At 46.9% G+C, this 119,885-nt stretch overlaps 4 protein-coding genes across 7 annotated transcripts; 1 reads left to right on the forward strand and 3 right to left on the reverse strand.

The window, feature by feature from the left end:
• Positions 1-3,706: 3,706 nt before the first annotated feature.
• LOC135903279 (3-beta-hydroxysteroid sulfotransferase-like) lies at positions 3,707-35,841 on the reverse strand. 2 transcript variants are annotated; one of them, XM_065433695.1, is made up of 2 exons: positions 35,684-35,841; positions 3,707-4,815 (listed from the first exon to the last, which is right to left on the reverse strand). In XM_065433695.1, exon 2 carries the CDS (start codon positions 4,801-4,803, stop codon positions 3,841-3,843), a length of 963 nt encoding a protein of 320 aa, XP_065289767.1. In that variant the 5' UTR covers positions 4,804-4,815; positions 35,684-35,841; the 3' UTR covers positions 3,707-3,840. The 2 variants fall into 2 exon arrangements, 1 of the variants encoding a protein (XP_065289767.1); XR_010564777.2 differs by lacking the exon at positions 3,707-4,815 and adding an exon at positions 33,791-34,348.
• LOC135903278 (putative nuclease HARBI1) lies at positions 8,573-10,701 on the forward strand. Its single transcript, XM_065433694.2, has 3 exons — positions 8,573-9,299; positions 9,373-9,514; positions 9,966-10,701. The coding sequence occupies exons 1-3, from the start codon at positions 8,757-8,759 to the stop codon at positions 10,454-10,456; spliced, it is 1,176 nt and encodes a 391-aa protein (XP_065289766.1). The 5' UTR covers positions 8,573-8,756; the 3' UTR covers positions 10,457-10,701.
• On the reverse strand, positions 10,708-15,772 carry LOC135903277 (uncharacterized). Its single transcript, XM_065433692.2, has 6 exons — positions 15,210-15,772; positions 14,435-15,111; positions 14,264-14,372; positions 13,817-13,922; positions 13,270-13,424; positions 10,708-12,804 (listed from the first exon to the last, which is right to left on the reverse strand). Exons 2-6 carry the CDS (start codon positions 14,704-14,706, stop codon positions 12,655-12,657), a joined length of 792 nt encoding a protein of 263 aa, XP_065289764.1. The 5' UTR covers positions 14,707-15,111; positions 15,210-15,772; the 3' UTR covers positions 10,708-12,654.
• A 16,503-nt stretch (positions 35,842-52,344) lies between the features above and the next one.
• LOC135903276 (sulfotransferase 1B1-like) lies at positions 52,345-109,540 on the reverse strand. 3 transcript variants are annotated; one of them, XM_065433690.2, is made up of 2 exons: positions 109,391-109,537; positions 52,345-53,334 (listed from the first exon to the last, which is right to left on the reverse strand). In XM_065433690.2, exons 1-2 carry the CDS (start codon positions 109,466-109,468, stop codon positions 52,360-52,362), a joined length of 1,053 nt encoding a protein of 350 aa, XP_065289762.1. In that variant the 5' UTR covers positions 109,469-109,537; the 3' UTR covers positions 52,345-52,359. The 3 variants fall into 3 exon arrangements, 2 of the variants coding, with proteins under 2 accessions (XP_065289762.1, XP_065289763.1); XM_065433691.1 differs by lacking the exon at positions 109,391-109,537 and adding an exon at positions 65,375-65,592; XR_010564776.1 differs by lacking the exon at positions 52,345-53,334 and adding an exon at positions 100,800-101,862 and having other exon boundaries at positions 109,391-109,540.
• Positions 109,541-119,885: the final 10,345 nt, after the last annotated feature.

A 119,885-nucleotide genomic window follows, 5' to 3' on the forward strand; every position in this document is an offset into this window, starting at 1 on the left:
CAGCATTAATTGTCACAAAATCACAGAGTTTTTTTATTTAGATCTCATCATTAGACAGCTAAAATACATCCAGCAAAACCCTCACCTTAATATTTCAGTACTTTTCGTTCTAACGTACATATCCGTGCTGATCCATATGTTACAAAGTACTGAAAATGTACCCAGGAAGCTGTTTCCTCCAGATGCTGTTTTTATTCCTTATGATGCCAGGAAACCCAGCCTGATGCCACCAACGCTCAGAAACATAATCGGGAGCGCGCACAATGTTCTCGCACACTTTGTGGGATGTACCGTAGCACTGAGGTGCTTCTTGTATAATGTATGAGAATTGGCTGTAAAGACAGACGTGCAAGGTTGGGCCATGTAAGGTTGGGCCATGTGCTTAAGCTCATGAAGTTCATTTGTGCCAAGATAACCTATCCAAGCTTTCACACTTACTTTGTAAGAAGTCTACAGCACCATCAATATGCCGGCTGCTTTTAACTGCACGAAACAAAACTGTGTCAGAGTTGCTAGGAACTGCGGAAGCAACAAGCTCTGACCCGGCGTCCTTCTCAATGCGACGAGCCACTCGCCGTGCTGGCAGTCGTCCCTGACCGCTCGTTCCTCTTCACACAAATGAGCGCGTTCGTACGTGAAGAGGTCACTTTATTACTTTTTTTAAGCAGAACGCTCTTTTATGCATTGAAGCACTAAAGTAACTTCAACACCGATGTATTTCGTTCCACACCGCAGGAATTATTTTCTTAAGACTGGTGTAATCCAGGAGACTTATTTCAAGCGGATTGATCCTACAAACTCACCGGTTACCATATGTAAATTGCAACGTGCACCGCAATGTTGGTAAGTAAGAAGTTAAAAAGTGAATTTTTTTATTTAGTTGAATATGTGTTTCGAGTTCTTGCGCTAATAATGACCCCCCCCCCCCCATCGCATAATCCAGCTCAAGGACAACAATTGTACTATTTGCCACAGGCGAATTTAAAGGATTCCCTTAAACACAAAAAATGATCACCCGTACAGACGCGGTGGTTCGACTCCGACACAGCGATCGGACATACGAGGAAAGTAACATTATCGCACTAGAGGTTGGACGCCAACTGATTGACGAGGATAGAACAATTCGACACAATTAAAAACCTGCTTGTACTTGTGGCACAACAATCACGCGCACATGAAAGACGCACTCAGCGCGGCATCCTAAGGGTAACTGTTATCTAGGATGTTCTCTATGCGCACTCGGTGTGTTAATGCACGCTTTAGGGCTGGTCAGCATCGCAGGCCTATGTTCAGACGCCGGACGACGACGACGACGTTTCTACGCTGTAGCCCATAGGCTTCCACAATGTAATCCATGCAACCCCCGGAGGAGTCGTTGGTAGCCAGCAAACGACGTCGTGCCACCATTCCAGCGTACAGTCAGCAACCCAACCTCCGCATGGCTGCCAGCACAGGCTCGTCAGCACTCCGAGTGATTCGGGTAGCAGAATAACCGGCCGTGTGCAGCGTCATACTTCGTCAACTTCGGTAGCGGTACTGCAAGCTGCGTACATTGGCGCGGCTCAGGAACGCCAATGTCCAGAGCATTTCGGTAGCGCGACAGCAGGCCGAAGTCCTGGCGTGCTGAATTGCAGCGGGGATTGGAACAACCTGTTGATGTCCCAGTATCCGCCTTCACCGAATCCCGCAACAGTTGCAACTAGACGGCAAAATCATGCGCGCTATTCTCGAACCACGCAAGGCACATTCACACCACGTTCAACGGTGTTCAACGTACAACGTTCAACGTACGTACAATTAAAGCGTTCAACCTGCCGGATACGTTGAAAAGTCCATTGAGCCGTGGCGGTCACAGTAAGCCTGCACCGAGGTGAAACAGTTTAAACCAAGCCCGCCGCAAGCGAAAGGTAGAACAGCTGATAGGCGAAAGCCAAAAAGCCCTGTTTTCTCCACTTCCGCACCGAGGAGCAGAAAATTTTGTGAAACAAGCCCGAAGTCGCAGTGGCGAAACTGCAGTGTTGAGTTCCACCCTTAAATCTATACGTGCCTCGATTCGGCCAGGCCAGTTCTCCATTGCGCCACTTTCACAGCGACTTAGAATGAATAGTTCACTACGCACTGGACTATTGTCTTTTCTCTTCACTGAGAAAAAGAACTCCCTGAATTACTGTGAGAGCTCGGTTTATCATTAGACTTTCCAGCTCTGCTGTCTTTCGTGGCTTCGGTACTGGGACACTTGCGCATAGATATGTGCATCGTCATAGTTTGTTCACGAGTCAGACTGATTTCTTTGCTAGTCTTATTCTCCATTTGTTTCGTTGATCGTCCTTGCTTTTCAGAGACGTTTTATTACTGTTGAAAGAAAATGAGATTTATACTCGTTTTTATTTGTTTCTTGTTATCATTAATGCACATATTAAAATAATTGTTTTATTACATTTATGAAGTCTACACAACTGTCGGCTCATCTTCCTGAGGGAGTATGTGCGACAGTTTCAGGGGTTCTCGTTGTCATCAATCATTGGGAAGTGTCACATTCCGAAACCAAGACGACATGGATTCATTCAGGAAATTGTGATTGCTCTCTAGGATTGTCTCCGTCTCTTTCTTCTTTTTTTTCTGACGCACTGGCAAACGGTGTGTTGTTATTTTTTCCAGCCATCCATCTTTCCGCAATTATTCACTCCAATCGATACTGCAAGAAAATGTGCAAGACTTACTGGGCCTAATACCTGTGTCACACGGGCACATTTGGAAGGCCTTCCAGTCAACGGCCTTTGAAACGCCACAACTCTATCGACTCAAAGGGGCTGTCACGCTGCTACACGGCACTTTTGAAAGGCCGTTGAGTAGTTCAGGCGTTTCTCGCACAATTGTGTGGCGCTGCGGATCTTTAGTTTAGTTTTCATTTCACGAAAAGTTAAACAACGTTAAAACCATTTAAAAGCACTGTAATTTCTTTTATATTTGTTTATACACTAAAAAAAATTTGTTTATACATTGCCATACATATATGTTTAGTTTTTAAGTTGTTGAGTAGCGAAACTGCGGCAACGTTTGCACCGCTCGATGCGGCTGCCGTTCTGGTGTGTGTTCGCACATGTCAAGTGGCAAAAGCAGTTTATTGAATAATGAATAACACTCATATATAGTATTTCAAGAGCATTTGGTTTGATTTGTTGTTTCTAACCGTGAGTACGAGCACAATGTGAACGAGAAGGCATGTTCGCGCTGTTTCCGCTTCCGTTGCTCAAAGGCCATCGAGATTTCGATAGAGTTGTAAGGTGCTCCGTTGACTCGATAGACCATTGACTCGGCGGCCTTCGAAACGGCCCGTGTAGCAGCTCGAACTTGACCTTTGATTCAAATGACTATCGGTTGGAAGGCCTTCCAAACGCCCGTGTGACACGGGTATAATACTGCGCTATCTCATCAATGCCCCCCCCCCCCCCCTATTTAGAGGAAAACCATACTTTTTTTCCTTCTACCACATGGCATGGGGGTGCACAAACAACCAGAAGACACCAGAAGTACAGCAACCATCAGAAGGCAAGTTGGAGGGTCTGCTGAGTTGCCAGAACCCTCAGGCAACCCTCAGCCTGGACCTCCCCAGAACCTTCGGCTGCTGGAGAGGGCCAGGCTGTCTGCAGAAGGCCATGATATCCTGGAATAAGGAGGCCTCTCACCTAGGGAAGCACCCAAGCGCGATCGTCCAATATAAAATTTATTAAATCCATAAATTTGAAGAGCTGGTTGCCCCTTTTAGCAAAATAATTCTGCCATGCGAGAGCACTCAAACACAAAACCATGCTCCGCGCGGCAGAATGCGAGTAGAACAATTTATTCGGAATTCTGCATGGTTCTGATCGCTTCAGCTCGAATGTCCTTCCATAGGTCCATGAAGGAGGACTCCTTCTCAGCCTCCAGAATCCGATTCTCCATCATCTGGAGCAGATCGGGTGTGAAGTAATCCTTCCAGCCTCCTACTTTGCCACTCCTCACGAACGAGTACTTGTTCTCGTCTCCTTCATAACCTTCGTTGCAGGTGACTTTCTTCCGCGAGAGCGCCTCTTGCCACTGGGGCATACTTTTACCGCTCAAGTCAAACACCACTGCGCTACGCATAGAATCGGGTTGTGATCTTTCCAGCAATTTTTGGAGCGATGCTTCGTCCTCTTCCAAAGCCAGGCCATACTGCTCTCCCAGGAAATACGCAAGCCTGAGCACGACCTCGCGCGTGTTCTTCTTGAGTTCCTCGTAAGTCGCAAAGAACACGTTCGGCTCTTCCCTAAGAGCATATCCCGCGCCTACGTGTTCGAAGTAGTCGCCGTAGCCAAAGTTGCCACTTACAAAAGTGTCGACTAGGTCTTCAAATGTTCCGTCTTGGAATTCGAAGGAGCTAATGTTGGTCATCATGTTGTAAAAGGAGACGCAGACATCCCATGGATTGCGGGCGAAGTAGACGTACTTGCCTTCTCCGGTCATTGTACGCTTGTCCAACGGCAGGTGTGTAGCGAAGGTTCTCAGCGGTAGAGACGAGGTCCAGTCCTTGATGTCCATGTACTCCAGGAAGCGCCATTCTTTGGAGAACTCCTCGTACGAGGTGATGGGATGTCCCTCCCTGAGTATGAGGTGCGTGATGTACATCAACCAATGGGTTCCACTCTTAGGGAATGTTATTTGCACGACGTCTCGCTTCTGCGCCCTGAACTTGAGATTTTCTCTTAGCGCACGTGGACTGAGGTTAATGCATCTCGGAACTCCGTCGATCATTTGGTGGGCTGGCCTTCGTCGTTGCATCATCACCAGGTGCCTCTGAAAACCGCAGTGGTTCGTTATTAGCGCCTGGTCAATAAGTTTTTCTTTGTTTTACACAGTATCAGTTGTTTAGCGGACACTCAAGAAAAAAACTAAATCTTGATAGACTGATAAGAACTCTTTCAAAGTTCGATTTTCTGCAGTTTCGCGTGAATACGTAAATTAATGGTACCGAGAAAGGAGGGAAAGTTCCCTTGGTCGAATTTCGTGCTGATGCTAGAATGCCGGTACGCCACACAAATTTACAAATTTCAAGGTCTTTGTAATGAAATTAGCATGCTCGGGCTACTTCACGCCGTGTTTGATGCCCCACCACATGCTTATCTACCCGTTTTTCCCGAGATCATCAATGAAGAACGAAGCCTTTAGAATTTCTCCTGTGCTGGCCAGAATTGAACTAGCGTTACAGGGGTGACTGTAAGCAAAGGAAGCCAATGCACTAGCAAGCTGCACCACGAATGCATTATGCCTGTTTCACATGCTGCGACTGGAACGACGAAAATCGGTGCTGTCGCACGCGTCGCAGAGCGATTTTTAGAGGGCCCATTTCACATGATTGCGATTTTAACAATGCGACTGGTGCGATTCCCAGGGTTGCTTACTGCCAGGTTTCATGGCACACGTTGCACAATTATTTTATTGTAATGAATAAAACGTTTAACTTATAATATTGTTGACTTTTCTTTATTAGGAGCAAATAATATGCTTGTTTTGTAATTTAAAAACGTGTTGAAGTTAACATTTGTTTCGGAGTGCGCGACGGCGGTTTCTGTAGTTCAGTGCGACATCGCGCACGTAAACAATGGTAAACAGCTGTTCGCAGGTGGTTCAGCGATTCTTTATTCTATGGTTCAGCGCTGTGTGTTATTTTATCTACCTTCTATGACCGTTTCGTTCTGCCTGCGCTACAACAATATACAAGATGACCTATCGACAAGTTCATATAGCTACCCTCACCGTATATGCAGTATTCGGAATTCGGCTGCCACGAAGTTGTCGTGTCAGCCCAACAAGATCCTCGCGCTACCCGTGCTCGGCGTCAGCTTCTGGAGAAATGATGCGTGCATATTGCCAGTCATTGCGCATATGTGGTGCCTGCTCCTAGCCATATTCTTACGCCAAACGCAACAAGAAGCACCAACCCGAACGCCCGCGTGTGCCCCTGAACGAAGCCTCAAACGATCTGTGTGATTACGACGTGGAATGAAAATTGTGTTGTGAAATTCAACCTTAGCGCTAGCCTGGTTCGTCCATCGCCGCGCTCGCGCTGCGAATGTATATATGGGAGCCCTCTCTAAATATTTCTAGAGGCGCAAAAGCCGACGCATCAAATGTTTCGAGCAGTTACCGTCACTTTTGTAAAAACCTGTACGTTGTAACATAGCATTCTAAAAGACACGCTTCTCGTCCACTTTGTTGTCCCGTGTCTCGCGCTGGTAGTATACTAGGAACTTCTAACAAGAAGACCATATCAATACGCGCTATTCATAACGCAGGATCGTAGGCCCACGGCAGGCGGACTTGCCGTAGAATTTTTCAGCTTTCTGCTCAGCCTCGCACGCCTCTCAAGGTTAGCCTGTTTTGTGGAAATAAATATTATTATTATATTATTAATGTTATTAGATATTATAGCTTCTTCACTGTAATTTATAGGAATCATCCGGATTTCTTAAGCTAGTCATGCATTTAACCTGTATTAGATCAACATTGTTACGACGTGTTTACGGGAGTCATTTAAAACTAGATTGCTCAGCCAGAGAAAGAACAAATGCAAGCCTCAGTGTTTATTCCAATTTGGTATTCCTAAACAGATTGTATTGGCAGAATTTTATGCCTGCTTGCATTTCCTGCAATTCAATGTTCAGAGCTGGAGAAACTTATTCCTTTTCTTGCTGTCGAAAGGCTGCTTCAATGTCGATAGCAAGCTATAATTATTCATTTCGAAAGTGTTAAGCAATGACTATATGTCTAAGCTTATCAATGCATTTTTGTTCTACGAACACAATTAAGTTTTCTCTCTCCCTCTCATTGACAGCCATGGAGTGAAACTGTTCACTTTCATAAGTATCCGGATGCAAACATTCTGGAGTTTGTCCTGAGCATTTATCTGCATCCTATAGTGTGCATGTATGTATCAAGTTTTTGTGTTACAATCGCAGTGATCTACACATATTGTTATATTGCAACAAACAAATTTATTTCACTTTGTTTTCAAATCTACAATGTGGCCATGCAGTAACGACTGCATTAATAAGCAAAGAAGAAAACTGCAGATTCAGTGTACGTGTTGGAATCTATGCGAAGTGAAGTTTTTGTCAAGTGGTCAATTAAATACTGTTAATGTAACTGCGATATATACAATTTGTCTTATTTTCAACAATCCAACATGTCATCTTTTGCAAGGTTTGCTTATGCACCGCATAGGTCACAACCTTAATGTAATGTAATTTTTATGCATTACACTGTTCACAAACCATACCGAAACGCAAATGGCAGTTAATGTAGATGCACGCTGCGAGACATCAATGCAGTGACGTTTGTTGAGCAAGAAATGATGCGAGGTATATGCAGATAAATGAATGACATGTGCTTATATACATATTTATTTATATACCTCGCAGGCTGCAAGGTTGGAGTATTATGCGAGGGGGAATAGAAAAGTAGCTACAGAAGGAAGAAGGGCACAACATAAAAAAAACATCAAAAAAAGCAGTGCCAATACATTGCACCAACTAGTCCGTGTTTTACTGGCACAACATTATACAATACTTAACAAACAATAACAGAAAAAAGTTACTGCCCGTGCACCCTGTACAGACAGTAAACCAGCAAAGCTGAAATGTGCAGCCCCGGTGTTTATCACTGGGTTAATTTCAATGGTTTATTCAAGTCTTTCTATATTATTGGTTATGTCTGTGTTTCTTAATGAGGTTATGCACATGTTTGGCTTGGGTTTATCACATTGTTTATTTGGAATGCCACACATTGCACTTTGCAAGATTACTATCATGGAAAGTGCAATGAGTGGTTCATTGTGGTATTCCAGCGGGTCCATCAAAGTCTTTCTGAATTATGTTACACACTTGTGTTTTTTAATGCATTAATCATAATGTTTATGACTCAGTTATGCACTGCAGTTACGAAGTGACACACCGGGGCTGCACATTTCATTTAATTAAATACAGGGACACATTTTCGAACCTATTGGGAAGTCGGAGAGAGACTGCTGCACGCGTGCTCTGCTGCTAGAGAGAAACGACGTCACTATCGGTCTAGCCAATGGCCCACCACACCTTTGCTGTGAGATAATAATGACATCATGATCTTGTCTTAACCCCGTCCCCCTCTGTGTCCCTTCCCTGCAATAATACGCAGATAAATGTATGTTTGAAATGCATAAGCATTTCTGTCTACCCAAAAAGAAATGTCGCCGTCCATCATGCAAGACGAATGCAATGGCTCACACCCCCTTAAACAATGGCTCATACCCCTACACTAGGGTTTTTGGGATCGGACCATGAGTGTTTCGCCTAGGCATATACAGCTTCACTGTAAAAAGAATGAACACCTTTCTGCTAGAAACCAAGGCAATCATGAGGTGTATTAATATATGAAAGTTTATTGAACATGCCGAGTAAATGCTGTTCGACAAGCAATAAACCGAATTTACACAAAAAGCAGAAGCAAGATCTGGACCGGTATAACGTAAAACTATTCCGTTTTGTTTCTATTCCAACATGGCCGACACCGCTCGGTCATTGGTCGAATTTTTTGAGGCCGCGCCCATTTTTCCTGCCTGTCAAGCGACGTCAGGAATGCACAAAAACTGCCACGTCAAAGTGACGTTTACGCACACATTATGCTAAATTATGCCGAACAAACCCGGCAAATTCGTGGAATAGCCGGTGAGTGCCCCGGTCCGTTTGGAATAGAAAAAAATGGCGGCCTTCGTGGTTTGTTTGGCGGCGGCGGCGGCGGCTCGTCTGTGCGGGCGCGGGAGGAGAGAGCCCGAGGATGCGTTTGACATGCCAGACGATCAGTTTCGGCGGCACTTTCGCCTGAAGAAAGAAACTGTGCGGTGGCTGTGCGACGAAGTGGCGGAGGAACTCGGAGGCGTGAGAACTTCAGCGCTGTCGGTGGAGCGGCAAGTGTTGTGCGCGTTGCGATTCTTCGCAACGGGCAGCTTTCAGGCCTCGGTAGGGAGCGAGGAGACGATCGGCGTGACCCAGCCTGCGGTCAGCAAGTGTGTGCGACGCGTGGCGGAGGCAATCGTCCACGCCGGGGCCCGCAACAAGTGGGTCCATTTCCCGAGGACGTCGGAGGAGAAGGCGGCCGTGAAGGAAGGGTTCCTTCGACGCGGCTCCATTCCCGGCGTCATCGGATGCGTGGACGGCAGCCTGATAGCCATCATCGCACCGAAGGGCGAGCAGAAGGCGGCATTCATGTGCCGCAAAGGGTACTACGCCCTCAACACAATGTTCGTAAGTATCTTAATTTTTGTCTAATTGGCCCGTGATCGCAACGCGTGGCTTATGCTGTGCGCGCTCTCGTCAGATCTGCGACGCAGGCATGCGGATCCTCGCCATCGACCCTCTGCGACCGGGGTCAGACCACGACGCGCACGTCTGGAGAACTACGTGGTTGCGTCGTCGGTTCCTGGAGGGGCATATTGCCAAGGCCGGCGAACACCTCCTCGGTGAGCAGCGGGAAAATTTTGTACAGTTGCAATTCTGGCAGCAAAGCGTGCTCGCGGCGTAAGAGAATATTGAAGCCCGAACCCCTTATGTTACAGTCAGGTTATTAAGTATAGGCGAGATGTAGAAATTTTCCAATGGTATCCGCACGAAATAAAGTGACAAGAAACCTTACTTTAAACTAATTTTTAATGTGAGTGTACAGTGCACACGTTGTCACATTCTTTTTTTACACCGACAGTTATTTGTGAATGAAGACTACACAAAAAGCTGCCTTGCTGCAAATAGGGATGCTGTGTCCCAGCTATTGTTATCTGTGATCACAGCTGGGTCAGGTGCTCAGCCTGTATATTTCTTTATTGCAGCCTTTCTGTAGTAGGTGCATTTTACATGACCCATGCTTCGCCTACTAAACTTTGTGCAGATTTCATACCATTTTTTATGATCCTGCAGGTGACAGCGGCTACCCCCTGGAACCATGGCTCCTGACCCCAGTCACAGGCCACCCTCCCGTACACACTGCAGAAGGCAGGTACAACACTGCACATGCTGCCATGCGGTCCGTAGTGGAGCGGTGCATTGGGCTTTTGAAGAGCCGCTTTCGCTGCCTTCAGCGGTACCGCGCCCTCCACTACCAACCAGAGCGCGCTGCCAACATCGTTGCAGCATGTGCAGTGTTGCACAACTTGTGTCTTGATGAAGGTGACGTGTTGTCGGATGATGTTAGTGATGACAGCAGCAACAGCAGCAGTGACGATGAAAGTGGCAACCCCTCCCCACAGAGAGTTCCCCAAGTGAGGGCAGCACGCATGATGTACATGAGAGGCTGTGCTGCCCGGGATAATGTTATTAGCTCATTTGGCACGACACGGCAGCAGCACCAGCGATACCTGCAAAGGGTGCGAAGGCGGCTGCGACGACAGCAGCACCGACAGCAGCAATAAACATGTGCCTGACACTGCAGGCAGATGTTTATTACCGCTGTCTACACATCTAATAGAGAGCAGGAACCAATGTGAAGAAATATGTGCAATTAGTGGATAGCGTGCTGCTTTTTTTATAGAATGTGCTCAATCATAACCAGCGTTTTCACGTGTCCTCTGCCAGTGAGCTGTCACTACCGGAGATGATTGCATCATTCCACTGTGACACTACATGAGAGCCTTTCATTTAGTAGCTGTGGATAGAACACTTTGTGTTCATCAGCAGAATGTTGTAGCTACTTCTCTGGGCAGCTGGGGTTCGCCAAATGATTTGCTGCTGCTGCTGTTGCTTCTGTCATCACCGACACTGTCACCGCCATCTGCACTGCGCATGGGAGGATGTTGGTCTTCGCCTCCTCGCTTCCTATTTGGGCTGCTGCCAAGCACAACACTTCTCGCTCCACCATGTGTACTGTGCTCACGCACCTTGTAGGCCCTGCGCTGTTTTGCCACACAGCCACCGCACAGTTCCTTGACATAAGGCCAAGTTATGCCGAAAATGATCGCCTGGCATGTCAAGCGCGTTATTCTCCCTTGGGAGAGTGTACATATGTAAATAGTTCTGAAATTGAAGGAACACAAATTGTAAATATTCATTTCAAGTGCAACTTGCATTGTTTAAAATCGTTTATTTATATCTGCATTGTAAATAAAACCATGTGATCGATCTTCAATGCCGTCTTTCATCAAAGCAAATGACAGACAAGTACACAGAGCATGGCTTCATGGCGCCAAAATAGCCGTGTGATGTTCACTACATGGGACCCAGTGCACTACCACTGGGCCGTTGGCAGATGTTAAATCGCATAAATATGACACGAGCATAATGACATTTTTTTGAACTCGCAGACAACCATTTTTCTTCATCCAGCAACTTCACAGCAAGAAAGATCTCTTCTCTATTATGTAGTTGGCATGTTTGCAGCACAAAACAGTTTCTTTTCAATGACTAGTGCCGTAATAAGATCACAATATAAAGCAGCCATGACATGCTTCTAAGGAACGACAAGTGAGAAAATGCTTGGCACTAAAACGGTATTTCATATAACGGCTGCAAGACCAGCCTGGCAGCGAATGTCAAAATAGCGGCCACATCGATGGCTCTGCTACATACGTCACAAACTGTGCTCAACTACAATGGGGACTAGGTTGTATTGCTATCATAGGTAAGGACACCTGAAATATCACAGCGACCACCACAGGTAACAGGTGCTTGGTGTGACCAGTGGCTTCATCATCAAGAATATCTTGATACGCATGTGCAAGCCTGGCCTGCCTGTGTATAAACACACATGCTTCTCGCAATAAAGCGCTCTTTCGTTTCCTGCTGCTCGGGTGTGTACACTTGGTGTTAACAAAAATACCAATTCGGCTACTTTGCGTAGGCACGAATGATTATACATTGCAAACATGACATACATATGGCATGAAAATTGATTTCCAGTTATCACAGTATTGTAGTTATTAAGCGCACCTGTATGTGTGCGAGACAATGTCATAGTTGGCGTAAAAGTGATTGCCCAGTGTATCTTCCGTGGAAGAGCGGCGCACATTGAAACATATCAGTAACAGCAAAACAAAAGTGAAGAACACCTAACGAAAATACGGCAAAAAATGTACATATAAGTTATACCGTCTCACTTGGACAAAGAATAATACACATGAAATGAACTTGGAGAAAAAAATACGGTAAAAAACAGAAACGCAAAAATATGACAGAAATTGTAAATATACCTTATGCCGTCGCACTTGGACATAGATAATTACACAAAATGACTAAATGACACACTAAAAAAAACACGGTAATGAACAGAAATGCGAAACTTGCACTAGATATTAAAATAAACATGACAGATAATTTCACATATATAGATAGATAGAACATAGATAATCAAATAAACATAGATAATTACACAAAATGACTAAACGACACACTAAAAGAACACGGTAATGAACAGTAACGCGAAACTTGCACTAGATATTAAAATAAACATGACAGAAATTACCTTGAAAAAAAAAATTTTGATTAGGGACAGAAATTACGGAAAACAGCCATATCATCCTTTAGTGCTGCATAAAAAAAAAACATGCATAGATTGGTGACACTTGTACCTAACAAAGCACTAAAGGATGATATGGCAAAAAAAAAAAGCTGCCCCTTAATGCTGAGGCGGCGCGCGCAGGTCGGCCAGGGCAGCCAGCAGCTGGCGCAGCGTGGTCGCAATGAGAGTGTTCGCCTCTCGCGAACCACGCATCTCGGCCACCAGCTGCTCGAGGACTTGCCGTGTCGCTCGCTGCTCTTCCACCAGCTGCGAAACAAATTCACTTAGTTAGCTACAGGTTATGCACTGTAAATTCTCGACTTGCACTGTTTGCAAGTCTTGCAGTTTCAGCAAGGTTACTCTTGAGGGCAGCGAGATCATTCACATATGACATGACAAATGGCCGTGCAAACGTACATGGTCTGTTATGTTAAAAACGTGTGAAACGTAACAAATCACACCAAGCTGCCTCTGCCTGTCAGAAGGCAGTATTGGTGACTAGTTGAATTGTTAAAGAAATTATGATCATGCTGTCGCGATACATGCAACCATGGAAATGTTTTGTAAGTTGCTATGTGTTAAAGAACACCTCAAAGCAGATGTATAAACGTGCATGAGCCAATGAGCCAAATGACTACACATGCCTCGCATGTGTAACATGGTTGTAATGTACATTATTACCATGTGCCCTAATCACCTCTTCAACAAATGACCCGGCCAAGTTGTACGCACCTGCCGATGTTGCTGCAGCAACTGCTGGTGGAAGCTTGCGGCCTCCGCGTTTGCCGCCTCAGCTAACCGGCTCTGCCGGGCATAGTCCGCGGCCGTGCTCGATGCGGCGTCCGTGAGGACCTGAAGTCGGGGTGGCCTGCGGGGCTGCTGCCGAGCTGATGGTCCGTAAAAATAAAATCAGTAAACAGTGGTTAAGAAAACTAATTTCGCTCCATCCTGCATAGACATTTTACTGGTTCATTATCATGTGGAAGCCCAGAAAAATAATTCCGGCAACACACCGTTCACAAAATGAACAGTCAATTTGCATAACCAAAAAGGCACTACACCATCATAAAAGACTACACTGATAGTACTTTCAGCTTGTACGCTGCATTACAAATGGTGTTAACAGTCACATTATTGTTCAATTTTGCAGCGACCCTTAGGCAAGCACTTCTTCTTTGCCGTGTAAATAATATAAATACACAATTTCTGTTTCTAAGGTCTTAATAGATAATGCTTGGAGTGATGTGTTCGTATTGCATTAGCTGCTGAAGTGCCTTACGTGCAGTGCCACTGGTCCCCGGCTCCGTGCCCACCGAGACGCGCGCAGCTGCTGGTGGGGCAGGGGGCACTTCAGCGGACTCCTCACTGCTACAGGCTGCGTCCTCCTAGAACAATAAAGTACAGGACATAATGTGATTAACCATCAACTGGTTTGGATGTCTATTTCACTTATCACGCAATTCCTAATCCATCATACGACATACTAGTGCCTTGGAGCTTTGACAACTCGTCGCTAATGCTTTTCGGATTAACGAGTCATGAAATCCACCACAAGGTGTTTCTAACAGCAGTGGGGCAGCATTTCCGTTCTTGCAAAGTACGGATATCATGTGCTGGCATGTGTGTTGAATTGTAAGAATACACACACAAGCACACAAGGGAAAAATATTCACCACGGTGTAACTGCCCGACATCGGTACACATAGCAACGAACATTGCTACTCACCTCAGCATTGCCGTGAAAAAAATCCGCAGGGGCGGAGGCTGGGCCGGTATGGGCGAGCACGGCGATCACTCGACCCTCTAGGCCGCCCAACTTTCCACCTCCCGTCTTCCTGCAAGTGCATGAACACCGTCAGCTTATACGTTCCGAAGACGTTGCTAGTCGCGGGCTCACCTCTTTTCGGCGCCAACCTGCGCCGCGAGTTTCTTACATTCGTACGCCATGCGCGCCCAATACAGGCGCCAGCGCCGGGCTATCTTAACTGCCGGCCCGACGGCGTTCAAGGCAGCGGCAATTTCTGCCCATAGTCCCCTTTTTTGGGCAGCACTCATACTTGGCGAGAGGCTGGTGGAGCCTCTCGCCAAGTACGGATGCTGCTCCATAAACTCCACTAGCATAGCGGCCTGCGCGGCCGAAACGCGCGCGCTGTTGCTGCTCTCCGCCATTTCTTTTTCGCGCTCAATTTTCGCCGGACCGCAGCGAATTAATACCAACAAATCGTGCCGTTTCAGATATCAATTCGTCGTTAAAACATAACGGTTACATTCATTTAATGTGTCGTTATTTTATCACGCCATAAATGCCACGTTCAATTTAACACAAGTGAATAACAACAACAAAAAAACTTTTCTCGTGCGAATATCCAGCAGAAGCATCTGTACCGCCCGCACGGGGGAATGGATCACTGCGCAGCAGTGTGTGGCAAAGAAACAAAAATGAGCCTCTCTTACAGACCACCCTCGATTTAAATCATGACTACATTCGGAGACAGTTGCGATCGTTTATAGAAAACGTTTACTTACCAGCTATCTGTTGAGATGCCTTCCAACCTTCATCGATTCTTCCGTATCCTATGCGAATAAAAGCAAAAGTGAACACCATGCGATCACCCAGCTCAGATGGTACTGCTCAGTCACTAAGCACAAGAAAGAATGATGCGTTTACTCACCGAGCACTACGCTTTCGCAGTCTTCATGATGTTCACAGCTTCCAGAATTCTTCTCGGGCGAAAGTACCACGTACGGCAAGATTTCAACTAATCACGTTACGGACAAATATACACCAAGTGCGGGCCACAGGACCGATCAGCTGTTTTCACGTAGCCGCCATCTTAAGTGTGCGTAGCGAAATGGATTGGATGCGGAATTGGCACGTGTGTGGCTATGACTCAAAAAATTAAAATATTTGTGCTTACTTTCAAGTGCGCTTCAACTTCTCTTGCGTTAAAAGATTACAAAACACTTTTACTCTCAGCGACATACAATTGTTCTTTTATCAGACGTTTATGTCTTTATGTCACTTGCTATACGGTCCCTTTGCAAATAAAAAACAAGCAAAACATACTTCCGGCAACGATGGAGGCTGCTGATTGGACAGATTGAAAAACGTCGCTGGTTCCCGCCCCCATACGCAGAAACTGTCGCGTCATTTTGACGTCCGGATTTTGGAACACTTTTTGTTTGGAATAGAGTTACGTTATCGCGCCCCAGATGTGTGTCCATACAGATTCCAACAGGAAACGCATCCATCTCTGAAAGTGTAACAGTGGCCATGCTGACACAAGATTCTCCCAGTGTGTTTGCATCTACAACATCCATAATTTCTCTAGGCAGCCGATCTCCACAGAATGCTAGCTTCTTCCTCTACAATGCACTCTCCACATCTGAGCGTGCATTGTAGAGGAAGAAGCTAGCATTCTGTGCAGATCAGCTGCCTAGAGAAATTACGCAAGCTGTAGATCTAAAAATGCTGGGTTAATCCTGTCAGCACGGCCTCCGTTAGAAATGGATGCATTTCCTCTCGGGAAACACACATGAATTTTTGATTCTCCTTTTTGTGCATGTTCAGTCTATTGCTTGTCAGCGAGCATTTACTCGGTGTGTACATTAAACTTTTGGTTGTTAGATCATCTCGGTTTTCTTGTTTGTCCTATGTGTTCTCTGGTGCCATCTGCAGCCAGGCTATTCGTTTTTTTTTTAGACTGCAACAAGTCACTTTAATGGCCCTCATGATACCTTATAAAATCTTTTATTTGGCCAATGTAGCAAGAATGTACAGTGTGAAGCAGTAAGAACAGGGTATGCTAACTTCTGATTAAAAGGTTTATTGTGAAAATGCAGTGATCTATAAAGGTTACCACAAAGTAGCACAGCAATAAAACCTGATAAAGACTAGTGCTTGATGAAACCAAACATAAAAGCAGGAAAGGGAGAAAATACATATAGATATACAAGTCCAGGGAAAAAAAACATTGTGATCATCAAGTGTGCATGTGGCTACCTTCCAGGAAACTCATTTTTTTCCCAGTGGCATGGAACTGGAAGTATGTGCTTGCATAAACAAGCTGTCAGTCCGTCTATTGGAATAACAACAAAGTTTCTTGAAAGGTGCTGGCATGCAGGATTGGCAATTGTAATGATTTTTTTTTTCTTGCACTTGGAATTTTTCTATATTTTCTTTCTGTAGCATCTTTATTTATGTTTGCCTGTATCAAGCACCAATTTTTATCTATCCTTCAAAGATGTCTTTCTTTTTCTGGGGAAAACTCGGGGAAGGCAGGAGATGGAAATTCAAGACGATGAGCAACATGAGAACAAGGTGAAAGTAGGAGCCAACGTTTTCACACGTGGACCTTGAAGAAGACAAGTCCACTTGTCGAAACGTTGGCTCCTGCTTTCACCTTGTTCTCGTTTTGCTCATCATCCTTTTTTTTGTGCTAATTTATATAACTCGCCACATTTTTACAAATGAACCTCAGTTGAAAGTTCGTCCTCATCCATATCTAGTGTCATCCTGTTGATACTGCTTCATGCTATCCACTCTTGCAACATTTGTGTGTGTGTGTGCACACGCGTGGATTTGGATGTGAGATCGGGCCCTTGGGCAGAGGTATCATTCTTCTCCTGTGCAGCCTTATGAATTCATTAACTATACTGCAACAGAAATTCGATGGACAGGAACGAAGTGAACACACCGAGTACTTCTTTCTTGTCTGTTGTCTATCTGTAGCACTTTAGTTAATAATGAATATACACAAACTCATCTAGTTCTCAGTTATTATGTCAGGCTTATAAGCCCGCTTGTTTCCTGAAATATCTGCATGGCTATGTATTCTGTAATTTAATTTCTGGCTATGTGCTTGCAAGTCGCGTGTCAATCTCCTGATTTTCCCGACAATCTTGTGTGATGTGCAGGCCCAGACAGTTTCTGGTGAATCCATGCAGGGTGTAATCTGCACTACAAGTGCTGCTTTGATTGCCTTCATTTCAGCTTTTCTAGGTGTAGGATGACCTGGAATGGTACTCACTTATATGGCGTTTAGTTTTATGTAGTGTCATACTACTGTTACACTGGTATTGCCAGATGAGTGTACTATATGTGCCTTATGTTTGCTTGCATTTTCATGATTAGCAACCTCCTCTGTGTGTTTGGCAGTTGCATATAGTCTCCTGCCCTAATTGTTTGCCCCCATATTCCACGGTATGGGCCTGTTGTGTTTCAAGTTCAGGTACTCCCGAGGTTGTGTTTCTGAAGGGAGGGGTAGTCATCTTTGCATCTCGTATGCTAGCTGGCATAGTATCTTGGGACGAGGTTCTGAGCTCTTGAGACAAAGAATTTGTGCTGCAGGCTGCAACTCTACTCCGTCTAGGAGCTTGTTCGTCAGCTCTTTTTCATAGAGGTCATCAAGCATGGTACAGTTGGAAAGACCTGTTATTACTACCCGATGCCTGTATTCGATGAGTTGTCTTTTTTGTGTGCTGCTGGTAATTCATACCGTGCCATACCTTGGACACAAGCACAGCATCTGCGATTTTATATAGTATGCACTAGTCCACCCCCATTATTTCGAGATTATTCTGTTCACCAGGTGTGGAAGTTGCGTCCAGGCATTGCATAATTGTTTCACCCACGTGCTGGCTCTGCCGTCACGGGCTTACACTAGCTGAGGATTTGTGGATGTTGACTTGCGGGCATATTTGTCCAGCTATGTGGATCACAATGTGCAATCTTGGGTAGTTCTTGATTCTAGTCTTTCTTTTTTTTTCCGACGTCCATATGAGCTGACTTATCAGAAAGCGAGAGGCCAGACTGGCCAAGAAAGTCTGCAGTGTTGTCGAGGGCTTGTTGCATCATTCTTGATTTCTGTATAAGATAGCTTTCCCATGGACTGTAATACACCATAGGCTGTAGTGTTTCTTGTAGTATGCCCGTGTTGTTGGTGTGTGTGCGCCAAATGTACCTCCAACTCTCACCTGAAATTTTCTGTCTTTCAGAAAGTTGCTGTTTAAGTGCTCTACCAGAAATGTTTTTGCTTATCGTTCCTCTTATTAGAGCAGCATGAGGTACTGCTGTTAAAAGCCTTTTCACTCTCTTCACTCTTTCATAAGCAGTATTACACAATGTCCTGCAATAAAGTTTCTGCTGCTTATGTCCCACTCATATCTGCCAGAAGGGACAACTCTCGAAAAAGGTTTTCTTTGTGCTATGTGTGCGACGTAGTATGAGCATTCATGCCTTTTATACATCTGTAGAACCAGCTTCCTGACAGAGTACTTGCTACACCTGCTCATGCTTATTTGTGCAGTGCTGTTGAACAATACATATCGATGCAATGAATATTTACACACTCGAATTATCACGAAAGATGGTTGGTTTACAATTCTGCCCTTTGCTTTCTATTGGTGTTAGATTTTGCATAAGCATGCCCCCCTATGCAATAGTATTTTGAAGTGTAAGGGTTCAATAAAAGGTGATGAACTAAATCTAAGTGCAAGAGCTTTTTTCTCACCTACAACTCCCATCGAAATGCGACTTCCATGGCTGGCAAATCAACCCCTCGCCTTGTGTTGGCAGCAGAATGCTATAGCCACAGTGGCAGGTGAACAAATTGAAGAACAATATTTCTGTCTATAATTTTTTTTCTTGCCTGTATGTAAGTAAAGTTTGGAATAAATTTGTCATGGCAAAAAAGCCCAGTTTATGGTCTTTTATTGAATAAGCCACATATTGTGTATAGTTGAAATGCAGAAATTTGTTCTGAAATCCTTGGGTGATATATGTTCTTGCAAGTAGCATGGTATTTCATTACTTATAAAAATAATAATCGCAGCGGATATCGTTATATGGATTTACACACTAATATATGTGATCACAAACTTATTAGAAACTTACTAGAAACATGGAAGGCATGTTTCTGCACACTTGATCCGCTGTGAATGTGCAAGAACTGCTTGTACTGGCTGACTTCACTGCACAGTTTTGATTTACTTTTCTTCAGCGTGTCGTTTTATACTGTTTTATCCCCACAAGAACAGGCCGTTTGCCTGCTTTTCGCATTGTTGCACGAGTTCTACATAATTGTGCTGGAGGGTACGTTGTCACTTTGCCTCTATAGCAAGCAATTTAATTAATCTGCTAGCTGTACAGTTGATTACCTTGCAGAGCAAGTGTTCATACAGATGCAGTAAGGATACAAAGTCCGCAACATAGCCTATGTTTATTGGTTTCTGTGCAAGAAAAAAAAAATCTCCAGAGAAGAGGTGCAACTTAGCGTGCATGTAATATTTTATTCAAGCCACGGATTTAATACTACCGTAGCAAATTCATTACGACAGCCTACACTTTTGCTCTGTCAAATTTAATAAGAGGCAAGATAAGCTTTCAAGATGAATCGGGAAATTCATGCTTGAAAACCGACAAGAAAATGCAACTGAACGGTACCGCGTTCAGCGCAACGTAGAAACTTCGGGTACTTTGCTGTCTTGTCATTTGCCCTTGCCGAGGTTGAAATAATTCAAGCTGCTCCGTAAGCGCGATTTTTGCATGCTACTCAACAAAAGAAAATTGTGACGACCTCGTCGTCTGCTGGGGATCGAACACCTCCTAGGACTGACAACTCGCAAAGGCGCACGAAGCAAAGGTGAAAATGCACTTCATTTGCTGTGTAGCGTGTCAACAAACGCATAGCAATAGGAGAATGCAATCTGTACAAGTTTTTTATTCTCCCTTAATTCGCGCACGTACCTAATTCGACGATCCACGTCTCCGCGATTGCACTGCTCGTGCGAGACGCCATCAAAACAAACCGGCGAAATAGCTCCGTTGACAGCTCTCCGCGCAATTTCGACGGAAAATCGCAGCGATCGGTGCGACGGTGCGACTGTGCGACCAACCGGTTGGTCGCAGCCGAAAATCGGGGGGTCGGCACTGCGACTGCGATTTTCATCGCAAACGACGGAAATCGCACTTCCGGTGCGACGAAAATCGCATCATGTGAAACAGGCTTTAGGTATATGACACTGTTTAAATGACGTCTTTCACTGCAACGCTTTAGGGAGTTGTGCCATGAATGAAGTGGGTATGTGCCATTCTTCGACGAAGCTCTTTCACGCCAAGTCAAGTCGCTGGGTGTGCGGCCAGCGAGGGAAGAGCGACGCATCTCGGAGGCCACGCGCGAACTTTTTGCCAACGCCGCTAGACGGCGCAGTGTGTCCAGAGGGGAGAGCGAGAGAGGAGCCCCGCTGCAGTAGGCGCCTCATGGAAGACGCGTGTTGGGGGCGGTAATACGTTGTATCGCAGCATTGCTTCATTGCTAATCGTTCGTGCACTGTTTCGAACTCACCAAGCATCTTGTGGCGTTAAGAGTAGTTTTTCGCGGTGTTGTAGAAGGGTAATTTACTAATACAGTTGGAATACTTTTTTTTCTCTTGAGGTTCCCTTTAATTGACGACTATTTCCGAATGGTAACTTATAAGAAAATACAACAAGACACAGTGAGCAAGAGTACAACATATAATGAAATACTGAAAATATTTAGCAAGATACACAACTTCGGTACATACTAACAGGGTCATATGAAGTTGCAAGTTTACACGTATCATGTCCAATTTACGCTCAGCATATGATGCGTGATAGGCTGTACACATCCTGGAACGCTAATTTACTATGAAAACACATAAATATCCCTAACGTCGAAAAGAAAACAGCGCATTCAATTGAAATAAAAAAGAAAATCGCAAGAGAGAACAACCCATGGATTCCACATGAATTGAAGATCGCCAAAATTATTCCCTGAATAAAAAGCAAATGGCAGGGTATTTATTTATTTATTTATTTACAAATACTTTTACATGCGATCTCGTACCACATAAGCAATTGCGTTAAGGTCAAATATAGTGACACTTACTTACAGGGTGCTTCATGGGCATATGATAGGGTTTATGAATTAAAACGAGTTGTTGACTCTCCGCCAAATCTTATTTAGATCTGGTCATTAAATACTGCACGCCCATGTAGACCTTGAAGTTCACATTAACATCGCCCGGCATAAATATCTAAAGCCTATGGCAGTATTGAACATGGAACTTTAATAACTCGTTTGCAGAGCCACGCCTTTCCAGGTTATACTCTAGAATGGGCGAACATTTTTTAAAGAGAGATTAATTCTATTGTTTTCCAAGTGGCTTTTCTTCTCGTAAACACAAGCAAAGAAGAGGTGTGCAACGTGGGTCAGTAATTTCACCGATATTCTCTTATATGTTACTGAGCAGAATCCCCGTTTAGCCAGGTGTCAGTACACACGTTTATGCTGACGACGTTGCATTTTTTTTTCTATGGCGAGTGACATTTACTCCCTTCACAAAATTTTGCAGTGGTATGTAAATGAACTGGAAAGCTGGCTGGATAGCTTACGCATAACAGGAAGCTTTAGTTCGGGCCCAACTCCGACGTGGCCTATTCAAATACATGTAAAACGCAAGAACGTTTTTCTGAGATAACCCCTGGAGCGATTTTAATGAAATTTGTTGAATGTCAGAGAGAAAGTTAAACTCTATTGTGAAGAATTTCGATTCAAGGCCTGAATTTTGTTAAAGAGATTGTTTAAAATTCGCAAGTTCGAAAAAAAAATAGAAGCACGAAGTTTACTGATAGCTCTGCATCAAGAACAGATATCGTGGTTCTGTAAATGGAATCCATTAGAACTTGAAAGCGGACAAGTTGAAAATGTCATGTTTATCTTGCATTAATTTGTTACGTTGTACACAAGGGTTCCGCGAAAGCTGTATTTCTATATAACAAAGTTTTTAGATTTATGTGTAACATATAAATTTTGTCCTCCTTAGATGAATGATTAGATGCAATTCATAGAATTGCGATATCATTTTTCATTGCTGAGGGAAAGAGTTGTAAACATCATAGTTATGTTTTCTGAAAATTTTCGATTTTTTCCAATTTTTAATAAAACAAAATAGACGACCTAAATCAAAAGTTCGAAAGCAACATTCACTAGATTTAAAGTTCTTCTTTTAAATGCAACAAACCTCGCCAAATTTGATGCAGTAGTTCCCGAAAAAAATGAATTCTCCTTTTACATGCATTTATATAGGAGCACCCGAGCTTTCCTTCCCGAGCATCCTTCCTCTTAAACATGAATGCTAATAAGGGCGCTATTCTTTTTCTCCGTTTAGGACCTAGTACACAGAACCTTTCACTATAACCTAGAAAATATCCCACAAGCAGAGCCACTGAAGTACCTTGGAGTTATTTATAACGGATCTCTGGAACTGGCAGCCGCATATTGAATATCTTGCGACAAAAGAAGTTTGCGGAATTCACATTTTGGGCAAGCTGAGCAGTAGAAGATCGGTTATGCGGAGAGATAACTACCTTTGATGCTATGTAATGTACGTTCGTCCGATGTTAGAATTTCATTCGTTCAAATAACTTTATTGAGTGCCCTGCGATTTGTTGGGATGGGCCTGGACCCCGCGTAGGTTTGGGCCAAGGGTTGTTGGCGCTTGGAGGCTTCCTCGGCTCGCTGGACGGCCAAGAGTTGGTGCTGCAGGTCCGAGCTGAGCAACGCAGATTCCTAGCGCTCGTGGAGGCTGTCGCTGTTTGAGGCTGCACCACCTTTATCCTGCATTTAATTGCTCATTCCAGCGACTATAGGCGGCGCGACGGTAGATCAGAATGGCTGCCGAGGCGGTGATAAGGTGATCTCGCTAGCGTGTGCATCTAGAGCAGCAACACACGTCAGGACTTATAGTTTCGCTGCAGACCACACTTTCTCTCTCGCTAAAGAGGCGCAAAGGTGTGTAAATGAAGGCGAAGCTACGTTCAGCGCCGTTCACATCATATGCTGCGGCATCAAATCCATTAGAGAGGATTTTTGCAAAGGGGAGCGCATAAGCGTTGCGGAAAAAGGAGACGTGGACAGGAAAGACGCTCAATTGAGACTAAGTATATGTTCAGAGAAAAACCACTGGGACCGTTATTGCACATGTGCTGTCATCGAGAAATGTAAAAAAAAAAATGTTTGCATTTTACATGAATGTATAAAATTCGCCTAACAAGGGGGCATGCATCACTACATCAATAATGACAGCTATAGTGTAGGTGATAACAACAACGGCACGTGCAAGTGGCCTGACAAAAGTCATTCCAAAAAAACATTCCGGGGGGAGAGTGACGGAGGAGGTGGCGTTGAAACTTCAGCCAAGGGCGAGGAAAGTAAATTCCTTATCCATCAGATGCACTGATGGAGCGGAAAAGGAGACGGGGAAAGGGAAGACGCTCACTTGCAGCTAAGTATATATTCAGAGCATGACCGGGGTTGTTGGAGAAGCATGGGAGAGGCCTTTGCCCTGCAGTGGGCGCAACCAGGCTGATGATGATGATATATTCAGAGACAAAATGATTTCACACTTCCTAAAAAGGATTGGGAGGAAACACGGTGTTGACCTCGTCTTCACAGCTCCTCTCAAGCTTTCTCGGTTGTGTGCCTTTGAAAAACGGCCACAACAAGAACAAGGTTAGCACGAGCGTGAATCTGGCCCGCCTCGAGGATTTCCCTTTCGAGTCTGCCTTTGGATCTGCTTTTAATGTCGGTTTTATCGAAAAGGGGCTTACAGCCACAATCCCTGCAGTGCGCAGGAAGGTGCCCGGAGTTGCTCAGGGACTTTAAAATGTTCTCTTAGCCTGTATAATTTAGACAGCGCCCTGTCTGCCCAATGTAATCTATACCACAGTCGACTGGCATCTTATATACGACTTCGGTAGCACAGGAGGCGAGAGGTTTCGTGTGTTTCTTTCCACAGGTCTCGTTCTTGTTGTGGCCGTTTTGCAAAGGCGCGCAACCGAGAAAGCTTGAGAGGAGCTGTCAAGATGAAATGAACGCTATATTTTTTCCCGATCCTTTTTAGGCCGTGTGAAATCGTTTTGTCTCTGAAAATATACTTAGTTGCAAGTGAGCGTCTTTCCTTTCCACGTCTCCTTTTTCCGCAACGCTTCTGCGCTCCCTTTTGAAAAAATCATGTCAAAAACAACTAGCCCGACCGCTTACTATTCCATTAGAGAAACCGAGGTCAGTGTCAAATCGCTCTGCCTGCAGACGAGTGCAAAGGGTCCGCGGTACTGCGTTAACGCCGCAGTACGTGAAAGTACAGGCTCTGTAAAGGTCAGTATGTCGTTACCACCATTGAAAATACTCACGGGCATGAAGCCATATATTTGTGTTTTCGCAAACACTTAGTAAACGCAAGCGCATACCGGCAACAGACGTTAGTTGCTTTTCAAGTGCCCCTGTTTTCAACAAATTAATCCTGTGCAGTAAGAAGCAAACTTTAGTGCATTTCGAAATGTAAACGAAAAAAAAATAAAGACGGCTGCAGAATACAACAATTTACAAAACTCGCAACGTACGGGGTGATCACGCTCGTCGCGAGCTCGAACAGCGTATGGCGGAGCAAAGGAACAGGAGTTTAGCGTAGCTGCTTCACTAAGGACAAAGTACCTGTGCCTGAACGTGTTTCACGTTTTTGCACCCGTGCGTTTCGAGTGGTTTCTTCGTAACTCGGTACCTCCCTTAAAATTTGTTTGTTCCTTGCGCAGAGCTCGGCTCGATCGCTGTAGACAAGTGGAATCCCCTCTGCAGGCGATTCGGTCTCATGAAAATGTAGTACGAGCTTCGTAACTGGCTGCAGTGCGTCAGGTCGTTACGCCTGTATTGAAGTACATCTTAAGGATACCTTAACAGAGAACACTATAGTCGGATACAACTTTAGAAAAAAGGGGAGGCCCCGCCCAGATGACCGAAGCGGCGAAGTCACCGGCCGTCCGGCGCATGACGTCGGTCCAGAGTGCGCGCCCATTGGTGGATGCTCGTGTGCATCCGCCTCGGAGGAGTAAACGCCCCCTTTTTTCTAAAGTTGTATCCGACTATAGCTACGGCACGTTGCATACGTGATAACTATTCACTTTTTTACACATCGGCGTGTCCATGCACACTGCCAGACCCGTTGGCCAGACCGAACCGACGAAGTGCGTCGCAGCTTTCTATCACCGGGTGACTGGTTCGGAGGAGGGCGGCGTGGCGCCGCCTGCGTCACTGGAATGACCGAATTATAGGCGTACATTCCCATAGGATATGATCCATGGTGGCTCTAGAGTCGCAATGTCTGCACTTGCCAGACGTGCGTAAATCTGGCTGTATTAGGAGCAGCACAGCTGGACTCGGATAGGATCTGGTCGGTAACTGCCGCCATTCGACAGATTTTTGATTGATTTTGGGTGCGGCGGCGGGAGTGTGCGCCTCTGCAGTCTATGGTGTTGTGTAATTTCGTGAAATCTGGTCTATCGATCTTCCCACTCCCACTCATCGGTAGTCCGTGAGGCGGGGCTAACCGAGGCCTGGTCCGTAAGCTCCCGAGCCATGCGGTGTGCCACCTCATTGCTACCGTCTGGTAGTGTGTGAGCGGGTGTCCAGATGAGATCGATAGTTTTGTCGCGGTTATTAGCTAATTCTAGGAGTCGTAGTGCCTCTGGGGAGATTCGACCGTTGGCGAAGTTTCGTATGGCCGGCTGAGAATCACTGATGATTATGCCCGCTTGTGTTTGTGCTATGGCTAGCGCGATAGCTATTTCCTCTGTGGTTCCTGCATGTGGCATGTTGACTATAGCGCTCGTCGTGCATTTTCCATCTTAATTTATCACCACTGCTGGGTAGGCGCGTTTCTGTCTGTATCTAGCTGCGTCTACAAACGTGGTGTCCTTGCTGTTACTGAATTTGTTCTGTATATTACGTGCTCTGTTTACACGTCTACCCTGATGGTGGGTAGGATGCATATTCTTAGCTATTGGAGGGATGGTTATCATGTCTCTGATGTGTCTGGGCATATCTACTTTGACGCCATGTTGGGTATGATACTTTACACCTAGGCAATCCAACATTTGCCTACCTGTTTTAGTTTTGGACAGGCGTTCCCTAACTGCAGTAATCTATCGTTGCTGGTGGTGATTGAGAGTCCGATTGCTTGCTTGTAGATTTTTCTGATTAAGCGTTCTAATTTGTATTCTTCTGACGAGTACCATCGTAGGTACGATGCCACGTATACTATTCTGCTTACTACAAAGTATTGGAATAGTCTAAGCAGATTGCCTTCCTTCATTCCACTATGTTTGTTGGCTATTCGATTAGGTAGCCGCATCATTCGATATGTTATATTGTCTAATTTGCGTATGGTCTCTCAATTGTAGCCGTTACTTTCAATGATGAGGCTCAATACTCTGATCATGTCAGCCTTGGGTATGGGCGTGCCATGTGCCGTAGTTAGGTGAATTTGCGGATTGTTTCGTTCCTCATAGTTTCGTGATTTTCGACCACGTCGTGATGGTACATAAATGAGGAGCTCAGATTTCTCTGCTGAGAACGCCAGTCCGGTTCCTGCTAGGTATTGTTCAACTGCTTCTTTTGCACGTTGTAAGGCGTTTTCAACCTGTCCATCGTTGCCATCGCTCACCCAGAGGGTGATATCGTCAGCGTAGATGGTATGATTGAGGCCATCGAATTTCTGTAGGTTTGCTGCTTATCCGATACGAGCAATGTTAAACAGCATCGCTGATAACACTGAACCTTGGGGCATACTTGCGCTTCCGATGCGTAGTTCTTCGGAGTTAAGGTCTCCTATCTTAATGTGTGCCTCTATTTAAGTAAGGTAGTTCATATATAAATGCATACTCGATGGCCTAGCCCTAGCTCATGTATTCTGTTTAGTATTGCTTCGTGGGTAACACAGTCAAAAGCTTTCTGTAGGTCCAATTCTAGGATAGCTTTGGTGTTCCCACTTGTGTTATCTATAATTTGATCCTTAAGTTGGAGCATTGCATTCTGTGTAGACAAACTTCTCCGGAAGCCCAACATTTTATGGGGCAGAACGTCGTTGTCATCGAGATAGTTGGTCGGTCTCCTTAGGACAACGTGCTCCACGAGTTTGCCCACCCAGGACGTGAGTGAATTTGCCTGTGTTTTATTCTCAGGTGTGCCACCATACAAGCATTGGCGACTACTTTTATTGGAACGAGAGGCACTACGTTTGTACTTAGGACTTACAAAATACGTCACAAATGACGTATCATACCGAGAAGCGTGAATCCCCACCAATTTCTTCCCATTTCACCTTCTGACCATCCAGACTTTCTTAATACTATATGAATTACCATCAGGCCGTCCTCAAATAATTTTCATCGATCCAGAATTATTTTGTTCCCGTTCATTCACCCAGGTTTAATATACCACATATTATATTTTCGCAGAAATAACTTGAGCCGCTAGATGTACCAATTGGCGATGTGCTTCGCAGTAATAGGCATTCCAATTCGCCGGAAATCACGTTCAATCGCATAAATGACGTTCGACGATAACGCACTAGTTCCATGCTTTAGGGTCATGTTAACGATCCCCACGTGGTAAAAACTAATCCGGAGTCCTCCACTATGGCGTGCGTCATAATGTGAATTGTGGCTTGGGCACGTAACACCCCAGTATTATAGTTCCTGTTTCTTTCGTTTGGGGCCTCCACTTTGGGCTTCTGCCACAGGGAAGTTTGCTCCGCTGTTCAAATATTTCTTATGGAATGCAACCGAATGCCCTCCGAAATTCTATCTTTTCGTTTTTGTGTACTTTTAATTTATTTATTACTCGTTCAATGTGACTTTACTGATTTCATTTTAAAGGCTAATTTTACGTTCTACAGCGCCAAGGCCATGGATATTCCGGAATTTATTCGCTATACATTTAAATAGTCTATCCATCTCTTGCCTATTCCCCCGTCGAGAGTAGGAGCCACATACATGATAGGAAACAACAACGATATCTCCTGGATACGAGTATTCGCTGTCCCTGAGTAAATAAAAATTTCTCTTAGAAGTTGTTCTAGTTGAGTGCGTTATAGCTTTTTACGTTTCTCTGCAACATGCATGGTGGCTCATTGTGTAATGCTGAAGCACTAAAGTACCACAAGAGTTCGTTTTCGTTTGGCATAGCGAGACACTACTGGACCTTTCTGGCTTCACGGGAACGGGGGCTATTGCGGACACTAAGGACACCACGTATGTCCATGGTACAGAAATATGGATCGCTGTGACTTGTAGTTACGTCTGGAACGCAATGAATATCCATTTTTAGCATATTGCTTGTGCACAAGTTAAGGCAGAACTGTTTCACTGAGCAATGTGAACATCTGATGTTTATGCATTGGCGGTATGTTGGCGTGAGACAACCAACGGAGCACTGGTGTTGGGTGGTGGCTAATTTAGGGCAGGAGCACAATAATGGTGCCTTATTTCTTGCAACTGTTGCACTAAGGTACCGTTAAAAATATGCTAGAATCGTTCAAACCTAATTGTACGGATATCAGTTAAAATTTTTCTACAAGGAAATTCAGGGAAAAAAAAAGAGGAGATCAGGTATATTGAATCAGGCATTGTTTGGTAATCTGCAAGTAATAATTTGCCTTCGAGGCTGTAAAAATAGTAAAGACAAACCGAAGATACTTTTTCTACGTGGACGGGAAGAATTTACCGGCTATTTCTGCCTTACGAAAAATTCCAATATGGGATGTGTTGGGAAAGTTACCAGCTGGGAGAATAATCTCATCAGCGCAACAGACATGCGCGATGAAGAGAATCATTTAGGCATTCCACTATTGCGAACTATGCAATGAAAAAAAAAATTTAAGCCGACCATAGTTTACAAAGTACTCTTAGTATTCCGATAAAAATGCTAGGCGACACTATTCGTTGACTTTATCTCTTAGTGGCACTCGCACTTCGGCGTTGGTGTTCTTTAGGTTAACCGAGCGAACATCTTTCCCCTGGCACGATATGCGTACGAGGGAGGGCGAGGTGCAATCGCAGCGCGCGCAACTTGGCGGGGCGTAGCCCCCTGGCGAGTGGCGCACTAACCTAAAGCCCCTCAATTTTCCAAAAGTAGCGCCATTCTTAGATCTTTCCGCCACCCCGCTCACCCAGGCGCTTCCTCCTCCACTCCTCCTGTCGCCCCAGCCTCCTCCGCTCCCCCATTGGCCAATCTGTGTCACGTGAAAGCGGGCCCCGCGCTTTTGTATATTTTTTTCTTTCTGGCGCAGAGCAGGCGCCGCGCTTTTGTATATCTTTTCTTTCCAGCGCGCTGCGACCCCCAATCTTGGGCCTGCGACCCCCATTCTTGGGCCTGCGCGACGAAGTACGGCAGGCGGTTTGAAGGAGCGCGGTAGTTTTATACAATGTGTTAGGGCCGAGTGCTTAATTGCGATGCCGTGCTGCTGCGCCTACGGTTGCCACAACAGACCCAGTGACGGCAAAAAGCTTTTTGTTTTACCATCCGCCGGGCGCAACGCAAAACGAAGAAAAGTGTGGATTCACAAGATCGGGCGGGCTGACTTCGAGCAAGTGGCAAAGAACGCGCGGCTTTGTGAAGTGACACGGCTCCTCCAACCTCTTCTTTTGACGCCCGTGTCAAAACGGGCCCGTGTCCAGTGCATTGGGGGTGCGTTAAAGAACCCCAGCTGCAAAAAAAAAAATTAATCCAGAGCCCCCATTATGGCGTGCCTTATGAGATCGTGGTGTTGGGATGTATAACCCAAGAATCAACTTTTCTTCTGTCTTGTGTGCCTTGACTGTTCCAGTTAACGCAACACTGCTTCCTTGTGAAAACTTACAACGCAAAAGAATACAGACGCACGTAGTACACAGAGATAAAATTAGCACTTCAACAAAAGTGTTGCTGGTGCCAATGAGGGAGGGGGATAATTATTTTCTGAACCTCTTTCCAGTTGTCCCATCAAGTTCCTTCTTTCTTTTCTATCAAATTCTAACCATTTGCTCTGTAATAAATAAATAACGATTTCATATGCTGGTACGTTGTTAAAATTATCTATACCGGCTATGTGTGAAAACGTTGCTCATGGCCACCACAACCTGTGCATGAGCTACGTACATCTGTAAAAGGCGCGGAACAGAAACGGCCCTGCTGCCAGGCATTGCTGACCGCAGACAGTCGGAATCTCTCACGCGCCGGCCGAACAAAAGCATCCTGCAGGTACGTAAATTAACCTACGAAACCACGTGCACATACTTTCGCGCTGTCAAAACCTGAAACTCTGGTAATTACTCGCGTGTCTGAGCACACCGCGTGCTTGTGTCGTGTTTCAGCAACACGAACTTTCAACGTGCGCGCGCTTTACGCCTTAAATACGCCTTGAATAATTGTGCTTTTCTCTATTTCTTCCGCAAATACGACACGACATTCTTAAGGCCAGTTACCGACTGACAAAGCAAGATCTAGATCGAAAAAACTGCTCCGCAGGACTCGAACGAACTTTTCCGCGGATTTCCTCCCGTAGCGTGTTAGCCGTCGTCTGCTACGGCAGGCCCACCACCGGCGGCGCCACCGTCGAGGCCGCGCCGAGCGGAGGAGGAGGGAAGTGAATGGCGCTACTTTGGGAGATTGAGGGGCTTTACACTAACCGTGCCTAACGCGCCCTATACGGTGCTGACGTCAGAGCACGTAACGAGAGCTCGCGCGCAGCTGTTGCGAGCAAGCGAGCGAATGAGCGAGCAGTTGCCCGCCGGCACAGGGGAAGCGAGAGAGGAGGGAGTGACGTCCCATACGCTCTGCTAGGCAGATGTTCAGTCTATGCCAGGCAACTGTTTTCCATTAATTAGCCGGTTAACCAATATGCCACCTTCTAGTGCATGACTTCAGTAGTGGCGACATTACTTCCGCTTTCGTGCTGACGTCGCGGGTCTCTAAAGTCTACGATACCGTGTTTTGGTGTGCTGGAATAGGTGATTTCTAATTAATTACATATATTCCGGACACTTCAGTAACACAACTTGTAACTAAACTTTGCTCTCATATCACATCTGCAATGAAACCCATGAATTTTGTACTGTACCATTCCTTCATAATCTTTTCTTTTCCTAATTTATTTTGAATTTCATTCCCGGCCGCCTCAGGAGGTGAAACGGAAGTGCTGCGCAAGCAGCAAGAGCGTCACTCGTTACTCGTGGTACTAAAAGGAGATAAGTGAAAAAAAAGAGCGTGATGACTGTACCATGCGTCTTGTTGTCATAAAACGCGCTAAATATCCGCTTGATGAGGCGAAAACTAAGTTGGAGTGGCAACAAGAGAGCTTGCGCTTGTTCGAAATTTCAAACAATGAATGATCGAACTCATAGCCGTGCACATGCAGAGTTATTGGAAAGCATGACATGGAAAGACTTCTCGGCTTACAGAAAACATGCTCCTTCTGAGTGCTAATACGGTAGCATGTAAGTACAGATTACTGGCTCTCCCGTAATTGGGGCTTCAGACCCCCCCCGAAATTTTTTCGCGCTGTCCATGCGCCGCCGGCCAAAACAACCCCCGGTGCCGGAAATCATGCTCGATTTTGTCTAGAATGTCCTTTTCACGTTCGAAAAAACATTTTAGCGCGAACATTGCGAAATCATGCTGGATTTCGCGGCAACGCCCATGCACCGGGAATCACATAAAGCAAGGAGGCCTATCCAAGCACAAAGTTTCAAAGGCGTTTTAATGGCGAGCGGGCTCGTCATGGCATATCGCTGAGGCCGCGGAATCGGGAGCGCTTGGATTTCAATTCTGACACTTTATGGCTATAAAGTTCTAAGAAACTTTTGATGCGAAAGTTGCATTGATATTTCCAAAGATGCTTTAGATTTTCAATTTCGGAACTTTGTGGGCTTAATGTTGTTGTTATAAACATTTGACGCGAAAGGTGCATTGACTTTTCTAAAGTCTTAGATCGGAGCATACAACGAGACAAGCCAAATCAACACACTATCAAACAAGTTGACAAAACACGCAGCGAGATACGATGAGACGAAGCGTTGTGGTGGTTTATTTGTGCTGTCATGTCGCATAAAAAATATCAACATTTCTTTTCACCTACGCTAAAGCATCCATGTCAAGACACTAAAGCCAGCCAGAGTAACTACGTTCTTATTTATTTTTTCTACTTTGGCTTTTATTCGTGAGGACACGTTGAGCCTCTCAATTTTTTTTAAATTCTCGCTACCCTACCCGCGGGCTGCCAGAGCCAGCCAGAGCGCATGCGTCTTTCTTGTGTTGCCCCGAAACCAGCGCGCGGCGTACTTCGGTGCGCGTGTGGATTTCTCTGGCCGAGTGAATCTTCGCCTGGCAGAGTTTTGGACGCCTTCTGGCTAGCAGACGAGAAAAAGTAACAATGGTCGCTCACCGCCATCACTGTGAAGACTTGAGGGATTACACCATGTTCACTTGAGCGCAACCTCTCCGGAAAGTCTTGTCTCGCCGATGTAAAATATCGAGCACTATGCGTATGGTTCTCGGTGGACCAAGCGTCTCACGTTTTCTTCTATGTTCATTCGGTATAGCCACATTAGGTACGCAAAGTAGGCATTCAATTGTGGCCAACTTATTTTCCTTGGGTTTTTTAATTTCGGTGCCCCTACTCCCCCAAAAAAAAAAAAAATCACTGTTGCGGCGCAGCGAGTTGTCGCATGGTGACAGTTTGTTATTTCTTTTGCCGAAAGTAATCGGCCATGGCACGCTTCGGTTGCCTGATGCTGCGATTATATTATTGTGATAACAATTATATGAAGACTCCAGGCCCATTCCTGCTGTCGCCGTCAGCCTCATGTTTGGTATGAAGTCTCAGGGCAATAACGTCGGGACCACGCGCCGCATGCTGTATGTGCGAGTGAAAGAGTAGGGGTGGTGGAATGGGTGAGCCGACGATGGTGGCTCAGTCTTGCGTGCGCAAAGCGCAAAAGCGGGGAGCAAGCGTGCCGCCTTCCATCGCACGCGATACATCGGACGGAGTGGATGGGATGGGGGCGTGATCTATAATTCTGTGAATCTGTGATTGCGCGACACGTTTATTTGCCTTGTTTGAGGCATTATATACAGTGACTTTGTCTTAGATACGTAGATTTATTGGAGACTTATACGTACACTTAAATATCTTGTTGCGAGGTTTTGTGTATACATGCAGGGAATTTCGTTTCCAGTTACACTTCTTTGCCCTTTATCAAACATTTGTATATTCCATTGTATCTTCGCATTTCTAATAAACGAGGGCTAGTTAAAAGAAAGTGAGCCTACCCACCCCGCGCAATAATGGTTCGGTTCATTATCTGCGAGGCATGCGCGTAGCACACAGGCATCTTTCATTTACAAGTGACACGCAGATGTGAGGGTAAATGTTATTTAATGCTCTAATACACTGGATTGAACATGGTTGCGCGACGTAATGGACACTTCAGAACTTGATCAGCGGGAAGCCGTGAGTGTTGTGACAGCTGAAGGTGTTTCCCAAAAGGAAATTATTCGCCGTATGGCTGCCGTGCACGTTGAACATTGCATTTCATTGGCCGCTGTGAAGCATTGGAGCAAATGGTTGAAAAAGGGCGTGAAAGTTGCGAAGACGATCCAAAACCGGGCCAAAGCCATGGTGCAATCATCCCCAACACAAGTGCAAAAGTTGATGAGCTGATGAGACAAGAACGGAGGATAAGCATCAATGAACTAGCAGTGCGTGTGACCATCAGTCGCGCTTCAGTTCACACCATTATTCATGAACATCTTGGTCATCGGCTCTTGTGTGCGCAATGGATGTCCAAGATCTTGAAGCACCGCCAGAAGAAGGTTCTGCGCTGCCTTGACTCATCTGATCCGGTATCACAGTGAGGGTGAGGACTTCTTGTCTGGAATTGTGATCGGAGACGAACCATGGTGCCACTACTACGAGCCTGAAACACGACGGCAAAGCTTACAGTGGAAACATTCGAATTCACCGCCCCCAAAGAAAGCAAAGGCCGTCATTCCCGCCGGAAAGGTGTTGTTTACCATTTTTATTTTTTTTGATCGTCAAGGGCCATTACTGATAGAATTTTTCAAGCCGGAGAGACTATTAATCGTTTCCGATATTGTGAAACACCGGATCGGCTGCGTGTAGCAATCAAGAACAAGCGACGTGGAAAATAGACGAATGGGGTCATCTTGTTCCACGACGTGGCTATGGTGTTGGGCTGTGTAGCACGAAGTCGCGGCATCGAATGCTCGGGCCCTCGGGTGCTCGGGCCCAACTCCGACGCGGTCTATTCAAATAAATGTAAAACGCAGAAACGCTTTTCTGAGATAACCCCTGGATCACTTTTAATGGAATTTATTGAATTTGAGAAAGTCAACTTCTAGTATCTGTTGGAAACGGAAGTTTGATTTAGGGCCTGAATTTTGTTTAAAATATCTTGAAAAATTTGAGTGCGAAAAAAATAGAAGCATGACGTTTACAAACTAAAAGCTCTCCATCAAAAACAGATATCGCGGTTCTTCAAATGGCATCTATTATAAAAGTCAAAGCGATCAAATTCGGTATCTTAATTTGTGTCTTACGTGAATTAGTTACGCGGTGCACAAGGGTTCTGCAAAAGCCGTATTTGGATAATGCTAAATTGTTTGAGATTCATTTGTACCATACCAATTTTGTCTGCTGTAGATGTACTATTACATGCGATTCACAGAATTGTGATATTCCTTTTCATTGTTGAAGTACAGAGTTTTAAACGTGATAGTTTCGTTTTATAAAGATTTGAGATATGTGCCAATTTTTAATAAAACATTTACAACCCAAATGAAAAATTCGAAACCAGAAGACAGTAGAATTTGAGTTTTTCTTTCAAATGCAACGAACCTCATCAAATTTTGTGCAGTGGTTGCCGAGAAAATCTAGTGCACCTTCTACATGCATTTAGGAGCATTGCAGATAAAGCTTCCTCTTAAGGAGGAGGCCTAGCTGCAACGTGAGCACCCCCCCCCCCCCCCCCGAACGAAATTCCTGGCTACGCCACTGCTGAGGACCTACTGCAGCGCGAAGTAGTATTCATTATTGTTAGAAGCATGAGCCACGCAAATCCCAAGGAAGATATTCAGCAAAAATCTGTAGCAATACTTATACATAGAGACAGGGAGAAAAAAATCTTGAGAAAAGAAATGCGCAATTAACTCCACAGAACATGCACTTGTTTCAATAAAAGACCTGTTATCGCCCCTGTAGTTTCAAGGGAAAGCCTGGAACGACTGCTCACCTGTTCTTTGCGAGCGCGGGCTGACTGGAAAAAAGTGTGCTTCGGTCCTCAACTAACTTGCTCTGGAATGGTGGCGTACTGTGACTCTACCTTCACATATCCAATCACTGACGTCATCCGCATGTGGCCAAGCTGGGAACTGGTGGTGTACACACAGGCCTGGGTACTAAGATATTTTTGTTTCGCTGGAATCCTCACAGTGACCGATCGCAACACTTATCGCCAATCAGTCCTTGAGCTATGACCGGTTTTCTCCAAGCATAGAAAGCTAGAATTCCTTATCACTATGGCAGAACAATTAGGACGACCTTTACTTTGTTGTGTAGTTTTGGCACAAGTGTTGTCGTGATAACGCATCAGATAAAGGCACCGTGGTCGCTCAAGTACACAATGCGAAGACGAATTGTATTAGCATCACCCGTTGGCCAGCACGTGAACTCATTTCTTTCATTGCGTGTTTTGGCGCAAATGGAACACGAAGAACGATAGAGTGGAGGAAGACGTGGTGGTAATAATATAAGAGATTCTATACTTCACGTGCTCGATACATATGTACCACTGCACAACATGACGCAAAATGCTACATAACACAGATTACATTCCAGCAAAATGATTTCCCAGACCGTTAAGGTGAAAGGCAGATTATTATTTTTACGAAGAAACAGATGGGCAGCTGGCGCAATTTTCGCTTCTGGTGTTTATCTATAGAATGCCTCTATATGATCTGTGGTATAAAGGTTATGAACAGGGAAAATGTGCCTCAGTAAGGCTGGCCAACATTTAAATAGGAGGACGTATCTTCGTGAAAGGCGGCCGCGTCATCCTCGGTAGACTAGTTTTAACGAGTTAGCACAGTGAAGTCACGTGCGGTCGTTGTCGGTGGCGGCTGGTTGGAAAGGGAGCGGCTAATTTTACAGAAAGTGAGCGCTGTCGTTTCATGTCTCCAGGCGTGCTTTCTAAGACGAGGGGACAAGAGCGGGAGAGGGGGAAGGAGTCAGAAAAACAAATTCGTAGAACGCTTATGCTTCGCCTTTAAGAGTTGAACGAGCATCACTGAAAAATCCCCGACTGGTTCTGACGATTGCCGGAAACTGAAGCTTATGTAACTGTAATGTTTACCGGAAAACATTGGCAGCGAACGCCATGCACGAGTGCGTGCTTTCTGGTAGAAACGCCGCCTCTTGCGTGGGCCGCAGAAGCGCAGAGGCGAGCGCCATCAGGATGGTGCTGCAAGGAACCAGGCACGCCGCTCTATTAATGGTAGAAACGCTGGAAAAGGGCTTTGTGTATGACTTTCCCCGTAACTGAATAATTTTTTTCATATATTCAAATTTCATTCCAACGCTATCGCGTCGTGTTCCAACCTATCGTGTCTTACCTTACGATTTCTCTGACGCATTTTACTTTGAGAAATTCAAACAGTTCAGTAACGTCTCCACGCTACACGGAGGGCCTGCTTGGTTGGGTATGCATGGATCTGAATTATATGTCGGACGGAGCAGTGGTGAAATGTTCACCTGAGAAGACCGAGCTGATCAGAGTCAGGGCTAAATACGCGAGAAAGAACGATATTGTACCAATACCGATACATCTGTGTGGACGTCCCGTCACAGAGGCGAAAACACTGCGCATTTCGGGAATGTGAGTACAGCAGAACGGAGGCACCACACGCACCATCGAAAAGTTGAGAGCAACAACAGGGAAACGTAGTCCGTATGATACGAAGGATAGCTAGCACTGAAGCTAACTGAATTAGAAATGATCAGGCTGGGTCCACGCCTTTATAACTACCATGGTGATGCACGCACTTCCGTACCAAGCACTAACAAACCAGGAGATGAAACAAGCTCACACAATCACAAGAAAAGCCTCCAAGGCAGCGCTCGGCATCCCCGAAAGTGCTTACAACGAAAAAGTTGCGAAACTAAGCATCTACAACACCTTTGAGGAGTACGCAAGCGTGGCCCTCATAGCTCATTTCCAACCAGGGACGTGCATTTTGAGAAAAGCTGGCCTTCACGCCACGACCATTATACTGCGACGAGGATACAGTGTTACTGGACAGGGACACGGAATCTCATATCGAGGTGGCACCGATACCAAAGGAAATACGCCCAAGATAGCATGCCAGTAGAAGACGAGCACGAGTTCTAACCTTGTGGACTCGTTTCGGGAAAAGTTCGGCCGCGTGCTACACGGACGCTAGCAGATCCACTAGAGAGACACATGCTGCCGCTTACCCAAAAACAACGTATAGTAACGGCCACAGTAGTAACTCGGTCCGCGTGTGTGGCCAAAGCGGCCACAATAGCCATGGCGATTGGAGACGCGGAACACAGAAACGAGTCGGCAGTCATACTGTCCAATTCACAGACGGCATGTTGCCTGATTCTCAATGGGACAGTACCCAAAATAGTACGCAGAATTCTAGGACGAATCTTGACAGAACACCACGACATTATTTGGTGTCCGCCTCACGGAGGCTTCAAGGGTAACGTTGCGGCAGACCGCGTAGCCCGAGCATTCAAGAAACCGAGCTGCTGCTGAACCAAGCGCTGAACTTCTTCCAAGCACTCGTGACATTCTCCTACAACAACGGGAGGAGCGCAGAGTCTACGCTCACCAACACAAGGCCCTTAACAGACAGCAGAGTAGGGACTCGTGACCCATTTAAAGAGACAGCTTCCCCAACCTGCATCAACTCAGTAAAATAAAACCAACTAGATTTCTGAACGTCTGTCATTGGTGTTCTAACAAACCCACACTACAACATATCACATGGGAGTGCGTAAAAAGGCTTTCACATATTACTAGCCCGTAGGTACATGCACACCCACTCATTATAAGTAGGGGCAGTAGAGAGCTTGGCTTGAGGACGAGGGAAAGAAGAGCCAATGGCTCTCCTGGAGCAAGGCCTGCGAGCCGTCCGCGCCAGTGGAGTCCTGGACTAAGGGCCCAACCACGCTCGCTTTACTTTATTTTTTGTAAAGTAAGCGTTCTTCCCGTCTTCCTTAACGCTATCGCGATAAAATAAGGACGTAGGAAGGTGTTGGGCGAGCGAGAGGTTAGAGAGCTTACAGAGCTGTTGCAGGCACGTGCGTTTTTGGCTTTAGAAGAGCCGGTGAGTGTGCGAGTAACAAAAGGACATCAGTTGAAAGAATGACTTAAATAGCGTAGCGGCAATGAGTCGGGTACTTTTGATGGTGTTAAGATGGCGACGCGGAGTCTGGGGCGAAGTGATTACAACAAGATATACTGTGTCATGGTATCATTCAGCATTGTGTTTGGCAGCGACATTGGCACTTCGTGTGTCTGCTGATGTGCTTATGTAAATTGCTGTTGTAATTGCTGTTGTTGATGTGGTGATGTAATTTCTGTTTGTAAAATAAAGTTTCTTCCGGCCTTCCTTAACCCTATCGCGACAAAAGAAGGACTTAGGAGGGTGTTGGGGGAGTGAGAGGTTAGAGGGCTTACACAGGTGTCGCAGGCGCGTATGTTTTTGGTTTTATAAGAGCCGGTGAGTGTGCGAGTATCAAAAAGACATGAGTTCAAAGAAACACTTGAGTAGCGTAGCCGCATTGAGTCTGGTACTTTTGACGGTGTTAAGATGGTGACACGGAGTCTGGAGGCAATGAATAAGGTAGTTGGAAGGCAGCCTAGATAGCTGCCTGTCGGCTCAATATATATATTGTACTGGAGAAGAACGAGCAGCAGGCACTGCTTCGAAAAGGACGACGACTACGAGTGGTTGCAAGCCTTGTACCTGTGCTGCCGAAGCTCTGTGTCCTCTCGCTGCGGTGCTCTGCTATCTGAGGGTTTCATCAAATAAACTATAACACCTCTTGTCATTTGGCGGGCGTGCTGGGCCCTTTACAAACCTGTAACTCCACAGCCGGGCGCCCCCTACCGTTTCTGCTATGACTCAGGACGCCGCGCAGCCCGATCCTCCCCTGTCATCGCCTGACGTCTGCTCCGGTACTCTACGCCAACGAGATCCTCCAGTCTTCAGCGGCAGCGACGACCATGACGTGGAGCATTGGCTCTCGTCATACGATTGCGTGAGTGCGCATAACAAATAGGATAACACAGCTAAGCTGACTAACGTCATCTTTTGTCTTTCTGGAGTCGGTAATCTCTGGTTCTGGAATCTTGAACCCAACTTTTCCACGCGGACAGCATTTATCCATTGTTTCAAAGAAGTCTTCGGTCGGCCTACTGTGCGCAAGCTTCGCGCAGAACAACGCTTGCGTGGTTGCGCTCAGTAAAAGGGTGAAAACTTCGCCAGCTACATTGAAGACGTAGTTGACCTTTGCCGGCGCATTAATCCCGCTATGTCCGACTCTGAAAAGATCAAGAATGTCATGAAGAGCATAGAGGATGACGCCTTCCAAATACTCTTGGCGAAAAATACTCAAATGATTGACGACGTCGTTACCCGGCGCCAGAGCTACGATGAGCTCCACAAACACCTTATTAAGCGCCGAGCTGCCGCGCCGGACGACACGGTTTCGGCTTTAACCGACAGTTACAGCGCTGCTCCCACCCACTTTTTGTTCCTCGACGAAATCAAGCAATTTGTTCGCGAAGAAGTCGCGCGCCAACTGTCACTGCGGCCTGCTGCCTAGTCGTCTGAGTTCTCTTTGTCCCCGGATCTCCAACGGGTCATACATGAACAAGTCAGCGACGCACTACCGCTCGCCGATCAGCCACCTTCAGCGCCGGTTCCGCTCACGTACGCTGCCGTCGTCGCCAGGCCATGACCTCTGCCTGAAATTGCGCACTACACACCCACAAGTGGCTTCTATGCCTCGCCTTCCGCAGCTGCGAACTACTAGTCCAGAAGCGGCTTCTGCACACCTCCGCAGGCCCTACGCACAGCTCCGAACTGTGCACCACTCCCTAGGCCTCCTGTCGACAATCCGTGGCGTACCCAAGACAACCGGCGATCTGCTTCCCGTTTGGCTTTGCTGTCAACGTTGCGCGTTTCTGCCGCCGGCGGGGTTGGTATCCTCCCGATACTGCGAGACTTCAACGGAATGCTCCTGACTCCCAGTCCCACTATTCGTCCCCAGTTCCGCACTTCACACCTTCATATCCTGTTTCCCAACGCTTCAACACTCATCGGTATCCCTCTCGCCGTCGACGTTCCCTGTCCCCCATCGTCCGCCACCCTACAGCTGTGGAGGAAAAGTAAAAGGCGCAGTTCCGGAGGCAAGAACTGCGATCTCTTCGAATTACTCAAGCCTTCGTTTATTCCCTACGAACATCATTGAAGTTTTTGCTGAAGGTATCGCCGTTCACGCTTGTCGACACGGGTGCCGTAGTGTCCGTGATTGCCGTCCAGCTTCGCCGTACGCTCCGAAAAGTCGCGACGCCGTTTTCTGCCATTTCGCTACGTACAGCAAGCGCTGAGCCAATTGAGCCCTCAGGAACATGTACCTTGCGTGTCGCCATACAAGACAGTCTATACCATATTAAGTTGTTTTTCTTCCCCGCTGCTCTCATGCCATTATTCTACGATGGGGCTTCCTCTCATCTCATCAGGCTGTTATTATTAGTGCACTTGCAGAACTTGCGCTGACTCCATCTTGCGGCAGTCTTTCTGAAGATTTGCATCCACCTTCTGCTCGAGTGTTCGTCGCCACCGACACTGATATCGCTCCTTTCTCTTCCGCCCTTATACTCGTTCACTGTGCTGCTTTCTACCATTCCACAGTTTTTTTCACGACATCTCAACTTGCTGCACGCCGTCATCCCTTCTTGCTTCCCTTCGCCCTCCATCCCTTTCGCCAGGGCTCCAGCGCACTTTGCGTTTCGAATTAATTTTCGTGTCCATCAAGCTTACATCAAGGCGAGTGCCTCGGTTTTGCTGACGAATTCGACACGAGCTCTGTCTACGATGTGCCTGATGACTCGACTCCTCTTCAGGTTGACGCCATGGCTTTCCCTATCTGTGCGCCTGCGCCTGCATGTCACCGAACGTTTGCTCCGTCTATTGATCCCAACCTCAATCCGAGCCAGCGCACGCAGATCGTCGACCTCCTTAAACTATCTTGAACTTCTTTCGACCTCCAAAAACAATGTTTAGCACGTACCTCCACAGCCTTTCATCACGTCGACACCGGCAGCCACGCGCCTCTGCGCCATCGTCCATACCGTGTGTCCGCGACGGAGCGCCGTGTCATCCATGAGCACGTAGGAGACATGCTCCGACGCGGCGTGATACAGCCATCACACAGTCCCTGAACTTCTCCGGTAGTGCTGGTCAACAAGAAAGGTGGGAAAACTCGTTTTTGTGTGGAGTGTTGACGACTCAACAAGGTAACCCGGAAATATGTCCATTATCTTCACCGTATCAACGACGCACTGGACTGCCTCCAAGGTGCTGAATTCTTTTCGTCCTTAGACTTACGATCCGGATGGTGGCAGGTCCCGGTGGCTGACGCAGACCAGCCGAAAACGGCATTTGTTACGCCTGACGGCTTTTATGAATTTCCCGTGATGCCCTTTGGCCTGTGTAATGCGCCTGCAACGTTGGAAAGAATGATGGATAACATCCTCCGCGGCCTCAAATGGCAGACATGCCTTTGTTATTTCGATGACATTGTCATCTTTTGCACAGACTTGTCTTCTCACATGCTCCGACTCAAACGCGTGCTCATTTGCCTTGCCGATGCTGGCCTCCAGCTCAACTTAATGAAGTGTCGCTTCACCGCCCGGCCGCTAGTCATCCTTGGCCACACTGTTTCGAAAGACGGTGTGCTTCCAGATCCAACCAAACTCCAAGCTGTCACTGAATTTCCACGACCAAAGACCACAAAATAACTCCGCAGCTTCATCGGATTATGCTCCTACTTTCGTCATTTCATCCGCAACTTCACCACCATGTAAAACTCCTGCTTGGGCTAGTTGGTTCATGCTTGAAGTAGTAAAGGCAAGGCGCAGAAGACCAGGACTAAAGAAGAACACAAACGACAGAACTGGCGCCACTGGCAAGCTGAGACGGCGATCAGGTTGACGCACAAAATGGCAGGATCGATGCGAATGTCGTTTGTGTTCTTCTTGAGTCGTGTTCGATGGTCTTCTACGCCTCGCCTTTACTACTTCAAGCATGAACCAACTAGCCGAAGCAAGACTTTTACTTGAGCATATTTCTTCTACATTGGGCCCTTTCTTTCAACAAAGCTTGCGCACCGATCCTGCCATTTTGTGCGTCAACCTGATCGCCGTCTCAACTTGCCAATGGCGCCTGTCCTGTCGTTTGTGTTCTTCTTGAGTCCTGGTCTTCTGCGCCTTGCCTTTACTGCTTCACCCCCATAATAGCATCTTTAACGCAGCTTCCCGCGGGAAACCACGATCTCTTGGCCTGGCCGCCAGTTTGCGATGCCGCATTCACGACGCTGCGTCGTCTTCTAACCTCACCGCACATGCTTCGACATTTTGACCCAAGCGCACCGACAGAAATACACGGATGCCAGTGGCGTCGGCATTGGCGCCGTTCTTGCATAACGAAAGACTGGATTCGATGATTATGTTGTTGCCTTCCCTAGCCGCGCACTCACGAAAGCGGAAGTAAACTATTGTGTTACAGAAAAAGAATGCCGGGCTATCATTTGGGCCATAACTAAGTTTCGTCCTAACCTCTACGGCCGCCCGTTCGACGTCATCACGGACCACCATGTACTCTGTTGGCTGTCGTCAGATCCTTCAGGTCGCCTCGCTCGATGGGCGCTTCGCCTCTAAGAGTATGATATTCGAGTGCTGTACCGCTTGGCCGTAAACATTCGGACGCGGATACCTTGTCTCGTCCCCCAGTGTCAGGCCGGACCAATTATTAGAAAGTGCGAATATGCGAGTCCTGCCTCACCGCCACGGATATGCTTTCGGAGCAGCAGAAGCATCAATGGATTGTTACTATACTGGCTTTGCTTTCAGACCCATCACAGCCTTCTACTGGCCGTGCATTGCGTCGCCAAGCGCACCACTTTGCTGTTCGTGACGTGCTCCTGTACCGCCGTAACTGCCTCTCGTACGGACGCAAATGGTTACTCGTGGTTCCTCGGCATCTATGTTCGGACATATGTTCAGCGTTTCACGATGACCCGCAATGCGCACATGCAGGAGTACTGAAAACATACGCGCGCCTGCGAATTCGTTATTACTGGCGCGGGTTGTACAGATTCGTCCGCCATATGTCTGATCCTGCCTCGCTTGCCAACGCCGCAAGAATACCCCTCATGCCTTAGCTGCTCCACTGCGACCATTGCCTTGTCCAGGACGGGCCTTTGACCGGGCCGGAGTTGATCTTTATGGGCCCCTTCCGAGTACTTCAGATGGCAACCGCGGGGTGATAGTGGCGATAGACCATCTGACGCGCTACGCCGAAACTTCGCCTCTGCCCAACGCATCTGCGTATGATGTTGTCCGGTTCCTTCTGCGTAACATAATACTTCGCCATGGAGCCCCCAGAGAGTTGCTGAGTGATAGAGGCCGCGTCTTTCTGTCTGATGTTATAGAAGCCCTGCTAAAGGAATACCACGTAATTTACCGTACCACTACTGCATACCACCCACAAACTAATGGGATGACTGAGTGCTTCAACCGCACTCTTGGCGATATGTTATCCATGTACGCTGCATCTGACCAAACCAAATCGAACCGTATTCTACCCTTCATGACGTACGCTTATAATATTGCGACACAGACCAATATAGTATTTCCCCCGTTCTTTCTTCTTTGTGGACGCGAGCCTTCCTGCACGATAGATGCCATCCTTCCATATCGCCCTGACACAATGGAGGCTACTACCCTGACCGAAACTGTTGCACACGCGGAAGAGTGCCGAAAGCTCGCCCGCACATTTACTTCGGAATATCAGACGCGACAGAAGCGCCTTCGGGATATTCCCTCCTCTCCGGCACCCTATGCCCCTGACTCACTAGTCTGGTTTTGGGTTCCCGCTACCAGCCCTGGACTTTCACCCAAGCTTGTCTCCCACTACCATTGTCCCTACCCTGTCGTCAGTCAAACGACTCCTGTGAACTATTCGGTAGAACCCATTGAGATGCCATCCGATAAGCGCCGCCGAGGGCACGAAATCGTGCACGCTCAGCGGCTGAAGCCGTACTTTGGTCCACCTGTACTATCTTGCCCGTAGGTCACCGAGATGGCTCCCCTTCTCCGGGGAGGTAGTTGTACTGGACAAGAACGAGCATCAGGCATCGCTTCAAAACAGACGACGACAACGAGTGGTTGCAAGCCTTGTGCCTGTGTTGCCGAATCTCTGTGTCCTCTCGCTGCGGTGCTCTGCTATCTGAGGGTTTCATCAATTAAAGTATAACGCCGACTGACTATATATATATATATATATATATATATATATATATATATATATATATATATATATATATATATATATATATATATATATATATATATATATATATATATGTATATATATACATACATATATGTATATATGTAGCCTCGCCTCACTTATATATATATAGCCTATATATATATAGCCTCATATATAGCCTCGCCCTCATTTGGGCGGTGGGCAAGTTCCGACCCCACATATATGGACGACCATTTACAGTTACAACCGACCACCACGCCCTTTGTTGGCTTTCCTCCCTCAAAGATCCCACCGGCCGCCTCGGTCGCTGGGCCCTACGGCTGCAAGAATACACATGCACTGTGGTCTACAAGTCGGGTCGTCTACATCAGGACGCCGACTGCCTGTCGCGTCATCCCGTCGATGTACCGGACGGTTTAGTGGATGTCGCACCGATCTGCGTTCTTTCCCTCTCAGCCTTGCAATACATTGGCGCTGAACAACGACGCGATGAGTCGTTACGCCCCATTATCGAACGCCTGCTCTCTGCTCCGTCTGACCCATCCCTTCACATGTTCGTACTACAAAATGGCATCCTGTATCGCCGCAACATGCACCCCGACGGGCCCGAGCTCCGAACCGTCATTCCGTCTCATCTGCAAAAGATTGTACTGCAGCAACTGCACGACGTTCCCACCGCTGGACACCTTGGCGTCACGCGGACCTATGACCGAATTCGGCGACGGTTTTTCTGGCCGCGTCTCAACCGCTCCGTCCGGCGCTATGTTGCCGCGTGTGAGTCGTGTCAACGCCGAAAAAGACCAGCTGTGCCTCCTGCCGGACTGCTGCAGCCTTTGGATATACCGGCCGACCCTTTTTTTCGCGTTGGCCTTGATCTCCTCGGACCATTCCCTATATCCAAGGACGGAAATAGGTGGATTGCCGTCGCTACGGACTATACAACTCTCTATGCCATTACTAGAGCCCTACCGACCAGCTGCGCTACAGACGTCGCTGATTTCTTGCTTCACGACGTTATCTTACACCACGGTGCACCTCGTCAACTTCTCACCGATCGTGGCAGATACTTTCTTGCCAAGGTCATAGACGACCTACTTCGATCATGTGCTACTAAACATAAACTTACTACCGCTTACCATCCTTAAACTAACAGTCTTACCGAACGCCTGAACCACACATTAACGGACATGCTAGCAATGTATGTTTCCTCCGATCATCGCGACTGGGACATTGCTCTACCATTTGTCACGTTCGCCTTCTTCGGGCCACGACACAGCTGGATATTCACCCTTCTATCTCCTCTTCGGCCGTGAGCCGACTTTGCCTTTCGAGACACTCCTCTCGACCACGCTCGACTCGCCGACAGAGTACAATCGGGATGTAATAGCCACAGCGACCCAAGCACGCCAGATTGCCCGCATTCGTCTTTCTGCTTCCCAGACACGCCAGAAGTGCCGTTACGACCAGCGCCATCACGACGTGCACTACGAACCAGGTGTTCTTGTGCTAGTTTGGTATCCAACTCGGCGTGTTGGTCTTTCCGAGGAATTCCTCTCGCGATACTATGGTCCTTACCGCATCCTTCGCCAAGTGACCCCTGTCACATATGAAGTGTCTCCGCTGAATGCCATGGTGCCTTCACCCCTCTCTGACATCATCCACGTCAGCCGTCTCAAACCTTACCTTTCTCCGACCGATGAGCCGCACCAATCAGGTGCTTTTTCCGAAGGGGGTGATGTCACAGTCGGTAATGTGGAAAGAAGACGACGCTGATGGTGGTCTTGGAGACGACGAAGAAGTGTTTAGCAGTATCGATGCTCTACGCTTGTTGGCTCAGCCATTAAAAGCTACCTGTAAATAGACGAACGCTTCCTGCTTCCCGTAACATCATATATATTATACGCAGGAAAGAGACGACGAACGTTTTGGAAGACTTCTTTTACTTAACGTTTTCAGCTGGTCGACCAGTCTTCGTCAGAGTGACACCTTCGTCCCTCCGACCAGCCTTCGTCACTTTGACGAAGGCCGGTCCACCAGCCGAAAACGTTAAGTAAAAGAAGTCCTCCAAAACGTTCGTCGCCTCTTTCCTGCGTATGTTACGTCGGGTCCTGCGTGCTGAACTGTGAAGAAAACCCCTCTATATATATATATATATATATATATATATATATATATATATATATATATATATATATATATATATATATATATATATATATATATATATATATATATGAATGAATGGCTTCTTTCATTATCAGTTCAAGCATACATATCCAGTGGTACAGCGGGAAGGGGTGACGAAAAAGAAACTGAATGCCTGACATTGCGCCAGTCCCCGCCCATGCCACGATATTGCACAACACTCAGCGTGTCACTCTGTGAGACATCAATATAGTATAAAAGGAAAAAGAAATGAACAACAAAAATATTGCAGTGCACTCAGGTTGTAATACACAATACGTAAATATGACACTACATAATAATACACAATGTAAGACTAATACATGCTGTAATACATAAATGCAGCGGAGAAAAAAAGAACTAAGCCGTGGTTTTAATAAGTGAAGTAGAACATACTTGATATCAACAGCGTATCGACAAGAAATTTTCCTGGCTGAATTTGGAGGCACAATACAGTTCTGGAAGAAAGTATACAATATAAGCAAGTCTTACACTGCTGATATATATATATATATATATATATATATATATATATATATATATATATATATATATATATATATATATATATATATATATATATATATATATATTTTATTTATTTTGCTTCTTTGCAATGTTGTTTACTTTCTCGCACATAATCGTAAGTTTGAAAGGGGCAAATAGAGAACTCTCAAGGCGAACTTGTATTATTATTGTGTTGCGGTTGTTTGAGTCCTTGTCGAGGTGAATCCAGTCCTCTGTTGCGAATATCTGGTGGACTACTTGGCCAGTCTTCGTGGGCCTATTCCGAAGATAGTGCAGTAAAAGTAAAGGAGCCATATCCAACGCACATGATAGAATCTATGTGAAGCTGCGGATCAAATATTATATGCGACTAACAGTGATGAGTAGAATTCATCTTGAACAGCTCGTAATCTTGCGCAATGTTATTCCACAACAAAGTACCAACTTAAAAGTAATGACAATTTCATGTAATGCCATGAGCAGGCAAAAAAACGTATTTCACGTATTTCTGCGCGAAATACGTGACAAGAAAATCCTAGCCTGTTTCGTTGACGCGGCACAGTACCCAACCAGGAAGGCCTTCGTTGCCACCGCGATCAACAAGCAAGGTCAAGTGAGAAACGCTCTCACAGTCAAGACCCACAAGTCCGAGATAGCAGAACAGGTTGCCATCGCACTCGCGCTCACAGACCCGACCACCACCCACGTCTACAGCGATTCACGCTCAGCCGTCAAAGCCTTTCAGAAAGGAACAGTTGCAAGACAAGCCCTACAAATAATCAATCGATCCGCACCGCTGCAGCATCACACCATCTGCTGGTTCCCGGCACACCTCGGAGAGATCGAGGACGCCCCTTGCAATCTCAATGAGATGGCTCACAGGAGCGCGCGAGACCTAACCTTCCGCGACGCCACCTATTCTGGTCGTGACCATCCCAGCGAGAATCGGGACCCTCCCTCCACATATAACGAGATCATAAAGCACTTTTATCTAGACCGCAGAATATACAGCACACCTCACAATAAGCTCACCAGGCCTCAAGCCCTGACGTTCAGAATGCTTCAAACAAACACGTACCCCACGCAGAACAGACTACATCACTACATGCCTGACCTATACAAAACATCACATTGCGAAAATTGCCATAGCACACTAGGCGTACGTCACTTGCTCTGGCCGTGTGGTCGGACCCACGCAAACAAGGATCAAGACTCCGCCAGGCTACAAGACGCATTACGCAGCACGGACCTGGCGGAGCAGCTCTGGGCCGTCCAGCGAGCCCACGATGCGGCCAGGGAGTTACAACTCCCGGTCCCAACGTGGGAGTAGCCCGCTCTATGGGACCTTGCGCCCCGTAGCTCGCAGGACCTTTCTATAAAGTTACTCCATCCATCCATCCATCCATGAGCAGGCAATATAGGTCACTTGGTACGTTACTGAAAAGACAAATTGTTGCTGGTTGCTAGCTGGCATTTTAGACTACTTGGGTCAATGGGCATGTACCGCTGGTTTGCCTGCCCGAACGGACAACTTTGTCACTGCATTTAGGATATTGACATGTGCCCATACTTGATCGATCCCCCAGAGTGGCTGTGTCAATGCGACACAGGGGTTATGTAGCCTAAAATACCGTAAAGCGATATCACCTCATTCGCAACAGACACCTCCATGCCCAGCGCGGATGCTAGAAGTAAAGCAATAGCAAGGAAGTTGCAGCCGGGATACTAGGGATATTCGAGTGGGTGGGAGGGTGTTGCAAGGGGGGGGGCGCAGTCAGAACAAGAAGATCGACGACGATGCCTTCCCGTCCAGCGGGCAGACCTCCACTCTAGCACACATGCTCCGAGAGCGCCGGTCGAGGTACTCCAAGTTCAGCAAGGAGGAGTGGGACTCGCGTTTGCGTAGCGCCACTCTAACCAAGTGAATCTTAGCTGTCCGGCGTGCCTGTGACCGGGCCGGGTGACCGGGTGGGCTAGACCTGCCAGTCCCGACATGGGACTAGCCGGGTGCGCGACGAGTTCGCGTCCTCACCGTAACTCCATAAAGTTATATGGAGTTATATTATTGCCATCGAAATTTGGCGCGATGCCAATGTCGTGTCTAGTTTACGGTTGCACCTCCCGTCACCATCCCAGCAGGGCAATGCGGATTTTCCGATTTCCGTCGGTAAAACTCGATCGACCGCGCCGTGAAGCCTGGATTAGGGCTGCACTTTGTGACAGGTAAGTATTGGCATGTGCAGTTTATCTCTGTTTTTGTGATCACTGACTCGTACGGATAATCTCGACGAAGACGCATATGTATGTTTGAGCTAGCGAAACAAAAGATCTCCGAGCTCGCGCGACTTGGTTACAAAGTGTTTTTTTTTTCCATCGTCTCTGTGGGTCCGTCGCTAGAACGCCGTCATTTCGCAACTTCACATCGTGCACACTTGCAGCTTTATAAACGCTCAGAGAATGCTCGTGATGTTGGCGTAGTTTTCCGGCTGAGCCAAGCTCACCTGCACTGCCGGGCTGACGTGGGAAACAGCGTGCACTGTGGAAATGGCTGATAGTGCTAGTTAGCAATCGTTGCTAGTGGTCGTTTCGTCACCCTTGTCGGCACAAAGTAAAGTAATATTTACTTGCAGAAGGCTTTTATTTTCGTTTAGCGAATCGGGATGTAGTACGGTGTGTATTAAGGCTCATTTTCCTGTGCGGCGTCTTCTGGAGTCGAGTGGTGCTCATTACTGTGTGACACATTACAGACATCTGGACTTCATACTGACAGGTGTACTTGTTTATCTTTTTCGGGTGACCGCTTTTCACCGTCAAACAAATGTTATCGCTCAGCGCAGGACGCGCCCGCATGTTTCCGAAGTTTCTCGGATGTTATCGATCGATATTAGCTGTCTGTCGTAACGAAGCTTGTGTAATCTATCTGCATGTATGCGCGACGCGAATCGTGTAGAACTTTCTGGTTTACGCGCGGGCATCCACGATTACTCTCGAGCGTTCGATGGCTTATGTATAAAAGCTGACACGCTTGACCCGCTGATCAGATTTCGACGATCGCGGACACTGTTCACCGCTAACGTCGCGCTTTAGATGTAGCCTGTTTTTGTGGGCACAGGTTCTGCCAATAAAATTTTGTTTCGTCATTCACAGTATTGCTACTGTGTTCTTTGCCGTCCCTACTACGTGACAATATCGACGCTATTTGTGTACACGCATCAGTTCAAAAACAACACGCGGTCGACCACTATGTTCGTACCGCGGCGCGTTCTAACAGGAAAACAGGCGCCCCACAAACTGGGGGTATCACCAAGTTTGGTCATTCTGTCCATTTTCTTTTTGCATTTTTGTAGATGTACACACACTTTATGTGGGTAAATAACGTATGCAACTTGGCATTCTGTTGGCCTCCCCATTGCCTGTGTATCTATGTATGCCTAGCACATGGCACACCATAAAGCAAGACATGCAGTGGTGAAACGTGATATTCGCCCGAACAACTACACCTCGTGCCCTATTCGAGTCATGCGTTTTTGTGCGTACTCATACTGTTTTATTACTTATTCACTTTACCCCACATGTACAGCGGTTTCAGGCCAAGGAGGAGCTTGTAAAGCGTTGCCGAAGCTTTTCTTACAGCCATTTGTCACAATGCAGAGACCTCCGGGTACAAAGCATTCACCAGCGTGTTCGATGGCTAGCTGATGATGACAAAATATGACGGCGCGTTACGTTGTTTCAGTCTTGTCTCACACGCTGCATGTTTGGTCGCGCGTCTCGCGTGGGGCGGCTGTCGCGACGCGCAGCCGTGCCTGCCGAATTGTTTCTCGTGGCCACCGCACGATGGCGCCACAGTGCATCGCAAAAGCCGGATTACTTGTTTTATTTCTACTTACTCTTGTTTGTTTCTTGTTATCGTTAATGTACACGTTGAAATTAATTGTTTTATTAGAAATATCAAGTTTACACCGCTCTTGGCTCATCTTCCTCAGAAAGTAGGTGCGACAGTACTAATGGTTGTCGCCATCAATAATTGGAAAGCGCCGCTTTTACAAACCATGACGGCACAGCTTTAGTCTCCACATTCTGATTGCTGTCAAGGATGTCTCAGTGTCTCCTTATTCGGGACGTACTGGTAAACTAACCGTATCTTATTTCTTTTTACAATTCTCTCTCTTTCTACGATTGTTCACTCCAATCGATACTGCAAGTAAGTACGCGATACTTAATCCGCATAGTACTGCTCTAACTATCACGTCAATGCCTCCCTAATTATGAGAGAAACTATATTGTTCTTTTCCCTCTACCACATGACATGGGGGTGCGCGAACAACCCGAGAGATCGCAAGTACAGCAGCCGTCAGCAGGCCAGCGGGAGGCTCTGCTGACTTGCCACAACCCTCAGGACCTGCTTTGGTTGTTGGAAATTGGGCCAGACTGTCGACAGAGAGCCACAATTTCCTGAAATAAGGAGGCCACTCACCTAGGGCAACACCCCCTAAGCATGGTCGTCCACTATAAAGTTTATTCCATCCATTCTTGCTGGTTGCCGCTTTTAGCGAAATAATTCTGCCACGTGAGAGTTTTGAAACACAAACGCATGCTCAGAGCGGCAGAATGCGAGTGCAACCATTTATTCGGAATTATGCATGGTTCTGATCGCTTCGGCTCGAATGTCCTTCCATAGGTCCATGAAGGAGGACTCCTTTTCAGCCTCCAGAATCCGATTCTCCATCATCCGGAGCAGGTCGGGTGTGAAGTACTCCTTCCAACCTCCTACTTTGCCACTCCTCACGAACGAGTACTTGTTCTCGTCTCCTTCATAGCCTTCGTTGCAGATGATCTTCTTCCGTGAGAGCACCTCGTCCCACTGGGGTGTACCTTTACCGCTCAAGTCAACCACCACTACGCTACGCATGTAATCGGGCTGCGATCTTTCCAGCACTTTTTGGAGCGATACTTCGTCCTTTTCCAGAGCCAGGCCATACTTCTCTCCCAGGAAATAGGCCAGCCTAATCACGACCTCGTGTGGGTTCTTTTTGAGTTCCTCGTAAGTCGCGAAGAACACGTTCGGCTGTTCCCTAAGAGCGTATCCCGCGGCTACGTGTTTGAAATAGTCGCCGTAGCCGAAGTTGCCACTTACAAAAGCGTCGACTAGGTCTTCGAACGTTCCGTCATGAAATTCGAAGGAGCTAATGTTGATCGCCATTTTGTAGAAGGAGACGCAGACATCCCATGGATTGCGGGCGAGGTAGACGTACTTGCCTTCTCCGGTCATTGTACGCTTGTCCAACGGCAGGTGTGTAGCGAAGGTTCTCAGTGGTAGAGACGAGGTCCAGTCCGTGATGTCCATGTACTCCAGGAAGCGCCATTCTTTGGCGAACTCCTCGTACGAGGTGATCGGTTGTCCTTCCCTGAGCATGAGGTGCGTGATGTACATCAACCAATGCGTTCCACTCTTCGGGAACGTTGTTTGCACGACGTCTCCGCTCTGCGCTCTGAACTTGAGATTTTCTCTTAGCCGGTCTGGATTGATGCTAATACATCTTGGAACTCCGTCGATTATTTGGTGGGCTAGCCGGCGCCGTTGCATCGTCACCAGGTGCCTCTGAAAACAGCAGTAGATCGTTATGAGCGTCTCGTCAAGAACTTTTTTTGGAGAGTGTGATGTGTTTAATAGACAGTAAATAGAAACACGAAATCTTGGCAGACTGATAAGAACTTTTTGAAAGCTCGATTTATCGCAAATTTGCGGGTATGTGTAGATTAATGGTTCAAAAACTAGGGAAAGTTCCCTCACTCGAATTTCGTGCTAATGTCACAGCGCTGGCGCGCCACACAAATTTACGGATTTCAAAGTCTTCGTAATTAAATTAGCGTTCTCGGGCTATTTCGCGCAGTGTTTGATGCCCCACCATATGCTTATGTACCTGTTTTTCCCGAGATCCTCAAAGAAGAATGAAGCCTCTAGAATTTCTCCTGTGTGGGCTAGAATCGAACTAACGTCACACGGGTTACTATAAGAAAGCAGCCCAACGCACTAGCGAGTTGCGCCATGATTGAAGTGGATATGTGCCATTCTTCGACGAAGCTCTTTCACGCCAAGTCAAGTCGCTGGGTATGCGGCCAGCGAGGGAACAGCGACGCATATTGGAGGCCACGCGCGAACGTTTTGCCAACGCCGCTAGAGGGCGCAGTGTGTTCAGCCGGAAGCGCGAGAGACGAGCCCTGCTGCAGCAGACGCCTCATGAAAGGCGCGTTTTGGGGTTGGTAATACGTTGTATTGCAGCATTGCTTCATTGCTAATCGTTCTTGCGCTGCTTCGAGCTCGCTACGTATCCCGTGGCGTGAAGAGTAGTTTTCGCTCACTGCAGGGCAAAGGCCTCTCCCATACTTCTCCAACAACCCCGTATATATATATATATATATATATATATATATATATATATATATATATATATATATATATACATATATATATATATATATATATATATATATATATATATATATATATATATATATATATATATATATATACTTCGAAAATATTTCACAGGATACTCAACCTTGGTATATACGAAGAGCGTCACATAAAGTTGCAAATTTCTAGTTATTCCATTGTACGCTCAGCACATGACGTGGGATATGCTGTACACATGCTGGAACGCTAAGTTACGACGAACACGCGTAAAATCACTAACGTGGAAAAGTAATCAGGGCCTTCAATTAAGATAAAGAAAAGGAAAATCACAAGAGAGAACTACGCATGGGTTTGACGCGAATAAATGGACGCCAGAATTATTCCGTTACCTAAACTGCAAGTGGCAGGGTATGTGGTCGACAAGATAAGAACGATTGCGTTAAGGTTAAATATAGTGATACTTACTTAAAGGGTGCTTAATGGGGATATAATAGTTAATAATGAATATAAGCTGTTGAGGTCCTTTGATAGTGTATTTAGATCTGTTTATTTAATATGCCAAGCGCATGTAGACCTTCAACGTCGCATTAACATCGCCTGGCATAAAAACCAGTTTGCGGCTTTAGTTACCTCAGATATATGTAAAGCCTATGATATTATTGAACCTAAAATATCATAATTCGGTTACAGGGCCACGGCTTTCCAGGTTACATTGTAGCATGTTTGAATGAATTTTTTAAAGAGAGGGAATTGTATTGTTTCCCAAGTGGCTTTCTTGGGAATATTTCATTGAGCAAAATCGCTGTTCACTCAGGTGTCAGACAACATTGCTTTTTTTTTTGCTATGCCTAGTGACATTTACTCCCTTTACCAAATTTTGCAGTCGTATCTAAGGGAGCTGGTAGGCTAGCTAGATAACTAGCCTTCCCAGTACACTCATCAACTTCAACTTCAACTTTATTTATTCACCTAGTATACACTAGAAACGTGCTTCTCGGCTAAAAGCTGCCATAAGCAGCGTGACTGGACCCAAGAGACGTCGCTTAACTTTAATCTAGATGTCCCACAACTAGAGTCACTCTCAAGTATCGGGGAAACAGGACAATCAATGAAGGTCAGACTAAACGGACACCGCGCGGACACAGCTGAATAGCTTCCCAAAGCCGTCGCCGAGCATTTCTAACCAGGTCATAACTTTGATGAACTGAAGCTCTACATCTTAAAGTCAAACTTCCGTTCTGAACGAGAAAGAAAATACAGAGAATCATACCTTATCCATAAGTTCAAGACATTGCAAGAAATAGGCATAAACGTTTCAAAGGGAGCTTTAGAATCTATTCGCTATGCTAAACTTCAAGCTATAGGCAACAACAGTTAGTTGTATTTATTGGCGTACCCCCCCCCCCCCCCCCCTTCTTGTTCTTTTCTTTTTTTTTCTTTCCATTCCTCCTCCCCTCCCCCCCCCCGTTTTTTTTCAGCCGGCGTGTCAGACGCTCTTGACACGCCGGCTAACACGCATGGGTTAAAAGACCGGGGGTGGGAGGTGGCCCTGGCTTTGACCTTGTGCAGCGCGCTCCTTTACTCTCAATTCGACACGTTCACAAACCTTCGCTCGTTTCCGCACCCTCCCGCCCCACACGCTCTCCCCTTTAGAAGAACCTCACCTATATATACTGTGGCGAGGAAAGCGTACGTCGCCTTGAAGAAGACAAGTCCACTTGTCGAAACGTTGGCTCCTGCATTCACCTTGTTCACGTTTTGCTCAACTACCTTGCAGTTATTTATTACGGCACTCCTAACTGGCGGCCCCATATTCAATATATTGCGGCAAAAGAATTTTGTGCAATTTAAGTTTTGCCCAAACTGAGTAATCGAAGATAGCGTATGCGAAGATAATTACTTTCTAGGTTATATATAGTATGCCCGTTCGTCCGGTATTAGAATTTGGCTGAGGTGTGCCATCATAGACGCTTCGGTCACTGCTTTTATTAGAACGAGAGGCACTACGCTCGTGCTTAGGACGTCCAAAATACGTTAAAAATGACGTATTATACCTGGAAACAAGAATGCTTCCCATTAGTGTCGATTTAATCTTCTGATCGTTCATACATTCTAAAGACTATATGAATCACAATTAGGCCGTCCTCAAATAATGTTCACCTCCGATCCAGAATGTTTTATTTCCCGTTCATTGGCCCAGGTTTAAGACACTACATATTATATTTGTGCAAACACTACTTGAGCCACTAGACGTACAGATTCGCGATATGCTTCCAAGCAATAGGCATTAAAATCCCCCTAAATTGCATTCAGTTACGTTTTTCCAAACCATGCGTATGTACTACCATACGTCACCTGTAACGGCATATTACAGGACCATCTGAACACAATAGCAACAAACGTGATCATTGCGACAGATGCATCGCACGGCGAGGAAAAAGCTCGCATTCGAATATTTTGCTCTGCACTCAACGGCACGAAATCAGGTTGCCTGATTTCGTGCCTATTTTTCTGGCTGAGCTTGTAGCAGTCATTCTAGCTTTACGTAAATTAGACCAAAAGACTACAACAGCTGCTACTGTTACTGACTTTGTGCTCTAGTCTTACCGCGTCTAGTGATTCACCTATTCTAAAGCCCTCACTCGCTAGTTCCTGCCCATCTGCAGTGTGTTGATTTGATTCGGGTACCAGGTCATAAAGGCTTTTTTTATGAAATTGCAGATTTACTGGCTAAGACGTCACTTTTCCGCCCAGTCCTTCCTATTCTACCAGTGACGGCACAGATCACGGCGGCTAGGTTTCGGATACGATGAATTATGAAAGCCTTATTAGACGCAGTACTCACTGCTTCTGATGATTATAGGCACCTAGCATTTCCTTGGCCTAGTGATTCTCGGAGCACAAAGATGCTCCTGGTCTCCCTCCCTCACAAAATTACTTTGCCGCCTTCAATCCCTGAGCTTTACTTACACAGGTCGGGTTTGGTGCCCTCCCCTCTCTGCTCCTTTTGTATTAAGGAAGAAACAATCCATCACTTTCTTCTATATTATCATTGCTTTTCTTAAGCAAAAGAAAGTAGAAAATTGGAAATACCTCTTCGAAGACTTACTCGACATAACAAAACCTGTTATTCTTTTATTTAACCTGCCGTGGTGGCTTAGCGGCTATGGGATTGTTACGGAAAGATGGAAGAAGAGAGAGGACGAAGAAGGATGGGAGATGCTGGCTTCTGATTGTTGTTGGTGGCCAGCCATTTTAACTACTCGGATTCAGCCTGTATATATATTGTAAAGATAGTCTTTCTATACTCGCAACATCCCCGTAACATATTGGTGGGAAGTGCGGGGTACCATGGCTGGAAACGGAGCTCGGAAGTGGAAGTTGCATCACCGTCCGAGCCATGAATGGCGGGGACCACACGGGATCAATGTCGTTGCCGCCTCCAACGTCACCGTCGCCAGCTGCGTCGCTGTCACCTTCGGTTGTGGTGGTGCAACCCAAGGATCCTGGAACCTTCTGCGGGAGCAATGGCGCCGACCTCGAAGAGTGGGTGGCTGTGTACGAACGCCTGAGTGGAATCACCAGATGGGACCGAACGCTAATGCTAGGTGACCTGTTGTTCTGCTTAAGAGGCACGGCAAAGGTGTGGAACAAAAACCATTAAGAGGAGCTAACCAAATGGGACCAATGCAAACAGACGTGGACAGAGTTGTTTGGCAAACCAGCCGGCCGTAAAATTGCCGCAAAGCAGGAACTGGCCTTCCGTGTCCAATCCCCCGCGGAGTCATACGTCTCGTACATCCAGTACGTGCTGGCACTTTATCGTAAAGCCGATCACAACATGACAGAAGTTGAGAAGGTCGGGCACGTGCTTAAGGGTATGCTGACGACGCCTTTAATCTGCTCATGTGCAAAAGCTGCTCTACAGGTGATGCTATCAATAAAGGGTGCCGACAATTCGAGCAGGCCAAAAGCCGCCGCGTGTTGCACCCATTCGCCAGACTTCCCAATACTGCTGCAACGTCGACGTGTTAAGATAAAACCGCACAGCAGGATGCATCGTCATCACAGGACGCGGTGCGAATCGTTCGACGCGAACTGGATACGATGACGGCGCTGCGAATACGGTTGAACCGTATTCGCAGCGCCGTCACTGAACACTCTGAAGTCGCCGACCACAAAATTGCTTTCAAGGAAACTGAAATCCTTCAAACAGAAACGAACTGGCGAAAGAGACTACTACTGGAGTCATGGCACATTCAGAATACGGAGAATAACATAAACCGTGTGAAGGGCAACCTACCCTCGGTCTATGTCCATGGCCTTGGCGACATGACGAAAAGAAGAAAAGGACGCACAGCCAGATAGACTCCCGCTCGTTTCACCAACACAGAACGTCGGCGCGACCCTGTAACCTCCCCCCCCCCCCCGCGGCCCATCAAGGGCACCCTCGTGAGCACTCCAGCCAGCACCGGTCATCGCAGCACCTTGGAAGCGGTCAACAACACAACCCCCCTTTCCTTTTGTTCCCCCCCACCTTTCCGTCTGTGGAGTGTCTCCCCACCTCCCGTGTTCCCCCCCCTCCTTTCTTCAAAAAAGACGCTTTAAAAGCGGCACACCGCCACCCCCCGAAGAACAACCCCCTGAAGAAGGAGCCGAATGGGCTCCGAAACGTCGGGCTAATAAAATTCAGTTATTTGGTTGGAGTCAGTCTCAAGTTCTAATTCTGGTTGTTCTTGGAAAGTGTACTGCGCGTTGAATTATAGCCGGCCTCCCTACTTCTGTTCTCTTTGCTGTGATCGACAATTGCCATCACGACGTTATCCTTGGATTGGACTTTTTATGCACTCATTCTGCTCCTATCAACTGCGCGAACTGCGCGTTCAGTAGAAACTGCCTCAACTCGCCGATGCTCCGAGCACCGCCCCACCGCACTTGTGCTCGCTTCAGGATGTGCGCATGTCACGCGAAGCAGTTGCTTACGTCACTTTTGACCGCCCAGCCACAGGTTCCTGACGGTGAATATGTGCTTCGCCCCATCATCGAAGTGCTTTTGACCCCGAACGTTGCGGTTCCGCATACGTTGGTCACGGTTACTAATAACAACGTCGTTCTACCGCTTCTGAATTTCAGCCTGTGCCCTCAAGTGATTCCGGCCAGCATGTTCTTAGCCAGCATTTCTAGTGGTTCCGAATTCGACATTGAGAGTGTGAATGCCGAAGGTGGCTTATTAGCGCCGATTGCAGCTCGCAGCTCTGGTTCCTTAACAGATGACTTCGCGAAAATGATTGCACCTGACCTCACATCTGCATAGGCCACGGACATACGTCACCTACTTTAATCATACAGTGACATCTTTGATTGCGGCGACATGCCTTTAGGCCAAACATCTGTTGTTCACCTCCGTATAAACACTGGAGGCAAGAATCCTATTCGTCGGCGTCCCTAACGGTAACGCATGCTGAAAATCAAGTCATCGAATAAGAAGTTGATAAAATGCTCCGCTATGGGGTCATCGATCCATCAGCCAGCCCTTGGGCTTCGCCTGTCGTCTTTGTGAAAAAGAATGATGGTACCGCGCGTTCTTGCGTCGACTAGCGCCACTTAAACGAGATCACGCGAAAGATGTCTGCCCACTACCACGCATCGATGACGCCTTGGACTGCTTGCAAGGAGCTAAATACTTCTCGTCCATCGATCTTCGATCCGGCTACTGGCAGATTTCATTCGATGAAATGGGCCGCGAGAAGACTGCCTTCATCACCACGGATGGCTTATATCAGTTCAATGTCATGCCCTTTGGCCTATGCAATCCTCCTGCGACATATGAACGTATGATGGACTCTCTTCTGCGAGGCTACAAATGGACCTCCTGTCTTTGTTATCTTGACGACGTTATTGTTTTTTCTCCCACGTTCGGCAGCCACCTTACCCGACTCGCTGCAATTCTTGCGGTCTTCCTCAAAGCTGGCCTTCAACTGAACTCCACGAAGTGTCACTTCCGGTACCTACTGGGTTGGGACACCTCATTTACGCATCTAACCAGATAAGGAAAAAGTTGGCGCTGTACGCAGTTTCCCTGTGCCACATTATGCTTCTGAAGTGCGCTGCTTGGTCGGCCTGTGCTCTTACTTTCGCCGTTCCGTCGAAAACTTCGCCGACGTCGCTCGGCCTTTGACAGACCGTCTAATGAAGAACACGCCGTTCTAATGGGGCCCTGAGCGGGCTCCCGCGTTAGCCGCTCTCATTGGGTTTCTGACAGCCCCTCCCATACTTGCCTACTTTGATCCGTCTTCACCGACCGAAGTCCACAGCGGCTATGGCATCGGCGCTGTTCTCGCACAAGAGAATGGTACCGATTGCGTGATAGCTTACGCCAGCCGCCTCCTGTCACCTGCCGAGAGAAATTACTCCATCACCGAGCGGGAGTGCTTGACTTTAGTTTGGGTTGTCGCCAAGCTCCGGCCATATTTGTATGGCCGCACGTTTTCGGTCGTAACAGACCACCACGCATTCTGCTGGCTGTCTTTCCTTCGGCACCTGACTGGACGGCTTGGTCGCTGGGCTTTGTGGCTCCAGGAATTTTCATTTAGTGTCCATTAAAAGATTGGACTTCTCCACAAGGACGGTGACTGCCTCTCGCGTCACCCCGTGGATCCTCCCGATCCTGTTGCGCATGATCCGGTAACCTGCGTGATGGCTTTGACTAACATGACCGATATGCGCGCTGAACAACAACGCGACGCATCCTTACGGTCCATCATCACCGGAGTGCAATCTGGCAGCACCGACGGCACGTGCCACATGTTCGTACTTCATGACGGCGACCACGGTGCACTTCGACAGTGACTTACAGATCACGGCCGCCCGTTCTTATATCGAGTTGTTGACGACCTCCTCGAGTCCGCTTACCCGCTGTAGTTGCTCAGTGGCTATGGTGTTGGGCTGCTGAGCACGAGGTCGCGGGATCGAATCCCGGCCACGGCGGCTGCATTTCGATGAGAGCGAAATGCGAAAACACCTGTGTACTCAGATTTAGGTGCACGTTAAAGAACCCCAGGTAGTCTAAATTTCCGGATTTCCCCACTACGGCGTGCCTCATAATCAGAAAGTGGTTTTGGCACGTAAAACACCATATTTTTTTTCGAGTCCGCTTGCCACTGAGCACAAGCTGTCCACCACCTACCACCCCCAAACGAATGGTCTTACGGAAGGTCTCAACCGAACAATCACAGTGATGCTGTCGATGTACGTCGCAAACGATTACAGCGACTGGGACGCCACGCTAGCTTACGTGACGTTCGCGTATAACTCGTCCCGACACGACGCCGCAGGTTATTCGCCTTTTTATCTCTTGTATGGTCGCGACCCCACATTGCCGATTGACACCATCCTCCCTTCTGTGCCGCGTGTTGCAACTGAGTACGCTCTTGAAGTCATCCATCGCGCTCACATGGCACGTCAAGTCGCCCGCTTATTAGCTTCACAGCATATACAAAAAGAGCGTTACGACCGCTGCCATCGCAATGGTGAGTTCGCGCCAGGTGCTTGGGTGCTCCTCTGGCTACCATGTTGTCGGGTTGGCCTCTCCCAGAAGCTTCTCTCTCGCTACACAGGGCCTTATGAAGTCCTACGCCAAGTTAGCGACGTAGATTACGAGATTTCGCCGCTACACTTTGATGCATCCTCAAGTCAGACGCCTGTTGACGTCGTGCACGTTTCGCGGCTGAAGCCGTACTTTGCTTCACCTACCATTTCCCGAAACGGCGCTTTGCCACCCAAGGGTCCTGTTACGGAAGGATGAGAGAAGAGAGAGGAAGATCGGAGACGCTGGCTGCTGCGTGTTGTTGTTGGTCCGCCATCTTAACTATTGTGACTCAGCCTGTATATATATATTGTAAATATTGTTTTTATATACTCGCAACATCCCCGTAACAGTATTTCGCTGCAAAGCACGTAGCCGCGGGATCAAATCCCGGCAGTGGCGGCGGCCACAATTCGACGGGGGCGAAACGCGAGACGCACTAGTCCCGTGCATTAGGGGCACGTTAACTAGCCCCAGTTGGTCAAAACTAATCCGGAGTGCCCCACTACGGCGTTCCTCATAATCAAATCGTGGTTTTGGCACGTAACACCCGTGAATTCTATGCTCTCCATTATTTCCTATGGGGCCTCCACTTTGGGATTCAGCCGCAGGGACGTTTTCTCCGCTGTGCAAAAAAAAAAAAAAAAATGTTATGGAATCCAACCGAATGCCCTCCTAAATTCTATCTTTTCTTTTTGTGCAATGTTAAAGTAATTATTACTTATTCGATGGGACCTTACTGATTTTACTTTCACAGATCATTTTAGGTTCTACAATTTAAGCCCCTAGATACTCGGAAGTTTATTGATTATAAATTGGAATAATTGACCCAATTTTCTGGCCAAGCCCCTGTAGAGAGTAGGAGCCACATACTTGTTAGGAAACAATATCTCATTGATACGAGTGTTCGCTGTCCACGAGTAAATAAAAACTTCTCTTAGGGGTTGTTCGAGTTGAGTGTGTCATAGCTTTTTACGTTGCTGTGCAGCATGCATTGTGGCTCATCAGCGTATCGCTGAAGCGCCAAAATACCACAAGAGTTGGTTTTCTTTTGGCCTGGTGAGACAATATTGGACCCTTGTGGCTTCACGAGAACGGAGGCTATGGCGAACACTAAGGACACCATGTGTGTCGATGTTGTACAGATATAGATGGCTGTGACTTGTAATTACATCTGGAACGTGTTACTTGTGGACAACCGAAGACAGAAATGATTCAAGGCGTTATTTGAACATCTGATGTTTATCCATTGGCGGTACGTTGGCTTGAGAGAACCGACGAATGACCGTGGTTGGGTAGGGGCTAATTAAGGGCAGGACCACCATAATGGTGCCATTCTTCTTGCAACGATTGCGCTATGGTGCCAATGAAATATGCTAGAATCGGGCAAACATTGTCGTACGCAGACGCGGTAAAAATTTGCCATCAAGAATTTCAGAAAAGAAATAAAAAGATCAGGTATATTGAATCAGGCATTGTTCAGGGATCTGTAAGAATAATTTGTATTCGAGGCTATTAATATAAAGTTAAACAGAAGGTACTTTTTTACACGGATGGCAAAAAGCTTTTCTGTGCCTTTTTCTGCCTTTCAAAAACATTTGAAAAAGGGATGTCTGGGAGAGTTACCAGCAGGCATAATAACCTCGTCAGCGAAAAATGTTCTATGCGTTGCGAAGGCGTTTACATGAAGATGATCATTTCAACTATTCCACTATAGCGAAATATGCAATCAAAATAAAATTTTAAACCCGCCAAGGTTTACTAGATATTATTGTGGTAGCGTTAAAAAGACCATGCCGCAGAAAATCCGGTGTCGGTGTCCCGCGACGAATATGTTTCGGCGAATATGTTTTCGTACCACCCGTACCCAGGTCCTCCATATGACGCAAGGGATTTACTGAATTGAATTTCTCAAGCTAAAATACGTGGAAAGATCGTAAACTACGATTTATACACCACATAAACACTTGATAGCTCTCGTATTGTAATTTGACTGTACGACAAAACATAATTATGTTACGCGAAAACTCAAATAAACCTCTTGACCCACACAGACCAGCCGCGGCATTCTCCATTTGCGCGCGCCCGCGCCATGGGTGCCTTGGGGGCCACGAAGCGGCACGCCCGGTTCCTTGCAATACCTCCAGCTGGCGCTCACTTGCATGGCATCGCGGCCCACGCAAGAGGGCGCGTTTCTACCACAAAGCCCGCCTTCGTGCATAGCGTTCGTGGCCAACGTTGCCCAGTAAGCATTACAGTTACATGCGTTCCAGTTGACGGGAAGCGTGAGAAGGAGCCAGGGATCCTTGAACGCTACCGCGTTACACTCTTCAAGGCGAAGTTTAAGCATCCTCCAAACTTTCCTTACCAATCTGTTAAAAAATGGTACGTGACCCTAATGTTTGACTTAGGTGTTAGTGGCATTCGCAAGCGAACGTCTTTCCCCTGGCACGATGTGCGAGCAAGAAGCGACGGAGGGCAAGGAGGAAGCGCAGCAGCCACCACCTGGCAGGGCGTAGCCGCGTAGCAAGGGGCGCACGAAGTGCAGCTTACACGCTCTCTTCGGTGCTGACGTCAGAGCATGTTATGAGCGCACGCGCGCAGCTGTTGCGAGCAAGTTAGCGAGCGAGCGAGATGGGGAGAGCCGGCAGAGAAGAAGTGAGATAGGAGGGAGTGACGTCACAACCGCTCTTCTAGACAGATGTTCAGTCTATGCCAGGCAAATGTTTTCTATTAATCAGCCGCTTAAATACCATGCCACCTTATTTTGTGTGACGTCATCATCGACGTCATTAATTCCGCTTTCTGCTTCCGCGTTTGCAGGAATCTCGCCAAAGTCGTGCTCATGTGGCGAGTGTCTAAAATCTACGATTTCGTTATTTGGTGTGCGGTAATCAGTGATTTATAATTCATTCTATTTATCCCGGACACATCAGTAACTAAACTTGTAAGAAACAATTTGCTCTGTTATCCTATCTATATTGAAACGCATGAATTTTCTACTTTACTAGTTCTATTTTTTTCTGATTTATCTTGAATTTCATCCCCAGCCGTCTGAGGAGGTGAACCGGAAGTGCTGCGCAAACAACAAGAGCTTCACGGCATGCTCGTGGCACTAAAAGGCGATAAGTAAAAAGAAATGATGTCTGGTAAACGCGTCTTGTCATACAGCGCTCTAAATATCCGCTAGATGTAGCGAGAAATCCTTTGGAGAGGCAACAAAAGAGCATGCGCTTGTTCGAAATATCAAGAAATGAGTGATCAAGCTCATAGCCGTGCTAATGCATAGTGGTCGGAGAGCATGTTATCACGTGGAAAGATTTCTCGGCTTACAGAAAACATGCTGCTTCTGATGCTAATACTGTAGCTTATAAGTAAAAAAAAAAGATTGTGCTAGAATCATTGAGAACTAACTGCAACACGAAGTACTATTTATTATTGTTAGAGTCAAGAGCCACGGAAATCCTCAACGAAGAACTCAAGCATAAATCTAGAGCAACACCTAGACAAAGGGAAAGCGAGAAAAAAAAATGCCCGATGAAAGAAATATGGAATTAACTCGCAGAATATGCACTATCGCAATAAGAGATCTGCTATCTCCCTGGTATTCTCATGGTAAAGCTTGCAACGACTGCTCACCTGTTCTTTGCGAGCGCGAGTGACAAAAATGTGCTTCGGCCCTTGGCTGTACTAGCGATGGAATGGTGGCGTAGGGTCACTCTGCCTTCAGATTTCCCAACGAATGACGTCATCCGCGTGTGGCCAAGCTGGGAAGCGGTGGTGTACACGCACACTTTTTTTTATTTCGCTGGAATCATCACAGGGACCGATCGTGACACTTGTCGCCAATCAGTGCTTGAGCTCTGACCGGTTTTCTCCAAGCATTGGAAGCCAGAATTTCTTATCACTGTTGCAGAACAATTAGAACGACCTTTCCTCTGTTGTGTCGTTTTGGCGCGATTGTTGTCGTGATAACGCGGCAGATAAAGGCATCGTGGTCACTCAGCCGTTGCCCAGCACCTGAACTCTTTTCTTTCGTTATATGAGGCAAGGCACAAACAAGGCCTGCTGAACGATAGAGGAGAGGAAGACGTGGTGGTAATAATATGATGATAAGGGATGCTATATTTCACGTGCTGGATACATGTGTACCACTGCACAACACGACGGAAAAAACTACACAACACAGATTGCATTCCAGCAAAATTATGTCACAGGTCCCTAATGCGAAAGGTAGAAAATTTTTTTATAAGGGAACAAATGGGCAGCTGACGCGATTTGTGCTTCTGCAGTTTATCGAGAATGCCTCTATATTATCTGTGCTATAAAGGTTGGGGGAAGACGACGAAGTGATCTTATTGCTGAGTGTTTGGTCTCCATCACCGGGATTTTCTGGGGATACTCGCTTTCTTTCGGTAAACACTGTTCTTGGCTCGACGGAAATGGAAGTAGAGCCAACCGTACTCCCACCTGAGAAGAAGTTCGCGAGACGCTGGCCGTGCGTTGCATGGGCTCCGCATTTTTCGACCAATTCGGACCGCTACCCATCAACGAGCCATCAACCACTGGTTGTGTCTAATACCGCTCAAGTTTCCGACCACCTGGATACCGGTCTCAAGCCGGTAGGCCAGTTTTTTGGGTTTTCATCGGACTTTTGAGGCCTCCCACGTGGCCGAGCGGAGCGCAGGCGCTGGGCCCAACGTTCGTCCCAGCGCTTTGACGGCGCTTGCGGGCAGCAAGACCGACACCATGGCATCGAAGCAGCCTGAAATCGGTCTTCGCCACACGAGTTTGCCGAATTTTGAATCAACACTGAGCGGAGTCGCCGAAAATCCGCTCGAAGCTCAAGAAATGGAAGCCGACCACCTCGAGGCCACCTCCGACCTAGAGGCAGCGGAAACCGAGGACTACGAAGGCGCCTCTATGCTTAACCATCATCAAGACATCATCATACATCATCATCATCACCATCATCATCATCATACATCATCAAGACGCAAATCGGAATGGCTCACGTAAAGCGTCGGATAGGTACAGCAAAAATAACGGATTGGGATGCCTTTAGAGAAGCCTATGATGGACCTCCGCTGGGCGCGATACTGTCAATCGAGGGATGGGGGAATATGCTGAAGGAAAGGCAAAGCGAGTACACCAAGGAGATTGGCCGCACAGAGCTAATACAGGAGGTTGACTCTAGACTGCTTCGGCTATGGGAGGCAAGACAGAGCCTTACCAAAAGGTGGAGGAGACAGAAGTTTAGTAGGAAGCTAAAGCTGAAGATTGCGGAAATTACGCAAAAGACGGAAGAGTATGCGGAACAATTGCCGAGAGGAAATTGGCAGCAATTTAGCAATTCCTTAAGCGGAACCGTGAGTACTGCCCGAACGTGGAGCATACTCAAAGCACTCCTGGACCCGACTAAAACCAAGTCGGAGAAGAACAAGGCCATACAGAGGCTGGTTCACCAGTTTCAGGGCTCAGAGTATGAGCTCATAGAAAGAGTAAGGCGCAAGTGCTTCGGGGACGGTGACCCAGCAGCCTACACGGAGTGCTACAAGGGGAAAGAAAATTCTGATCTGGACAGGCCTATAACCAAAGAGGAAGTATACGCAGCAATAAGAAATACCACTAGGAATACGGCTGTAGGTGCAGACAAGATAAAGAACGCGCTGATTCGCAACCTCAGTGATGAGCTGGTAGTCGAACTTACTATCTCAACAAGCACTGGGTAGAGGAGACAGTACCCGAGGAGTGGAAGCATTCGGAGGTAGTGATGATAAAACCTGGCAAAAAACTGCAAGTAGAAAATCTTAGACCAATCTCTCTCACGTTATGCTTAGGCAAGCTGTACGAGCGGGTGGTTACAATGAGGCTACACAATTATATGGAGGACAACGAGCTGCACCTCCCCAGCATGTTTGGATTCCGCGCTAAATTATCGACGCAAGACGTGCTCCTCCAGCTCAAGGAGGAGGTGTTCAGCGACGTCCCACGGAACAGCGAACACGACATCATCGCACTGGACATTAAAGGAGCCTTCGACAATGTCAGCCACGAAGCCATCCTCACAGGAATGGATAGTCTGAACTGTGGCAGAAGGATTCATGGCTACGTCAAGGCCTTCCTCTCTAACCAGACAGCAACAATCGGCCTGGGAGCAGTCAGATCAGAGAAGTTTCGCACCCCAAACAAGGGAACTCCTCAAGAGTCGGTCATCTCCCCCATCCTCTTCAACGTCGCAATGATCGGGCTAGCAAGACAACTCGAACAACTTGAAGGCATATGGCACGCCATGTACGCTGACGACATCACGGTATGGGTGAACCGGGGATCGCTCAGCGAAAAAGAAGAGTGCCTGCAAAAAGCGGCCACCTGCGTAGAAACCTACGTTAGGGCCAAAGGCCTCGCCTGCTCGACGGAGAAGTCCGAGCTCCGAAGGGTGTGGCGAGGCAAACAAAATCGAACGGTCCCTACAAGCGATGAGCTCAGCCTCAACGTATACATCGCGGGACAACGCATTCCGGAGAAGACCACCATTCGGATCCTGGGGATTCGGATCCAGTCCAATCAACGGTGCAATCATACTCTGACACTGCTGAAGACTGCCACCATGCAGGTAGCCCATATGATCAACAGAATATCTAGCAAGAGACACGGTATGAAGGAGAGCGACACACTCAGGCTAGTCAGGAGCCTCGTGGTTAGCAGAGTGGTGCATAGCCTTCCCTACCCCAAATACATCAAGCAAGAAGAACAAGCGGACGCCATACTGCGAAAGGCGTACAAAACTACGCTTCACCTGCCGCAGTGCACATCGACCGAGAAACTGCTGGCCCTGGGACTGCACAATACCTTCAGGTAACTAAGAGAAGCACTACTATGCTATCAGGCACGTAAGTTGATGCAGACCCCCACGGGAAGGGTGCTCCTGCGAAGATACGGCAGCGGCACCATGATCCAAGAGATCGAACGTACCGCGGCCATTCCGGACAAGTATCGCAGTACACTGCGAGTCGCACCGATACCCAAGAATATGGACCGGAACCTGCACAAGGCGCGTAGAGAAGCAAGAGCGGAGTACGTGCAGAGAACCTTGGCGAACAAGGACAATACAAGGTATAAGGACGCGGCAACGTTCGTCAAAGACGGTAGACAAAACAGCAGAGCAGCGGCGTCGGTGGTTAATTCGGACCTCAAGGAGATCACCAGCGCATCACTACAGGACTGCACGGTAGTCGAGGCCGAAGAGGCAGCTGTGGCTCTGGCAACAGTGGAGGGCTATCGATCTGGCAGGTCCCTAACAATAATAACAGACTCTGAAGCAGCATGCCGTAATTATACAAACGACAGAATTGGGCGCAGAGCACGCCACATACTCTGCTCATGCGACCCGGGAAACAAAGTTCAGCATACTATAATCTGGGTAACTGGCATAACAGGGAACCAAGAGGCGGATAGGATAGCTCGAGGGCATACCAACCGGGCGTCCGACACATCCAGCATTGAGGAACCCGAGTCAGCACCCATGGGCTACTCAGATATCCTAAATTATTATAAAGGGGTCAGACTGAAGTACCCACCCCCAGGTAAGGATCCAAGCAGAGAGGATGATGTTGCATGGCGACAACTGCAGACGGGTACTTTCCCGAATCTAAACCTTCTCAATATAATTTTCCCTACACAGTATGAGGCTAAGTGCTCATGGTGCGGAGAAAAACCAGATCTATACCACATATCATGGGCCTGTCAAAATATTGAGTCCCCAACTACCTATAAAATTAAAAACCCGAGTGCGGAACAGTGGGCGATTATGCTTTCCAGCGTAAGCTTGAACGGCCAAAAGCGCCTAGTAGAGCGAGCTCGCGGGTTGGCCATACTCAGTAGAGGCTTGGACTAGGGCACCAACCCTGTGATTGCACACAGAAGAATCCATCAGAAGATGGAAGAGGCCGTATGAAGCCGCGAAGATCTCTTTTCTAGAGCCCAATAAATGTTTTCCGATCCGATCCGACCCACCTGATTTAACGGCGCCCGCGTCGGCAGCCTCAATGAAGCGGAACTGCCTCTAGAGCGACAGCGAGGCTACTCTGATAGACTCGACCGAGGGCGACGACTGCTCCGACCACGACTGCGTAACTGTCCCGAGTTAGAAAGCAAAGCGTCGAATGCTCGGGGCCTCTGTGGACACATCTACTATAAGGACTCCGCAGAGTTCACCGAAGTACACCATCCTTCCTGTGCTACCCTCCGACAACATGAGGCTCCTCAACAGGCAAGTTGCATCGGTTGAACTTGAGAGACTATTGCCAAATGGCATTGAGGATTTCAAGCGTCGGCCTTAGATTCTCTGCGAGCTATCACTGTCCTCGGTGGCATGAATGTTCGTACCATCTTCCCGCTGGGAAAATAGGCTAGTACAGGCGTCATATATGACATTGATGCGGCCATCTCAGGTGAGGATTTACCATTTTTGATTAAGCCTGCCACTCATGGGACCCATAGGCTACAGGTGACCTGTCTCAGAAATTCGAGATGTGCAAAAGTTGTCTTTAAAGGTGACTGCCTTCCGTCACATGTGATGGTAGGTAATTTCTGACATTCTGTCCGGCCCTTTGTTCCCAAGCGACATCAGTGCAGAAATTGCCAGAAATTCGCTCTGGTGAGCGCCGTCTGTGGAAAGTCCACGATATGATGACGTTCTGCAGCACAACACTCTGCAGACAACTGCCATGCTAAAACTCATAAGTGTTCAAACTGTCAGGGGCCGCACGACGCCTCATGAAAGAAACGTCCAAGAGTTATGAGGGAATTTCCGTATTGAAGAAAAAGCTGGGGGACTGGTCGACTCACCGAGAAGAAGCTGCTGACGTTAGGCGACGTCGTTCTCGTCGCAGACGTTTATCAAGGAATTCTGCTCACCGCACACAAAATGCGTGTGCCGCAAAACCTCTTGCTGTTGAATCCACTACAACACCACTGCAGAATGTGTCCAAACCACGTATTGACAATGCAGCAGCTGAAAAGAATGCCGTGGCATGAATGCCGGAAACATGAGATTCGTGATTGACATACTCTGGCATTCCACTGGAAAATCGTCGCATTACGCATTTCATAACGGAGGGATGGCATAGAAGAGCCATTGTGCTTATGCAAGATTAGCAAGCACTGGGCTCAGCACGTCCTGCATCTTGGCAGTGGTGGCTTGCATGACCACCAGTGCCAAGGATAAGCCCTGTGGATAAACCACAACAAGGAGTGGCACCCACAGTGCTTCACCCCTCACCCAGTTGAGCTGACACAACATGACCACCGAATTTTGACAGTGTTCAAGTCTTTGATAAATGCGATTCGAACGAATGTGGGCAACTCGAATACGCCAACAGCTCGAAGCGCAGTGCAAATGTTGGATGCCCTGAGCCCAGTGCTTGCAAATCTTGCGTAAGCACAATGGCTTTTCCACTGCCATCCCTCTGTTATGAAGTACGTAGTGCGACGGTTTTCCAGTGGAATACCAGAGTATTTAAATCAGGAATGTCATGGTTCCACCAATACGTTTTTACGAACCGATTTCCTATAGTCGTAACGTGCGAACCGAACGTGTCAAAACCGCAGTCTTTCTGGGTATGAAACCTTTATGGCGTCGACGGGCGGGTAATCCAGTAAAGTAATTCTTTACATCCGCACAGCATTTCTCACTCGCTGCGACCTCATTATGGAAACGAATACGTGTGTCTCCGCATTAAAAAGAATAAAGCGGCCTTCCTCCTGATCAGCGCCTACATCTCCCGATTTAGTCGGTTCCACGGTGACGACTGCGAGCCATCCTGAAAGCGACTTCTGGACCCTGGATTATCACGGGAGACTTTAGTACTCATCACTTGGTTTGGGGAACCTCCAGAATAGATACCAGGTGCCGGAAACTTGTGGAATTTGCTTCCAACCACTAACTCAGCATTATGAACGATGGCAGGTCAACGTACTTGCGTGGTTCGACCTATAGCAGTTGCTTACATTTGAATTTGGTGTCATGGCATATTGGTCAAAATGCTCGATGGTTCTCTGATATCGATGCTCATGGCAGGGAACATATTCCCATCTACTTAAGAATTCCGGGATTTGCAAACTTCTCCTTTTCTACTTCCTGGCAAATAAGGTGGCCAACATATAAAAGAAAGGTGGAACAAACATGCAAAGAAGGATTTTTCAATTATCTGGTTTTACGTGACCAAACCACTTTCTGGTTATGACACACGCCGTAGTGGAGGATTCCGGAAATTCCGACCACCTGGGTTTAACGTGCACCTAAATCTAAGCACACGGTTGTTCTCTCATTTCGCTTCCATCGAAATGTGGCCGCCGTGGCCTCCCGCGATCTCGTAAAGAAGGATTGGCCTGCACCATATAAGACCTCATTACAAGTGTGCTGGAAGAGTCTAAGTACACATTTACATACACACACAAAAAAACGTACATTTCAACACGGAAATTGAGCGACTTGGAATGATTAGCAGAAGGGCCGAGAGGCGATACAGGTGCCCGAAGTCAGTACATGACCTTAGAGTTGCTAGACGTATACAAAATAAAAGCCAGCGTCGTATGGACAAGCTGGAGGGACAACGGTGGAAGACGTTCTGCGAATCACCTGACCCTCGAAAGCCACTGTCTATAATATGGAGGACGGTGCGCGGCCGTGGTTTGTCTCCACAACAACGACACTCATTCTGCGCCCTAGCCCTCCATCAAGGCCGCTCGCTGGTTGGTATAGCCGAAGATATCTGTCTGAAGATTGCGGGCAGTGTGGTCACCGTCAATAGCGAAATTGTGGGGGAGGTTCCTGCGATATGCTTCTCAGAATTGAATGTGTCCTTCTCACTTGAGGAATTGGACGCTGCTCTGGCCACATGCAGGCGCTCATCGTCACCAGGACCAGACGGCATCACCTACGCTAATTTACGCCACCTAGGGGAAGATGGCCGAGGTAGATTACTGGAATGATACAACCAGTCATGGAATTATGGCGTCGTTCCTGAGCGGTGAAAGTCCAGCCGCTTGATACCACTCCTGAAGCCTGGAAAGTCGCCACTTGACCTAGCGTCCTACCTACCCATTGTGCTGTCCAGCTGTGTTGGGAAGGTCATGGAAAGAATGATTCTCACACGCCTAGAGGGGTATCTTGAGCACCACAACGTATACCCCGAGGCCATGGCTGGGTTCAGAAGAGGCCGTTCCTCCATTGACAACGTCATCGACTTCGTGACGTCAATGCAAGAAGAAAAACACCGCAAACGTATATCGGTTGCACTTTTCCTCGACTTGAAAGGCGCCTATGATGATGTAACGCATGAAGCCATCCTTGATGCCCTGGAAAATAATAGAACTGGTGGACGCATCTTTCGGCGGATGCGGGGCTATGTATTGAAAAGATCCTTCTTTGTGCCCAGTACGGATGGCCGAACCACTGACCATTATACTTCCCGTGGCGTCCCGCAGGGTGGGGTTCTTACCCCACTTGTTTCAACCTTCCAATCCTTCGCCTTGCCGACGTTCTACCACATACAGTCAACTTTTCCAGATATGCTGATGACATATGCAATGGGCCTCTGCAGTTACATGTCTCCAGGTGCGTGCACAGCTCCAAAAAGCAGTGACTCTAACATAATCGTACCTGCGTGCTCAAGGCCTCAGCATTCCGGCCTTGCCTTTGTCGGTTTTACCCACAAGCCCATGACCTGGTACCCCATTTATATTGACAGAGACCTTTCGTGGAGCGCCTACATCCTAGGCTTGAAGAAGAAGCTTACCTGTATTGCCCATATACTAATATTTCTTGCTGGTAAAACGTGGGGTACATCCATGGCTTCCATGCTTCAACTATACAGGACCCTTTTTCTAGAATACTTGCGATATAGCACACCAGTGCTGTCCAATGCTAACAAAACTAACATCCATGTCCTAAAGAGGATTCAAGGCAAAGCCCTTCGAACATGTTTGGGGATACCTCGAAGTGCTTCAACCGTAGCAACAGCTGGTACCGCGAGAGACCACCCAATAATGACATATATAGCTATCGACGCATTCCGGCGCATGTTCGCGATATATATTCAGAGTGCCTAACCACCATCTCACTCCCTTGCCTGAGAAAAGGCACAACGGTGCGTTTTCCTGGTCAGTTGCGGCTAGCCAGCACTCTTTGTCATTGAGGCACTTGTACACAAGAACGCCATGCCCTCTATGGTGCTTGAAATAGGCGGCTGTGTACTTTGCTGTTCCAGAAAGAGTGAAGCTAGCCTGACCACCGCGGCTCTCAAGCAGATCACTCTGGAACTTTTGCATTGTTCATACGCTAACCGAATCCATCTTTACACGGGCGGTTCGGTCTCGGAAAATTTGATGGTCGCAAATGTTATACCATCTCAATCGGTCGACATCAAGTTTAAGACTTCATACGTAACGACTTCTACAGGTTCCGAACTGCCGCTCCTTACGCTGCTGTCGAATACATTGAAAAAAAAAACGGGCTAGCAAATGGGCCATATTTCGTGATTAAAAAGCAGCCCTCCAGAGCTTGCAAAGTTTACGACGTGGCAATTATGAATGTCTGGTTTCCAAAATAAACAAAATTTGCCATTGTCCGCTTCTGAACTAGGACATGATATAATCTTTCAGTGGCTGCTGGGACATTGTGGCATTGTTGGTAATCACCTCGCCGATGACGCTGCCCGACGTGCCCAGGCTGGATCCCCGACACTCCTTATACCTTTATCGAGAGTAGATGCTGCAAGAGAGCGTCGCAGTCTCGTTCGTACCATCGCATTACGCTACTGGCATACACCACAAAAACGTAACTGTCGTTTATGCAGCGTCGACCTTTAAGTGAAACTGAAATTACCAGCAAACCTTTCACGACATGACGCAACACTGTTTTGTCGGCTGAGGGTAGGAGTAGCATTCACAAACTTCTACAGCTATCGTATAGCAATGGCGTACTCACCAATATGCGTTAAGCGCAAGTTTGAAGAGACCATCAGTCATCTTCAGTGCCATTATTCCCGGTTTGATTACCAACGTCAGTATGTTCAGTGGGCCTTGAATAGACTGGACGATAGGTCATTTACAGAAGCAGAGATCTTGGGAGCCTGGCTTCACAGTTCTTTAGCCCAGAAAGCAGTTCGAGCACTTCTTCACTACCTGAAGGCAACAGACTTGAGTGCCCGGCTATATATATCCTGCACGCAATTTAGTGCATGTGAAAGTGCGATATACTTATGTTTTCTCTCTCTTTCACTCCCCATCCCCCTCCTCACGTGTAGGGTAGCAAACTGGATTTAGTCTGGTTAACCGCCTTGGCTTTGCTCCTTGCCTTCCTCCCTTCTCTCTGTCGTTTCGTGCTATAAAGGTTATGAACAGGGATAAGGGGCCTCAGAAAGGCTGGCCAACGTTTAAATAGAAGGACCAATCTTCGTCAACTGCGGCGTCGTCATCCTCGGCAGATTAACTTTAACGGGTTAGTGCACTGAAATCACGTGCTATCGTTGTTTATAGCAGCTGATTGTAAAGGGAGGGACTGATTTTAATTTAATGCTTTTAGGCGTGTTTACTAAGACGAGGATACAAAAGTGGGACAGTGGGAAGCCGGCAGAAAAAAATTGGAGGACGCCTAAGCTTCGCCTTCAAGAGTAGAACGCGATAGCGCTCTAAGATCCCTGACTGCTCCTCACCCGTCCCGGCAACTGAAGCTTATGTAACCGCAGTGTTTACCAGGAAACGCTGGCCGCGAATGCTGCGCACCAAGGCGAGCTTTCTTATAGAAACGCGCTTTCTTGCGTGGGCTGCGGATACGTGGAGGCAAGCGCCACCTGGATGGTGTTGCAATGAACCATCCGTGCCGCTCTATTAATGGTAGAAACGCTGCAAAAGGGGTTTGTGTTTGAGTTTCTGCGTAACTCAATTGTGTATTCCGATATACTCAAATTGCAATCCAACGCTATGATCTGTAGGTTGTGTGTGAGTCGTGCTTTACGATTTCTCTGACGCATATTACTTAGACAAATTCAAATAGTTCAGTAACGGCTCTGCGCCCATGCATGTCCCTGGTGGGACATGCATGGGTCTGAATGGTTGTTTTGCTCACAAAACGGTCCGCTCCGGACGCGGGACGCCGACGGCGGATTTTCTGCAACATGGGGCCAGGGTGCGGAAACTACGTGTACGTCCCTTGGGACGATCGGTCTAACGCCGATACGCTGCGCCAGCGCCGCTTCCAGCACTGGTGGTTACCGGGAACCAACTGGAAATAATTCAAAAACAAAACAATGCATCCATGACGTCACTGATGAGGTCAGAAGGTAGAGGGAGATGGCGCGCAGCCGGGAGGATAATGGTTGTCGAGGAAGCCCTCCTTTTCCATTTCTGATGCAAGCGTGCTCGTCTATCAGGTCTGCTGGCCGCGCGTCCAAAGTGACCTAATCACAGGGCACAGCCCGCTGAAGTGTACCGTGTTTTCGAAGTGCTTTCTTATGCTGCGTTTACCTTGCAAACTTCTATTCATTTTTTAAAGCACTGAGACATCATTCGTGTACGCGAGCGCCAAGCAATTATATTGAGAAATATTTATGGAAACCATCGTTGAGCATAAATATTTGCAGTTAAAATGTTACATTTCGTCGTGTCGTGAAGGTACTCGCTTTGAATTTCCTATCTTGGGGTTACATTTAGGGTGTTGCAAATGGGTCGCAAGCCCCAAGGGTAGCGTTGGCCTGGTGGTCTGGGGCACAACTGCAAGCATCCGAAGGTCCTGGCAAAGCATGAGTCGACTGCTAACAGAACAACTTGTTTATTCTAGTATTGCAAAAGAGCGGCCGGTCAGGTCGACCTAAGTGGAGAGACGGGAGAGCACGCTACTCGACGGAAGAATTCGGAGCCTCTCTCTTGGCGTCCGGGGGCAGCTGCTTTTATACTTTCGGGGTTGAGGGCAAGAAGGAACGTCTCAGGATGAGGCCACGTGACGGCGGGGCACGGACACGCTGAGAGACACGTTGAGACGAGTGTAGTGACGCATCCGCCGGTACGGCGCCGGTCAGACCTCCTCGCTTCACACTTGGGGAGCTCCTCTCCCCGGCTGCCGCGCTTTGACAAGCGTGGGCACCAACATGCACACACACACACACGCACACACGACGACACGGGGCATCAAAACATGCCTGGACGCGCTTGGCGGGGAGGCGTTGCGGCGGCGCTGAACGGGCCAAAATGTCCGCCGCTTTGAACGAAGCCCCGGCGTCCGTTGTATCCGCGCCGGCTATACCGCGCGTCGTAGGCGAAACGTAACAAGGGTTACAGCTCAGCTAGCCTGGAGATATAGTGCGTATAGCATGAAAAATAACTTCCTGGCCCCATCATTCGTTAATTTGGTTCGAGTGTTGCGAAGTGCACCAGCTAAAGATGACTGATTTGTCAGTGAGTCAAAAAGCCAACATAAGAAAAAGTTGAATGGTTTTGTTTTTATTCACACATTTAGAACTTGAAAAAAATGGCCTCCAAGCAGTGCAAAATTGTCATTCTGCAGAAAAATTAAGACAAAATACACAGCTTAAACCTTCTTTAGTACGATATCCTTGTAGTGGCGTCTCAAAACGCAACAAGGAATTACATCCGTGCATCGTTTCGCCTTCATTTATAAAATTGATATATTTATAAATCCTCAAATTTATAAAACCCCAAGGCTGTAGAGTAAGGAGTGAACAAAATGCCTAGCCTCACAAACAAGCACTCAAACCCTTATTCGCAAGTGTTTTACCGGCAGCAGATGGGCTGCCGTTCAGACGAATGAGTTGAGCGACACTGCCTTTATGTCAGTCCACTCAAGCATGCACAGAACTGGTTTACTCATGTAAATTAGATACCTGCTCAGAAAATAGAGTGAAACACTTGTATTTACCTGTTGTCATTAAGAAATATGAAAAACTTCGCAGAACTGGAAATCCTGTTGTTAGGACAGCACAGAGCCACACAAAGCATGTGATGCGCCAATTTTGCCATTTTCATCTAATGCTTGGTTGACCTGGTTTCCTGCGTCTTCCGTTCCTTGCTCGCATGATCAAGCTTATCTGTCTTATCTTTGCCATCTTAATACTTGCCACGTCAACTGAAGCTGGTAACCGAGCGCGATCTAACTTTTGATATCGCTGAGTGAGTGGCAAGGCTGAACGGAGGCAAGCTCGACAGCTGCACGAAGTCAACCATTTGCCGCGCTACGGCCGATGTAAAATTCACAAAAACAGACATAAAAATGACAAAGCAGAAAGAAGAGTTGTTTGCCACCCACTCAATTTTCGTTATTTCTAAAAGCTTGTGAATGACAAAAGATGCGAGCACCTACATCTACTTTACTTCATTGCACCAGATCTTAGGAAGCCCGGCAACCCCTAGGAGTGCGCATGTTCCTTGAAACCGAAACTCACATTCCCTTTCCGGAGGTTGACGGGGCTCTTAACGCTATTTCGGTAAAAGAATTACATAGGAGGGAGTTGGGAGAGTGAGTGGTTACGGAGCCTCCAGAGGCGTCGTAGGCGGCGTGCGTTTGTGGTTTTAGAAAAGGCGCTTAACGAGCGAGTAACAAAAAGATGAGTTGAAATAATAACTTGAGTAGAGTTCCGGCAAGCAGCCGGGTACTTTTGACGGTGTTAGGATGGCGACTCGGAGTCTGGGGGCAATGGATGGGGTAGTAGGAAGGCAGCTTATCTAGCTCATATGTGCTAATTTCATTCTCGAGTTTTACGTGCTAAAACCGCGATCTGAATATGAGGCATGCCGTAGTGATGAGCTCCTGATTAATTTTGTTCCTCCTGGTGTCCTTTAACGGCCATCCAGTGCGCGGTATGCAAGCTCTTTTTTATTTCACCACCATCGGAACGCGGCCGCCGAATCCGGGCTGGAACACGAGACCTCGTGCTCAGCACTGCAACGCCATACCCACTGAGTTATAGCGGCGGGTCAGGTGATGCGTGTTGTTGGATAGCATTTTCGCTTTCCCGAACCAAGGCTTACAGTAATAGCACGCAGTGTACGGGTAGATGACCGGTAGTTGATGAGCGACCGGGGCCGACATTTGTTGGAATGTTCCCGAAAGTCATCATTGATTCTCAATATATTATTTCCCGTATGATAAAGAGATACGCTAATCTGCTCCTTCCGTGAATGACAGAAATTGTTCGAGGTGATTTTATACTAGCAACGGCGTTTCGCTGTAATAGTGTTTACCTTCGTGCACTGACTCGACAGTTTCAGCGGAACGGAGATTACGTCAACGTCGATACGTTTCGTTGACTTGTTGTTTTAGAGTGTTACGTTTTCTTGGCTCGTTGAGTTTCGTGCCACTAGCACCGTCTGCAGGGAAAGAGGTGATAAAAGCTTAAGATCGGCTTTAAAAAAATACTGAAAAAAGAAATAGATTTTGACTAAATTCCACAGAATGTCCACTTATCTCTATAAAAATCCGATGTCTCGCTTGTAGTGTTATGGCAAAGGTTGCAACGACTGCTGACCCGCTTTTTATTTCCGAGCGTGAGCTGACTGAACAAAAGTGTGCTTCTGCGTTTGGCTGTAGTTGCACATAAATGGCGACGTCGCGTCCCTTCATCTTGATATTTACAAAGGCTGACGTCGGCCTTGTGTGAACAAGCTGGGAAGGTGGCAACGTGCAAGCTATTTGAGCCCGTTGCACGTGTTTCGATCCACCCGTGGTGGTGGCTCCCTTCAGAGAACGAGCGAGGACGGCAGCGTTAATCCACCATGCGCCTCGTTCGGAGGACCGGTGACGTCAGCAGGGCTGGCCACGTTGGGCAGCAAGGGCAGCTTCCCTGACAAAAGGGTGCTTTGCGGTACGTGGGCCCCAGGATTCGTCACAGTCTGCTGACAGATGTGGCGACTACAAGGCAAAGGCAGCTCTGGAATTTAGAGGCGCCGGCTGGGGTCAGGCGTGACCACCTGGCTACGGGGACGCAAGACAATGGACACCACGACGACCGCACTGCGAAGGTCAGCTCTCTACTGCAAAGTCATCGGCCCTCGGAGGGGGCACCGAAACCTGTGTGTGAGAGTGTGCGTGTAAAACGTCCGGCAGAAAGGCGGCTTGTTTACGATGACGTCGAACTTTTTGCCTCACCTAGGGATCTAGGGAACACGAAGTGTTTAAAAACGGCGGTTTGTCGGCTGCTAGGTGTGCTCGTCGTCGTGCTCTGTGCTCGTCAATGTACTCGTGAGCTGTGTGCTCGTTTGCTGTATGCTTCGTCTTGCGGGCTCCATTTGGAAGCCACGCTAGGCTGTGTAAATGTATCACTTGTTCAAATGTAAATAATGTAAATAAATCCTGCTCGCCTCGTCCTGTCGCCCCAAGTTCCTCCGACCGTACTACAAGCCCGACTTCAAATCTTAAATAATGTGGCAGCGGTGAGATCGTATGCCAAATCTTACAGCGGTGCTTTTTATTACAGCCACTCTCATCCTTTGCAATAGTGCTTCTGGATTAACAGCCCACGTCCAGTAAACCTCATTGCAAGTGGTGGAGGTGCGGGGGTGTCCACAACGCCTGCACCCCGGAAGTCCGATCCCGCATGCTATACCGTCGACCAGGCCAGCCGACATCAACACCACCGTCCGTTCTTTGTTCCGGCGCGCTTCTTCACAGAGACCCCACTGTGCTCAGTGGCAAAGACGACTACGACGTCGAGGACTGGCTCACATGGTACGAGAGAGTGAGCATGCAAAATTGTTGGTATGGTACCACTAATTTGAACAGTGCCATCTGACTTGAACAGCGCCATCTGAAACGGACTTTCAGATCGGGTCTGCTTTCGAAGAGTCGTTCTTCGACGTTTTCGACCGCACTGCGGTCTGGAAGCTTCGTGCCGAACAACGTTTGGGCACTCGGGTGCAACATCCTGGTGAGACATTTACGAGTTATATCGAGGACGTCTTCTACCTGTGGAAGCGTGTCGATGCTTCAATGACAGAAGCTGCTAAATGTTCAATTATGGAGTTTTACGGTGCTAAAACCACTTTCTGATTATGAGGTACGCCGTAGCAGGGGACTCCGAAAATTTCAACCACCTGGGGCTCTTTAACGTGCACCTAAATCTAAATACACGGGTGTTTTCGCATTTCGCCCCCATCAAAATGCGGCCGCCGTGGCCGGGATTCGATCCCGCGACCTCGTGCTCAGCAGCCCAACACCACCACCACCACCACCACCACCACCACCACCATCATCATCATCATCATCATCCTCATCATCATCATCATCATCATCAGCCTGGTTACGCCCACTGCAGGGCAAAGGCCTCTCCTAACAGCATAGCCAACTGTTAAATGTTAGCACATAATGAAGGATACCGACGATGACGTCTTTCATATGCATATCGCGAAGTCCCCTCTCGCTGTGGCCGAAGTTTTCACAGCGTCTGAGCTCCGATGAATCGCTGAAGCAACGAGCTCCGACCCGCCGTCCTTATCAACGCGAATAGCCACTGACCGTGCTGGCAGTCGTCCCTGACCCCTCGTCCCTCTTCACTCAAATCAGCATGACGTGCGTGAAGACATCGCTTTTCTTAATTTTTTTAGGCAAAACGCTATTTTGGGCATTGAAGCATGAAAGTAACTGCAACGCCGATGTTTTTCGTCCCACACATTAGGAAATATTACCTTGAGACAGGTGTAACCCTCGAGATTTGCTTCAACTTGATACTTCTTGCAAAATAACCGGCTACAATACGCAAATGGCAATATGTACCGTAATGCAGTAAATTAAGAAGTTAAAGAGTGAATTATTTTTTCATTAGTTGAATATGTGTTTTGATTTCTTGAAATAGTAATGTCCACCTCTTCGGATAATCGAGCTCAAGGACGACGATTACGCCATCTGTCGCAGGCGAATTAAAAAAAATTCCAGGGAACATAGAAACCTTTTGGTAGTATAAACGTGGTGGTTCAACTCCGACACTGACAGGACATACGAGGTAAGCAATATTGTCGCACCAAAGCTTGGACGCCTACTGAGCGACGAATATGGAACCTATGGACAGAATTTAACAAAAAAACATGATTGAATTTCTGGCTTAACAATCACGCTCACACGACGCACTCAGCGCGGCACCCCCACAGTAACTGTTAGGCTGGATGTCCTCTAGACGCGCTCGGCGTGTTAATGCCCGCCTTAAGACCCAGCCACTGGCATGCGTTGGTACGCTTTGGCACGCGCCGACAAGTGAACGCGTTGCCAGGCCATATCATATCAAAAGCTGTCGTACGATTTTATTTGTGGTAGCTCACTGCGCAGCCAACGTATCTAGGAATTAGTCTTGCGCGGTATCATTGAAACATTTGCATTAGAAATATTATCACGTAGCAGCGATGGTGAAGTGTGATGCAGAGTCATAACTGGAGTTACAAATTTAACTCTTTATTGGGCGAACTTATGCCCAGTAAATGTAACACTCAATCGCAGCGAAAGCGGCGATCCTCTAAAGTTTGATCTGCGGCTCAAGCGCGTCGGCTTTCATACATCAGTGGTCTAAAGTCCCAGCGTATGCGCCGGTGCCCGCGCGCCCTACCGAGACTACTAAGCTCCGTTCCATACATAGCAGTCAGCGCTGTGGAAGCTGGAGAGTCTTCTTGCAGTGGATTCATTCGCACTTGAATATAGTTCGATGTTGTTTTTTACCGCAGTTGTGCGCAACTGTTCTTTATATAAGCTTAGTGTTGAATGAAACAAGTTTTAACACTAGAAACAAACACACTATGTTATACGGCGGCGATGGCGTTGTTGTAGATCACTTTTATTTGTGTTGTTCTTTTTTTTTTATTTGCAACCCGTCGCGAGAAGCCTCGCATGCATGCTCACGCGAGTGAACGCTGTTTGCGCGCAGCGGAGCATGGACGGAACGCGCGGAGTCATAACTTATCTTGACCGAACTTCTTGCGTAGCTTCCACAGCGTTGAGTGCTATGTATGGAACGGAGTATACATAATTCGTGTCGCGTATGTAATCAGATCATACAAGGTCCGTCGACAACAGACAACGGTTAGAACCATCGATAACATACGCGAAACTTCCGATATGTGCAGGGGCGTCCTTCACCGAGCGATGTTTAACATTTGTTGGCCGGTTAAATTGGGTCACCGGATGCAGATAAAGCAGTGTGCGTGTCAATATAGTTATGCTTAATAATAATAATAATATTTGGGGTTTTACGTGCCAAAACCACTTTCTGGTTATGAGGCACGCCGTAGTGGAGGACTCCGGAAATTTTGACCACCTGGAGTTCTTTAACGTGCACCTAAATCTAAGCACACGGGTGTTTTCGCATTTCGCCCCCATCGAAATGCGGCCGCCGTGGCCGGGATTCAATCCCGCGACCTCGTGCTCAGCAGCCCAACACCGTAGCCACTGAGCAACCACGGCGGGTCATAGTTATGCTTGTTGGGGTATTAAGGAAACGTGAAAAAGTGGGTTCAGAGAAAATCAGCGAGAAGAATTGAAGCACCTGTAGCGTTCAAGCAAAAAACAAAACATCTAGTACAGCTAAAATTTACGTAATTCGTAGCTTGTCTCCTCCCGATTCTTGTTTCCGTCTATCTTGCCTATCGAGCGCCTCATTTATTTTTCTAGGCTGTTTTGAAGCGTCAAGACCTCATAGGAAGGTCTTAACATTGAGCGGCATTGAGTGTTTTGCTAGAAAAATTATCACTCTGTAAAGTCCATTTCCTATTGTAACTGGCTTCAACATGTCCAATATGTCTTACTCGAGATTAATAAAATGACATACCGTCATACAATACCAACTTGAGAACTGGAGGGTTTTAATAGGTGTCTTTTGTTGCCCTTTGCCAATTGCAAAGTCGTGCTATTGAAGCACTTATTCTAATGTAGGGATGCAACTCATTTGCATAATACACACCACGCACGCATATATATATATATATGCGCATATATATACGCATATATATATCATTGGAAATACTATCCCGTAGCAATATATATGTTTTTACGGAATAGGCACGTTTATTTACAGATGATGGATGAGATGGATGAGTCCAGGAAAAAATGTCCAGCCCAGGTTTTGTTCTGCGCTGCGCACCGAAAAGCTCCGTCGTCCACTATTTCTTCCTTGCGCCTCAACGAAGGCGTTATATTCCCCGTTTCGCAGACGAAGCCCACCATGGGAGTTAGGGCTGAGTGATAGTATAATATCGCTTGAGGCGCACAACGTACGCAAGTTGAGTAGTGCTAGAGCGACGTGCTTGTGGCCCTACATGGGCGACCACATATGTTAAATCATTAATGCGGTCAATGAATGTAAAGAGACCGGTGTACTGAGCCAAGAACATTTGGCATAACCCGCGCCTACGCTGCGAGGTCCAGAGCCCCACCAAGTGACCTTTTTCGAATGAAACCGAGTTGTGGCGGCGGTCATACCGCTCTTTGGAACGATCTTGTGGTGCCAATGTACGCAGACGAGCAATTTGTCGGACTTCCTCAGCACGTAACTAAGTTATGACAACTGAGTCCTCTGTATGGAGCGTCAAAGGGAAAATAGCATCGAGACAGCTGCACGATGCCCGTACGTAGAGAGAGCAGGTAGAAAGGTCTGAAGTCCGTAGTTTTGTGCTTCGCTGTAATGCAGGCGTAGGTTATAAACGGTAAGATGTCATCCCAGTTCTGGTGATTGGATGATACATATATAGCCATCATGTTGGTCAGCGTGCGGTTGGAGCGCTCGACAAGGCCATTCGTGTGGGGATGATATGGTGCTGATTGGAGGAACTGCGAAGTGCGGAGTCTAAGAAATTCTTCCACGGCGTCGGCGACGAACTGGCAACCGTGGTCACTGATGATTACATGAGGCGGACCGTGGCGAAGAATTACGCAGCGTAACAAAAAGGCAGGGACGGAAGCAGCTGTGTAGGAAGATATAAGTATGTAAGTAAGTACGTTTATTTTCCGGGTTCAACTGGAGGGTTTTCTGGCAAAAAGCTGCATGAGCAGCTTGACTATGTTCAGAAAACCCCTGCGAGCAGTAGAACACGAGTGGTACAGAAATCGGACACACATACAATAATTACAGTCAATAAAGAGAAAACATTCACCAGTTAAACATAGAGTGTAACAATCTATTGCAAAAAATTTAAACAATAAAATTGAAAATAGAAACGCTCAAATGGCCATACAAATGTTCAGAATTAAATAGGAATAATCAAGAAAAACATAAAAGGCCTAAAATCACATTTCAACAAAATATTTCCGCAGCTAAGCTTAGGTATATCCATTGTGTTTTTATATGTCTTAAGAACATGGCGCAGGTTGTAGGACAGCCTTTGTAAGTTATAGTTAGTACTAAAACGTGGTATATTCCATGTATTAATAGTTCTTGTATGTATGTTAGCATGACGCATGTCCAAAGATGCCAGAGTCGAATAAAAATCGGCAATGGATGCCGTCGAAAAATACATTTTTTGTAACAACTGAAAGTGATACAAATGGTTGACCCGGACAATGTTATGTGCTTCAAAAGCATACTTGGAGGTAGTTGTATTATCAATATTGGCGATTATTCGAGCAATTTTCTTTTGCAGTACGAGAACCTTATTTATGTTAGTTTTGGTCATTGTGGCCCATACTAAATTGCAGTAGTTAAGATGAGAAAAAAAAGTGCGTAATAAACTTGTAATTTACATTTTCAAGGTAAAGTTTCACGACATCGCGATAGAACCCCGCATACGGAAGAGAGTTTCTTGCAGACAAAGTCAGTATGGGAATCCCAGTTTAAATAACAGGAAAAATGTACTCCAAGTATCTTGTGCACTTCAACTATTTCTATTTGGTGATCTTCAAAGTGAAGCATGCAATGCAGTACTATCGGCTTGTTTCTTGCGCGAAATATTATAGCCTTCGACTTTGTAGGATTAATTCTTAATTTATTCATCCTTGACCACCTAAACAATTTAATCAGTAGGTGATTACATTTCACCATTAAAAGGCTAGGGCCTGAAAGAAGTGTGCTATCATCCGCGTATATCACAAAATCAATGGAAGGATCTATGCTTAGAATATCATTTATGTACGTATTGAACCAAAGGGGTCCCAATATGCTCCCTTGTGGGACACCATATCTGATAGGCAAAAGGGATGAAAGTTCATTATCTAAAGACACCGACTGGCTTGTTTTGGAGATATCCTTCAAGCAATGTGAGTGGTCTACCACGGATTCCGTACTTATTAAGTTTGTTACCAAGAATTGGGTGATTTAAGCAGTCAAAAGCTTTACTAAAATCAAGGAGAAAACCCACCGTATACAAGTTCTTATTAATATTATGCAACATTATTTCCTTCATTGTTAATTACGCTGTTTCTGTAGATTCTGTAGATTGTTTCTGTAGGTGTTCCTGTTATATTCAAGCCAACTCAGCCTGACAGCAGCTTATGGAAACTAAACCCAAATCTTCTGGCTTCAGCGGTCGTGACAACAGCCCAAGAAAAGATACTCAGCCATCGTCTCAACAAGGATGGAAGCCTCTTGGTGACAGTGTCTACACTTCCCGCAGCCAATCGTCTCCTGACAGTGACAGTGACAGTGAATATCATTTATGTACGTATTGAACCAAAGGGGTCCCAATATGCTCCCTTGTGGGACACCACATCTGATAGGCAAAAGGGATGAAAGTTCATTATCTAAAGACACCGACTGGATTGTTTTGGAGATATCCTTCAAGCAATGTGAGTGGTCTACCCCGGATTCCGTACATATTAAGTTTGTTACCAAGAATTGGGTGATTTAAGCAGTCGAAAGCTTTACTAAAATCAAGGAGAAAACCCACCGTATACAAGTTCTTATTAATATTATACAACATTATTTCCTTCATTGTTTATTACGCTGTTTCTGTAGATTCTGTAGATTGTTTCTGTAGGTGTTCCTGTTTTATTCAAGCCAACTCAGCCTGACAGCAGCTTATGGAAAGTAAACCCAAATCTTCTGGCTTCAGCGGTCGTGACAACAGCCCAAGAAAAGATACTCAGCCATCGTCTCAACAAGGATGGAAGCCTCTTGGTGACAGTGTCTACGCTTCCCGCAGCCAATCGTCCCCTGACAGTGACAGTGACAGTGAATATCATTTATGTACGTATTGAACCAAATGGGTCCCAATATGCTCCCTTGTGGGACACCACATTTGATAGGCAAAAGGGATGAAAGTTCATTATCTAAAGACACCGACTGGATTGTTTCGGAGATATCCTTCAAGCAATGTGAGTGGTCTACCCCGGATTCCGTACATATTAAGTTTGTTACCAAGAATTGGGTGATTTAAGCAGTCGAAAGCTTTACTAAAATCAAGGAGAAAACCCACCGTATACAAGTTCTTATTAATATTATACAACATTATTTCCTTCATTGTTTATTACGCTGTTTCTGTAGATTCTGTAGATTGTTTCTGTAGGTGTTCCTGTTATATTCAAACCAACTCAGCCTGACAGCAGCTTATGGAAAGTAAACCCAAATCTTCTGGCTTCAGCGGTCGTGACAACAGCCCAAGAAAAGATACTCAACCATCGTCTCAACAAGGATGGAAGCCTCTTGGTGACAGTGTCTACACTTCCCGCAGCCAATCGTCTCCTGACAGTGACAGATCTCTCGGGTATTCCTGTAGAAGCTCGAGTTCCATACTCCTACTCTGTCACGTACGGGAGGATACAGGACGTTCCTGTCGAGTACTCAGATGACGACCTCAAGGAGTATTTGAGCGAACAAGGAGTCATATCTGCTAAAAGGCAAGTTTTCTACGTCCCTAACGAAGATGGTGCAGTAACGGAAATCCGAAGACGCTCGGTCATCCTGGAATTCTCTAAGGACGCCCCTTTACCAAACCGAGTGTCGCTTGGATTCTGCAGTTATCCCGTGACGGAATACATGGGGTCTGCTACTCAATGTTTCAGATGTCAAAAACACGGACATATAGCGAAATATTGTAAAGGCCCCATCCGCTGCAAGATATGCGCTGGTCCACATACGCATAAGGAGTGTACGTCACGTTCCCAGCCTCGGTGTGCAAACTGTGGAGCTGAGCATGCTGCGTCATACGGAGGGTGTCCTAAAAAGAAATCAGCCACTCTTGCACGGACGATGGAGCAAATCCAAGGAAAAGTACGGAAACGACGAGAACCACCACCGAATCCGGATGTGATGTATACATCTACAAACCAAAATAAACACGACATGGTGCAGCGCAGCGACACGGCTTTGAAAAAGTCCTACGCCTCAGTCGTGAAAGAAAACCAGCAAAGGCCTTCAACTGCAACGAATCTATCAAAGCCCTCAAGTGATATAACCTCAAGCCTACAACAGCAACAAGTGTCCTCAAGGTCGCAGCAGAAGAACAGGAAGAACCAAGAAAGGTTTTTAGATGGTAGCACTGCAAATGAGATATCAAGTACGCTGATTCCCATGATGTTCGCCGCAATCAAGGCTATTCTCCATGCCAGCCCATCGTTTAAGAGCATCCCTGAAGTAGAGGCCGTCCTGGCTTTGGAACCGCTAGTGTCGTCTTCTTTCTCGGCGCAAAGCCGTGATTCTTCGCAGTAGCAACGATGGCTTCGCCAACAATCGTCTCACAAGCAGTGTCCACCAACAAACACTTCCGCACATGTACTATATTCCAGTGGAACGCTCGCGGATTGCGCTCGAAGTTAGCAGACTTTAAGCATCTTACGCGAGTGTACCGATTCCCTTTTTTAGTCATTTCCGAGTCTCGCGTCGACGAGCACTGTAGGATAAAGGGGTATTATTTTCATCATTCAAGGCGACAAAATGGAATTAGCCGACTGCTCGTTGGATGTCGCAACGACATACCTGCCTCTGCGATTGACGTAACACCACATGACAGGAACGAATATATTTGCGCAACCACAGTGATTGCATCCAAAGTGTTTACCCTGATCGGCGTCTACTTGAAACCAGGACCACCTTTCGACGTGACCAGATTGGAAAACTTGTTGACAAACACTCAGTCTCCACATATTATTTGTGGCGATTTCAACGCACATAACGAGATCTGGGGCACTTCACATACATGTGCTCGGGGTGCCAAGCTGGCGAAGCTTTTTGCAAAATACAATATAGAGCCCTTGAACGATGGCAGCATAACATACCTGAAAAATCCGACGACTGTTAGCTGCATTGACATCACATTCGTATCAAGTCAAGTGGCCCCTATGTTCGGATGGTGTACAGATTTCGAGACTCGAGGTAGTGATCACTACCCGATCCTAATCTCTGCCCTTCATTTTCGGACGTCGCCCAGAAAAGTGAAACTGAAGTCGGTAGACTGGGAAGCTTACACAGCAGCCGTAGACAAAGGCATCACAGCCTCGACTACGAATACAGAAATAATACCGACAATTGCTCACTGCCTCAAACAAAGTACCCGCTCTGCCACTAAGCATTGTAATGTACCAACAAACGACGAGGAATTTGAAAGGTTATGTGCAATTCGAAGGCGTGCCGAAAGGAAGGCTCTACGTACTAAGAATATCGAAGACCTCAGAACTTGTCGACGGGCACAAAGACATATACGACGTTACCTCACCAAGCTGGACCGAAAAAGGTGGAGAGACTTTTGTGGGACACTGGACATACGACAACCGCTGAGCAAAATCTGGCGAGTCGTCAGAGGCATTCGCAAAGAGCCGCAACAGCTTTATCCTTTTATCGCCCTCTCATTACATGAGCGCTCATCCCTGAAAGAGGTGGCAGAGGAGTACTGCAGGCTCCTTTCCAACGGGGCACAACATTTGCGGCAAATTGCAAGTCGTCAGCCTAGTCCACCTCGAGCTACCCTTCCTGACTTCGAATTACCATTCACCATCGAAGAGCTCACGGCAGCAATCAGCGACGTCAACAAGCGATCATCACCTGGCCATGACTGCGTGAGTTATGAAGCACTCGCAAATCTATGTCACACATCTCGCCTACGCCTTCTGGAGTACTACAACGCCTCATGGATAACTGGGGGGGTTCCTACGGAATGGAAGCTTGCGAAAGTCATTCCTATATTGAAACCATCGAAGCAGCCAACAAATTACGCCTCCTTCAGACCCATATCTCTGCTTAGCTGCGTAGGGAAGCTATTCGAAAAAATGATCTACAAACGACTAAATTGGTTCCTGGAAACTGCAAAAGTTTACCCGGAGGAAATGAATGGCTTTCGGCAAAATAGATCCGCAATTGATAATGTCATTGCCTTGGTCTCATCAATTGAAGAGGAATTGGTCTCTGGCAACATACCTACTGCATTATTTTTAGACATTAAGGCAGCATATGATTCGGTCTATCATACAGCAATACTTGACGCTTTGGAAACCCTTGGTCTTGGAGGACGGCTCTACACATGGATTGCAGACTATCTTCAAGGACGCCAACTTTTCATGTGTACCCCGGATGGCCCCACGGCGCTTTATGCCGTCGAGAAGGGAGTGCCACAAGGAGCTGTGTTAAGCCCGGTATTATTTAATTTAGTCCTCATCCATCTGAAAAGAAACCTGCCCCCTGGCGTCAAAATCACACTGCATGCGGACGACATCTGCATTTGGAGTGCGGCGCGTTCCCGCAGTACCACCCAACAACGCCTCCAGAGAGCGCTAGCAAATATATCGGCCTACCTAAATCCAAGGGGTCTGAAATTGTCCCCCGACAAAAGCGTTGCCATGGCTTTCACGCGGAGATGTATGGAAAAATACCCACTAGTGTTGGGTGGTCGCGCCCTTCCATACGTCAAGACGCAAAGGTTTCTTGAAGTGACGATCGACAGGAACCTCACATGGTCGCCCCAAGTGAAAAAACTGAGTGAGAAGATTTCCTCGGCGTCGCACGTATTCCGATTTCTAGCCGGATCACAGTGGGGCAGCACCTGTCGATCAATGGTGCTCCTCCATAAGGCCTACGTCGATGGAACACTACGTTATTACCTCCCGATCCTGCACAAGATATCTCCCACAAGCAAGAGAAAACTCGAGGCAGCACGAAACAACTGCCTTCGAGTATGTCTTGGCCTTCCCAAGGGGTCGTCCCGCTCAGGGACTGTAGCAGAAGCTGGATGCCTGCCTCTGGAAGTGCTATGTTCGCAGGAGACACTTCGGATACACCTCCGCCACGTCATTCATACGAAGACTCACTTTTTAAAGGATATTTCCAGAACCCGTGCTACATCTAGCTTTGGGCAGGCCGTCGGAAGCATATCTATTTCGATTCCTGCTCAGGCGTCACAAATTATGCCGCGAAACATTTCACCATGGACACTGTCCCCACTGGAAATCGTGCCATACATACCTGGAATCAGTGCGAAAAAGAAAATGCCTCAAGCAGCGACTTACCAGATAGCTTTAGAATATATGCACAAAGAATACGCAGCCGCAACGCACATTTTCACAGATGGCTCTACAACTCCACATCGTTCATCATGCGGACTTTTTGTTCCCTCTACAGGACAAGGATTCTCGTTTCGTCTTGAGCGAGCGCCATCATCTACTTCAGCGGAGCTATATGGCATTAAGGAGGCCCTTGTGTATATACTTCGACTGCAGCCGCCAAAGACATGGGTGATATTCACAGACTCAAAAGCAGCCCTACAAAGTATGTGGAACAGGCACATGCGTTGCAATAATCAACCAGCAGCATTTGACATTGCTTATCTTCACCACAGGGCTAAGAGTGCTGGGCATTGCATAAAGTTCCAGTGGATACCTGGCCATGCCGGCATTTCGGGAAATGAAAGAGCGGACGAAGCTGCCAGAAATGGACTCCAATACCGCCAGTTCAGAAGAACATATTTTACAAAAGCCGACGCTTCAACCATGGCAAAAAGATATGCCTATCAAGAAAAAGACCGCATCTTGAATCTGCCGCTTCACCAAGACAACTTCCTACGTTACATTGACCCAGAAATGAGACCGAAAATTTCACGACCACTTCCTCGACACTTAGAGACATTGTACCATCGTCTTCGACTGAACGTGGCATATACGAACAATTATCTGTACCGCATAGGACTTACCACTAACCCATACTGTGATAACTGTCGCAACTTAGAGAAAATTGAGCACATATTACTAGAATGCCCCGCGTACCGCGACGAGAGACAATTTTTTGAGCACCAAATGGACATGATTCGCCACGAACCGTTAACGTTACCGAGTATCTTAGGTCCAATGCCCGGCCCTTCAAAACAGCGACTGGTTTTGGATTCATTGTTCAAATACCTGACAGAAATTGGCCAAATAGGAAAACTTTAAAAATTGCATCCTTCCTATACAAAAGCCTACATTTACCCGCCATGTCACGTGTAAAAATTAGTATCAGGTCCACTAGGACATTTCATATTTATTTTTATCCTTTTTTTCTCCCACTCTTTTCTGGAATCCTTTAATCCCATTCCCCATCCCTATACAGAGTAACATGCCAGTGGTTATATACGCGCGGGAAAAATTCTCTGTTCTTCTAATAAAGAGCCCCCCCTCTCTCTCTCCCCTGTTCTGAAACCAAATTGTGACTCAGATATTACCTTATGTTTGTCAAAAAACTTACTTATTCTTGAAGAAATGACTTTTTCCAGACCTTTGGAAAACACAGGGAGTACTGAAACCGGTCTATAATTTGTTTGTATGTTTTGGTCGCCCCCTTTAAAAATGACAAATACTTTTGCAGCTTTCATTGCGTTGGGAAAAACCCCGCACTCAAATGCAAGATTGTAGATGTGTGAAATGAAGGGACAAATTATGGGTAACATATTTCAATGGTTTCATCTGCATACTGTTGAAATCTAAGGCTTCGCTTTTACTAATTCCCATGTACACGTTATAAATTTCATTTGCATCAGTAGGCTCGAAAAATATAGTGTCACTAAGCTGACTAGGATAAGTGGTGATTGTAATGTCGCTGAGGTCTTGAGATGAAATGTTATTAAGAAAATGTTTGTTAATGTATTCTGCAAATGCCCTCCCTTTTATTTCGTTGCCATTTACTGGCATAGACTTTGTGACAGTTATTCGCATGGCGACCTAGGACATGGTTTGAAGCTTTCCAGGCAATATCTCGTCTCCTTGAACTGACGTTACAAAAGAGCTCCTGATAATATGATGTCTTCGCTTTCCGTAGCTCACAGTTTAATCTGTTTCTGAACTTTTTAACGCGAAGGAGTGTATCCTCTGCACGTGTTCGAAGGAACGTTTGACAGAGACGATTTTTGTCCTTTATCATTTTGAAAAGTTCTTTTGTTAACCATGGTTTTTCTTATCTTTTTCGTATTTTTCGTGTACGTTTCGAGTAGAAAGTGCTTGGAATAGAAACGAAGGAAATGGCGAAGAAAAAAGATCGTACGCATCATTGACATCAGTTTTCTGCAGCGCACAGGACCAGTCAAAGTTCATAATGTCGTGCTTAAAGGCTTCCAAAGAGGCATCAGTTATGCGCTGCACAGTAATAGATTCTTTAACTAACAATATTTCGCTTAGCATGATCATGCCGAAAAATGACGAACACCGGACAGTGATCGCTCACATCAGAAGCGATTGTACCAGCAGAGAGCACACTCGTTTCAATGTTCGTAATTATTAGATCTAGTGCCGACGCACAGTAGTGCATGTGACACGTGTTGCTGTTTCTATTAAGTTTACAAAACCACAGGAGAGAATCTTCATGCTGAAATCATGTGCAGTAGCGTTATGGTCTAGAATATTAATATTAAAATCACCACTGCACAAAAACGAACATTTGTTTAGTGACGGATATTCTAGAATCTGGTCAAAATAACCCGTAAATTTTTTCATGTTACCATTTGGGGGGTGGTATACCACTGAAATGATTTGATTTCGATTTTTTATTGTTAGAACTTCATAATCACCGGTAACGTCACTAAGGTTAGGCAGAATGTGGCACCTTTTGCACGCGAGATTATAGATAGCGACACCACCACCACGTTTGTTAGACCTGTTAAGGAAGAACACTTCGTAACCAGGAAGCTGTAGCATCTTACTATCAGATTTACACCACGTTTCAGTGAGTTTATGCTCAATGAAAAGTGGTATCAATCTGCGACGTTGGCACAGCTCGTTGGTATCAACGAGCTGCGATGTTGGCACTTGTCGCAGCTCGACACGTATTGTTTATTAGACTGTCGCATCTCAGGCCAGTAAAACCGCTCCTGTATTCCATGTGAGGCGCGAATGAATCCAAGATGACCGAACGTCATATCATCATACCCCATGACACGGAGAACGTCATAATGCAGGCTTTCGGGAACAAACAGTAAATACCGCGCGCCACTTGCTGAGTAATTTGTCTTGTATAACAGTCCTCGGCGAAGACAAAAGCGACCAGTGGCCTTGGGACTGCAGACATCGGCGAACAGCGGTTCGAAACATAAGTCATTGCGCTGTTCCTGCTGAAAAATTGTGGCGTCAGGAAACGTGGGAGAAACACCAGCAAAGCAGGTGTCGATATTGTCCGCGTTATCCGCCGTTGTGGACAGAGAAAGCGAGAAAGGCGTTCAGCGTCGGAATGACGTCGTCCACTATTGTACGACACAATGAAGTCAAATTTTTGCAGTCGTAAAGCCCAGCGTGATAAATAACCGGAGCGGCCACGGAGGGCAACAAACCAATATTAGGAATGATGGTCGGTTACAATGGTGAATAGGCACCTGTAGAGGTAGCAACGAAACTTCTGAGCAGCAAATACAGCCGCGAAGCATTCTTGCTCTGTCACAATGTAGTTTAGTTCAGCTTTGCTGGGAGAACGGGCTGCATTAGTAACCACATACTCTTCATTATTATGGCGCTGCACAAGCACTCCGCCCCTTGCACCACAAAACTCCACACATCATCATTATCACAAGCGCTCCGCCTGTGCCGATTCCGCTGGCGTCACTGCGCACTTCAGGAGCAGCAGATGGATCGAAGTGACGAAGAATGGGTTCTTATGCGAGCAGAAACTTGAGTTGAGAAAATACCGCGTCGCATTCAGGTGCCCACTCGTATGGACTGTCTTTTTTCAAGAGACTTGTCAATGAATAAGCAATGTCCGCCAGTCTGGGCACAAACCGCCGAAAGTAGAAGTATAATCCCAGGAAGCTGCTGAGTTCTTTTAGTATCTGAGCTGGCTTAAAGACACTGACTGCATCTATTTTCCGGGTGTCTAGCCTGACACCGTCTTCGTCAACCAGGTGACCAATGACTAATGCTTGTTGTTCGCCAAACCGGCACTTCTTTGAATTCAAAACCAAGTCGGCCTTTTCGACAGTCTAAAACGAGTCGTAAACAGGCGTTATACTTGCCGAAAGTACGTTCAAAAATGACAATGTCATCTAGATAGCACAAGGATACCTCCCACTCCAGACCGCGAAGAATCGAGTCCGCAAATCTTTCGAAAGTAGCGGGAGCATTGCAAATCTGAAACGGCAAAACATTAAATTGATACAGTCGATCGGGCGTCATGAATGCAGTCTGCTCCTTGTCAGCCGGGTGCATGGGGGTTTGCCAACACCCCGATTGTAGATCTAGTGAAGAAAAGTAGGAAGCCGAATGCAGGCAGTCAATGATATGGTCTATCCAAGGCAACGAATATACATCTTTTTTTGTGAGGGTGTTTAATCGTCTGTACTGAACTCAATACCTCCAAGAACCGTCTTTCTTCCTAACTAAAATGACAGGTGCTGCCCAAGGGCTGCACGATTCTTCTGTAACGCCCTTCTGCAGTATATCCTGAACTTGCTCGGCTATAACCTTCCGCTGCGATGACGACGCTCGGTAAGGTTTTTTCTAGACTGGATGAGCCGAGCTTGTATCGATGCTGTGCTGAGCTCGAGGACAGGGTAAAGGTGCTCGCTTCTCCTTTTCGCAGAAGTCAAACACAGAAGCATGTCTTTTCAATAGCTCGACCAATTTTTTTACGTCGTGTGACCGTAGGGTCTTACTAACCATGCTAAGAATTTGTGGCTTGTAGGAGCAACTGCCTTCGCAAAGGGTCAAGCGTTTTTCACCTCTTTCGTCGTTAAAGCAGCGATAGAATTTCCGATGGCATCATCAAAGACAGGTGGCTTAATTCCTCGAGCAAGTATAACACGCACTCGCCAACAGCTAAGTGCCCACAATAACGTGGCTCAGTTGTTAATCGACACAATACAGCGAAGTACTAAGATGCCTTTCTTAGCACGCTGACCAGCCAGAGGTTGAACGACGGCGTCAAAAGGGAGATACGGCACAGGCGGAAGCGAACACGGCAACTGACCACATGGACCATCGCGGCACTGTCCGTTCTTCAAAAACAGCCAGTGCGTCTCCCGCGGCCGGCAGCTCGTCGCAGAGGTCAGGAGCAATTACACTGCTGACTGAAAGTTCATCGGTGCCACAGTCGACGGAAGCACCACACTCTTGGAGAAAGTCAATACCGAGAACAACTTCGCGTGTACACGGCTGGAGAACTAGGAATTCAGTTGGGAACACCTTTCTGGCCAACAAGACGTTAACGATGCAAATTCCGAGAGGATGAACTATTTCCCTGCCGACACCACAAAATCTTGTAGATTCCTGCCAAGAAAACATAACTTTGCTGCCAATGCGATCTTTGAAGGAACGGCTCACAACAGAAATGGTAGTACTAGTGTCCACTACAGCCATTGCACATATTCTATGTATTACGACATGTGTTTTGTCGCTCCCTTTCACCATCGCGGTGTAGGGGAGCGGTGCAGTTGCGTGGACGGCGGTGTCAAACTACGGTCAGAAGCGGGAGAACTATTGCGCCGACTAGCTTATCGTGAGGAGCTCCTGGAATAGATAGACCTGGGATCTTTGCGGTGACCACTGCCAGCGCGAGGAAACGTTGATGGCAGACCGTAGCGCGATGCTTCCCTGCGCCGATGACAGAACCGAGCTATGTGGGCAGTAGCACCATAAAAATAACACACAGTATGTTGACGATATGCATTGTACTCCTGAAAAGCATTGGGGCGGCACTGGGGAGCAAACGCATCTTCACACGGCTCCTTGTGTGTAACGGCCTGCTGACGAGGATAGCTGAAGCGGAATTGGTACCTCGACTCTGGGTAGTGATTGCGCTGCGGCCAAGGTGGCGAGTGAGGCCTGCAGGTGTCCTCGACGCCAGTTGCAACGATAAAAACATGATGAGAGGGGCCCCGGATTGACGCAGCATCATCAGGTGTCGAATGCACTTGTCGGGCGAGCTCTTCATGTGCAATATATCGCGTTGTAGACGCGAGATCAAAGGACGCGTAGTCGTCAACACTTGTAATGGTTGTTACATTCGGCAACGGTCCAAATTTAGGCGTGAACGCCGCATCTTCAGGGTCTCGAATGTACGACAATGCTGCATGACGGCAGCTACTGTACCAAGGTTTTCTTTGCCGATGAGGAAATGGTATACATCCTCGGCAATTCCTTTCAAGAAGTGGCCGACCTTATCTTCCTCTGATAGGCGAGGTTTGACGGCCTTGCAGAGCTTCAATATGCCCTCAATATACGTCGTGCACATCTCGCCTGGGACTGGAACTCTTTGCAGCAGCATTTGTTCCGATTGCTTCCTTTTCGCGACTGAGTCCCCAAAACAAGCCTTTATTTCGGACACGAACCGATTCCACGTCCTGAAGGTGTCCTGATGGTTGTGAAACCACAGAAGCGCCGTGTCCGTTAAGAAAAACACGACGCTGAAAAGCAGAGTTACCGCATCAAAATGGTAATACTTGTTCACCCGTTTGTAGTGTGTGAGCCGCTCATCCACGTCCTCGCCAGATTTGCGTCCGAATGTGCGAGGCTCTATCAGGTACTGACAGCCGCAGCTGAGGCAGGCACCGAAGGGGCCGCTGTAACCAGTGCAGGGGCTTCAGCTGCAGGAGCTGGCACATTCCGCGTTCCGTCTTCACCGCGAGACACCTCGACTAACAGCGGCAACGGGGGTAGGCGAGGAAGGCGCCGGCTTCGGCGTAGCTCAGGTGGTTGCAGAACCGTGCTCCTTGGTTCAGTACCCAGCACCTCCACGACAAAACCGTTACAGACGAGGCATGTTTATTTACAGATGACAGATTAGATGGATGAGTCCAGGAAAAACAGCCCAGCATCGGTTTCGTACTGCTCTCTGCACCAAAAAAATCCGTCGTCCTCTTCTCCCTTTTGCCTCAACCAAGGCGTTACAATATATGTATATATACAGGTTGTCCCACATAACTTGAGCCAAAGTTTTAAAAATGAAAGGCACTCCGGACGTGAGCTGAACCCAATGCATAATGTTGGCACTGGCCTAGAGTTATTCAGGCTATTTTTTATTTTCCCCTCAATTAACAGATTAGTTATGTTTAATTAATCAACTCTTTAAGTATTGGCTGCAGACCTCAAGTTTGATACGCAGAGTTCTATAGCACCTTGAGAAACCTCTGAATAAGTTGTGTCCTACACGATATGCCTCACGTAGTGCTTTTTTCAGCGTTCCAATGAAAGCCCACGAAATATGAAAAAATACCACGTGAGGGGCGCTTGCGCCTTGTGATTGTGCTGCTTTCAAGCGTGCGATGGATACACAAGGTCGGGCTGCAACGACACTGTCCCGCGACAGGGCATTTGCACCGTCATGCGATAAGAGCCGCATGCCCAGATACCTACACCAACCATAACGCCCTGCTGGTGTGCTGGTGCATGAGAAGACGACGTGAAGTGCTTGTTTCCCCGTTACGATATAGCGCCGACCTCTTTAAGCCTATAGCTCTACAACCTATAACCAGTGACCCTTCTGCTAGGCGAACACCCCCGTTGCATTTTAACCAATTTCCCTACTTTTTGGGGTAGTTTTCAAGCACAGTGGCCGCGCTCGGCGTAGTGGCGCAGTTAGCAAAAGGTTGCTAGGCTGTGTGCCGCAGTTAGTTTCCCGTGTACTGAATCTTACTGGGAGAAGTTAGTGACGCACTCTCTGACCCCCAAAATTATTGCAATTCATTTCGTAACTTTTTGGGATACTTTTGTGGCATGCTCGCCGCACCTGGGGTTGTGAAGCTGTTAGCAAAAAGCAAGCCGGCCGTGGTGAGTTTGTTTTGCGAGTACTGAATTTTAGTGGGGCAAGTTTGTGACGCTTTTTATCGCCCTACAACAACACATACCTTATTTCGGTACTCACGCTTGTTGAAAACGCGACGAGCGATTGCCGATAGTGATAACACGGGAATGTGTTGCTTGCGCCGGCAGGACGCGTAAAACAGCGAGGAGCTCAAGAACTTGACATTTGTCTTCTGAGAGAATGAAAACAGGCTTTGCATCCACGAATCTGTCTCGAGTGTGACTAGAAGGCATTCTGCGATCGTGTAACATGGTCTGGCTAAGAGCCTGTGTTGTAGCCACCTCTGTGTACTTTGCATACCATCGCGTCGACTGAGGCCAAGTTGTTTTGGGAATGCGCAGTCACTAGTGTAGTTCTGCTCTTAAACTGCAGGAAATAATGCATGGGACGGGAGGGATGCTTGAAAATCGGACGTTTTCTTCAGATTTTATGGCATTGTTTGGGAGGAGTCTATTTGCTACGAAATGTATGTAAAAGTGAATTTATTTGTAATGCCGCTCATTCACCACTTAAGCACGTTTCGCCTCTACACGCAATATTCCTGTTCGGTCAATATACCAAAATGATGCATGCTTGTAATTTACTTTCTTTCAGCTGATGGCATCCTGTGGAGCTTCGTACGGCAACGACTGCTGCTTACCTGGTGCCACAACTTTGGGTGACTGCAGAAGAAGCCCGGAACGAGCATTTATATAGGGAAAAAAAAACATTTCACCATTTCAGAAGACGTCTTGCGTTTTCTTTATGGAATTGCACGTGACACAGATTCGGTGGAGGCTTGTAAAGATCCTTCGCAATCAATTTTAGTAACTAATAAAACGATTCCCCGCCAACGCCGCGCGTGGTTCAGCAGTAGATGTGAAAAAAACAAAAAAAACATGCCGCGCCGATCATCGGAGCCGGCTTGGCGTGTACCACCTGGCGTTCAAAACGCGCTCGCTAGAACCGAAACCGGAAGACGTTATTACCATCCGCTTAGTGTGCTACAGTCAATTCGGCCGCTGGGCTCTCTGGGAGTGTCCGCTTTTCTTGAAATTTTTCTCTTCGGCTCGGTTTACCATTCGACTTTCCAGCTTTGTTGTCTTTCGTGGATTCTGTATTGGGACACTTGCACATAGATATATACATCGCCATGGTGAATTTCATTTACCAATCGCATCGATTTCTCTTCTAATACTGCATTTGTTTCGTTGCTCGTCGTTGCTATGCAGATATTTTATTACTTATTAAAATATATTAAATTATATTTCTACTGTACTTGTCTTTAATTTATTTCCTGTTATCGCAAATATACATTTTACATTTAATTATTTTAATACATTTATGAAGTCTATCTAACTCTTGGCACATCTTCATGAGGGAGTAGGTGCGACAGTTTCAGTGGTTCTCGTTGTCATCAGTAAATATGGGAACTGCAACATTTAAAAGCCAAGACGGCGTGGATTTATTATCAGAATTGTGATTGCTCTTTGGGATGCATCTATGTTTTTTTTTTATGACGTACTTGTAATCTAATTGTGTCTTGTTTTTGTTTTTAATTCTCTCTTTTTCTACGATTGTTCACTCCAATCGATAGGGCAAGAAAATGTGTAAGAGTTACTGCGCATAACACCGCGCTAACTGTTACGTCAATTCCTCGCTAATTATGAGTGAAGCTATATATATTTGCTTTCCCTCTACTACATGGCATGGCGGTGCACAAACAACCCGCAGACACCACAAGTACAGCAACCTTCAGAAGGCCAGTGAGAGGCATTGCTGATCGGTGACAACCCTCGAGGCCTGCCGAGCACCAGGCTGTCGGCAGGGCGACAAGATTTCCTGGAATAAGGAGGGCACTCACGAAAAGCAACACATGCCTGGCCGTGAGCTATAAAGTTTATTCCATTCATAAATTTGAAGAGCTGGTCGCACCTTTCAGCGAAAGAATTCTGCCATGCGAGGGTGTTGAAATACAAAACCACGCTAAGAGGGGCAAAGTGCGAGTACAACCAGTTATTCGGAATTCTGCATGGTTCTAATCGCTTCGGCTCGAATGTCCTGCCATAGGTTCATGAAGGAGGACGCCTTCTCAGCCTCCAGAATCCGATTCTCCATCAACCGGAGCAGATCGGGTGTGTAGTAATCTTTCCAGCCTCCTACTTTGCCGCTCCTCACGTACGAGTACTTGTTCTCGTCTCCTTCATAGCCTTCTTTGCAGGTGGCTTTCTTCAGCGAGAGCATCTCTTCCCACTGGGGGTTAGCCTTACCGCTCCAGTCAATCACCACTACGCCTCGCATATAATCGGGCTGCGATCTTTCCAGCACTTTTTGGAGCGACACTTCGTCCTTTTCCAGAGCCAGGCCATACTTCTCTCCCAGGAAATACGCCAGCCTCAGCACGACCTCGCGCGTGTTCTTCTTGAGTTCCTCGTAAGTCGTGAAGAACACGTTCGGCTGTTCTCTAAGAGCATATGCCGCCGCTACGTGTTCGAAATAGTCGCCGTAGCCGAAGTTGCCACTCACGAAACTTTGGACTAGATCTGCAAAGGTTCCGTCTTGGAATTCGAAGTAGCTAATGTTGGTCATCATGTTGTAAAAGGAGACGCAGACATCCTATGGATTGCGGGCGATGTAGACGTACTTCCCTTCTTCGGTCATAGATCGCTTATCTAACGCCAGGTGTGTAGCGAAGGTTCTCAGCGGTAGAGACGAGGTCCAGTCCTTGATGTCCATGTACTCCAGGAAGCGCCATTCTTTGGCGAACTCCTCGTACGAGGTGATCGGTTGTCCCTCCCTGAGTATGAGGTGCGTGATGTACATCAACCAATGTGTTCCACTCTTCGGGAACGTTGTTTGCACGACGTCTCCGTTCTGCGCTCTGAACTTGAGATTTTCTCTTAGCCTGTCTGGATTGATGCAAATACATCTTGGAACTCCGTCGATTATTTGATGGGCTGGCCTTCGCCTTTGCATCGTCGCCAGGTGCCTCTGAAAGTCGCAGTAGAAAGTTATGAGCGTCTCGTCAATCATCTTTATTCTGCCATTGTGACAGTATAATTTTTTTAATAGACACTGAAGAGAAAGAATAAATCTTGCTAGACTGATAAAAATTCTTTCACAGCTCGATTTTCTTCAATTTCGCATCAATACGTTGATTATTTGTAGAAAGAAACGATGGACAAAATTCAATTATTCGAATTTCGGGCTCTTATCACAGCGCCGGCACGACGCACAAATTTACAAATTTCGAATTCTTTCTAATAGAATTGGCATTCTTGTGCTACTTCACGCAGTGTTGGATACGTCAGCATATGGCTATCTAGATGTTTTTTTCCGGAGATCACCAATGAAGAACGGAGCCTTTAGAATTTCTCCTGTGTGGACCAGAACTGAACCAAAGTCACACGGGTGACTACAAGCAAAGGAGGCGAATGCACTTGCAAGCTGCCCCACGAATCCATTGGGTGTGTGCCACTCGTTAATGATCGTCTTTCACTCGTATACTTTAACGAGTGTCGCCATGATTGAAGTGCATATGTGCCATTCTTCAATGAACCTCTTTCAGGCCAACTTCGGTCGCTCGGTGTGCGGCCAGCGAGGGAACTACGACGAATCTCAGAGGGCACGCGCGAAATTTTTGTCAACGCTGCTAGACGGCGCAGCGTGTCCAGAGAAAAGCACAAGAGAGAGCCCCGCTGCAGTAGACGCCTCATGAAAGACGCGTTTCGGGGTCGGTAATACATTGTATCCTAGCATTGCTTCATTTTTAATCATGTTTGCGCTGTTTCGAACTCACTAAGTATCCTGTGGGGTGAAGAGTAGTTTTTCGCGGTGTTGTAGAAGGGTAATTTACGAATACAGCTGCAATATCTTTTTTCACTTGAGGTTCGCTTTAACTGACGTATATCTCCTAATCCTAGCTTAGAAGAAAAGATAAAGTGAACAAGAGTAGAATATTTATAATGAAGCATTGAATATTTTTGTGAAGATACAGAAGCTTGGTACATACTAAAGGAGTCACATGAAGTTGGAAGTTTACGCGTATCATATGCAGCGTACGCTCAGCACATTATGTGTGATAGGCTGTACACATGCTGGAACGCTAATTTATTGCGAAAGCACATAAATATCACTAACGTGGAAAGGTAATCAGGGCACTCACTTGAGATAAAGAAAAAGAAAATCACAAGAAAGAACAACGCATGATTACCACATGAATGGAAGATCGCCAGAAGCAAGTGGCAGAGTATGCGATCTCGTACAACATAAGACCAATTGCGTTAAGGTCAAATATAGTGATACTTGCTGAAACGGTGCTTCATGGGCATATAATATAGTTTATTAATGAAAATGAGTTGTTGAGTCGCTTTCAAATTGTATTTAGATGTGGTTTTTCAATATGACACGTGCACGTAAACCTTGAAATTCGCATTAAAGGGAAGCTGAAAGCTTTTCCAGAAAAAATGAGTGAAGAGCAGTACGCCGTGGTTTTCAACCCTCTGAATTCGAATATCGCATCGAAATTGAACGAAAGAAAGCGCAAACATAATTTATTTCGACGAAAAGTGCAGCAGCAGACACGCCCAGCTCGCGCGCCTCGTTTCCGCCTGTGATTGGTCGGGCGCCTTGTGACGTCAACAATGGTGTTCGTCCCAACCGACTGCTGCCGCTACACACGAAGCACGGTGCAAAGTATTTTGGTGTTGCTTTGCTGAGACGGTCATGGAAATTTTCGAGAGCTTGCGTTTCTCTGAGGAGTTCGGCGTTAAGTCCGAACTCTACGAGAGCGATCTTGCGCGCGACGGTGACGGGCGACGGCTTTGAGCGATAAAACGGGCCGTCGCTAGAACAAATTGCTCGTTGTTGTCGCTCGATCGCTCGCTTCTAGAAATCTAGAACTCGTCGCTCGTCGCCCAGAAATGCTATGAGCGACTAGCCAATTGTGCGAAGCCGAAACTGGATGTACATAACTCAAATGCTACTGTTTGTCGCACGGAACGATCAAACTATTGAATTTTACACGTGCAAGAATAAGAACCTAGTGCAAGACCTTCAGAAATATTTTATGCTCCTTCTTCAGTAAAATATATCAACTTAGATTGATAAAGCATGCGTCACGCTAGTTTCGGCGCGTATATTGCTGCCCTCATACCGGGAATTCGTCACTCAAAGCCATCGCTCGCGTGGAGTTTGGCTTGCAGACGATGCGTGAACGCGACAGCCATCGCCTCGCTTGCAGCGCTGTCGCTGTCGCGTGCAAGATCACTTGTAGGGGTTTATACTTGTACATACCACCCGTACGTACATACTTGTACATACTACATGTACGAGCCGATTGCGAAGAGCCGGCCTCTCCAAGAAGCAAAAAATGCTGGTGTAAGCACTGCTTTCCACGCGAACGAAGGCGAAGTATTAGCATCTCCTTGTGTTGGAAATGTTCTCTGGCGAGTATGTTTTTTGCTAAGCTGCATTCAGCGTTCCAGTGAGTACGTTTCCGGGCAAACAACTGTAGTGTTATTTTCCTGCACGCCTCCTCGTAGAACGTAAGCGGTGATGCGATCTTCAGCATTTGTGCGCTGCCTCAAAGCTGTCGGCAATATACACAGAAGGTCTAAACGCGGGAAAAGTTTACCGGCTGTTGCAGCACGTGTAGCATAGAACCTTGATCAGCGCGCCATCCGCACGCTACTCGTAACGGGCGAATTCGGTCGGCTACGTGAGATGGTCGGTTTCTTAGGTGTGCGAGAGAAGGGGGAGCGCAGCGTCTTGGTGTGGGCAGGCTTTCCAACACAAGCAAACTTTCCGCTTGCACTGCGTTATGGTAGCTGCATGCAGGCTGTTTCACAACACACGTGCGAATAGAAAATTTGCGGTGCTTGGCGATGAAACCTGTGTCAAGGGTGGGCGATAAACATGCACCTTCCGTTCAGCGTGCTAACAATTTTTTTTAGGAGAAACCAAAGCACGCATTATTGATAAACTCCGGTAGTAATCGTCACGGAAGTGGTTAGAGCACAACACTGTTGTTCTTGAGCGCTTGAAGTTGTTTCGCTTCACAGCAGTCTCCCACTTAGCTGAAAGCTTCTTGTCTTGCAGGAACTAATGGAACATCGGAACATCATCGTGACCGCTGGTGTTCGTGCAAGCGTAGGCTGCACAGAACGCCGGCATGATCGGCCTACAAGTTCAATTGATGCTGCGCACGTCAACTACCACTCCTATATACACAAATAAAGGAATGTAGGGTCGAGCGAAGCAGATTAGGACGGCACGCACGCAGAAATAAGCCCGGTCAGGCACGGTCGCGGAGACTGAGAAGGAGCGGAACACCAGTGTTGACGTCACTAAGCCGCGGTTTCCAGTCTCCGCTCTCATCGTCAGCGTCAGCAGCAGCGCGCGGCGCTCGACGGGGGCGGGCGGAGCTACAGCGCAATTTTAACCGACGATTGTGTCGCTTCTAAGTGAAAAATCACCTCCAAAATTTTACCTTCATGGTTTATAAAGTTCCCGCATCCGTATATGAGCGTCTTATTGAATTCGACAGACTCTTCAGCTTCCCTTTCACGTCGCCCGGCACTATTATCTGCATAGTTTTCATCTCGATTGTGTACACATGTTTACCCTTTTCACTTGCAGTGTATAGTTTACTAAATACAAATTCCTTTCTGTCGGTTTCTCGCAGCTAATACACGTACCCTGCCTTGTGTTCTAATTGAATGTTTATGTATATATGACTTACTTATACTTCTTCGTATTGATGTTAAGATTGTGAATTATTAACTAGCATGGATCCCAACTAGCCTTGAGCTAGGGATCCAGATGTCCTGTACAACATTTCCTGTGTAATTTCCATTTTGAATAAACTTCAATTCAATTCAATTCAATTCAATTCAAATACCAGAACGCGGCTTTAGTTACCTTAGACATATCTAAAGCGTATGACTGTACTGAACCGACATTTTTAATAACTCGGTTACACGGCCACGGCTTTCCAGGTTATATTGTAGAATTGGCGAATAAATTTTGGAGAGAGAGGACATTCTATTGTTTTCCAAGTGGCTTTTCTGCTCGTAAACACCAGCAAACAAGATGTGTGCATCTGGGATTGGTACTTGGACCGATATTGTTTAATATTTTACTGAGCACAATACCCGTTGAGCCAGGGAAGTACATAGGGTCCTGCTGACGACATTCCTTTTTTTTTATATGGCTTGTGACATTTGCTCCCTTTACCAAATTTTGCTGTCATATTTAAGCAAACTGGAAGGCTGGCTGGAAGCTTACACCTGAATGCAAATGCTATCCTGAATGCTAATAAGTGTGCTATTCTTTTTTTATATCAAAGACCGAGTACACATATCGTTTAACAATGATCAAGAAGATGTCTCGCACGAAGAGTCACTCAAGTACCTTGAAGTTATTTATAACGGATCTCTTAAGTGGTGGTCGGATGCTCAATATATTGCGACAAAAGAGTTTGTGCAATGGACATTTCGCGCAAGTTGAGCAGTGGAAGTTTGGGTTTGCGAAGATGACTTTTGGTGGTATAAAAATGTACGTTCGTCCAAATATTAGAATTTGGGAGTGTTTTATTCTCAGGTGTGCCCCATAGAAGCTTCGGACACTAGTTGTATTAAAATGAAAGGCACTACGTTTGTGCTTAGGACTTCCAAAACACTTTACAATGGATGTAATTTACCTGGAAGCGAGGATCCCCACCGATTTATGCCGATTTCACCTTCTGGCCGTTGAGATTTTCTTAAGGCTATATGAATCACCATTAGGCTGTCCTCAAATAATTTTTCTCCCATCTGCCTCTTTTTTTTCTCGTTCATTGGGCCCAGGTTTAAGACACCGCATATTAAATTTGTGCAAACAGTACTTGAGCCCCTAGCTGTACATATTCGCGATATGCTTCCCAGCAGTAGGCACCCAAATTCCCGGTAAAGTACATTCGATGATATTTTTCCAAACCACGCAGATGTACTAGCTTACGTCATCCGAAACGGCATATTACAGGACCATCTGAACAAAATAGCAACAAACGTGATCATTGGGAGAGATGCATCGCAGTGCGAAGAAAAAGCTGGCACTGGAATATTTTGCTTTTCCCTCGACTGCTCTTTTTCATTAAGGTTGCCTGATTTCGTGCCTATTTTTCTGGCTGAGCTTGTAGCAGTAATTCTAGCTTCACGGAAATTAGACCAAACGACTACAACAGCTGCTACTCTTACTAACTCATTTATTGCCTGTGTTCTATTACCGCATCTAGTAATTTGCCCATGATAAAGCTCTTTCACTTGTTAGTTCCTAGCGACCCCTGTAATGTGTCAATTTGACTCGTGTACCCCGCCATAGTGTTTTTGTTTACGAAACTGCCAATCCACTGGTAAATAAAAAAAAATCTTTTAGTTAGGAGTTCTTCTAGTTGGTGCGTCATAGGTTTTTACCTTGCTGTGCAATACGCATAGTAGCATATCAGGTATTGCTGAAAGGCTAAAGTAATACAAGAGTTGGTTTTTATTAGGCATGGCGAAACACTACGGGATATTTGTGGCTTCACGAAAACGGAGGGTAATGCGGACACTAAGGACACCATGTATGTCGGTGCTATAAATAGATAGATTGCTGTGACTTGTAATTACATCTGGAACACAATCAATATAAATTTTTAGCGCATTGCTCGCGGCTAACATGAGTGACAGAAGTGTTTCATTGAGTAATGTGAACATCTTATGTTTACCCATTGGTGGTAGGTTGGCGCGAGACAACCGACGAAGGACCAGGGCTGGGTGCTGGCTATATCACGGTACGAACAAAACATTGGAGCCATTTTTCTTGCAACGCTATAGCTAAGGTACCATTAAATATATGCTAGAATTGGTCAAACACTGTTTTGCGCATATCCGGTAAAAATTTCCAATCAAGAATTTCAGGAAATAAAGGAAGAGATCAAGTCTGTTAAGTCAGGCATTGTTTAGAGATCTGTAAGTAATAATTTGTCTTCAAGGCTGAAATGCAGGAGAGGGGAACAAAGATACTTTCTTACATAGACGGGGAAAAGACTTATCGAATATTTCTGCCTTTCGAAAAATTCCATAAGGGGATGTGCTGGGACAGTCACCAGTTGGGAGAAATATCTCGTCAGCGCAAGAGACATTTGCGATGAAGAGAATCTTTTTTGCCGTTCCGCTATAGCGAAATATGCAATCAAAATAAGATCTTAAACCCACCGTAGTTTACTAAACATTCTTAATACTCTGCTAAAAAGTGGTACGTGACCCTAATCCTTGATTTAGGTGTCTCTTAGTGGCACTCGCGAGCGAATGTCCTTCCCTTGGCGCGATATGCGGGCGAGGAACGAGGGAGGGCAAGGAGGACACAGCGCGCGCCATCTGGCGGGGCGTCGCCCCCTAGCGAGCGGCGCAAGAAGTGCGTCTTACGCGCCCTCTCCGCTGCTGACGTCATAGAATGTAACTGGCGCACGCGCGCAGCGGTTGCGAGCTAGTGAGCGAGCTAGCAGGAGGAAGCCCGGGGAGAAGCGAGACAGGAGGAAGTGACGTCACATCTGCACGGCTAGGCACATTTTCAGTCTACGCCAGGTAACTGTTTTCCATTAATTAGCCGGTTCAATATCATGCCTCCTTCTCGCGTGTGGGGCCATTAGTGACGTCATTAGTCACGCTCTCTGCTTCCGGCTTTCCAGGAATTTCGCCAAAGTCGTGCTCACGTGGCGGGTGTCCAAGGTCTACGATTCTAGGCATTGGTGTGCGGTAACCAGCGGTTTATAATTCATTTTGATTATCCCAGACACTCCAGTAACTCACCATGTAACTAACATTACGGTCTGACATCATATCTATAATGAAACCTATTCTTTTGTACTGCACTGCTTTGTATTTCAATTTATGGTTTATATAGAATTTCATCCCCGGCCGCCTCAGGACGTGAATCGGAAGTAATGCGTAAAAAACAAGAGCGTCACTCGATGCTCGTGGCAGTGAAAGAAGGTAAAACGTGATTCTGTTACACGCGTCTTGTTGTCATAAAATGCGCTAAATATCTTCTAGATGCAGCGAAAAATCCGTTGGAGTGGCAACAATAGAGCTTGGGCTTTCTCTAAATATCAAACAATGAATGATCTAACTCATAGCCGTGCACATGCAGCGTTGTCGGAGGGCATGTTGTCACATTGAAAGATTTCTCGGCTTACTGAAAACATGCTCCTTCTGCATGTAAATGAAAGAAGCATATAGGTAAAACCAAAATTGCGCTAGAATCACTGAGGGCTAACTGCAGCACGAAGTACTATTTATTATTGTTAGAAGCAAGAGCCACGGAAGTTCCCAACGGAGATCTTCAGCACAAATCTAAAGCAACACTGAGACACAGAGAAAGGGATAAAAAAATGCTCCATAAAAGAAAAGCGGAAGTAACTCCACAGAATATGCACTTATCTTAAGAGATCTGTTATCTAATTGGTAGTCTCATGGTAAAGCTTGGAACGACTGCTCACCTGTTCTTTGGGAGCGCGAGTTGACTGGACAAATGTGTGCTTTGGTCTTCGACTGTACTCGCACTGAAATGGCGGCATAGAGTCACTCTACCTAGACATTTCCAACAATTGACGTCATTCACGTGTGGCCTAGCTGGGAACTGGTGGTATACACGCAGACTTAGGTACTAAAGGCTGGCTTTTTCTGTCGCCGGAATCATCACAGTGACCGATCGCGACAGTTATCGCCAATCAGTACTTGAGCTCTCACCGCTTTTCTTCAAGCATTGAAAGATAGAATTCCTTATCACTATTGCAGAACAATTAACGCGACATTTCCTTTGTTGTGTAGTTGTGGCGCGAGAGTTATTGTGACAATGCAGCAGATAAAGGCATCGTGGTCGTTTTTTTGCTTCTTTTTTTGCAAAGAAACATATGGGCAGCTGGCGGAATTTGGTCTGTGGTATAAAGGTTATAAACAGGGATAACGTGCCTAAGAAAGGCTGGCCAACATTTAAATAGGAGGACGTATCTTCATGAAAGGCGGCCGCGTCATCCTCGGCAGACTAGTTTTAACGGGCTAGTACAGTGAAGTCACGTGCGGTCGTTCTCGGTGGCGGCTGGTAGGAAAGGGAGTGGCTAATTTTACAGAAAGTGAGTGCCGTCGTTTGGTACCTCCAGGCGTGCTTTCTAAGACGAGGGGACAAGAGCGGAAGAGGGGGAAGGCGGCAGAAAAAAAAATGTGGAGAACGCTTATGCTTCGCCTTTAAGAGTGGAATGTGACGTCACTGAAAAATTCCCGACTGGTTCTGACGACTGCGGGAAATTGAAGCTTATGTAGCCGTAATGTTTACCGGAAAACGTCGCCAGCGAACACTATGCACGAAGGCGTGCTTTCTGGTAGAAACGCGGCCTCTTGCGTGGGCCGCGGAAGCACAGAGGCGAGCGTCATCTAGATGGTGTTGCAAGGAACCAGGCAAGCAGCTGTATTATTCATAGAAATGCTGGAAAAGGGGTTTTCCGCGTAACTGAAATATGCTTTCTCATATATGAAATATTCAGTCCAGCGCTATCATGCCTGTAGGTTGTGTGTAGGTCATACTTAGCGATTTTTCTGACGCACTTTGAGAAAATCAAATAGCTCAGCAACGTCTCTGCACTAGACGGAGAGCCTGCGTGGTTAAGTATGCACGGATCTGAATTATCTTCCGTTCACAACACGGTCGAAGCTGGATGCGGGACGCCGAGGTGGGATTTTCTGCAACGCGGGGCCAGGGTGCGGAAACTACCTGTACCTCCCTTGAGACGATCGGTCGAATGCCGATACGCGCTGCGCCGCATCCAGCACTGGTGGCTGCCGGGTATCCAAGCGGAAATAATTCAGAAAGAAAACAATGCGTTCATGACGTCACTCATGAGGTCAGAAGGCTGAGGGAGACGGCGCATAGCCAGGAGGAGGACGGTTGCCGCGGAAGCCCTCCTTTCCCACTTCGCATGCAAGTGAGGTGTGCTCTTCTTATTTCGCAGGGCCGCTGGCCACGCGGTGACAGTGACCGAATGGTGGAGCAGAACCCGCTGAAGAGCGCCGCATTTCTTAAGCGCTCTTTTGATGCCGCGTTTACCTTGCAAACTTCTATTCATCCTTCAAAACACCGGGACATAGCTCCTACACGCCAGTTCAAGCAATTATAATCATGAATATTTGTATAGCAAACGGTCCTACCCCCCCCCCCCCCGCTTCTGGCTGAAGCGAAACTGCTTTGATTGGTTGCGCGCGTGGCGTGAGCGTGCGCCTATGCAGCTGGAATCCTTGCTAGTGACTCATGTTCCCACGTGAGTCACTAGTAGCTATCACTAGTAGTTGATGAGCTAGCAACTCATCAGGCCACCCTTTCCCGCAGCTGCTCCACTCTGGGAGCAACCGTGATTTTGCGTGACCAGACCGCCACCTGAACTTGTGAAGCAATGCAAGCATAGAGAAAAACATTGAAAAAGAGCGGACACTGCCATACAGCCGAGTGGCCGAATTGACTGTAGCGCACCAAGCGGATGGGATTAACGCCTACCGGTTGCGGTTTTGGGCGCGCGAGTTTTGAACGCTAGCTAGCACGCGCGCTACGCCGGCTGCGGTACTCGGCGCCTTCTTTTCCTTTGTTTTTTTTATTGTGTTCAATGGTGTGTGGTCTTAGTGCAGAATCGCTTATTTAATTCAAATAATTGCGAGCGATCTTTACAATCCTCCATCGAATCTGTGCCAAGGGAAATTTCATAAAGTAGGCGTGAAACGCCTTCTAAATGAAAAAAAAATGTTTATTTCGCCCAATATAAATGCTCGTTTCGGGCTCTTTGTGCGTTCCCTAAACGCTGTGGCACCAGCTAAGCCGCAGTAGTTCCGGTACGAAGCTCCACCGGGCGGTATCAGCTGAACAACGTAAATTACAAGCATGTATCATTTTGGTATTTAAGCCTTATTGAAATACTGTGTATAGAGGGGAAACGTGCGAAAGTGGTGAATGAGCAATATCACAAACAAAAGCAATTCGCTTTTACATACATTTCGTCGAAAATACCTCACTTATTCCAAGCCGTACTATGAATTATAAAGAAAACATCTGACTTCCAAGCATTCCCCCATTCCCGGGCATATTACTTCCTGCATTTTAAGAGCGGTAATGCACGGGAAACTGCGCGTTTCCAAAACAATTTGGTCTGAGCCGATGCGATAGGCTCTCAGTCAACATAGGCGAACGACCATGTTAGACCATGCCAGACCATGCTAAACACTCGCAGAATGCCTTCTACTCGCACTCAAGGGGAATGTGTGGGTTCTAAGCATGTGTAAAGGGCCGTTTATAGTCAGACGTAACGCGCGCGCGCGCGCGCGCTCGCGCACGCTATCTTACGTTGGCGAAAACAACTCCTTCTACAGTCCGACGCACTGCAGCGCCGACGTAACCGGCAGCTGCCTGCGCGCCCCGACGGGCCCGGCGTAGATTTGGCTACTGCTCCATTCGCACGCTGGCGCCGCCGACTGCGTCGAACCACAATGCATTGCGCGCGAAGAAAAAAGGCGCGAACACAACTCCGCAGACGGCTCTTGCGGACGGCGCGCGACTTGGCGAAAGTTCTGCGCATGCTCCGAAGATAGCAGCCGACGGCGCGCGCGTTGAAGTATTAGCCCCGAGAACGAACTACAGGGGCGCTGCAAGCGCCGCTCGCGTGACGTCAGGGCAAGGACTCGCGCCTGTCGTCTGCTACAGTTCGGGCGGTGTCCCGGCGCGTTCTGCGGTGTTTTCGTTTGCTCGCCCTCGTTCTCTCTGCTTGTGTACTTATGGCGGTCGTCTCAAATATATTTTTACGACGTCTTCATTCGCGAAAGTTTATTCAAAGAGCTTATTTCTTAGACGACAATGCAGCTCTCGAAGGCAACGCTACAGTGCCAGCCGAAGGAGCGCAGACCAGTTCATTGCGGGTTTTTCAATCGACAACCGCAAACATATAGAAAATAACAATCCAGTTATGATACCATACCTGCCGCGGTGCAACGAGTATGTCACAGACGCTGGCTATGCATGACTTCTACAACAGTTACAATCCGCTGAAACTGGTTTGTTCACGACGAGTAGTTCATGGTGCAATATCGAATTTTTGCCTTTTTTCAGAGAAACGCTCGGCAGTAACACGAGGACTTAACTAATACTGCAGTTAGGTTCTACAAGCACAACTTGCTTCTTTGACTGCTTCTTAAGATTATGCGCTTCTTCACGTGTTTATTTTAAGCGGCGGTAATTTGAAGTAATGTAATGAAGGCTTACGTCTATTTACAGAATACAAAATGGAATGTACCAATATATATTCCCTTTTCTGTGCTAGACGTTCAACTCACTTGAGAAATTTACTGGTGCTTGTGCCTTGAGAAATATAGATGACGAATTTGTTTGGCGAACTGACGCAGGCTGCTCGGCCCAAATTTGTTAGAGAAATTTGCCTTTTGGGCCGTATGGCTGCAGCCAGAAAGAAGTCGAAGCGTCAATCATTAGTAGTATGGGACATATTGAAGATATAATTCCCCTGTGAAGGGTCAAAAATCAAGTGAATATATATGTAAGTCTTGTGGTGTTTTCTTTATGAATGTTTGCGATTGGATTGGAGCAAACTTTATTTTGCCTGCAGTTGGGCGAGGTCCTCTTTTATGTACCGACGAAGCGAATAGTTCTCCGTTTGCATAATTAAACAACGCTGGATCGAGACATGGTGAGACAGAAAGCGCTTGAATTTTCCTTTTCTAGGCAATCTAAGCTGCGCTGTAGTAGCTCGAGAATATTTTAGCCATTCCAATTGGAGCTGTAAAAAAAGATGCTTTATAGTTTCAATTCGAAATTGTAGTGAACTGATGGGTTTCACGAACAAAGCGTGCCTCGCCACACTGACAGTCGCTTCCTACCGTTTCGTGCTACCGTTGCGTGATGGGTGTGCCATATTGTCGATAAAGGCTACTGAGCCGTATGAAGCATTTCATCGCTTGCATTTGATTGGCTCTCGATCTTAACAACGAAACTTTTCTCTCGGGTGATTGCTACTATGGTATTTGTGAATTAACTATGTAAATACTCTACGTGACACGCCGTCGTGTTAGCAGCCATGAGCGTTTCGTTTTTTGGAGGCCTGTTTCAGGGAGGGGTGAAACTAGCAGCAAACTTTTTCATAAAAATTGGGCGCCTAACTCTTTCTTTTACGCATTAATAAATGGCCATATTTGGCTAGAACAACTCACCAGAGTATTAAGAATCATGATGACAGCTTCGCTGGGCAATGTCTTTCTAACACGGATAACATCCTGACGCCAATTACCAAGAAGTTTCTTTCATGTAAAATGCAATGTCTCTCATAGCTAAATACTAACGGTATATTAAGTGTTTAGCCAAGCATCGTACACAACTTCGCGTATTGAATTTTCAGACATTTTTTTACGCAAAATTTATGGACAGAGACGGCGCATATATGCATTGTAAAACCAGTAGCCCCTTTTAACGCTACATAGCTTGCGATGTCCAAGCCCGAAATTTTATTGACTCACGTGCATTAGGAGAAGTAACTGTGGTTCAGGCATGGCAGCAGAAAGAAGCCGACGTATCATTCAATAAGTGCGGCTCGAGCCACCCATACCCCAAGCATACACGAAGGGAACGAGCGCGCGCGGCCGCCGAGCGAGACGGAGCGAGCGGCGTCCTGGCCGTAACGTCACACGCGAGAGGGCGCCACTCCTAATTCTCGCCGCTAATAGAGGGGATGGCCTTCCGGCTGGCGCAGCGCAACCGACGTTGCGTGACTGACCGCGAACGACGCTCGCCCGCGCGCCGATAACGTCGGACTATAAACGGGCCTTAAAGCCCGTTTTCGGTCGTTCAGAAGACAGAATTTTCGAGTTCTTGGTCTTTGTGCTCCTCGGCGTTATATTTCGGCGTTCTGCCGGCGCAGACAACGCACTCCAGTGTTATCACTCTTGGCAATCGCTCATAGTGTCTTCGACAAGCGAGAGTGTCGAAAGAACGTATACGTTGCGGGGCCATAGAAAGCGTCACAAAGTTGTCCCACTATGATACATTACACGCCAAACTGTCACCACGGCCGGCTTGCTTTTTTGCTGACTTGCCGCGCCTCAAAAATATCCCACAAAGTAACGAAATTATTTACAGTAATGTTCGGGGTCAGAAAAAGCGCCAAAACTTGTTCCAGTAAGATTCAGTACACGCGAAACTAACTGCATCACATGGCCGAGCTGTTTTCCACTAACTGCGTCGCAACGCCGCGCGCGGCCACGGTGGATGAAAAATACCCCCAAAAGTAACGAAATAAGTTACAGCAATGTTGTGGGTCAGAGGAAGCGGCGAAATTTGTCCAGGTAAGATTCACTACATGCGAAACTGCGTCACAAGGCCGACGTTGGTTTCGTTAACTGCGCCACAAAGCCTGGTGCGGCGCGCGTACCCGAAAACTACCGAAATAAGTTACAGTGATGTAGGGTCTCATATAAAGAGTCGCAAACATCTCGAAGTACGAATCATTGACTCAACTTCACTACGCCAGGACGGCCGAGCTGTTTTTTGCTAACTGCGTCACAAGTCTCGGTTCCGTGTGGTGAAAGCCAAAATTGCTTGAAATGCGTCCCAGATTATGAAACAAAATTTCTCACCTTGCCGTACCCCAGTGGTGCAGTGGTGCCATGTCGAAGTACGAAAGGAACGCAAGAGAACGCTGGGAGCCCAACAAACACGCTACATCGAAAAGAGAAGGGTCACGGAGCAGGCGAACTTCACATACGCAACCGGCCTCGCTGGCTTCGGTGGGCTGTCCGGCGCATGCCGCATACATCCGTCGCGCCTGGCGTGCCGTTAGGTTGTCGCTAGGCGAAGCAAGAAAAATAAGTCGCAAAGTTCATTTACACGCAAAACATTTTAGTTTTAGCAGGAAAGAATAAAACACAAATGAAACTTTGTCTGTAAGTTCATTTCACATCCTTGATTTCCGATGCTCGCGTCTACTAACGGATGGGGTTGACACTAGCCTTGACGTGGTTGCTGTTACCTGTTTTCTTCAAGTGTCACCCCTTGGTGAACTTCTTTGTTTATGATACAAGCTGTGCTTGCAATATAACCAAACAGACAGAAAAGTTGTTTGCCACTCACTCAGATTTCTTTATTTATAAATATCTGTGAATGACAAGAAATTCGAACGCCCACATCTACTTTATTCCTCTAAATCTTAGGATGCCCGGCAACTGCATAGAGCGCGCATGTTCCTTGAAACCGAAACTAGCATTCACTCTCCGGAGGTTGACAGGGCTCTTAAAGCCATGGCAGGAGGCGCTGGTTTTGCCCAGTGGGTAAGTAAGCACTCCTATGGACGCCGCCCAGTGGAGAAGCGTGCTCATCCACCTCCGCATAATTTCCATTTTCAGTGTTCATCCCTTGAAACCACCCGAAAATTGCCGCCTGCTTGAAGAAGAAGTGCTCCGGCATCGGTGGACACAACTTTCACCGAAAGCGGACCATTTTTCCCGATTTCACGACCACTTGTCACTTCACCCACAAGGAGGCTCGGCCACCGCGAGTAAGGTTGCGGCGGCGGCGCCGGGAGAGGCGCGCCCGAAGACGCCAATCATGACCTCGCCGCAGTTACTGTGACAACTATGACCTCGACTTCGGAATCGCATCCAATGGCTTAACAAGCCACACTGGTTTTGAGCGATGAGGTTATTGACTTTGGCGCCCAAAATGGGGATGATGGACGACCGCCCGGGAAAGGCGTCCGTGCACGACAACGTGCATTTTCTCACCCAAACGGAGACTGACCGTGTAGAGAAGGGTTGGCAGATTTCCTCATCGCTCAGAGCATGAAAAGAAACAGGCAAAGGAGTGAGGAGGGGACTTCTCTGCGGACAACAAGCATACAGCGGACAACCAGCCAAAACGCCGGGGTCAGCCTACGAGAAGCAGACCCTCACTCAACGCTGATCTGAAAGTGGTTTTTCGACCTCACCAGGGACTGCCACTAGCCAAGCGCTTTACGATGCAATAGTGAAGGCCTGCGAAGAAAAAAACCAGGTGGGACGAGTTCATTAGCCGCATCCAGTCGGGTTCCCACATTGCACTAGCGTCCACCCCGGATACGACCGTCGCAATGGCGATGAGAGGCGCCTCATCTTTGAAGATCAGTGGAAGACCGCAGCCACTCAATGTCTACGTTAAGCCAGGCAAAGAAAGCAGTAAAGTTATATCCATGGTATAGAGTCGCACACTCCGACTGAGAATCTCAAAGCGAGCATCCGTGTTTGCACCCAGAGCGTGGAGCTGGTCGATGCACGGATGTTGGGAGACTCTCAGAGTGTTCTTACTTTCTTTTGAGCCGTCCTACCGAGATACATTTACTACAGAGGAGGCGAGAAGGAGTGTATTCGTTTTCGTAACACGGTCCAATTCTGCCGAGTCTGTGGGGAAGTTGGCCACCTCACCGACGTGTGACCGCAACCAGATTTGCCCACGTGCCGCACCTGCGGAGTGCGTAACCTAGAAGTAACCCACAACTGTACCTCGACATGCGCAATTTGCTCTGGGGCCATCCAACTAAAGACAGCTGTTACCCAAAACGCCTCAAGCCTGTGCGATACCAGGCAACAAAACCACCCAAGGAACCACACAAACCAGCCTCTCGCTCGTTCTCCTCGGGGGACCATAATTGGAATTGACGTATGGACGAGGTGCGACACATGGGAGCTGCTCAAGAACCCGCACGCCATCGTGCAACCGCACGGTGCACGGACGACCGGGGCAGCAGCGTCGATGCTTCACGTCGAGGCCAAGGCCAACCACCCAGAACACGAAGGCGAAAGCCCATCCGAGAAGCAAGTCACGTGGGTCATCCCGGGCATATAGCAAGCCACAGGTGAATCAAGTAAGCTGGGCGCAAGTCGTATCCCCAATGCCAAACATACATCCTTTACACCACCGATCACGCAACACCCTGAAAACAGGAAGGTAGCAGATGAGAACAGACAACTCAAAACAGAATTAGAGGAGGTTAAGTCTAGGATGGTATGCCACGAGGCACTACTTTTAAAACAATAGAGCAACATGCCCAGCCTGGCAAACGCACCCGTTGTGCAGTACATGACAACGGAGCAACCACAAAGAGTGTCGCTAGCATACTTAGCACAGCAGATGCTGCTTGTCTTTGCCAAACTAGGACAGATGCAACGCACCATCAGCGACCTAAGTTAGACGCAGAACCCTCGCTAGAGAACTAATGGAAGCCCAGGTGCTTCCAACAGACAAGCGAAAAAAGTAGGACCAGATTACGAGAACACCAATCATGCCTAGACACAGCAATAGTAAACAGACTGAAGAAACAGAAATTTGGCAGAGGTATTGCTGCTCACTGTGTAAAATGCTCGCTGATTTCGCAAAATATATTGAATCGTCTCCAGTCCCACCTGATATTACATGCGTGCAGGAGGTACACACAATAGCGACCTTCGCAAACAAGGATGTGGCACTGCAGTATTAGCTACACTAGGAACGAGCCCATCCGACATCACGTATTCACGGTCTCGCCTCAAAAACGCTGCCGACGGAAACGGTGGTAATGTATATAGCCCTCCCAGAGAGAAATACTTCGAGAATATACTAGTGCACTCATTGGGCCTTCTAAAAGGAACGTACAAACTTATACTTATGGGAGATTTTAATGCACAGGACCCCAGCTGCGTCTATAGCAAAGAGAACCCCAAAGGAATAATACTAGCGGACCGAGAGGAAAGGTGCGAGCTTTACCAGCTTACGCAGCCAGATCTCCCCACACGCATCAGTAATAGCGTCTCAAAAGGCACGTCACCACATGTGACATTCACTGCAAGGAACACGAACACCGCAAGGAACACGACGTGAAAGAGTCTAGGAGGGAATCTTGGCAGCGACCATTTTGATTATATCGCTCAGTGCGGCTAGGATAAAGAGAGTGATCGGGAAAGGCAAAATTTCGGACTGGGGGAAATTCCGCGCAGGGCTAGATATTTACGAAGAACTGACCAACATCAGCACCTGGACAGCAGAAATCAGGAGGACACACGCGAGGGTAACGAAGGAGATTGAAACAAACACTGAAACTTGAGCGGTCGAGAAGCTCCTACTTAATTTGTGGGATGCGAGAAGGAGTCTCGCCAAACGTTGGAGGAGACAGAAACTTAACCGAAAGCTGAAAATAGGTATATCCGAGCTAGCACAGCACGCTAATGAGTATGCGCAACGTTTGAGTGACGCCAACTGGAGACAGTTTACTGCCTCCACCAGAGGAACATTGAGTACTAAGCGGACATGGCACGTCTTACGAAGCATGATTGACCCCTGAGGTACGAAAACAGTGACGAACAGGACACTCAAGACCCTAGAGAACGAGTTTAAAGGGGACGGTATGACTTTAATAAACATGATCAAGGAGATAAATGTCGGGTGGAACATTACCACACAGCTGCTACACGCGAAATATAAAGGAATGCAGCAGCCCGATTTAGTTGCACCTATTACCTTGGCAGAAGAATACACAGCAGCCCAATCATTTCGGAAAAACGTGGCTCCAGAAAATCATCAGATTATCAATGCCGAGATCAGAAGCCTGAATCACGCATCCCTAACAGAAATCATGGACTTCTTTTATGAGAAAGTCTGGAGTGAGGGCGAACTCTGAACAAAATGAATGGAGTCCAATGTCACCCTAATACGTAAGCCGAGTAAATCCAGGGATATCCAGAAGCTAAGACCAATTTCTCCTACATCATGCATGGGCAAGTTGCTTGAAAAAGTGATATTAACCAGCCTGTCAAACTATACAGACACGGAAAGCCTCCTACCCAGCAGCACGTTCGGCTTCATTCCACACATATCAGCTCAGGACGTGTTTCTACATCTGAAGTGCGATGTCGTGCACCAGATCAGAGTCTCAAGTGGCAGTTTTATATTGGCAC

Source organism: Dermacentor albipictus, chromosome 2 (genome assembly GCF_038994185.2).
Source record: "Dermacentor albipictus isolate Rhodes 1998 colony chromosome 2, USDA_Dalb.pri_finalv2, whole genome shotgun sequence".
In the NCBI taxonomy this organism is placed as follows: Eukaryota; Metazoa; Arthropoda; class Arachnida; order Ixodida; family Ixodidae; genus Dermacentor; species Dermacentor albipictus.

Coding starts and splice junctions, on each gene's coding strand:
- LOC135903277 (XM_065433692.2), bottom strand. CDS start 14,706: ATGGCGGAGAGCAGCAACAGCGCGCGCGTTTCGGCCGCGCAGGCCGCT. Junction 13,923..14,263: donor TTTTTCACGGCAATGCTGAG/GTGAGTAGCAAT, acceptor TTATTGTTCTAG/GAGGACGCAGCCTGTAGCAG. Junction 12,805..13,269: donor TGCTGCAGCAACATCGGCAG/GTGCGTACAACT, acceptor TTTGTTTCGCAG/CTGGTGGAAGAGCAGCGAGC.
- LOC135903278 (XM_065433694.2), top strand. CDS start 8,757: ATGGCGGCCTTCGTGGTTTGTTTGGCGGCGGCGGCGGCGGCTCGTCTG. Junction 9,300..9,372: donor ACGCCCTCAACACAATGTTC/GTAAGTATCTTA, acceptor CGCTCTCGTCAG/ATCTGCGACGCAGGCATGCG. Junction 9,515..9,965: donor GGCCGGCGAACACCTCCTCG/GTGAGCAGCGGG, acceptor ATGATCCTGCAG/GTGACAGCGGCTACCCCCTG.
- LOC135903276 (XM_065433690.2), bottom strand. CDS start 109,468: ATGCCGCCATTTCAGTGCGAGTACAGTCGAAGACCAAAGCACACATTT. Junction 53,335..109,390: donor CTCGCGCTCCCAAAGAACAG/GTGAGCAGTCGT, acceptor TGCTGTTTTCAG/AGGCACCTGGTGACGATGCA.
- LOC135903279 (XM_065433695.1), bottom strand. CDS start 4,803: ATGATGCAACGACGAAGGCCAGCCCACCAAATGATCGACGGAGTTCCG.